The sequence below is a fragment of the Drosophila kikkawai genome, chromosome 2R (genome assembly GCF_030179895.1).
Source record: "Drosophila kikkawai strain 14028-0561.14 chromosome 2R, DkikHiC1v2, whole genome shotgun sequence".
NCBI lineage: Eukaryota > Metazoa > Arthropoda > Insecta > Diptera > Drosophilidae > Drosophila > Drosophila kikkawai.
In genome coordinates this window covers 16209447-16333765 of record NC_091729.1, presented here as the reverse complement: position 1 = coordinate 16333765, position 124319 = coordinate 16209447, and the positions used below count along the sequence as shown (strand labels likewise).

Below are 124319 nucleotides of genomic sequence, written 5' to 3'. Positions count from 1 at the left end.
ATTATAATTATAATTATAATTACAATTATAAAAAGAATTATAATCCTTGCCGCAGACATAGGTATCCTCCATGAAATGATGTATGCTACCAGCATATTAATATCCTTTTCTCCTTCAATGATTACCTGGCAGGCATTCTATCCTTCTGCCTCTCCTCTTCCCAGACGTCCTGCTTGACCAGCACAATTAATTGACAATAGATTGTTTTGGCCACGGGGGCCCCGGTCTGACCCACAGGAAGTTCCCTGGGCCAGCACAAAGGGAATGGCAATGGGAATGGGAAACCGAGGACCAACGAAGGAGGAGGCATCCTTTCTTCCGGAAGGAAGCCAAGCGCAACAGTTGCATGAAGTGCGGGCACTTCAAATTAATAAAAAGGAACTGCGAATAACAATGGGAAATGAGAGGAAATAGGGACAAGCAATGGTCAGTGAATGGAACGTCCTGCGGAGGTAGCAAGTGCATCGAAGTCCTGGCTGGCTGCGTGGGGTCCCTGGGTCCTTTCCCACAGGTGTCCTGCAAGCCGAGATTTTCCGAGTTTCCACTGACCACTGAGAGAGTCTCGGCTTTGATCGCGGCCGCTCTCGGTGCAAATCTAATTAACGCTCCCCGAAGGATAACGATCGATCAAGGATCTCGAGTTGTGTTTGCTTGCATTGCGATTCGATGCGCCAACACAAAGGATCTCTGGGTAAGCAGGGACTACCTGCTAGTCCTTGAGAAACGCTTGCCATAAGTGTGCGCGTATCAAATTACCATTTCATTTTTATTCCATTAGTTCTTGTCTTTTTCTCTCGTTTATTTTTTCATTATCCTTTTTTCCCAGAGTCCTTTGCTTAATTGCTCAACTAATGTGTGTACGAGAATGCAAATGAAATTCGACGAGAGCGTCTGTAATTTATGGGACAGCGAACATGCTCCAGTCTACACCGAATGGATTCCAGATCCTGGCCACCCACTCGAGATTCCATCCTTCAGACGTAATCCTGACTGATCCCTGGGAGATGCGAGAACAAAGGCAAAATATCTTTGTGCTGCCACAACAAACCAGATTTTCTCAGCACCTCCTTCGGCCGGCGATCTTATCGATGCGAGGGTGGGCCCTCATCAAATTGGTTCCCACAGAATGTGCCGTGGCCCATATTTTGCAATTTAGATTTCTATTTATTTTCTGTATCCTTTCTGGGTTCCTTTATATTCTTCCCAGACAACCAGACAGCCAGCCAGCCAGTTCCGCACACCGGAAGGAAGTGCACCGAGTTTGTGTGAAATGTCCCAGAGCGACGTCCCGGGGGCGGGAACAGGAAATTAGCAGAAATCGGAAATACTTTCTTGTGAAAACGAAATTGAATTAAAATAAGGGAAATAGGGCAGACTGCTAAAATATATATATACCCCTTTATTATTGATTTTACTTAATTTCAAAATTTATTTATAGTTAAAAGAGACTTTTAGCTGTCTTTAAAAGGCTTACAAAAAAAAACAAGATATTTACAAGATATTTAAAACAATATATATAAAAAAAAGCGTGGAAAATATTTATACAACAACACAAAATATATAATATATATCCCTAAAAATTAACCCTATATATCCCTTGGGAACCTCTTAGAAACCAACACCATTTAAACCCTTCCCCCGATCCAAGATCTCATCCACTTCCACCGCCCACCAAATATTCCGAGTTTCCATCAAACCAACTCTGTCGGGGAACAAAGGGGCGCTGAGCGAATTCCCACCACAGGACTCGCACTCAAAGACTTTCCCAAGCCAGACACCTTCGACAAATTCCCATAGCAAACAAATTTGACTTTTGCATACCTGTGCAGCAAGGACCTGTTACCCCTGTAGTCCTCCTCGCCCCCATCCCCTTTATGCATTCAATTCTCACGGCCAACAGCAACGGTAACACTCCAACGCACACACAAAAGGACATCCAACCCTGTGAAACAGGTTGCTGCTTTGGGTTTTTGGGAATGGGAACTCAAATGGGTACCCGAAATGCGAACAGGACGATGACATGTCCTGAAGTAGGCGCTTCGGTTTCGTTTCGTTGTGTTTCGCTTTTATTGATTCAGCGCTCGTTGATCATAATAAACGATTAGTGTAGCAGACGAGAATCCTGGCTGATCCTTGGGCTGCCGAACAGAATTTTGCGCTGAGAAATTCCTCTATTTTTTTATTGTTTTCTTCTCGTTTTTTTTAGGGGGTTGGAATATAGGGGCTGGGAAAATTAGTTTAGCGGCTTTCCGTAGGATTTTCCTGGGCGAGATTTACAATTACTGTACATTTATTATTGCCTTGGTATTTTGATAAGAAATTTTGTCAGCTTATCGGAAGATTTTTTATGATTGCTTCTGGTACTCTGGGTTGGTTTTCCGGGAAAATGAAAACCTGGGAAAATCGAAAGTAATCTTTAAACAATTTTAAACAATTCTATTCAAATTCCTTTTTTGTTTCCAAATCAAAATATTACTTTACGTATTTTTAAGCATTAATACATACAAATGCTTATTATAAAATGCCAAAAAAAATTTCTAGAAATTCCCAGAATATTTCCTGTAGATTTCCCATCAATATTACCTCATAACCTTTTCTTAAATTTTCCTGGAAGCCAAATTGACTTTCCTAATCGACGGCAAGCGTTTTTTACGCAACACTTTCTTACGCAAAAAAAATCCTCCAGCGAAAACGCAAAAAAAGGACCTCTTCCTGGTAACGACAAAGGCTTTTTCATCATTTCCTCGAATGGCAAACGTTTTTTACGCAAATCTCAATGCACTTTTTTACGCAAAACCAAAAAAAAAAGAGCCGCAAGAAGCGCTAGAGAAGGGACCTTTCGGACTTCCTAGAAGTCCTAGCCAAGCCCTTCGCTTAGCCGCTAATCGCCTTGCTAATGGCTTGAGGATGCTAGGATATCCTTGCATTATCCTTGCCACCCGCCGTCTTTATTGTGACCAAAACAAATAATAATCACCCATTGCTCATATTGTCCAATGCTCAAACGGTCTTTACGAGCGGGCCCATAAAGTTATCCTTTCTTGCATCCTTTTGAGTCGTCGTTGCAGTCCTTCCTCGCAAGCCGTGTTGTGCCGTCAACTTTGCGCATCGCATCCTTTCGAGTTCCTTACACGGAACTCACTCGCTGGAAATTTGCCAAAATCATAAAATGTAACCTTGAAGTATCCTTCAAACATGAACACATACAGACGTAGCGGTGGTAGTGGGAGTGCACTATAAAGCCATTAGCGCTCCCATCAAGGTCGCGGCATTTGTTTACATTGACTTGGCCGACAATTTAGTCGAAACTACTCAGAGACATTAATGAGGAAACCAAAAACTGGGACAGGCCCAAGGTCTGTCTGGCAATGAAAGAAAATTGGAGATTTAAATAAGTATTTTGAGAATGAAAAAAAAAGATATATCGACGCATTTTCGCGAAAGTATCGTATGTCGAAAAATTCAATTTTACAGGAGAAGCTTTTTTGTGCTTTAATCTCTTAGGAAGCACTATAGAAAAGACAAAATTGAAACTTAATTTTTATCGGAACTATATGGGTTTCAGTTATAATATTTCACAGGGTAGTGAGACATTAGGTGTCCAACAATTTTGCATTAAAATCTCAATTTCGAAAAAAAGCGACATACGATACTTTCGCGAAAATGCGTCGATATGTAGGATTTTTGAGTTGCTTGAGTCAAGGATATTTCTATAAATTAAAGCAGCCTCTTTTTTAAAGATGAAAGTTGTTATTTAGATAGCTTATAAATTGTGTTTAAGTAATGCTTTATTTTTTAATTATATTCTATAGATTTTCATTATAAATTTAAAATTTATTCCTTCAAGGACATAAAGATCTAAAGATCCCCCTTAGAGCCCAATCTAGTTTCCTTTCTTCCATACCAGTTTATGCCAAATATATATGGTGATTTCCTTCCTGCTGTTTCAAATATAAATCCACAATTTACGACATTTAGCTCGCTTCACCGGAATCGTAATTCCTTTTGGCAAACTTCCTTTGTTAAGGAAATCTAAGGCCCAGTCCTGTTTTATGCCCAGTATCCCCTCAGCACACGCTTATGCCACATTCCCCCCACCCAAAGGGACGAGTTTCTTTTGCGACGCAGCCTCGATCGGGAGGAGTCTCCTTCTCCTTTTCCTTTTCCAAACAAAACGGCAGGAGCGTGGCCAGGCATATAGGATATAGGAACTAGGGGGGGAAACTGCAGGACTACAAAACTTTCACACGCGTTGCACACAACCAAAACTCATTTTTTTCAAGGGTGTCTTGAAGAAAATCTTTCGCTGAAGCAAAAACAACAGCTGCAAAAGCAAAGTAAAGAAAGAAAACCCCCTTGGAACAGGGAAAGGTCGTTGCGCCTCAGCGACCCCTGGCAACCTACTCCTGCTACCCCCTTTTAGTTTAAAACCCAAAGAAACTAAAGCAACCAACCCCCTGATTGTACATTTCGCAAGAGATTTCACGACGACGACACTCGCCAAGGGGTGTAGCTTGTAATCTTTCGAGCTGCGCATGCGCAGCAAACTTTTGCTCGTTTTTTAAGGAGATTTCCAAACGGGGTGGGGTTTGCTTTTTCCTATATACAGTATATATATATATTTCTATAATCTATGCATGAAAAAGGTCTGCGCATATATGGGTTTTGTGTGCTGTGTGTGACGTCGTCACACGACTTGGCGCACACCTGGTCACGAGTTGCCATGCGATCCGGCCGATCCAGGCGATCCATTCTGACCTCAGGCAAAACTACCTTCGATTCGTTCTGGCTGAGCGATATGTTAAATTAATGCTTTATTTATGTAGAACGAACGCAATTCTCAACAAAAACCTATGGCCAACAACCGTAATTAGTTTTTAGTTTTGGAAAAAGGAAAAAATGGAAACAAAATACAAGCAAAATATTTCCCAATCATAATCGCTTTATGGTTTCACCTACAAAAATTCGTCAAAGAAAGATTGTCAAAACACTGGCACAGCCAGAGTCGGTTGGTTAGGTCGAGGGCGTTACCTGATTTTTCCCGCTTTTCCAGGAAAACGCGTTATGGTTTTATAGGCACTTTTGCACATTCACAGCGAATCCCCCCCAAGGTGGCATGCATAATGTGTTTATGAGTGGCCAAGGATCCTCCTCCTCTTCCGGGGAGTGTCCTCTTTTCGGCGACACTTGCTGTGGTCAGGGCTCGGCGGTGCTCGGTTTTCGGCCAAAAATCCCGGGGTCCCTAAAAACCCCGAATAGATAATTGGCTGGCAACCATGAAAATGGTTAGAGAACTTTGCTCTGCTGCTGCGTTCGTTGGAATTCCGAGGCTGAGACATTTCACGCCCCGAGTACTGAGTGAGGATATTGTGATCCTTGAGTTGAGCTGGTTTTGAGTGGGTTTTGAGCGGGTTTTTAGTTTGAGTTTTCGTGAGTTTTGAGTTCGAGTTTGAGTTGTTAATGTTGAGTCGTAAGTGAGGGATGATTTTAAGTCATTTTGAGCTAAGCAGTGCAACGTGTCTTTAGTTATAAAATAATAAGCGATACTTTTGACCATAAAATATAACTAACTGTAAATGCATTTCTTACTTCAAATATGAATATGTTTTAATGTTATTAATATTGTTAATAATATTCTATATTTATAGATTTATAGTTTATCTATTAATCGTATCTCTAAAATTCATTTTTTAATACATACATTTTTTATTGTATCTTATATTTTGCATTTTCCCATTCTTTAACTTTTCTCACGTCAGCTTACATCATAAAATTAATATTAAAGATTGACATTTTTAAGCACAAAAAACCCTCCTTCAAGGATTTCCAAATTCAAAACGAAAATCATAAAAATTTCTCAAAAACATATTGACAGTTTCTGACAGATTTGAGACCTACCAGCTCGACCTTACCCCCAGGATCAGCTAAAAAAAGAATCTCTGTGCTGGCATTTCAATTACTTGCCATATATCCTGCAGGACTCCGTAAAAAAGAAGAGAGAAACAGCTGTAGAATTAAGAGGGAGAGCCTCTGGCGCGTGCCAGAAAAAGAACACCGGGCCCCTGGGCTCAATGTAACGTTCATTTCGGGATCACCGATAACAATTATCCAAGCAGGACGACTGCAACTGCAACTGCAACCCTCGATTTTGAGCCTGCGTAAGAGAGAGAGCCTGCTCACTGAGGGTCCTGGCAGAGCTGATGAGGGGGACCCGTCTTTGTGCGGGATCCTTTGCTCAATGTGCATTGTTGAGCCTGCAATGTAACGTATTTTCTCGCAGCTCCTCGGCAGCTGATGACTTCCTGGCACGTGTGTGCTCCTCCGCACTCCAAAACTCTCTCCACCCACTTCCGCCTGTCTAATTCGGCTTAATTAAATCAATTTGATGTGGCTACACAAAACCATCATCATCATCATCTGGCCGACTCCACAATACAACGATAATAACGATAATAATAATAATGCCCAACGTGTCGCAAGCACAAAAATCTGTGGCAAGTGCCTCTTCCTCAGCACAGCTTGCACCATTCACCAGCAATTTGAGCATCAATTATGAGCAGAGGCTCCGAGTGAATGGATTCTGATAGAGTCCCCCTCTGTTTAGGGGTCTCTCCATCGGACGGATGAGCAGCACTCAGCATGCAGAGACATTCAATGGGGCAGGTTCACACAAAAAGAAAAGGGTGGCGGCACAAGCCAAGATGCAGCACAAAAGGCCGACACTGAGGCAGTGGCGTTTACCTAAAGGGGATCTGTCTTCATAAAAGGTAAATAAATGGGGAAATCATTCAGAATTCTAACGAAAAGCCCCCGTTTTCGGCTACCCCTGAACTCTCCAGCTGTGGCATCGGGCCCAGCATCCACCTAACCTACTTCCAGGTCACTTGACGAACTACCACGATACGAACAGACGCCCCTGCATCCCCATCCCCATCCCTTACCGCTTTCCATGGGTGGAGTGACCCAAATTGAGTTTGCATAACCGGCAGGCCGACAGGGGCAACTGTCAATGCCCAATGAAATCTGTTCCCAGGGTCAGGATGGGCAAACCACAAATCTGCTCTTTGCCAACTGTCCCCAATTACATGAAATTATACCCGAAATAGCCCTTTCAGCTTGGATTTTTTTGTTGTTATTGTTTTGTTTGGATCTCCTTTGAGGCGTGTTGCATTGTTGGGACCGTTTAAGGGGCATAATTGTGCGGTTAGTGTTCTTGAGACCATGTGTCAAGTGTCCTGACAGATTGTGGGATAAATGGCTGTCCGAATGAAGGAAAAATGCCAATATGTGTGACGAAAAATCTGAAAATTAAGTAGTGTCAACAGTTTTCATATGTGCAGACTGAGCTTTACAGAAAAATTATAATCCTGTCTTAATCTTTGGTATCTAAATCTATAATTTTAATAGCAAAATATGTATTTTTATAAAGAATTTATAATAGTTTTCAGGTTGTTACTTATGTATATCTAAGGCATAATAAAATGATTCCTTCCAATATTTTAGACCCAAAAAATATGCAATGATTTAAGTATCAGTAATTTTTTGATCAAGACTTCAGCGCTCTTCTTTTTTCAAATCAAAACTGATCATAAATAATTGTTTATAAACTTTCCAGATTTTTCCAAAAAAACAAAACATTTCAATTCCATTTCTGAAATAAAAATATATTCCCACAAGTCCTACAATCAAAAACAAAGGATCGCAATCCACCCCCAAAACTCTCAGGATTCTGAAATTTTTTCACACCTTCGCAAATGATTTGCCAGATAGCGGGATCACCTGTTAATAGCTGCGATTCCCAGGATGTTGGGACGGGACAATGCCAGTATTCCAACTGTAAAAGGCCCAACAAAAGGCAAAGCGAAGGATTTGCGGGAAAGGAAGAAGAAATAAAGAGCGGATGTTGTGCACGCTTCAAGCGCAAGCGTAACGGAAATCAAAAAAAGGACAAAGGATAAGCGAAAAATAGTGAAAAGGAGAGAGAGGAACTGGGGAGAGTGGAGAGTGTGGGTGAGGAAGTAGTAAAAATGGTAAATTAAGTTGTACCGCTATGGGATTGAGATCTAGAGAAAGGTAGAATAAACGGAAGTGAAGGAGAACCACTTCCGATGGATATAAAGAACCACACACTACGTTTGAGAGTATTTCGAGTTAAAGATTTAGGCGGGTAAATCTTAGAATTGTTGAGATTTTTTAAAGATAATGAAAGTAACTACATAGTTTTCGCTTAAATTTATTTTAAAACTTAATTAAAGTTCGTAAACAACTACTAGTTCTTATCACCTATCATAAAATCGATATCCCTGAGTTTAATAGTATATAATGAGTTTAATAGTATTTAAAGATATACCCATCTCAGATAGCAAATTCAATCGATATAAGCAAACCCAAGTATTAGATATTATAACCTATAGTAACAAGATCTGACCCCAAAAAAATATGTGACAATTTTAACAAGTGTTTGTTTGTCTAGCCGCGCCAGATAATTTATGGATCCAGCGGTTTTATCAACGCGACGACATTGCCTTCCCACAAGTGTTGCGTAAAACTTATATAGTATAACTCCCCGATCGCCGCCCGGCCCGATCTCAATTTCTTTGCATTGTAAACAAGAAAATATGAGAGCAATATCGGAAAGGAAAGTCACACAATCGGGAATGGGAGGAGGGTGCCCTTATCGGCGTGACATTGTCTCGATGCGGGGGCAATGGTGGGGCCGAGACTGGAAGGGGAATGGTAAATGCGAATGGAAGTGGAAGTGGCAGAGAACCAAACAAACAAACAATCAAACAAACCAATGAGCCAGCGAGCCAGCGAGCCCATAAGAATCACTTCCCATCGCCATGTCAAATGTCAAAACTCGTAAACGGATAATTTAAAACTGTAAAACGGAAATCTCAAATAAAAACATATAGGATACGACGCGGTTGAAGGTGTCGAATAGTCTATACCCTATAGCAATTGATTGGCCTAAGAAAAAATTAAGAAATTACTTAAGAAGTATTCAAACAGTTCCCTAATAAGTTTGATTTTATTTAATTTTTTTTATACATATTTTTTTCTAAATGTAAAATGTTAATATTGAAACCTAATTGATTAAAACTCCATAATTGCGCCTGAGTCTAGCATACCCTAGAATTCACCTAGTACCTTCATCGTTGAGAGCGAGGCGCAGGCGCAGCTCTCTCGCAGTCACGTAAGTGTGTCAGGCAGTCGTGGGTGTGTGTGGCAGAGGCTTCCCTCTCTTTCTCTATCCCTCAGCGATGTGCCGGCTCATTTGAAACGGTCAACATTTGTTTTTAATCTTAAGCGTTTGCCTGTCGATGGTTTGGATCGGTTTGTGTGTTTTTTTTTTTGCGTTAGACGTGCTGGAATGCCGTCCACAACTGCGGCGAACGGAGTTACAGGGTGTCCCGTCCTCGTCGCACACACTATCGCCAGATGGATGCCACATGAAGCTCACCCACAGGCGAAAACAAGCGGGGCTGTTGTGCTCTCATTCCAGCCCGATAAGCTCCCCACACACACACACACACAAGCACGCACTCTGCCTCTCGTTCCCTGCCCCCGTGTTTCGTATTTGAGTCATCGTCCTAAAAACAACACAGCAACAAAGCGAACTCCACTTTACTACACTCAGAAAAAGTTGTGAAACCAAAACAAGCAATTTAATACCTAAGAAGAAGTTGTATTCCTTTAAAATTTCTCTTTGTAAAAAACTTATTTATTAAATATTATATTAAAACTCCAAATAAAACACTAAAAACATTATGAAAGGCAAATGAAATTTTTCTCAGTGCCTCACCTCTCTCAGTGGAGCTTCTTCTTCTTTTGGCGCTGCGTTCATTGATCGCCAAAGCCAATTGCTTCGAGTTGTGTTGAGTTAAGTGCTGCGTCAACGTTGTTGACTTACATACTCACAGAGGCACTGCTGCCGGCACATACATATATAATATATATGTACATACATGCATATCTTGATTGTCACCCCTCCCACCGCCCACTGGCCCGTCTCCCCTCGCCCACTCTCGCTCCATGTTTCTTCGATATCTTTCACCAATGGATTTTCATTTTACGCTTTATACGGCTCTAATTGAGTGCCTTCCAATTGGGTTATGGATTAATTTTTGTGCATAAATTAAATATCCATGGCACACACATGTCTCTCCATAAGCTTGTGTGTCTGCTTTAGGGGCATTTAGAAAGCAATTTCAAGTGGGCAGACGGAGAAAATGCAATTTTTCCACATACCTACAATGGTGGTGAAAATAATAATGATAAGAACAATGTTAAAACAATTGTTATCTTAAAGATTTTTCTTAAGATTAATTAATCACTGGGTAGTATGAATATTTTCTGCAACGTTTTGTTAATAAAGACCTTATCCAATATTTATTTGATATACACTTTCGTATCTTATCTGTCATATCTTTATTTTTGCAACCAACACAATATTATCTTCTTTGCTACTTTATATGGGTGAATGGATCGTTTTTAATAGGTCATTTTTTTAAATAAAAAAATGTTTATCTTGATCTGCAAAACTAAGGAGAATATGATATTATATATAATATATTATCTTATCTGAATACCCTATATCTTGTTCAGAATTCATATGTCTCGAAAATGTTGTTTATATTTGTCCCATAGTTGAGATCCTATAGTTTCCACCACAATTGTATGTACTTAAAATATTTTTATAAATGTATGTTGCCTGAATGTATTGACATATAGGGTGCGGCAAAATTTTGGGAATCGCGTGAGTGGAATTTCGGGCAAGAACCACATAGTAGGTACCCTGTAAAAAATTAAAAACCACCCAAATGCGAAACTCTTTTTAATTGGCATTCTCACCGTACTGCAAAAGACCCCCCATATATCTAGGCATCTAAACAATGGCAAGAGTAAACACTTTTAATTGTTTGCGGCGAGTGATTTAACTATCCGCCGCCTGACTCAAGCCGCGTTCCAGAAGCCAATGCTCCTTTTTAAAAGTGACTCATCATTCATATTCACATTCACCGTCCAGTCCAGATTCGAAGCATGTTTGTTATGTGTAACAAAAAAAATTAGTCAGCGGTTGGAAAATGTTTTGCCTCATTCAAGACATTCATTCGGCATTTCAAAATTCAGCGTCACGGTGATAATTTCCAGACGTGTGCCAAGAAGATCGGGGGGTTCGGGGAACGGCGATCGGAACACCCTGTACGAGTTGGCCCCGTCGATTCTTCCGCTGCAGTTGAGTAAACAATAAAGTCAATATGGAATTCTTTTCTGTTTTTTTATGTAGTTAAACTAAAGAGAAGACTTTATTTTGTAAAATGCAAGAGTATATTTTTTGTTGTTGTTGTTTTTTGCTGCTGCTTCTGCTTTTGCTGGTGTATGTGTGTTTCGGGTGTTTAATGACTTTATGCATAATAGGTAAAATACAATTACAATATCAATAGCATATACGTTATACATGGTTTCGTTATTCGTTATAATTAATTTTAGGATCAATTTCGCCTCGTACTCGTACTTTCTGCTTAGGTGTGGGTTTTTCTTTTTATTTAAGCTTTAAGATATTTAAGTATTTTGTAAATACCGTTTTGTTTCTGGCTCGATTTAATTCGATTGCGATTTCAATTCATTAGGCTAGCAAATGTCTCTCGTCAAGTGAATGCATGGATACATGTATATATCGGTAGAATACTGCAACTGCTATGTAATATGTATTTTGTTTAAACTTTAAAGTATGGTAGAAAACAAAGGCAACCGCCGTCGCAGGACGATTGCTGTGCGAATAGAAGCCTTGTGGGGCGGCTGGGGCCCAACAATAGATATATTTATATATTTATGCACTTTTTCGTATTACTAGAAATGGTAGGTATATGTGTAGGATACGCTAGGGGTTACTTTTTGTTTGTTCTCGAGATTAGCGCTTAAGTATATCGAAGAGGAGGGGGAGCGGGGCTTGCGGTATGGGGGAATGGGAATGGGGGATGTGGTTTTTGAGCGGGTTGACTTAGAACAGACCCTTCTTCTTCTTCTCCTTCTTGCCGTCCACGTTGTCGGAGCTGCTGTTGGCCCCCAGACTGCGCCGCTTGAGCTCCTCTAGCGTCACATGGTTTACGTCCTCCCACTCCTTCTTCTCGCGCTCGAACTCCCGCCGCTTCTCATCCAGCTCACGGATCTGCAGCTCCAGTGCCTTCTTCCGCTCCTCGTGACGCCGCGCCAGCTCCAGTTCCGAGTCCCTGAGCTTCTGCATCTTCTCCTTGACCTTCATGTCAAACACCTGCTCCATCTCGGCCTCCATTTTCTTCATCTTCTGCTCATGCTCACGTTTCTCCTCCTCCATCTGGGTGAGGGGATTCTTGTTGGACAGCCTGGCCTTGCCGTCCACCAGGCCCAGTTCGGATAACTTTCGGCAGCGATAGTTCTCGTAGTGGACGTTGTTCGTGACGTCCTTCAAGTCCTGCAGGTGGGTGCGTATGACCATGTTGCGCAGAGCTATAAAGTCGCAGTGCGTCAGGTTCTCCACCTCGACGAGGCCCCAGGGATAGCGCCGACCCCGCACCTTCTTTCCGTCCTGCTCGATGATGGTGTTGGCACCCACCACCGCAAATGGCACTCGGCTGCGCAGATTCTGCGTGGTCTTCGCCTCCTCGGCCGCGTCCTCCAGCGTGGCGGGGAAGTCGTAGATCTTGATCTTGTGCTGCGCAATCTCGTTGAGAATCTGTTTCTTGAACAGATGCACCTCGTCGGGCGTCATGGTGTCCGCCTTGGCGATCACCGGCACCAGATTCACCTTATCGGACAGACTCTGCATGCAGGCAATGTCCAGGGGCAGCAGGCCGTGGCCCGATGGCGCTATGAAGTACAGGCAGCAGTGCACCCGGCTGTCGGAGATTGTCTTGCGGTAGACGCGAGACTCGGCGGTCAGGTACTCCTCGTACTTGCTGTCCACATACTCCAGGATGGGCACCCAGCAGTTGCTGTTGTCCACGGCGTCGCCAAAGCCCGGGGTGTCCACCACGGTGAGCGTGAGATTGACGCCGTTCTCTTTGAGCATTACCTTGGTGGCCTCCACAGCCACGGTCTTCTTCTTGCGCAGCGACGGTCCAGGATACTGTTCGGCGTTGTAGATGTCCGACAGGAACATGGAATTGATCAGCGTGGACTTGCCCAGCCCACTGGCGCCCACCACCATCAGGGTGAACTCGAAGCCCCGCTTGACGGCCTTGCGGTAGACCTGATTGGGCAGGTTGGCGAAGCCCACATAGCCGGCGATCTCCATCGGCTTCTGGCGCACCGGGAGCGGCGGCTTCTGCGGTTTCTGCAGCTGGTGCTCCTTCTCCTGCAGGTCGTGGGTGAGCTTGTTCGAGTCGCCGTTGGAGGCGCCGCTGGCCGAGCTGTCCAGCTTGCTGGCGGACACTGGCACGCTGGGCGGCTGGTTAGGCGGTCGGCCGCCCAGCGAGGACTCGCTGCCACCGTTACTCGTGGCAGAGGACGCGGTCGACGTCGCTGTCGCCGCAGCCTGCTGCTTGTCGCGCAGCGCTAGTTGGGCAAGGGTGCTGGGCAGCGCGGAGATGGCACCGCCGCCGCTGCCGCCATTGACGGCGTTTGAGCGAGGACTATTCATTTGAATGGCCGCCAAGCGCCGAGATAGCTATCTGTGTGTTTCGAGGGTACTTTGAGCGGGGTTTGCACAAGCGACGCTTCACTGTGGGTTTTAATATTTCTGCACTAAAAACGCTTATTTTTCACCGTTTGTCACGCCTACGCCAGCTCTTTTTCGCTCTTACTTTTTTTGCATTTTCTGTGTCAGTATGACCGTCGGCGGCAACGCGTAAAATACTTCTGCTCCGCTCTCAACGGCAACAACAACGCCCCTGCCCGGCCGCAGTGTGGCCGTGGAAAATACCGAAAGGGAGCCAGGAAAATACTAAACGACGCTTGGCGGCAGGGCGCATGAGTAATGCCCCGCATACACACACACTGCTCGGTATTTATCAATGCACATGCACAGCGGCTGTTTTCCGCGGCCTTATCATCTGGAATGTTTAAAAATAGGCGAAACGAAGTGCATTCATGCGGCCTGGCACATGGGATTCCAGATTTCTGGGCCTCAATGACTGCTCTTGAGTGGGATCGGATTACATTCGGTTGCAGCAGAATGGAAATATTTGTTGGGATGACTTTGACTTTCAAGCGGACAGGGGCGGAGTTGAGGGGTCGATATACCAAAAAGTAAATGGTGATTTTCTTGCAAAGGTTTTAAAATCAATGAAAGGAAATTAGTTGAACTCATTTTAAAATTTAAGAGTTCGAAATATAATTAAATTATATGTAAATTAAAAATATAAAACTACACTCAGCTAGTTTAACTAACTAATTTATTACTTGTGCATTATTCGAACATCAAAATGATAACTTTTATTTATAATTATTTTAATTGATCCCCCTGAAAAAAGGTTTGCCTCCGCCATTTGGTTCTTTTAGTTTGCTGCTTCATTTTTGTTTTTGTTGCAATGTTGCCACAGCACAAAGAGAAAGAGAGCATAATCTCTCTGAGAGCAAAGATGCCTGTTTCGCGTAGGTGTTGTTTTTGTACGGGTGAGAACAAAGCTCTCGCGCTGTGGTTGTTGTTTTTGTATGGCTGAGAACGATACTTTGGCATCTCAGAGCCTGGCTCTCCGTTGACAGCCATAATTTCTGGGTTTTTGAGTGGCGATTGCTTCTCCTCGGAGAGCCGCTATCAAGCTAACGCCTCTCGTGGGCGTGTGGGAATTGAACGTAAAAAAGGAGCTGTGGTGCCCTGGATAATGATTGCCTGCTGTCGGCTGACCCGCTTCATGCTCGAGTGTCCTCGTCAAAAGTTCCCACACACGCCTCGTCCTGGCACCCTCCCTGCTCCTCCCTCTCCTGCAGCTCCTCCTCCTCCTCCTCCTTTTCTCCTTCGCATGCCGATGCACACACGCACACCGACAAAGCCCGCTGATTGTGTTTGTTTGTAATTTAAATTCTCATGCACTTCTGACGATCGGCGAGGAGGCGGGGATATGGGATAACTACCACCACAAGCGCAGGCGAAGAGTCCTGCGTCCTACTCCGCCTGCTTCCTGGAGGTGATGTGGTGGTGGTGGCGGCGGCACATGATGGTGGTGGGTTCCTTGCTTCCTTCCTTCCGTGCCAGCGATCAAGCGAGCGACCGAACTTCCCCCTTTTGCACGTGGATTTCCACTAAACGCCGTCTGTGCGACATCAAAAGGTGATCGTGAGAAAGTTTTTTTCTCACATTATTCCACATCGGGCGATGTGCGACTTCTGTTTTAATTTTAGCCCCTGTCCCAGTCCTCCTGTCGAAATTATTATGCATTTATGAATTGATATGACTCGCGGTGGCTCGATTTTTCTCCCCTGAGGGAATGGTATGACTGTACTTATAGGAAGATTTACAGTTGTTGTCGTCGGGGGAAAAGTAGAGGGAATGATAATGAGAACTGGAGGATTTACATACATTGGGTATTGAAGCTCTGTGACTCCAACTCCCCTATGTCAAAAAGTATCTGTAACTCAGTCTCAATTGGCTTTAATTGATTTGAATGTCTCCAATTCCAATACAATCATGTTTCCGTTGGTTCTACAAGGGGAATTTGATAGAATTCAATTTAAATTGGTTACCATTTATTCAATAGAACAGCTTATAGAAAACAATACCAAATCAATTTGGGGTAATACTTCCCAAAAAACGACATTGAAAGGCCAAAATAATGTATTGATTGATTTGTATACGAAAAAGAGACCTATTTATTAGTTGTTGTAGGAAACTCTTTTATGATGAATAATAGGTTCCTGTTTATTAATATTATAGAAAAATATATACTGCTATTGTTACTATTATTTTAACATTAAAAGATAGTATGTTTCTAGCTCTATAATTTATATGTTAGAAATCATTAAAAAATCCAGAGTCTATAAAGGTGGACAGAAAGTTCTTTAGAAATTCTAATACTTTTCGAAATGAGATTGTAATATTTCTGTATGGAAATTTTCGTATCAAAATAATAAATAATAATAAATCTAAAATGTAATATCAACTTTTTAAACAATCAAATTTTATATATTTTAAATAATGTCTTTTGAACTTTCAAAATACAAAATAATAAATGTATACCTTTAAATTTATTCTTTAAAGTAAAATTATGAAGCCAATATTCCCAATTTCCTTATCTCTCAGTACCTAAGATACTATTTTTTACGACAGATGCTGGGGTTGAGAAACCATTACCAACCGTAACTGCAACCGCAAATCTTTACAACAAACAAGTCCCGCCTAATCTGCCCGCAACCCTTCCTTGACGTCGTCGTTGTAGTGATCCTCGACAGCTGTTTCGCATCGGGCACGCTCCATCCTAAATTCATGCCGAGCCGCATCTTCTCCTTGGATATTATGTAAGATGTTTGCCAGCAATTAGAGAATCCTCTCCAAGAAGCCGATGAAAAACCCCGCACGTCCCCTGAAAAGTCAGTTTTCCAAGCGCCGTCCATTGTCCGGGCCGTAAGCCATTGTTGTTCTGACCCAAAAAGGAATGACGGGGGATGCAGCCCGAAGATGGGATGATATGTGGATGGGGATGGCAGCTGTAACAATCTTTGGCACGAGTGCCAAAGGACAGTTTAGTGCAAAATGTTGGCTTAGGGAGCAGCTGATCTCCTAACTGACCGTTACATCAGCTGGTTCGGGGTCACCAATCAATGGGATCAATGATCCCGAGCAGGGTTTTAGGGATATTGTAGGAGGTTTCATTAAAAATGAAGTTATTATCATATATTGAAAAATATTTCTTAGACTGAATATGTCAAGCAGTAAAGTCCAAGAAAGCATAAAATCAATTCAGCCACCAAAAGGGTGCAATTTCCATTTTCCTGAGTTCATAACTCAAAATTCCCTTCAGCTCTTTATTTTTTATGGAATATATATTTTATTCCCCCTTTTTGGAGCCTGTCAAAAAGAACTTTCCAGTTATTAGCCCAACTCCCCTGCCGGCCATTTATCAAATTCATAAAAATAAAAATCTCACACAGGAAAAGGAAGAAAAAATCACATAGTTGGGCGGCCTGTCACGACTTCTAATGCCCCGCAGACCGCACACTTCACTCAGATTTCCCCTCGCGTCTAAGCGCCATAAAAATCAACAAGAAATTCATTTAAATCAACATATATCTTGGCTGAGGAGGTGGTGTCCTCCATCCTCCACCTACAAAGTCTTAGAAATCCACTTGGGTTTAGTTCCGTTTGGATCAGTTCACACATTTGCCACCGTTTCATATTTTTCATGCTCATTATTTTCCTTATAGGATATGGAATATACATAAATGGGGGAGAGGGTGCCAGAGCACACCCCAAGTCATAACTGCAGTTCCCACAGCTAAAAATACACACACGCCCAAAGTCACTAATTTGAGGTTGAGAAAGGTCCCCCCGCCGGTTCCCCCCAGAATCCAGAATTGATTAAAAAAAAGGGAAGTAGATCGTCACTGGCCGACAGACGGTTGGATTGAAGCTACCAACCGACCGGCTGCACAATAAAAATTAAAGTGTTTTAATGTGTAAATCGTGCGTTGTTCCCAACGCACCGAGGAAGCCCCAAAAGGGAGGATCCTCTATGCCTTTAGATACAGACCCAAGCCCGGCTACCGATCGGCAGCGATCGTGCCACACTAAATGACGTTTACCTTGATCCGATCCCTTCTTCTTCCCAGCGAAGAAAGACAAGGAGAGAAGCCTCTGAAGCAACTCAGTTTTGGGGCTGATATTGAACTTTGATTTCTGCCCGGTTTCTTCGTTATAGAATTTCAATTCTCTCAATTTCGGTGCCGGTTTCTGCAGAAGCACCCAACTCTGCACGTTTTGCCAGACGATTGATCCACATATGTCTGACGGGCCTGAGGTTGCTGCTCTGTCTCTGGCTTTCTTCCACCAATCTCCAGTTGTGCCAGCTCATCGTGTTTATTTGGACTTTCGTGGGAAAATGTTTGCCAAATTTGCGGCATTCGTAAGGAGTTGGAGTTGAAATGTAAGGATCATTAAAGGGGTTGCCGTTCTTTATTAGCTGTTACTTATTACGTTTTCAGACTCATCATAAATTTGGTATGTGGTTTTAAGGTTTTAAGTCAAGATAATATTGGGACTTCGAGTTTTAATAGAAATAAGTGATAGAATAGAGATATGTAGAGATAGGTAGGGTCTTCTATATTCTGAACTTCAAAAAAGTCTTATAAAACCAAATTTCCATTAAAATTATATAAAAACCATATCGATTCTTTCAGAGCATCACCCGGAATGACCCTCATGCACCGCTATAATGCTGATCAGCCTAGAATTCAAGCCAACCCCTTGGTTTAGCTGGGCAGCATTTATTCAATTTAGGAAAGCTGTCATGGATCAGTGCAGCAGCAGTGATCGCGGTTGATGGATGATCGCGCAGATTATTGCCCAACGCGGGATTTACGCTCGACATAAACGTAATGTCAGCTGCGATCGGGGCGCTTTGCACAACCAGAGTTGTCAGGCTATATTTGAGGTTACTCCCCAAAATATAGGAATATATAAAACTTTAGGTAGATCGGCCAGCTGCCAGCTGGCGCATGGCCCGCGACCATGGTTATTGACAACTCCTTTGGCCTTAATCCACCCAACATCGTAAAGTAATAAATTTGCCTGAAGAAGGAAAATCTGTTCTGGCCGGAGTCAGGTAAGCTCTTGGTAATGATTGACCCACGACCCTGAATCTCCAGGCCCGGATTCCAAGTCCCAAATTCGGATCGCGCGATCCCAAGCAACCCCCTTTAAGATGGCCAGGCAAAAATAATAAAGATCCTGAATATTTTCGCCTTGCAAGGGGGTTGGGTTGTCGTCCTCACAGGGGTTGCGGCAGCTGCGTCGCACAATTGCCAAGAAGTTCTCCTTAATGAATTGCAAATCATTGGACGGGCATTGATCAAGTTTGCTTTGTGCCCAGGGTGAGATCTGAGGGACTAAAATGCCATCAGACACCCAAAACATGCAGCCGGACTTATAGAGATTGTATCGGCATCTGTCGCGAAATATGTTGGTGTCTATAGTTTTATTTATATGGATTATTTTGGATTAGGGAAAGTATTTAGATGGGAAGTTTGTAGAGTTTATAAGAAGATGGGTTTTACTATATATAGTATATATTCTCCTTTAGGACAGTTTTATGTATGTTTTTTTAGATTTCATTGTATTATAATATCTAAAATGATTTTGAAATCTTTTATTCTATTATAAAATTATAAATGCTTCAGTTTACCAGTAATAACTTCTTGCTTTAATAAGATTTAAATTATTTTGTATATGAGTATTTGTATCTCAAAATTTACATTTGCCTTAAGAAGAAACATTTTGAAGTAATTCCTGTTTAAAGTTGTGCTAATGACTTGGCTTAACCGAATGTTGTGTGATTTCTAGAGTCCAGGAGTCGGGCTTATGTTCGTTTACTTAGCTAAGCTCCGAGTTACCATAATCCCAAGGGATACCAAAGCAATTTGTTGACTCGACAACCCTGCCTGCTCACTCACTTACCCTGAACAGTACTCACTGAATCATTTCCACTCACTCGCTTCCACTCACTCGTAATTTGAGTGAAATTCTTCGGCTGCCTTGAAAGTTCTCAGTCTGCAGACGGCGATCGTTGAGCTGGCTACCTGCCTCTGCCGCTGCCGCTGCCGCTGCCGCTGCCTCTGTCCCCGGCGTCGCCAGGTAAATGCGAGCGTCTTTCGTTTCCACTCGGGGGACTCGTTTCGCCTTCGTCGCGATTCGTTTTTAGTGAGTGTTGCAACGTTCCGAGGATCAGTATCCTTTTGGCATCCCGTGAGCGCGGTCGTCAGCCGCTCTCTACCTTCCTCGAATGAACACTAAAAACTAAACCAAGATTATTCTGATAACGAACTGAAACGCGAAACGTTTGTTAAGTTTTTGTTGAATTAAAAGTACGTGCAATAATTGTTAAAAAATATTTCGTACTTGAACCAAAGTTATAACTATTTGTGTTGTGAAAAAATAAAAACAAAACCTTTGCTGAACTAATATCAGCTGCAAAATTTGGATTATTACTGCTTCTTTTGGATATATACAAATTAAAATCGTTACACAAAATGGATTACAAACACGATATTAATTCTGATGATGATTTCGACTGCTCCAATGGCTATAGCGATAGCTATGGCAGCAACGGTCGCCAGGTCAATCCTAACGGATTGTCCAAGGCGGAGTTGAGAAAGGTGAGTTAAGAATCTGGATATAATGGAGTTTATAGTGCTTAGAAGATGAGGGTTTCTATATAAAAATGCATTTCAAATCTCATTAAACAAATTTTTGAAAGTTATACGCTTTTTGATTATAGTTAATAAAAATATTTGTATGAGAAGAAAGAATAATGCTATAATTTTAGGATACTTAAATAAAAAATCATCATAGAAATATTCTCAATAACATGGAACCTTTTTTAAAGACTATTTCCAAGGATAGGTTCTAATTGTTCTTAAGAATTCTGCAATAATGCCTTACATTCAAATTTCTTTTAAGAGAATAAATATCTTGACTATACATATTTCAAACCATAAATCAATATATTTCTTTTCTAAAATAAATCACAAAATTAACAACAATTAACTAATTACTAATCGCTATTCTTTATCCTTTTTTTAGACCAACAAACCCATTATGGAGAAACGTCGTCGGGCTCGCATTAATCACTGCCTCAACGAACTCAAGTCCCTGATCCTGGAGGCCATGAAAAAAGACGTGAGTATATCCTTTTCAAGTGTCCAGAAGAAAGCAAGGAGTTTTCCGCCCCCTTTCATATTTAGAAACTAGACCCTCGATCCAAATCTCAGAACACTTTCCATATAAATTATGTCAGACCATTAAAAACCCTTGAAACACAAGTGTCCAGAGGGCGGCAAAACTACAAACAGGACCAACAAAACACACTGTATATAAAAAACCCGACAACTCCTACGACATATAGAGAGGGACTGTAAAAACAGTCAGGGCTCTAATTGAGTATTAAATTTTATTGATGATCATTTCACGAGAGCGCCGATGAGGAGTCAGTCAGTGGAGAGACCAAAAAGTGTTAACAAGTCGAGGAATTACGCAGAAATCGCCGGAGATGCGAACGAAACCAGTTTTTCCAAGGAGTGATCCTGCTGTGAGAAAACTACAAAGCAGAAATCAAGCCGCCGCAGAATTCTGCAGGAGAGCCCAGGCTCTTGGGCTGCACCAGAAGACCGAAAATCAAATAAGAAAGACATTGAGGGAAAGAAGAAAAAAACAAAAAAACAAAAAAAAAAAAGCAAAAGTAAACAAAAGGTTCAGACAGGGCAGAGCGGGGCGAGGTCGGCGAGTCCGGGGTATGGAGGACTGGCGAGCGACCTGCGTGGGAACCTTTTGCTAAAATATGCAGTCCCAGCGGGCGAGAAAGAGATGGAGATGATGGGTGTACGGGGAGCGAAGAATCACAAAGATTGCAGTGAGCAAAAAAGTTCAGAAAATGTTAAAAACCAAAATTAAATTCTGAAATCAAAAATTTCTTTAAAAATATTTACAATTTCCAAAACTTTTAAAAATTCCCAAGAAATTACACTTTTTTAGTTGCTTTCTGAATTTGCAATCAACACCTTAGTACCCCCCATTTCTCTCAGTGCAAAAGAACAATCTTTGTTCGTTCTTCTGTTGCCGCAGTTGCTGAATCTCACCTTGGTCGTGTGATATTTGCAGAGTGGACTGGACTGAAGTGGACTGCAGATTACACGCGAATAGTTGGACATATGAGGCACGAATCGTGTGCTCCTTAACTCCCTGCACAGTTTCCCAGTTTCCCAAGCCATTGAACTTGTTGTAGGGCCCAAAACAATTAGCCCGGCCAACTTCGGGCCGTCTTCATTTCATCATTATCTGACTTTAACTCATTCCCCACTCTCTCGTTCTCTACTTTTAGCCGGCACGTCATACCAAACTGGAGAAGGCCGACATACTTGAGATGACGGTGAAGCATCTACAGTCGGTGCAGCGCCAGCAGCTGAACATGGCCATCCAGTCGGATCCCGGTGTGGTGCAGAAATTCAAGACGGGCTTCGTGGAGTGCGCCGAGGAGGTGAATCGCTATGTCAGCCAGCTAGATGGGATCGATTCGGGTGTACGTCAGCGCCTTAGTGCCCATCTGAACAACTGTGCCAATAGTCTGGAGCAGATTGGATCGATGAGCAACTTCAGCAATGGCTATCGGGGTGGAGTATTTCCTGGAGCCACCACCGCAGCAGTCACGGCTGCTCCTGCTCCACTGTTTCCCTCACTGCCGCAGGATCTGAATAACAACAGCCGCACAGAGACCTCGGCTCCGGCCATTCAAATGGGCGGACTTCAGCTGATACCCTCTCGTCTGCCATCCGGGGAATTTGCTCTGATCATGCCCAATACTGGGGGATCCTCTGCCCCTCCGCCAGGACCCTTTGCTTGGCCTGGCACACCCGCAGGAGTGGCAGCCGGAACAGCCAGCGCCGCCTTGGCCAGCATTGCCAATCCCACGCATCTGAGTGACTATACACAGAGCTTCCGGATGAGCGCCTTCAGCAAGCCGGCAGCTAGTCAGGCTCCTCTAGCCAATCCCATGCACAACCAGCTTCCCGGACAGACACAGCTACCAACAAAGAACAACTCCAGCAGTCCGCCCCTGAGTCCCATCTCCTCCATTTCCAGCCAGGAGGAGGAGTCTTCGCGGACTGCTTCCCCCACTGTGGACGTGCTGACCAAGCACAGCTTTGCCGGGGTATTCTCCACGCCGCCACCCACCAGTGCAGAGACCTCGTTCAACACCAGCGGATCCCTGAACCTGAGTGCCGGGAGCCATGACAGCAGCGGATGCTCGCGATCGCTGGTCCACTTGCAGCAGCAGCAAGTGAGCTCCACCAGCGGTGGCATCGCTAAGCGGGAACGAGAGGCCGAGGCCGATTCCAGCGACTGCTCCTTGGATGAGCAGACGTCTTCGAAGAAGTTCCTTGCCGGTGCCATTGAGAAGTCTGCCTCCGCCTGGAGGCCCTGGTAGAAGTTGCAACTCTCTCCCTCTCTCACTATGTTAAGTTTATTCCCAATTGTTAATTTATTTCATTGCAATTTTTTCAAAGATTCAACTCAAAATGCTTTAGAACCTACCCCAAAACCCCATTAAGTTTCAACGAATTCTATATGTTCTTAATGTTCTTCTTAATTTTTCTTCATTTTTAAGTTCAGCTGTGATTTTGTATATTTTTTGTGTAATTCTCATTTAAGCATTTTTTATACGCCTATTATGTAGTTCATTAATGATGTTCTTGTGCGATGTTTCTTTATAAAAAAAAATATTTAATTGACTATAAAATATGCTCTGTTTAAGTTATGTAGATTTCCCTGTATAGTGTGTGTTTAGTTTTAAGTCTTTCACGTTTCTATTTTAGTGTTTTATTTGTAATAGATTGTAATTTTAATGTTTAAAAGAATTCAAAAAGAGTGAAAATAATAATAATAAATGACAAACAAGATGAGAATTGATTGGAGAAAGGTTATTTGAGGGGGAAATGTGGGTACTTGGCATTGGAAAATCGGAAATCAACTGATAGTGTACGCGGAAAAAGCCTTGCTGCTACCCATAAATGCACATTCAACATATTTTTAATGATTTACGAACCCGATAAGCCAATCTATAGCTTATTTCGAGAGACTATATAAGCTTGGAAAACTCATTTAGTTGGAATTTAGGAATTTAGTTGGAAAACAAAAGTTATTACAGACGCAAGCACGCAGTGATTTTCAGGCGTGTAGAGTTTAGAGTTTGTTGCAAAAAAATAAGATTGTTACCATGTTGAGAAAGGCTTTAAATATTCTATTAATTATGGCTCTTTTGCCACTAATCAGTCTGGCCACCGATCCTGAACCTGAGGAGATCCTACACCAATATCGAGCTTCTCCAAAACTCACTGGTCCTGTCAAGCTCCTGCACGATCCACAGGATGTCATTCTCAATACCTTGGACGCAGCTCTGGAAAAGATCTCCACCATCTACATGCAGGCTTTGTTTGCTGGAACTCACTCCCCGGAGCTGGAAGCGCCACTGCGAGCCCTGGAAGTTGAACTATTTGACCTACTGGATCAGCTCTATAAGCAGAATCGTCTCAAGGACTATATGAAGTACGAGGCGGAAGTGACGCGACAAATGATTATCTACAATATGCTCAAGAGACTGTTTGGTTACACACAGGATGATGTGGATGTCGCTGAAGGGACCTTCTGAGCAGTACACTTTAATTATAAATTATTAAATAATAGATTTAAATAATAAAACATAAAGGGAACTACATTTTTATAATATTATTTATTATTGTCTGAGTAATCTAAAAGATGAGTAGTTTATTTCCGATATCTCATGTGCTCCACAGAAGCAACAGAAGGGGAATTTTTGTAGCTGTTACAGTTCTTAATTATAAATTAAGCATTAATTAACTAGTTATTTATAAAACCTATAAAATATTTTTACCGTCTAGAATTTCCTTGTTCAAGTGTAGGAAGTTTTAAAATAATATGGCCATCTACAAATTGATTTAGATCATCATTTCCCATTTTCAATTTTTCCGGCTGCCCCTTCCTTTTTCCCTTCCCATTTCCCTTTCGTTTTCTCCCCTTTTTCTTTTTGATTTTTTATTAAAAATTTGATTTCACTTCCGTAATAGCTTCCGCAACAGCCTGTTCCATGTCCTACTCCTGCTGCGTGGCTGCCTTGCGTGTGGCTGTCGAGCGTCGCCCCCACCTCCTAAGGGAACCTCCTCGGATGCTGCGATCCTTCGGTACGAAACTGGGCACTTCCCACACTCAATCATATCGGCGCTGCTGTTACCCGATCCTGCTGTGAGAAAAACAACAACACCTCCGCGGAGAATTATCATAATTTTCATTTCCTCTTTACGCTATTATCCTTTTGCATTTCCAAATACCGTTGCACTTGTCCGCGTCTTCTTCGGTGTGTTTCCCACACATCCTTGAGATCCTTTATCTTTTGCTTGTTTGCTTTGTGGTTGTTCGTCCTACGTACGCCTTGCATTCCACTTGTCTCGCTGCTTCGGATCGGCTCGAATCGGATCCTTCGGTTTCATGCCCTTTGTGCGCCGTGTTTGCGCTGTGATTTGATGCTGGGATAGGAATCCTTGGGATGTGAGTTTTTCTGTGAGGTTTCGGCTATCACTTTTGTTTTTACTCTTGATTTCGTTTCTTGGGAATCGCTGTGGGAATGCCTTGATTTCGTATAATTTCTTGAAAATGTTTACTATTCCGCTTCATCTTTTATACCCTTGGAGGGTATTTAAAATTCAAAAACAAGGTTGCTAGGCGATGAAGGAGTCATTGCCGACCCTATATCATCATTAAAACAGTTAAAATTTGATGAACAATTAAATATTTTTGAATATTAAAATTATAATGGGTATTAATCGAATAAAAACTAACAAAGAAAAGCTTTTCAAAAGTTGTATATAATCTAAATTCTATCCGTTGATCCAATTGCAGCCAACAAGGGTATAAAATGTCGGCTTCCCCCGTTTAAATTTCTTTCTATTTTTATACCCTTGCAGGGTATTATAATTTCAGTCAGAAGTTTGCAACGCAGTGAAGGAGACGTTTCCGACCCTATAAAGTATATATATTCTTGATCAGCATCAACAGGGGAATCTTTCTAGATATGTCAGGAAGAAATCTATTTTTTGGCCATTTTTGCAATATTTTATAAGGGGTTACATCATTAAAATTGTTGATTTTGATAAAAAATTGAATTTTCAAAACTTTTAAATGAAGTATGCAGATTTATTAACTGTAGAAAATCTTGCACAGAACAGTTTTCCGATTTAAAATCAATGCTCTTTTGGCCGAGTTATGATATTTTTAATTTAAAAAAAAATCAAAAAGTTTTTTAATATAAAAAATCTGATTTTATAATACAAAATAATATTTTTCTAAGTCAAGGAATCATTTCCAACCCCATAAACCATATATATTCTTGATCAGCATTAACATGCGAATCTTTCTAGACATGTCCGGAAGAAATCGAATTTTTGGCCATTTTTGCGAAATTTGATAAGGGGTTACATCATTAAAATGAGCAAAAATGGCAGAAAATTTTGATTTCTTACAATTTTAAATTTGGTATGCAGTTTTTTTAAACGAATAAAAACTAACACAAAACTGCTTTCCGAATTGAAATTAATGCATTTTTGGCTTAGTTATGATATATTTTAATTGTTACCTGCAAGGGTATACAAACTTTGGCTGGCCAAAATTAGCTTTCTTTCTTGTTTTGGTTAATTTCTTGTGCAGAAACTTGTTTTCCATTACCATGAGAGTTAGTCTCTGTAGCGCCTCTTGCCCTATTCCTTTTGTCTCTGCAAATCCCGAATATATAATTGTCATTTAACAAATTAACTTGCCAAACAAACAACCAATTCTAGAGCTCTGCGAAGATTTTTCCCACAGACAAATTCCTTTTGGCCACAATAGAGTTATTCCTGCTGAAAACAGAGTCATGCCGAGTTTAGCAGGAACTCTCCCACACGCAGACACTGTCAATGCACTTTGAATATGCCCCTGTGATCCTTTTTCGTTGCCTTTCTGCTACAGAGAAAAGGATGAAATGTATTCCGGCTACCTACCTGTACCTGTGTGCATCGGCGAATTCAAATCGCTTGCATTTCTCACACAGAAGAGAACAAAAAGACTCGAAACCAATAGGTCGTCCTGCTGAATGGGCCCAGATCTATCCTATCTGGGTTTCTTGTGGGTAACAAGTGTATCTATCGGTATATATATGCGTGAGATGGCGGTGATTGAACAGCTTTGCGCAACCCAACCAAAGATATGAGATATTTTCCTTGTGGAAAAGTGTTTCCTTTTGGTTTCCCAGGCATTGAAATGCGGATATGATGGAGATTCCTTGGGAAAAGAATTCATAATTACAATCCCTCCGCTAAACCTTTAGATTTCTTTAAGCAAAAACTCTCGCCTATTATTATTGCGAATTAATGAATATTTATTTTTAGGTTTTTTACAATTTTCTTATATATTTTTTGCAGTGCTTAACATACATAGTTTTATGTCTGTATAGTTGTTAGATTTTTTACATTGTATATTTGTTAAAATTTGGCTTTGTCTGAGCATTATTTTATACAGGAAAAGTGTGAGTTTCTTTCAGTTTGAGTGGAAATTTTTGTGCAAACTAAATATTGCTACACATACATTGAACTGTGTAAAGTATGATGTGAGAATTTAATTATTTCTAAGCAATTTTCTTGCTAATTTGTATAATTATTTCTTGTGCTGGCTTTCTCACTCTCTTTTTGAAGAGACTAATAAATTAATTTAAATGCATTTTTTGGTCAATCTCAAAAGACGAACTCCTTTTGTTATCCTTCTTGTTCACTAAGTTGGCAAATTGTTAGTGTTTGATCGAATGGTTTGCTTGGCTGTCCTGTCTAAATGTTAACTAGGCTGCTGCTTGTGCGCGGCAATAAATTTATAAAATATTTACAACGTTCTCTCTCTTATCTCTTCCCTCTCCAGCTCGCTTTAACTAAATCTACCAACTACAAAAATTTACAGATATATATACTATATAGATATATAAAATTCATTTATCAAAAGGCGCGCATTGCTTGTAAAACGTGTAAACAAATGACAAGAACGTCTTCTTTTGACCGACTTCACGGCTAAGGTATATATAAGGACATCATCATTTCGGGGACATAACAAAGGGGAGCAAGGCTGCCCAAGTTAGAGCTCTTTGGATGGAGGAGGGCCATAGGTCAGCCCAAAAAGAAATTAAAATAAAAACCGAAAATTAATTAAAAAAAAGGAAACAAAAAAATACACAAAAAAAATGTACACAAAAAATCGTTTACAAAATTCGTTATATGGCTAAGCTATCAGTCCATTTGTTCGAGTTCAAATCGGTATTGAGTGTGGGTTGGGATGTGGATATATCCGTCGACTGTGCCTAGCACAGCTCCCGTTCGCAGCGGGTCAATCATCAGAGTATGTCCGGCGTATGGTTCTCGTCGTGCGTGTGCTGCAGCAGACCCTTCCGCTCGTCCGGGGCCGTGCTGTGGGCAATTTCTGAGCTCACCGGTTCCGGTATGGCATCCGCGTACATGGATTCGTACACGGGATTGGCAAAGTTGCCCTGGAAATTTACAGAAAATATTATATTAATATTAATTTGTGTCATAAAATTAATTATATTTATTATTTGATTTATTTTACAAAATAATTGAGAAAAGATAGATTTATAGGCCTCTCTCTATCTCACCTTATCATCTTCACTGGCAAAGGTAGGCGCCTCATCCGCATCGCCACGATACATGGCATTGGTGAGCATGATCTCCACGTTGTCCGTGAGACGAGCATGCGAGAATGGCTGAGCTATGCGATGTTTTCTGTAAGAAATAATTAATAATTAATTAATTTTATAATTAAGTTAATTATTTTATTTATTAGTTAATAATTAAATTAATAAAAAAGAATTAAACAATTAAATAATTAATAAAATTAATTCATTAATTAATAAAATTAATTCGTTAATTAATAAAATTAATTCATTAATTAATAAAATAAATTCATTAATTAGTTAATAATTATTAAAATAATAAATGATAATTAATTAATAAAATTAATTAATAAAATAAATTCATTAATTAGTTAATAATTATTAAAATAATAAATGATAATTAATTAATAAAATTAATTCATTGTAATTAATTAATTAAATGAATTAATTGTTTAATTTCAATTAATTTATTTAATTAAAATTTATAAATTAACTAAATTAAATTAATTAATTAAAATTAATTAATTAACGAAATTAAATTAATTAATTAAAATGTTAAAAATCAAAAATTCCAAAGAAAACTCACTTTAGGAAGTAAACAGCGCCGGCAAACAAAACGAGCACCAGGAGAATCACAGCCAGAATGAGCGCCAGAACCGAGAAGACGCCTCCACCTGATTCCGCCGAATCCTGCTCACCCTTCAGAGCATCGGCACTGTCCACCAGACAGGGCACCACCCTGTTCTTTTCACAAAGACACTCGTTAATGGAGCTGCCCGGACGACAAACATTGCACACGCCGCCGACACAATGTGGAGGCAGCTCGCAGGCATTGCCCTGCCACTCGCCAATGCAGCTGCAGTGTGGCAAAGCATACTCATCCAGATGACAGACGCCACCATTTGCACAGTACCGGACACAAGGGTTGTCATCCGAAACGGGCATCGTGCAAAAGTCACCGTTCCACTGGTCCGTGCAATTGCACATAGCCACGCCCTTGATCACATGACAGGTTCCCGAGTTCTGGCAAATGATGGCGGTGCAGGGATCCCTGACGGGTATCTTGGCGGTGTCACAGAAGAGCGGCGGCGAGGAGGTCTTGCATAGATCCGATTCGCAGCTTTCGCCAATGTAGCGTGGAGGACAGGTGCAAGACAGGCGACCACCCCGCTCCGAGCAGGTTCCTCCATTCTGGCAAAAGTCCCGGCAAGAACTAGACTCACAGTGCTCGCCATAGAAGCCACTGAGACACTTACACTGCCTCTGCCCCTTAGAGCCAATCACACAGGCGCCGCCGTTCTTGCAGAAGTTGGCGCACTCATCAATCTCGCAACGCTTTCCCGTGAAGCCATCGGGACACTCGCACTGCGGCGTGCCCGTCAGCGTTTCCCGGCAGATGCCGCCGTTCTCGCAGGTGAGATTCACACAGTGCTCGCACTGCTCGCCGGTAAAGAGCTTCGGGCAGCTGCATTTCATGCCCTCCGTTTCGGAAAGCAGGCAGGATCCTCCATTATGACAGCGACTCTGGCAGGCGGGCATGGAGGTCTCGCATCTCGCTCCCGACCAGCCTGCCGTACAGGTACACTTCAGCGGCGGTGGATCCGTGGAACCAGGCAGCTGAGGAGCCACCGAGCACACACCATAGTGCAGACAATGGCCGGAGCAGCGATAGTGCTCGCAAAGCTCTCCCTCAAACTGCGGCTGGCAGATGCACTTGGGCACATGGTCCACGATCTTGCAAGTACCCAGGTTGCACTGAAGCGGACAATAATCGGGGATTTCCGCATGAGCCTTGCATACTTCCTCGGTCATTACATAGCCCTCGGGGCAGCGGCAACTAAAACCGCTGGCGGCCTCCGAGGAGAGTATGCAAAGGGAGCGCGATGGCTTGCAGGGATCCTTGGCGCAGGGATTAGTGACTGCAAAGAAAATGTGATTAAGTAACTTTAAAAAATGATAAATGAATCAAGAAACTTACTATTCCTATTCTGTTTCATGGGATGTAAGATGCCTATGTCCGAGGAGCGGTATCCTTTCAGCAGATAAGTGCCATTATCATTGCCAAACTTGTTCATCTTGATGATGCTCTGATCGTACAGCTTGATGTACAAAAAGTCCTCGAATACATCGATCTTCTGCGGCTTCTCCCGCGTGCCAAAGCGTCGCACCACATTTCTATCCTTGCCATTAAGGCGGCATGTCTCTATGGTTCCCTTGCGATAATCCGCCCAGTAGAGTCTACCCGTGGGATAATCCATTGAGAGGCTGATAGGCCAACCTACATCCCTCTCCACCAAGCTCTTCTTATTGCTGCCATCCAAGGAGGCAACCAAGATGCCATTCTCCAATGTGGACCAAATCATAATGCGCGATTCCGGCTCCAAGACAATATCCGTGGGATTCATGCCAGTAGACACCAAAGATATATACTTTTTGCCCTCGATATCAGTGGCCAGAATCTGATTGTGTCGCGAGTCTATGATGTACACCCGTTGGGTAATCCAATCCACAGCTAGTGACTTGGGATCATCCAGTTCCGGAATATTGAAAGCGGTAAGCTCCTTGAGATCCCGACGCACACGCACTCCTGTGCCCTCCACATGCGGCGTGGCTATCTTCATGGTGTGCACTTTTCCATGATGCGAGTCAATCCAGAACAGCAGCGTATCCTTTGGCCTGATTAGGATGTCAAAGACATCAATCTTGAGGCTGTCCGTCTGGAAGAAGCCCACCACAGTGGTGCCCTCCTGCTTGGCGGGCAGTATGAATCTGAACTCCTGCTCTGAGGCTAGCAACAAGATCTGATCTGGTCCCGAGGCCAGGCAAGTGGCATTCTTGGCTGTGCCCTTCTGATAGCCCTCGGCGCACTTGCAATTAAAATGCCCCGCCTTCTTCTCAATGCAAATCTGTGAGCAGCTGCCAAAGCCACACACCGGCGGCTGGCAGTTCATCTCATCAGAGCCATCAATGCAATTGTACTGTCCATCACAGCGGAAGATCTTGGCAATGCAGTCATCATTCTCGCATTGGAACTGATCATGCCGGCACTTGGGCAATGCAGCACACACCTCATCCGACTCATCCTCCTTCTCATCACAGTCGTTGACGCCATCGCAGAGAGCAGAGTTTCGGATGCACAATTGATTCTTGCACTTGAAGGCATTGGCATGGCAATGGATGTGGGCACAGGTGGCAAAGCTTTCATCGCTGCCATCCAGACAATCGTCCCACCCATCGCATTTCCAGCGGGACATGATGCACTTGCCATTGCCGCAGCTAAAATGATCCGAGGGACAAGTGCAGTTGACCTCATCGGAGCCATCGGGGCAGTCATCGTCGCCATCGCATTGGTATTGCCTGGGATTAAGAAAGAGCTATTAAAATATGAATATATAAAAGAAATAAGTAGCTTCTTACGTGTTAATACAGGTATTGAAGGCGGCGCACTTGAATTGCTTTTCCTTGCAGGTGATGTTGCAGTTGATCTCGTCACTGCTGTCATCACAATGGATCTCTCCATCACAACGGTAGTTGTGCTTGATGCATTTACCCGTTCCGCAACGGAACTCGCTTTCAGAGCAGTTTCTCATTTGACAATTAAGCTCGTCGCTGCCATCGCCACAATCATTCTCGTAGTCACAACGCCAGCGTCCTGGTATGCACTTGGAGTTATTGCACTTGAAGTAGGTAGGATCACAGGTGGCCTTAGAGGTGAAGCAGCTAGGAGGCTCATCTTCGCCATTGGGACAGTCGGGTTCATCGTCACAACGCCAGGCCAGAGGAATGCAGCGACCCGAATTGCATCTAGAGAGATTAAAGATAAATTAATTTTCAAGACTTTACAAGAATCTTTAGCTACTTACTGGAAATCATTGGGTCCACAGGACACATTATCACAGTTGGCCTCATCCGACTTGTCAGGACAATCGATGTCGCCATCGCACACCCAGACATAGGGCATGCACCGGTTGTTGCCGCACTGGAACTGATCCTTCTTGCAAACAAGCGGCGTGCATCCTGCCTCATCTTCTCCACCAGGACAGTCGCTGACCCCGTCGCAACGCTTGACATTGTCCACGCAGAAGGCACTGGTATTGGTAGTAGCGCCGCACTTGAGATGCGTGTCGAAGCAGGTGAACTTGTCGCAGTTGAGCTCATCGGAGCCATCGCCACACTGATTGGTGCCATCACAAATGTGCGACGGATGGATGCACTTCTTATTGGCGCACTGATACTGACCCGGTTCGCAGTGGAAGGGCGGACAGGTCTCTGGCTCATCGCTGCCATCGCCGCAGTCATCTTGGGTATCACAACGCCAGTAGAATGGAATACATTTGTAAGTATTAACGCACTCGAAGTGGGCAGCCGTGCAGTTGGCACGACAGGTGCGATTGTCGGCCGCCAGCACAAAGTTCGTGGGGCAGAGACACTTGTAGTAGGGCTCTTCCGGCGACAGGACACACAGCGTAGAGCAGTTGGCCTTGAGACACGGATTGCCGCTCATTGGCTGCTGCTGGCGATAAGGATGGAACACCCTTAGGTCCATGGGTCGGTGGATGGTGGTGATCAAGGTGGTACAGTTGTGTCCACTAAAGATGCTGCAGTACTCAATGGACTTGGTCTCCCAGTCTGACCAGTAAATGTGACCCTCCCACACGGCAATGGCAAAGATGTGGTGAAGATTGAGTTCGGGATTAATGCTCCTCGCCAGCAGCAGTCGCGTGTGATTGCCATCCAAATCGCTCACCGAGATGGTGTCCTCGCGGGCATCGCCCCAGAACAGCTGCTGCGTCTCGAAGCTAATGGTGAGAGCGTTGGGCCAGCCCAGACCTTCGCGTATGATCATTCTGGGATTGGAGCCATCCATGCCCGCCTTGCCTATGTGGGGATTGTCGCCCCAATCCGACCAGTAAATGTGTCGCTGATAAGGATGCAGGGCAATGCCGCGCGGCTCTCGGAGATACTCGTTGATCAGGACCTTTCTGTACTTGCCATCCAGCTGGGAGACCTCAATGGTGTCCAGTCCCTTGTCGCACCAGTACAGGTTCTTGGCCACCCAGTCCACGGCCAGGCCATCGGGGTTCTTGAGCATGGCCTGGTGCAGGGTCTGGGTCTTGTTCTCTTTCGGGCAATGCCTCTTGATGGTGCCCACTGTGCTGGTCACATCGGACCAATAAAGACACTGACTGTCCCAGTCGTAGTCCAAAGCCACGGCATTTGAAAGTTCGTTGATCAGTATAGTGCCATTGCCCGTCATGTTCACCTGGCGTATGTAGTAACGATTGGAGAAGATGAGCTCCATGGACACATTGCTGGTGGCCTTGCAGGTGTGATGATCAACCAAGGCGTACCCCTTGGCGCACAGACACTTGTAGGAGCCATAGGTATTGACACAAGTCTGGGAGCAGGGCTGCTGCTCGTCGCATTCATCGACATCCGTGCAAAGATGTGGACTCTGGGGCAGAACCTTGTAGCCAGGTCGGCAATGACATTTGTAGCCCACCACCTTGTCCTCGCATTCGTGCTCGCAGATATCCGGAATGAGGCACTCGTTCACATTACACAGCTCCTCATCAGAGAAGTCGGCGCAGTCGTTCCTCCGATCGCAAAGCAGATCCACACTGATGCAGGCTCCGTTCTTGCAGCGGAAGTCGTCCGTGCCATTGCATCCGCGGGTGTGGGCACACAGGCTAGGTAGCTCGTCGCTGCCATCGCCGCAATCCGGCTTGCCGTCGCAGGTTTGGTTCTTTAAGATGCACTTGCCATCCTGGCACTGGTGCATAAGTAATCCGCCTGGACAGGAGTGAGGAGCAAAGGCAGGCACACAGCCCTCGTACTCATCGTCGCCGCCAGGACAATCCTCATCGCCATCGCATACGTACTGGGAGTCAATGCACAAACCACTGGTGCAGAGATGCGCAGGCGGTGGACAGTCGGGAATGTGAGCAATGCCGCCACACTGGGGACCCTCATCCTCGCTGCCTGTATCCCCCGGGCCGCTGGGACAATCCTTCTCGCCATCACACACCCACTTCTGAGGTATACAGCGCCCTGAGCTCTTACACTGGAACAAATGCGGTCGACATGGTCGGCTCGGGCACTGCGGGCCCTCGTCCGTGCCATCCTCGCAATCGCTCTTCCCGTCACACTGCCAGCTGGCCGGGATGCAGCCATTGTCGCAGGCAAACTGATTGCCATGGCATTCGTGGCGGCAGCCCATCTCATCGCTGCCATCGGAGCAATCCTTCTCGCCATCGCAATGCCAGGCCTCAAATATGCAGCTGCCGGTGGCGCACCTGAACTGGCCAGCATTGCAGCTAACATTAGTGCGATTCGGGCAGTTCAGCTCATCGGTTCCATCGGGACAATCCGCATCCCCATCGCAGCGCCAGCTGGGCATAATGCAGATGGTGCTGTTGCCGCAGTGCTCGAAGGCCACATTGCCCACCTCGCAGGGCGTGGGAGCACACATTTTCTCATCACTAAAGTCCCGGCAATCCTTCATCTTGTCGCACACAAACTTCCTCGCGATGCACTCACCGCTGCCGCAGCGGAACTGATCCTGCGGGCACTTGCAGAGCAGCTTGGTCTCATCGCTGCCATCGCCACACTGCTGCAGGCCATCGCACTTGTGTTCCTTGGGTATGCAGCGATGGTTCTGGCACATGAAGTGGGTGTCTGGGCATTGCCGGAAGATGCAGTAGCTGCGCCACTCATCAGAGCCATCGGCGCAGTGGGTTACATTGTCGCAGGTCAGCTCCATGGGGATGCACTCACCAGAGTGGCAGTTGTACTGCAGGGAGCCGCAGCTTGTATTCACGGGGGCAATGCAGCGGCGTCCATCGGGTGCGAGGATGCCCTGAGTGCAGTGGCAAGTGGCCTGGCCGCTGGCATTTAGGATGCACACATCCTCGCATTGGCCATTCAGGATTTTACACTGATTGGCATCGCAGTTGATGCTGGTGTTCTGCACCGCCACTATGCCCATTGGGCGGGTTACATGCTCCCGGAGGAACAGGACATCGGTGCCGGTGTACTTGTTGGCTCTTACCACTGCATGGAGCACCCAATCCGTCCAGAAGAGTAGATCTCCGTACACAGCCATCGCAAAGGCATGCTTTGGCGTGGAATGAGCCAACACCACCCGGTTGCTGCCATCGTAGTTGGTGCGCTCGATTTTGTCCAGCCTGGCATCCGCCCAGTACAGTTTCTGCTGCTCCAGGTCTAGGGTCAAGGCATTTGGCATCTTGATGTCCTTCTTTATAATCATCTCTATACCGTAACCCGTGAGGTATGAGCGCTGAATGCAGGGCGACTCTTCGTTCCAGTTGGTCCAGTAGATCATGCCCAGGCAGGGCTCTACAGCAATACCACGCGGCTTGTCCTTCTCCCGGAGATTTAGCACGTTTTTCACATGCTTTTGATTCTGATCCGCCTGCTCAGCGAGGTGACGCAGCTCCACACTGCGTATGACAGCATTATTATTATTTGAAGTCCAGAAAAGCTGCTCATTGACCATGTCATAGGCCAGACCCTCAACTCGCTCCTGCTGACCCACCAGCTCGCGCTGACCACTGCCATTAAAGTGCACCTGGTTGATGGTGCTCAGCTGGACATCCGAGTAGTACACCAGCTGCTCCTCGTAGTTGTAGCTCAAGGCAATCACGTTCCTCATTACGCTGCTGTTGGATATCATTTGCACTGGCCAGTTCTTGTTGGAGTGCTCCGTCATGTGGATGCTCTCGATGTTACTGCGATAGCTAAACAGCAAGAAATTCTCGTAGGGTTCACAGGTGACTCCATCCGCCGCCAGGCGACTGTGGGCGCAGGCACAGATTGGGCTGGTGCCGTTGAACAGGCAGAGTTGCTCACAGCCGCCATTGCTCTGGGCACAGGGATTAGTGCCGCGCTGTATACGCTTCGAGTAAATCTTCAAATCCCTAATGGCATCCTGCTCTGTCTCCAGGATAACCTTTGACCTGCTGAGATTAGCCAGCGGGGCCACTCGAATGGTTCCCTCGTTGTATTTGTTCTCCGCCCAGTACAGATAGTCACCCATTTTGGCCAGAGCCACTGGGTTATTGAGGGTCAAGTTCATTAGCTGCTGCCTTAGATTCCCATCGTAATCCACCTTCATCAAGGCATCGGGATTACGCTCGCACCAGTACACCTTGGTGGCTTCAATGTCCAGCACCAGGCTGCCCACGGCCCAGTTGGCCCGCGTCTGGTTGACCAGGATAAATGCCTGGCTGCCATCCAGACCCACACGTCCAATATGCTGCTGGGTCACATAGAAGAGCAGGCCCTGCTGAGGGTCCACCGCCAGGGAGGTGGGTTTGTCCAGGTTGGAGACCACCACATAGCGATGGCTGCCATCTAAGCGGGCAACCTCTATAAGATTGCGCTTAGTGTCGCTCCAGTAGATGTTGCCGGCCACCCAGTCAATGGCAATGCCTCCGAGCCAGTCCTGTTGCTTGTAGCCAGCCAGATTGATGGCCTCTAGGATGGTCTCCCTTTGAGTGCCATCGCGCTTGACACGGGAGATGCTGCCCAGTTCATTGTCACCCCAGTAGAGAGTGTCCGTGGCGGCCAAGTACTCGATAAAGCTGGCCGAGCTCACCCGGGAAATGGGAACCAGAGCCTGTAAAAGGTTATTTATTATATTTAAGGGATTTATAGAAGGGTTTTATGTAAGATCTTCCTTACCGCTGCTGGCTGATCAAACTCCTCCGAGGGATCAATCATCTCCACGCCCTGCAGCACATCAATGGAGTAGAAAATGAACTCTGCTCTTGGAATACAATGCGTGGGGTTCTTGGGCTCTACATCATAGCCCAGGGCACAGCGGCACACATGATCCGTGGCTGAGATGGCCAGGCACAAGTGCTGGCAACCACCACGCAGAGGTCCAGCACAGGTATTCGTGCCTGTCTGGGCATCTGCATAGAACATCTTCATGCTCTGAATGGTCTCTGGAAATGGGAAAAGTCATGATAAACACAAAGATTCATTAAGTTTTAAGTCTGACTTACTCGTATTGACCCTCAAGTAGGACATATTGGAGCAGGCCTCCTTCTCGCACTGCATAATCACACTCTGTATATTCTCCGGGAAGTACAACGTTCCATTATAGACCGTGAGTGAACTGACCGAGGTGATCTGACTGGCCACTAGAACCTTTCTGGTCTCATTCCTGGGGATATCGTAATAGGCAATCCCAGAGTTATCATAGGCATAGTACAATCTCTGCGAGTCAAAGTCCATGGTCAAACTCTGGAGGCTGTGCTTGTGTTCATAGATCAAGGCACGGCCGGAGCCATCCAGATTGGACTGCTCCAGCTGGGAAAAGCTACCATCGGAGGCGGTGTGAATCCAGTACATTTTGCCACTGGAAAGAAAATTATAAGAATATGCTTGATATTTTCCTAGAGAGATAAGATAACTTACTTGGCAGGATCCAGGACAATGCTGTCCACCATATTGAGGTCCTCATGAATGTGGGTTACATACTCTCCCTTCAGGTTACTCGCCAGGATATTGCACTTGATCTGACCCGAGGAAAAGTACATGTTCCTGCCAATCCAGTCAATGGCAAAGCCATAGGGCTTCTCTATGTTGGTGTTGATGATGGGTTCAATCAGACCATTGGAGATGCCAGCGCTGGAGATCTCATTCTGCTGGATGTCCGACCAGAAGATGCGACTCTCGTCCACCAGGAAGTCAATGCGTTGGGGAGCCACCAACTAACAAGAGAAGTTAAAGTTTCAATAGAGAAATAAATAAAGAAATAAAGAGATTCCCACTTACCCTTGGTGACTGCCTGATTGTGGGAATGGTATGATGATTGGGCTGATGAAGATCTATGCCCCGGATCTCGTCCACCATCACAAAGAGCAGCACTTGCTCGTTGGGAATACAGTTGCGTTCATTGCTGGGATCCAGACGCATCACATGGGGACACTCGCACTTGAAGGTCCCCTTTCCACTCAGCAGACACAAATGCGAGCAGCCACCGTTGTTGTCCCCACAGGGATTCTTATCCCAGGGCTGACGGCTCGAGTGGAGAACCTGAATGCCAAAGGGCTGCGACTGAGTGCGCTGCAGCACCTGAACATCGCTGCCGTTCCACTTGTTGGCCCTTATAACTGATGTAGTTCTCCAATCCGTCCAGTAAACATAATTCTCAAAGACGGATATGGCAAAAGGATGCGAGAGTATGTCCTTGTTGCGCAGCACTATATGATGCTCGGAGCCATCGTATAAAGTGCTGCTAATCGAGTCGGATTTGGCATCCACCCAATAGACACGCTTTTGGGTATAGTCCAGGGTAAGGCCATTGGGCCAGCCGGCACTTAGCTGCCAGCTGGTGGAGATCATGCGCCTGCCCTCGCCCGACATACTGGCCCGCTCAATGCGCGGCGAGTTGTCATCCCAGTCGGTCCAGAAGAGCAAACCCTCACGTGGATCTAGCGCTATAGCCCGAGGACTCTCCATGCTGCCTGCTATCAGAGTGCGCCTGAAGCTGCCATTCAGCTTGGCCACCTCTATTTGGTCAAGATTAGAGTCTATCCAGTACAGGTTCTTGCCCACCCAGTCCACGGCCAGGCCCTCGGTGGTGGACAGACCAGAGTGGATAACCGCCTCCACATTCCGCAGACTCTCACCCATCAGTTGGCCCCTATATATCTTGTCATCAATCACATCTGTCCAGTAGATCTCAATGTTGGACTCGTTGACATAAAGGAAATCCAAGGCAATAATGTTTCTTTGGGAGGTGTAGAAATTGCCAACATTCAGGGTCTTCAGGTCAATGCCCTTGATGTCCTGGCGGTTCGTAAAGATCACATAAGGCTCATCCGGGGCAGTGCTCTTGCAGGTGAACTTGTCGTAAGCCAAATCGAATCCCTTCAAGCAATGACACTCGTAGCCCTTGCCGCTGCTCTCGCAGACCTGCGAACAGGTGTCCCAATGATCGCAGGCATGTTGCATGCTGCAGCGCTTGCCATTCGGCTGTAAGTACAAATGATCCGGACAAGAGCAGATGTAGCCTTCCGGCGTATTATGGCAGTGATGTGAGCACTCGTGGTTGCGTTCGCAAAGCTTATCAGCGCACAGGAAACCCTCGTCTGTGGTGTCCTCGCAGTCGTTTTTGCCATCGCACAGCTGATCTACGGTCACACACTGCCTGCTAAAGCCGCAAAGCCGGTCGGGATGCTCACAGATCACCGTCTCATTGAGATCAAAGCGGGTGGCATTGATGTGCGTGCAATTGAGCTCGTCTGTTTTGTCAAAGCAATGGGGGATGCCATCGCAGCGCAGGAAGTCGGGAATGCACTCGAAAGGATCCTGGCAGGCAAACTCCAGAGGAGCACACTCGGTCAGCTCCTTCCAGCCAGTTAAAGGATGATTGTCGCTCTTGGTTTGATTACAATTAGCCTCGTCGCTAGAGTCCTCGCAGTCGTGAATGCCATCGCACATGGTCATCTCCCCGTAGCAGCCAATGGGGCGGCAATACTTTTCGCCATGACCACACTCCTGCTCGCAGTCTGTCTCATCGGCATTGTTTCTAAAGAGAAAAATGATCAAAATAAAGCTTTTTCAAAGTAAATAAACAACCCAACTTACCCGCAATTATCTATGCCATCGCAGACATCAGCAAACTGGCGACACCTGCCATTGCCACAATCCAACTCCGGACACTTGCTGCCAAAGAAGATCTCCGCCGACTCATCCGAGTCGTCATCCGGCCCGCAATCAATCACTCCATCATTCACCCAGGCCATCTGTATGCAGCGACCGCTCTTCTGGCAGGTGAACTCATTGCTATTGCAGGTGCTGTGCTCGCAGTTCAGCTGGTCAGAACCATCCGAGCAGTAGGCAATGGAGCTACAGAGAAGGGATCTCTGATAGCAGCGTCCATTGCACACAAAGTGCAGGGTCTTATCGCAGGTTAGTGGATTACAAGGACCTCGCGAATCGCTGCTTTCGTCAATGCCATCTTCACAGTCCTCGAAGCCATCACACATGTCCTTGCCATCGATGCACTGCCTCGTGCTCCGACACATGAAACCCGAAGTGCAATTGGGACGAATGGGTGAAGGAGCCAACTGAGGTATGCAGTGGCTTCCAGTGCCATTAAGAGTGAAGCCATCTGGACACCGGCATATAGCTCCCTTTGGAGTGTTCAGGCACATGCCCGGGCACTTGGACTGCGCACAAGCACTGGGCGTCTGGGGCAGGGGTTGGGTAGCCAAATCAAAGATCCTGAGGTCAGCTCCTCGTCCAGTTCGTTGGAGATGCACCGTGGAACTAAACGTGCTGGAGAGGTTCGCCTGATGGGCATGGAAGCGCCAGATAGTAGAGTTGATGTGGTCCACCCAATAGATCAGTCCATTGTTTTGCACCATGGAGTAAGGATGAAATTGGTCGGACTTGAAGAGTAGCTCCCTGCCAGTTCCATCCAGCTTCATCAGCTCGATGGAGCCCAGCCGAAAGTCGCACCAGTACAGCTCTTTGGTGCGTCTATCCACATCTAAACTGCGAGGCCAACGCATGGGCATGGTAGTGGTGGCCTTGGCCAGCAGCTCTTTGTGAGTGCCATCCATCCAAGCGCTGTAGATCCCGGCCTCACAGGTCTGCGACTCCCACTGAGTCCAGTAGAGGAGGCCTGTGATGGGATCCAGCTCCAGGGACCTTTAATTAAGAGATTAATCTATGATCTCCAGTAAGAGAAGCTGATAAACTTACATCACATCGCAGTCCATGTTAAAGGTCAGAACCTTGCTCATATTCCTCAGCGGAGCCACCTGCAACTTCCTGTGACTAGACCAGTACAGATGCTCATTGATCCAGTCAAAGGCCAAGGCATGAACCTTATCCAAACCGCTGACCAGTAATCGAGAGACGCTTCCATTCAGCGACTGACTTCGTATACTGCACGTGTGCTCCTCATCCCCAATGGGACTGACATCGGCATCGGGTACCACATAAAACACCGACTTGCCACGCACACTCACATCAATGCTGGACGTCAAGGAGACATTGTGCACAGGCACCATAACATCCGGTTGCTCGCCAATCTGCTGCAATCGATGCACTTGCTCAGTGTCCAGCGGCACGCCCGTAATCCTGGCCAATTGCTTATCCGTGTAGACCAGGAACTTGTCCAGAGCGGATAGCAGGCAGGTGGTCTGATTGTGCAGCTTATAGCCGGCGGTGCAGAGGCATTTGGCGCTGGCAAAGCCGCGGGTCCATTGCGGCACACAAATCTGGTTGCAGCCAGCGTTGTTATCCCGGCACGGATGGGCTACCTCCGGCTGTTTTTGGCGGTGGAAAATGCGGAAATTGGCACCACGATTCACATCCGGGACGAGGACGCGAGCCTTGAGCGTAAATTTGTCAAGGGTAACGATAGCGTTGTCCATCCAAGGAGCCAAATATATGGTGTTTTCAAAGACTTCCAGGGCATGGATGGTTTTTAAAGGAACGGGAGACTGCAAAGGGAAGAAGCAGCAATTTGTAGGGGTTAAAAAGCCAACAGAAAAGTATGCTATATGTTGAGTTTATAAATAAAAAATTTACAGGCGTAGAAATGGTTAATTTTAAGCCCTAAAGTTAATGGAATAATGACTAACAATGACTATAAAAAGAATAAGATGCATAACGCCATATGATGCCTGGAACTAGATGTGGCTTACGGCTCTCTAAAAAGGTTATTAAAAAGCCACATAAACAGAGAGAGAGAGAGCTCCCTCTCCTGGGTAATTGCATTTGATAATAAAACAAGAATAGAAGCTAACTTCGAGAAGCCGAAGTTGGAATTCCCTGACTAAAATTATGATAATAATAGTACGTGTAAATTAAATTCTTAAATTTCACTCACATCTGGTGACTTTTTAAGAGTCCAACGATTCTGCCCCTCGTAATTCACACGCTCTATGACATCCTTGTAGATATCAATCCAGTAAACCAACTCATTGGCCAGATCCAGGGCAATGCTGCTGGGATGATATATCTGCTCGGTGACCAAAACCGTGCGATTGCTGCCGTCAAGCAGCGACCGCGACAGACTGGGCGTGGAGTCCGTGGTAAACAGATAGCCCTTGGTGGGGTCCAGAACCAGCGAGGAGATGTGCTCCACCTGCTGCAGTATCAGCCGGCACTGGGTCATCGCATTGGTGCACAGATAGACCAGGCCGTCGTCCTCGTTCAGCAAATACCAATTACCCGCCAGCCAGTCCAGCCGCATCTCCGAAAAAACTGCGAAGGAAGAACAAACAATGAAAACAGGACTCGGGTCGAGATAAGAGTCTCGTCTCTCCTTCTTCCCCTTTTCGGGGCCAGACAATCCCCCGCGGAGACTCACATTGTTGCGCCGAGATGAACGAGGAAATGGGCAGAGTCCAGTTGACCCGGTCATCATCGATGCGCTGGCACTGCATCAGGAGCTCGTGCCAGCTGTTGTGCAGGGCGCAGAGGGTACGGTTCCGGTGCCACACCTCGAAGGCGTGGACAAAGCGCGCCGAATGCGTGGACAGTAGCTGGCTACCTACAATGGCGTCCTCCTTGTCCTTCTCCTTATCCGTGCCCCCATCTTTATCCTTTCCCCACGGGGCAGGACTGGGGCCGATGACTTCGCCATTGGTTCCGATACGCCGGATGTTGCCCTGCGATAGCAGAGTCAGCGTTGCCGGCTCCGAGGGTGGCACTATAAATTGAGTGGGATTAGCAGGGTCCTTGACAGGAATGTTTTCTTTTCGGTTGTTCCATTACCATTGATGGCCCGGCAGCGCCTTCCCTTGGACTTGGCATAGCCGGAAACGCAGGAGCATTCGTAGGAGCCCGGCGTATTGCGGCACACCTGGTCGCAAGTGCCGGGCTCGGTGCACTCATCGTAGTCCACACAGCGGGTGGAGTTGGCCGACTCGGATACCTGACCCTTGGGGCAGTAGCAGCGAGGCCCCTGCGGGGTTAGCTTGCAGTTGTAGCTGCAGTTCAGGGCGGCGCAGGCCGCGTTCTGTTTATCTGTGGGAAAAATATCATTACATTTTTTTGGGAATTTATTGGAAGGTATTTGTGGAGGAAAACAAGCCTTCCTTTTCGAGGGAAATAATTCACTTTTAATTGCATTTATATCTGACAGATACTTTAAGGTTATTAATTAGTTTCTAATTGATATATTTCCTAAGGATGCTTATCTTACCACATTGCAGCTCATCATTATCACAGTCCCAGTGGCCATCACAGAAGCGGGACAACTCCAGGCAGTCGCCATTGCGACACTCGCTCTCAAAGGCCCGGCACTTGGGCGCTGCTCCATTGGGACCTATTCACACGAGAGAGGGGATACGAATATGGATTCAGTGGGTCAATGGGTGGGTTTTGGCTTACTCACAGTTGGTCTCATCGGATGTGTCGCCCTTGCCGCAGTCGTATTCGCCATCGCATAGCCAGTTATCCGGTATGCACTGGCGGCTGTGCCCGCACCGAAACTGTCCCTCGTTGCACTTGGGCGCCTTGGCTGGAAGGAGAAGGAAGGAACAAGCTCAGTACACACTCCCGTGCAATAACAATAACCGAAATGAAGATTTATGGACGGGTTTGTTAGTGGTTCGCATTTCGGCCACCGAAAGTTGCTGCTGCTTTTGCTGCCGCTGCTGCTCTGTTGTTCGTACAAATCGTTGAATTATTTCGCGAGATATCGTAAATAAAACGCAAACAAGAGCAGTCCTGGCGAACTTTCGGCAGATATAAAAGTTTTAACTCGCACTTTAAGTGGAAAAATCCTAAAAATAACTGTGCTAAACCAGCACTTTTTTGGGCCAAGGCAGAGAAAAGTGTCATCAATAGTGTTGTCAGGGGATTCGGGGATTTAGAACGAGGATATATAGTATATTTTAAAAGGAAACTTTACCACATAATACTATGAGAAAGGTATCTCCAACTTATAAAGTAATTAAAGCTAAGAAAAGGGATATTTAGATCTACTGTTTTCCCAATTTCTTAACTATATTAAGCCTTAGCTCGAGTAATATCCATAAAAACCTATTTATCAAGTTCCCTGAGTCATATTTCTAATAGAAAAAAAATTAGTTCCGTTCCAGATGCCTGGCTAGCTTTCTAAATTGTTAAATATCCTGCCGTTTCCTGGCCTTCCTTCTGCTCATGACTGCCATTACCCAATTAGCTCCACTCTTAATAAAGGACCCTGTTTCGTATTCCCATTTTAGGGGGTGACAATGGCCAACCCTCAAAAGACCATGAGGAAAAAAAAAAAGTGTGACAAATACGCTCCGCTAGATGGCCAGTTAATTTTTGGGTTGACTTTGCTTCCAGTTAGTTGAACTCCCTGTGGCACTTGAAAATGTTTAACAATTGCCGGGGCACCAAGCAGCAGCAGGAGCAGCAGCATCATTTTTGACCATTTTCGAGAGGGCGAGAGTTGATTAAATAAATGCTGGGCTCCCACTTTTGGTCAGCTTGGGGGTCCTCCCTCCCTGCTAGCCTTGACAAAAATTCCTGGTCGCGGATTCGTTTTGTGTGTGTGTTGTTTTTTCTTGCTGCTCTCCGGCGAGAAAAATAAAAAATTTAAACTTTGCTCTGGACTCCGTGACTGCATGCCCTTGGGCTTATTACGTATTATATCCGTGTGCGACCCCACTCCGCGGCACACGGGGCATGCAAATTGCCCCGCGAATACGGGAATACGGAAGTAAGGGGAAGCCGGCGGAGACATGGACACGTCCAATGGCTGTCTCTGGAGTTTAACCTCTTGGCAAGGAAAATATTTTTTGGCCGTTCCCATGTGTCGCCAATGTGGCTTTTATGGTTATAGTCGCGCATGTCGGTCGGATGTCAGGGCTCTTTGTGTTGGTGCTTCACTTGGTTACTTCCCAACCAAGGAGACGACCGACCACCCACTCTGCACCCAGTCCCGCTGTCATGGCATTGTCATTGCTCTGCCTCTGATTTGGACCTCCGATGCGGAGAGAATACAACGCGTTATTTGAATTCTTCTTCTGCTCGTGCGAATATATATTCCTTTTATTTGTGTCAAGCAATTTGCATCTCACAAGCAGCACAAATGTACGACGACAGAGTCTAGGAAAACAGGGGAAATATTATAATATGGTGTCGGTAATGTCGGCAGCAGTATGGAAACATTCCATTTGAAGTCATCTCTGAAGGAAAGAGAGACCTCATAAAAGTTGATACACTTGAAAAGTGTGAATAAATTGAAACACAATAAGAGACGATTGAAACTGAACGATTTTTATTTATTTAGTTATCATTTTAACGCTTGATATGTACCCCCAGGACTTGACTCTAACTAATTCCATTAAAACTGCAAACAATAATCTAGTTAAATCTCAAATATTCACACTTTTTGAACCCACTAGAGCACATTTAAGTCAAGCAGCACATTTAAAAGTTACGCATAAATTTGAATAAAAAATATATTTTTCAAGAGGATCGCATACGTTGTTCGCTTGGCCGAGGAAACTTTTTTGTCGCTAGTGTAACGAGGCCAGTTTAAATGCAATATATCAAGAGACTTTTATACATATATATATAAGCGACAACACTTTATAAAGTGCATATGTATACATGTATATGTGTGTGTGCCTGCATTCAGTTCAGTTTAATTGAAATTGCGCGGAAGGCAGCTGATGGAGCGAAAGAGGAGCATCAGCAGGAAGGAGGAGTTTGGCAAATGTGGATGACAACGATGTGCCAGGCACATTTATTATAATCTGTTGCATTAATATTTGCCGACAATTTGTCGTCTGAGTTGTCGTTCTCTCTCTCTCTCTCTCTCTCTGTCCTTCTGCAGTGCCATAAAAATTAAATTAAAAATGCCAGAGGAACTCTCTGGGCCAGCAGCAGCAGCAGGAAAAGCAATTGTTGCAGCTCGTTGCCTTTATTGGGCAAAACAAGAAGAGAATAAAAATGTCTACACATTTATTTAGCTTTGTCCACTTATCATCCCTCAAGGAAATTAAGGACAATCGCCAGAATCCACTGTCCACTGACACTCGACCAGACTTGGCTTTTAAAGTCAGTCCCTAGGCTTGGGCTTTCAATTTACGGATTTGCCGGATGGCCCCAAAATGGTTTTGCCAACTAATTGCATTTGCTACGGCCCCGTTTTGGTTTTTACCCCCCCCCCCATTCCCTGGGCTGGCCGAAGGGTCGAATGCTTTTGGCCATGTATTTGCGGTGAATTTTTAGTCCTGGCCATAGCCACACAGCCCACCTGTCATTAGAGGGGACACCCGGGGAATGTACCGACCGAACAGTCAAACCAATAATAAAGCAATCACCGACTGCTAATGTCCCCAGCGGGAAGCCGGGATCGGTAGGGGATTGAGAATTGGGTATGCTATGGGTATATGGAAAAAGTGGGAAACCCATTGAATACTCACCGCACTCGCTGCTCTCATCAGACCTGTCCGGACAGTCGGCCTTCGAGTCGCACCGCCAGCGCATCGGTATGCAGAATCCATCGTTGCATGTGAAGTACGAGGCTGGACAGGGACCTGCAATCGGATAGATGACGGAATAATGGTCACTCGTTGCGATTTGACATGAAGAAACGTGGAAACGAGAATATCGAGGCGGCCATTAAATCATTTGGGTCTCTGTCAGAGTTGGATTTGTAATGAATCGTCCGTCTGGCAGAGTGAATGTGAGTGTGTGTGTGGCATTGAAGCAATTATGGTAATCTCTCAGTGTTGTGTTGCGGCAAGAGGGTTCTTTGGAGCCTTTGAGTGCTCATTATATTAGCAGAGTTTTACATATTTTACATTTAGAATTTAAAAGTTGAGCTAGGCTCAAGCTTAATATTCTTTTGGTTTTGCTCTCAGGACTAGAAATAAAATAAAAGAGCGGCTGCGACTCTCTCGTTCGTTTCTGAGTGCTTTCATTACTTATTTGCTTGTACATTGCAGGCAAGACATAGAAGACAGAGAACGAGGAGGAAAGCTAGCTTAAAAGAAGAAAAATTGCTCTCGATTTTAAATCTAGAAAAGGAATAAGGCCAATTGAGAGGCTTTTTAAATCCCCTCCTTTTACTAAAGTCCTTGAATAACCGAAATAATAAATAATACATCCCCAAAAGAGTCCCCAAGCTATTAAAGCCCACTTTTATATCAATAACCAGTAACAAAAACATTGCATAATTTAAATAATTCACATATTTTCTCATGAACAATTCTAATATAATGCAGACACATATTTCAAATCGTCAATCAACGCACGCTCACATAAATTATATCAGAATAATTCTAATTTCAATCACTTGATCCACAGCTGTGGCCCCATACAGAAAGGTTGCCAAATTATTTTTCCATTAAATATGCAGAGTGGAGACGTGTTAACGCCGGTCGGACCACAAATCCAGGGAATCCACCAACATACCAACACCCACCCAACCACCCACTGCCACTCCCAGCTCCCTTTCAGCTAGCTTTCCGGAAAATGTCAGATAATTCCAATGTTTATGCAGTTGTTGTAGTAGCTCTGTGGTACGTGCCTACAATTAAACATTAACAACGGAGCGAGCAATATTGCCGGGAGCAGCAACTGTTGTGGGCCAACTTATAGTACGTGACTCGGGGGGCACTGCATCATTAGCCAGAGCCGGGTCGAAGCTGTTCCTAACTTGGGGTAAACAATAAAAAACTAATTTAAATTTGCTTAGAGCATAAATAAGAAGGTGTCAGAAGTGCTGTTCCTGATAACACCAACAACCGGCTTTTTCGGGAGGCCCACTTTCCCAAGTCAAACAATGGTATCTTTGGCTATTGACACAGCCGTCGGGGAAGCTCTAGTTCTTGGGGGCCATAAAAGCCATGGCCTGCGGGTAGTGCAGCAACAGAACGCATCCATCAGCCATGTCTTCGAAGTGGCTTCTACTCGTGGCCCTGGTGGCCCTGCTCAGTATTGGCACAGGCAGCTTGGCCAAGCCCAGGCATCAGCAAGGCGTCCAGGCTAGAGCCACGCTCCGCGATCGGGATCTCCAGCGCCTGAATTCCAGATACTATGCCATTGCCCAGGATGAAGAGGATGGTGATGATATCCTGGAGCACGAAGAGGATGTCGGCAATGATCCTGAAGATCAGGATGAGGAGGAGGAGGAAGAAATTGACAACAAACTGGAGGAGGTATTGGCCGCCAAGAAAGTAGACACTGCCGCCGCCAAGACGGAGACGAAGGTGGCTGAGCAAGAGGAACAGGATGAAAACCAGGATCTGGAGGAACTGGAAAACGAGCAGGAGGAGGAGGAGGAACTAGAGCAGGAGCTGGTTCTACCTCGAGCAGAGGCTCGTGGCAGACGGCGCAGCTCCCGACGCAGGGGCGGCCGCAAGGGTCGTGGCCGCAAGAACCGTAGACGTGGCAACCGCCGCTGCGGTGGCAAAGGCAAGCGTGGACGTGGTGGCAAGCGCCGACGCACTGCATCCAAGCGAAGTGGCAACAAGCGGACAACGGGTGCCAAGCGACAGGGCCAAAAGACCAGGACCAACAAAACAGCCCAAAAGCAGACTGCGCCATCCACAAAGGTGGCTTAAAGAGCTTAAAACTCTCTCATATGTAAGTCGCTTTTAAACTCAACTTTAGCGGCAATGAAACTCTTTAAAAAATAAACAAAATTAACAAAGAAAGTTTGTTTCTATTTATATATAATTTTTAATATTTTATGTACTAGTTGGCAGTACTTCTATCCTTTTGTAATCCGTAAAATTGAACAGCATAGAGGAACCAAAGTATTTGATATTCACCGGATAGTGCCTGTCAATTGTGATTTGCTTTATTTCCGCTGGACAGTCTGATTTCAAGACACAGATATGACGATCGCCATCGATAATATAGCCTTCTTTGCAGACACAAGGTCCGCCACATTTATGGATGCAGGTTCTGCTCACAAATTCACAAGTATCGGGACAGGGAGTGGGACACTTGGCCAGGGTGCCATTTACAGAACAATCTATTTTGGAAAAATCTAAATCCGAAGAAGCTAAAGCTAGTAAGCTATAAAATACAAGGTGAATATATTTTAAAGTCATTCTAGCCAGAGTTTGATTCTAGAAGCTACTGAAGTGACTTTCAGTTTGGAAAAGTCTAACTAAGCTGTAAAATTTTAATTAGTTCGGCCTTAGCATGGCGAATTTAGTTAGTAACGTTACAGATAGTTTCAATATGTATATTTTTCTGCTCTAGTATTCTAACCATTCCAGCAAAACCCTAATTAATGACCCTGCTGAAATCACCAAAGTCCGAATTAATTTATTTCCCAGCATATATTTCCCAGGAGTTATGTTTTATCAGGGCTTTTTCACAATGATCTGCTAATATCGCTGTACGTATCCAACTGACTAAACTTTATTGTAGCATACTTTTCGGGCCACATTTCGCCAGAGAAAGTTTTTATCGCGAATATACACATAGGTACAGGTGTGTACGCGTGACCCTGTTGGGATGCCAGGCAGCAACCACAAGTCATAAATTTCGCCAGCTATTCTGCTTTTGTTATAGTGCCTTTTTTTATGTATTTATACCGGTGCACCGTGTATGGGCCCCATAAATTATAGAACGTTGCAATTTCGCATGGCGGCTTTGCACTGTTCGAAATTAGTTTTACGCCTCTTTTTGATTTAGCAAGTATTGTGGTTCACTGCGCTTGCTCTACATATAAAAATCAAAAATATATATAAAATAGGGAGCAGCTTCTCTCACCCCTTTTCCAATTCCGACCTGCACTCAATTTCAGTTTATTTTCCCTTCAGCTTATCTGTGCAATGGCTGCCTTGGCCATTGAGTTCGTTTACCCAACAGCGTCGTCATGCCAATCGCTTGTTCAAGGATGTTCCACAGAAAAGTCCATTCGTTTCGAGTTGGAATTTAGCACCTATTCTACCTTAAGGATTCTGGTTTGGTTTTGTGATGATGCGAATAAATAAGAAGACACAAATAATAAAGAGAACTTCAATACCATAATAAATCCTTTTAATTTCCCCAAAACTAATAACTTAAAATGTGTTTAATTCTGTGGCCATTCTTAATTGCGAAATTCCTTTTAAGAACGCCCTCTACGAACGCCCTCCTGTGTTTACTCTGTCTACCTGTAGCCAATTTCGAGCTGGTCTTATCTGTCTGGACTGCTGCTGTTGGCAGTTGGTCAGCACAATGGCTAGGGTTATGTACACAACTGGTGGGCCACGTACTATAGTCTCCTGCTCCTGTAAGTCCTGGAACTTTCCAACGACAGCCTGGTCTGTCCTGCCACTGACATTTGCCAAATCAAATAGAAATTTTAATTGACTCTTGGCTGGCTGAACGTGCCCGGTTTTGCCTTCTCATGGGGGTCGTCTTTAATGCCATTACCTAAGCCTTAAAGCCTTTGTCCTAGCTATTTACCACACCACTCAATAAGTTCCCGGCCTGACATATACGGGGCAGTAGTAACCAAACATCGATATTTTTTATTGATAGTGTCTTTTATCATAAGCTTTGTGTACAAATTTTACAACTCTGCGACCACGTGTTTTCAAGTTATAAATTTTAAAGTGAAACAACCTTTGAGTTTTTCTACAATATGGAAAAAAAAAGAATTTCGTGTCCTCATTAAACACTGTTTTTTGATTGGAAAAAATACGGTAGAAGCCAAAATTTGGCTTGATAAGCATTACCCGGAATCTTCTCCAGGAAAATCAACCATCAAGGACTGGTACAATGAATTTAAACGTTGTCGTGTGGACACCGAAGACGCTGACCCTAGCGGTCGCCCAAAAACAGCAGTTACGCCAGAAAATATCGCCAAAATCCAAAAAATTGTATTGGCCGAACGCAAATTTAAATTAAAAGAGATAGCTAATGCATCAAAGATATCAGAAGGCAGTGTGTTCGCGATATTCCATGAATATTTGGATATGAGAAAGCTCTGCTCAAAGTGGGTGCCGCGATTGCTAACACCGGACCAAAAGCAACAACGCATTGATGATTCCGAGACGTTTTTAAGCATGTTGAAGCGCAATGGGACCGATTTTTTTCGCCGTTACTTAACAATGGACGAAACATGGATACACTACTACACTACAGAATCCAGTCAACAGTCTTCTGAGTGGGTGGTATTTGGTGAAAGCCGTCCGAAGCGTCCCAAAACACAAATATCGGCGGGTAAGGTTATGGCGTCCGTATTTTGGGATGCATATGAGATTTTGTTTATAGACTACCTGGAGAAAGGTAAAACAATCAACAGCGAATATTATATAAAGCTGCTGGATCGACTGGACCAAGCTATCAAGAAAAAAAACGTCCACATATAGCAAAGAAGAAACCGCTGTTTCACTGGATAATGCACCGTGCCACAAGTCTGTGGCAACAATGATGAAATTGAGCGAATTGAGATTCGAACTACTGCCGACCGCACCCTATTCTCCAGATTTGGCCCCCAGCGACTACTGGCTTTTTTCAGATCTCAAAAAGCACCTCCAAGGCAAGAGATATCGAAAAAATGAGGAGGCGATTGCCGATACTGAGGCCTATTTTAAGGGCAAAAGTTCAGCCTTCTCCAAAAATGGCATCGAAAGGTTGGAGAAGCGCTGGACTGAGTGTGTAGCCGTAGATGAAAACTAAATTGATGAATAAAACTAAATTTTCAGAAAAAAATGTGTTTTTCCTTCTTAGGCCGGGAACTTATTGAGCGGTGTGGTACTCTGGTTCCTCCATTTCAGCCCTACGACGACCTGCCTCCTCTCCTCCTCCTCTGCTTGTTTTTCAATCAGCGCGGAAAAACGGGTTAAGCGCCTTTTCGGCTCGAAGGGAAATTTGCATCTGTCGCTGTTGCGAATTATGTGGGCGCGCACACGAAAAAAGGAAAGTTTCAGATTCAGGATTCAGGATTCAGTTCACCAGCCAACCCTTCTCCCTTCAGGCGGCTTCTCTGTTTGTCAACAACTTTGGGCGCTTTCTATACCCAGTATTTTGGGATATAATAGGGGTATGCTGGAGATGTTTGTTTTTCAGAGAAAGGAAAGTATTTACAAGCTTTTAAACCTACGCTTCGGGGTCTTTAGTAAAGCTACATTTAAGAGTCTTTAAGTGTAGAGCCTCAGGGTAGGCTATAAAATGGTAAATATTGAGTAAAGGTTCGTTCAAAAAAATACAAATAAACAACATAAATATAGAAAAAAACTTTCTTGGATATAAATGTATTTAAATTAATAGAAAATTTGGTACATTTCTCTTCGTTTATTTATGAAAAACAAATATATCTCAATATCTCCAAGTCAGATACCTCAACTCCCCGTTTTTCCCAGCTTTTTGTTCTTGTTTTTTGTTTGCTTTTTGGGTCAAAAGATATGTATATATGTGTCTGTGTGTGTTTGTGCGTTGTTTGGCTGTGTGCAACATAGTTTTTCACTTAATTAGCGCGCTGAATGACGCGTTGACAGTTGGCAGGAGTACGTGCCACGCCTGCGGGGCATGCAACACACAGTTTTCCGTGATTGTTCTTGTTGTGCAAAAGGGCGCGGGAGGAGCTGTTCTTCCTGCCGTCACGGCCGAGGAGTGACAGAGATTTCAGAGATTTTTGCCTCCTATGGAACTTCCAGCAGCTGCGCAGCCCGACAGGCAGCGTTCATAATTAAGGACAATTGTTGTTTACCACGGTAATAAAAGGTCGGCAGATTGATATTAATCCGGTTGTCTCGCTATCTGTTCTTCTATAAAAAGAAGTTTAAAGGATCTTTAGTTAAGGAGAATTTTAAAGGGTATAAATTGAAAAAAATTCTCTTTATTTAAAAGACTTATCCGAAGTTTGCTTAAAATGTTGCAAGATATCTCAAAGATCTGTACAAATTAATTGCCACTGAAAATTCCCCAGCAAAACTTAACGATTGGACGTAAAGCAACCATCATTTTCCAGGCAGAACTCTGAAAACCCTTTCATCCACAAATTGAGCCCATGAATATCGTAAACATTTTCACTGCCAGCCGGCGAATTTCCGTTGTCAGCTCGTGCAATTTGCAGTTCACACATCACTTTTACTTCCCCTACGCCGCCTGGTTGCTTTTCCTTCTCTCCTCATGTCAACGCTTTTCCCAGGCTTTTCATCTCCTTGCGACTTTAATGATATAAACTTTGGGAAAATTTACACAACTGCTTGGATGGATATTTCTTCTTTTTGCCACGTTTTTAATGAGCAGTGTCAGGGCATGGGGTTTTCTTCTTAAAAAATCGATGAGATAAAAAAGCGTTTTACGGAAAGCAAACGGAATAATACAGCGAGAGAGAAAAAACTGGGCATATACTGATCTATATATCGATATAAAAGCATACAAAAAATTTAATAAAAAATGTTATTTCATCTCCTTTACTCTGCATATAAAATATTTAAAAATTAGCTCCTTTAACAAAAAATAAAGGTGACAAAGTGAGGACTGACTCAGGCGGGCATAACAGATTTCCGCTTGACCATGGTCGAGCGGCACAAACCAACCCGTAATTCTCCGGGGGAAACAGGAAGCCGAGCTGCATCCGGTGGGCTTTCACCGCTGCGGTTGTGCCCAGTCAGCATCTGGCTGTACATACAAATATGGCGGCTTCCGTTGGCATTTCAACTTCCTTGCTCTGCGGTCTCAATTTTCATTTATATCGACATCGCCCAGTCTGATGCGATATGCTGCTGCTTCTGCTGCTACCATCTCTGTCCACTCAGCTCAATGTATAATTTAATGCACTGATGTGCGCATAATGAGCGTGATTGACATAAATGTGCTTTAAATGCACACGGGAATTGGGTCTGGGTTCGAATTGGAGTTGGAATTTTGGAGAAGGATGAGGCGCTGAGCTTGCCTGAACATAGCAAACAAAGCCTGACAGTCAGTCAGGACTAAAGTGATGCTGATTTGGATATGTTTGTGTTGGTGCTAAAATTTCTGAATTTTAAAATAGAGGACATTTATTAGGATCTAGAAGATTTCCGAGAATTAAAGGATTTTTATTATTTTTTATTATATTTCATGTGTTCTATCTCTATGTCGCAGTCTCTCTACCGAGCTTTACCTGCCATGTACAAGCAATGGTGGATGTAGAAGTAGCCAACGAGAAAGGTTTTTTGAGCTGCACTCAGAGAGAGAGTATCACTTATGTTTTCTCTTTCTGATAAAGCAGAAGTGAAATAAATTAAAGAAGATATAATATTGTAGTCTCTTCTTTATTTTCCAATTTCTATCCGGATTTAAAAAAAGCCAAGAAAGATACATATATCCTCCTTTTCGCTATTGAAAAAACTACCACGGCATCACTGAATGTTTGAATAGGTGGCGAAAATTGGGGTTGCCTCGGAGCATAGAGTCCGTGTCCGTCCGGCTTTGGTTTGTTTGTCGTGAGCACTGGACTTTGCCAGCGCTTTCGGTTTGCTCGCTCGGTTTGTTGTCTGTGGCCGTATGTTTTGGGCACTTAAATCGAGTTTATTACGTGCTTCTGCCCGGCCAAATGGCCAAAATGGCCAAATGGCCAACTGGCCAAATGAAGGCGGTGCTGGAGAGCAATCCTAAAAGCCAAATCACTTAGAACCGAAAAGTAAAATAAAACTTTAACCCCAACTTTACTTCTGTGCTGGCTTGGCTCTCTGTTTTGGCTTGCAACCGCACCAACTTGTAAATGAGTATTTCGTTTATTAAATTTAATTGTTTTTGGGAATGCACAAAGACAACAACAAATAAGAAACAATAAAACATTAGACCGCAGGAAAGTTTTCCTATCGTAAAAGTTTGGTAAGCTGTTATGACTGAGTACAAATGGGGAATTACAGATCTGAAACGTATTTCGGAAAGTTTTTAGAAAATATAGCTGTGTCTGGACACTATATAAGGTCTCCTTACTGTGGCGCCCCTTGCTAGTTTTAACTTCCCTAATAATTTACAAAATATTTTGAGTTTCCTTGCAAAAACAATAAGCTAGATTATTTGAATTTCTATAGAGACCACCACCAACCAACATCTAATCTCCCCGCCACTCTTTAGCATAAAATTGAGATATCCTTTTGCATCCGTAAGGACCATAAAAAGTTGCAGCATCATCAACGCTTGTCGAGGGACGAAAATGAAAAAACAGTCCAAAGGGGTGGACGGAGATCCTTGGAGAAGGGTGCAAAACTTTCTCTTTGCTTTTTTTGGAAGGAAAAACTTTGCAGGAAATATTTAAAAGAGTTCCCTTCTCTCTCACGCACATTGCGAATTTTATTTGAATTATATTGCTATGTTTTTTGGGTTGCCAAAATGGCCAAACTTGCATTAATAAGCCGGAGCCATACTGAGCACTTTTACACCTTTTGACAAAGTAAAGCTTTGTGTATCCCATAAATAGGATAATGAGTGTGGCATAATTATAATGAAATTAAATTTGAATTTAAGGAATGTAGAATGTGGAAGGTAATTGAACAAGAAAATGGTTTTAACGTTACTACTTAGGGGGATTTTTAATCCATAGAAATGAACTTGTCCTAGTTCTTATGTATCTTACATATCTATTAGTCTGTCTGTTTTATTTTCCACAAAATTACAGAAGTTTTTAGAGATTTTTCTATAAACAAAATCAATAATGAACTCACTGATTAAAATACAGAGTATGCAAAACAAAAAAAATTTACTCAAACAACGAAAACTTTCTATGGCAGCATTATTCTGCAGTCTGCCAACTTTTTCCTACCATGTAGGGAAACTTGAATGCAAGTTTCGGTTTAGAGTTTGAGTCAATAACTTAAAGCACTTGATGCCAGCCTTTTGCAGGCCCATAATCATCGTCATCAACATCATTGTGGGGCCTCTCATCTTTTTCAATCCCTCTCTCTCTCCTCACGAAGCTGAAAATTTCCTTCATAAATGTTTATAAACACAATTTTCTAGTTGTGGCAAAAGTTATTCTATTGGGGCCTTCTCTTTCGCCATCGCTGCTATCTGCAGCACTATGATTTATATATAAGCGATCATCAATCTTCTTTAACTGACAACGCAGTGGCATTGGTTGTTGGTTCTGTTACTGCCAGTTGAGTGGAGCCAAACAACGAGGCTTTAAATGATTCTCTTTTTGTCGCCCATTGATACCCCAGACTCCTAAGACTGCAAATTCATTTTGCTTGTTTCTGGGCAGGAAGGAAGGATGTCAGGATGCCAAGATGGAATGCGGCAGGGGGCGGCAGGATGCGGGATGATGTTGTGGCTTGTCGTGTCTGTCATTGTCATGTACTTGTCGTACAAGAGCACACTGAATGCACACACTGGCAGCAGCGGCAGCTCCAAAAACTCGTAGGTTGAACCACAGCAAACGGCAATCAATCGATGATTTCTATTCATTTTTAAACACTGCAGAGGAGGAGGAGGGTATAACAGAGTATGCTTTATAAATTAGAGAGGCTGTTGGAATATTAAAAGCACTCATTCACTCTCAGGCAAGCACTAACGATCGGTTAAAATTCAATTTCAGCTTAGGCTTGTTTTATTCATGAGTTTATATGGGCTTTTAAAAATTGCAAGTACACTCTAGGATACAGAGTAGTGGGTTCAGGGTAATTTTTAACTATTTAAATACATTTATCAAAATGATTTTTATTCCATTTTGTGCTTTAAAATGCAATGCAGTCTAAAATTGATAAATATGTCATACAAAAATGGGTTTCATTATAATAAAAGCTTATGTTTTATTTACCATTTAATTTCCTGAAATGTTTTTATTTGTAATACTATATCGTGTCATCAACATTGTTGAAGGAAATGTTATTTTTGGCTTACATGCTGGTTATTCTATGCATTTCCCTCTTGATTTGTTGTTCCATTTATGCATTTTGTTTTGAATGACAATTTCGTTTGATTTGTGGTGATTTCATTATGTTGTTGACAACATTTTCCACCCGCCCGCCATGTGCCACCCGGGCGTATACACAATGTTTAACCATATATTACACACACGCCATGTAGAACAAGCAATTTATTTACTCAACTACTCAACGCAAATCGTGTTACTACTTTGCCTCAAGTGATTGCCAGGCGACAGTGTTTTGGGACCCAAAGATATCCAGATTATCCTCTCAACCGAACAATTCGTTATTCACTTTATCTGCTTCCTCTTTGGGAAATCACTCCTTGGCATCCTTGCGAGGACCCTTTGAGGCACTTGTGGAGCTGCTGATGATGACTTTTAAAACGTGTCTCCACCTCTGCTGCTCTTTGAGGTTTCATTTTTATTGCTTCGACATTGGCAACAAAAAAGCGCTCGAAATGATTAGCCTGCCGCAGGAGTGCGGAGGAGAGCAGGAGAGGAAAGTTGGAAGCTACGCATATTTTAAGTGGCAAAGTTTTCGGGGCTTGAGAGAAAATTGTTGCCTCAACTACTATTTGCCATTTCCCAGTCACACTGCCAGCAATAAAAAATACAAGGCAACACTTTTGTAGGTGCTGACGGGGTGGTGGTGATGGGGGTTGCTCCCAAGTCGAGTAAATAAAAAATTATTGCAAAAGTTTTCCATGCAATAAACGCTAAAAGTAAGACCGACCTTCTTCTTCAGCAGGCAGCGGGGCATGAAAATCGCAGTAAAAATAGTTAGTAGCAAAAGAACAGGAGATCTCACAAGAACATCATCTTTCAGGGGCATGTCCCTGTCAGTCTCTCTGTCTGTCCGACGACTCCCTCCAATTGTGTAATCAACGCAGATGCCACCGAACACAAGATCTGCCGTCTCTGTGGGATGACTCCAGGCGCTGTTAACCGGCCTCCTGGCGTCCCAATCTCATGCTCTCCTACTCCCTTTCGTGTCTTCAAGGAGCGGACAACACTTTCGTTGGCATGGCACACACGCACACACGCTTTCATAGTTGTGGCAGAGACGTGACAATGCCACAATGTTGCATTGTACAGTGGGCAAGGTCTATTAGATCTTTCTTTTTAATTTAATTAAAAAATTTATATTTATTTTAAAAAGGTAGTAAAATTTGAGTGATATTATGGCTAACAGATACCAAAGATTATTCATAACAAATAGAAACCTTTAATGAAACATTATCTTTTATTAAACACTATATATTTATGAACAATCATTAGCCATACATTCATAAAAATAAATATGAAATGCTTTGATTAATTTGGTTTATTATTTCACTTCCTGTTAAGCTGGCAAATATTGATGACATGACATGCCATTATATTCTGCAAATAAATCAATCATTTCAATTAATTTGTGTACAAATTCAATTGCCTTTTATGCGTGTCATCAAATAACTTTATGAGGCATTTATTTTCGGCAAACAGTTATCGATCTATTTAATTGAAGACATACCATACTGCTGATGCTGCTAGCACCCACTGTCCATTGTTGGGGGCAGTTATTAGGGAAGATGTTGCAGCTATCAAATGGCCGTAAAAGCGAATGTTAAGCCGGGACAGCCGTAAACTGCTCACAATACGGCCTTCTGTATTCTTTGGATGCTGATGCTGATACCGAGGAAACGGAATGTGTTGGTCAGTCGGAGGAGTAGGAGGAAAAATCAAGCGGAGCAGCCTCAATTAGCCCCTCGGTTTGATTAGAGAGTTGGTTTGAGAGTTGGCTAAAGGGAAAATTTCCATTGCACTTAGCATGGCAAACGCCCATGTTCTCACCCCTATTTGGGCCTATCTTTTCATTAGCTAAGTGCCAGGGTGCGGGCTGAAGCCATTGAGCCTCCGAACAATATATTTTTTATTTGGTTCTCTTTATTTTTTGTAATTATTCAATACACGAGAATCCCCTTAAATCTCCCCCTTACGGTTTTCGGGCGTTGATCTGTTTCTTCTGTTCTTTCTCTCTTTCAAGTGGCATAAATCACACAAAACACTCGGCCACTGATACAATGGGATAATTGGATGAGAATTGAGACATTCAATTTGGATTATAATGGAACCCTCTAGAAGGGGCATTATCAATGAGTAAAATAAGCATTTCTCCTCCGTTTCATGATCTACATAATCTTCTGAGAGCTCTTTTTTTCTCAACAGGCATAAAGAAAATTATTTTTATTTTCATTTATCATCACAAGTAGTTTTTCTCTTTTTTTTTTTGTTGTACTATTTTCTCAGCAAACAAATTGTCAGCTTACCGACTGAGGCGACGAGCCATTATAAAAATATTACTGGTAAAGCATAGCCAGGGGAAATTTCAAAATAATAGACAAACGTGACCAAAGGATAACGAGGACGAACATGATTTTCACTTAAACGTAAACTTTTTTGGCAAGAATTTCGAAATCCTTTAAAAGGACTGAAAGAAAGGGAGAAAAACAGAGAAGCACGGAATGAGAAAAGAGAGGTGTTGACTCGGGGACATCTGTCAGAAGCAAGCAGAAACGATTTTGTGGTTAGCTTGGTAAGCCACAGCGTTGTTGACCCTCCAAAGCCCCCTCGTCGACTGCACTTGACTCCCTTCTCGACCAGCTTTCCCGTCTCGCTGCTCATTAAAAACAACAAAGACGGTTGACTCCACCTGTCCCAGGTAACTGGACAGAGAGAAAAAATTATGATTTTATTAAAATGATCAGAAAATTTAAATATAGGTGAGTCAGGTCTATAAAAACTGCATATTTTGACAGTTACTTTCATATACCAAAGATGCAGTGTGACCTTGCCATCAGATGACTTTGACAGCTTTCTATTGCTAACCTGGGCACACAATAAAGGTGAAGTGTGGCCCTGCAAACAACAGGTTTTTGTATAAAGTAATTAAATTTTTTTAGATTTTATTTTGAACTATTTATTCTGATTCAGAATAAAACAAGTTTATCAAATAGTATATTTTCTTCCTGTGCAGCATATTTGCTCAGTGACATCAGAAGCAGAAGAGAGAACCAAAGAGCTGCAACATCAGCAGCCACGTAACCGAGACAGGAGCAGTCCACGTAATTGAATCACCCTCGAGAACATATTAAAACCGTCCATGAAGAGCTCACTGCATTCCCCTAGCAATACGCCACTGTCACTACCCACATCCAGGACTGACGTTGGGACTGCGGTTTGTCCTTCAGACAAAAATGACCAATGCCAGGGACCAGGGATTTAATGTCCACCTCTAGCTTCTGGTCGGTCTGTATTATTTGTTGTGCTCTGTTCCCTGACTGAATGTCAGTTGGCATGCTGCTGCTGCTGCTGCTGCTATTCATGGGTTTTATTAGTCTATTTGATATGCTCCAACTGGGGAAATTGGCTTATGTTTGCTATTCGAAGTGAAGCAATTATGGTTACTAACAGGAATGCTGAATACTCCCTTGTGTGAGGCTATAATCTGGCAAGAAAAAAAATCTAACAAGGAATTAAAAGTAGTTATAAATTATTGCATCAGAGAATTCATGAACTCAATGGTTTATATAAACGCAAATCAAAATTCTTAAATTTATTTACCTTTAAAGTGAGGCTATCTTAATTTAATTTGTTTTTTTGTAGTCGGAATATTCTAAATTTGTAAATAAACCACATAATTTACTGAATTACTGGTTAGTTACCAAATATATTCTGCATTTTATTGCTTGGTCAAAGTCTACAAAGGCGTCGGTATTGATAAGCTTAATCCCCGCAAGATCCCCGCTTCCACAAAGGTTGTTTTTGATTTTTTTATATATTTTTTTTCTTGTGATTCAACAAGATGTTGTTGGCGTGCTGCTTGTTGTCTGTATTGTGTGTGTTGCTGCTGCTGTGCATTGCTCACGTTGCCGCTGCAGTTGGACCGAACAGGTTCAGAGCGACGAGCAGAACAAAGAACACGAGGAGAATAAAAGGAAAATCACGACTGATAAATGAAATAAATATATATGTATGTATATATAGCCGCACAGATACACTCGTACCTATACGCATGTAATGTATATATTTAGATATATCTGCCAGTTCCTCGAAGAACATCGCACTGCACTTGGCTCGCTTATCATTTCGTCTGTGTCGCAAGTCTGATGTCTGCTGCCTGCCAACTGCTTTTGGCCCTGCCCTGGACATGTGTTGGCCAAAAGAGCAAGCTCGATAGGGCCAAAAGGAGCAAGTAAAATCAGAAGAAGCAATACAAAAAAAAAAGGAGCAGCCAGCAAATGCAACGCACTGCAGCAGCTCCTTGGAGCAACTCTTCTTCATCGTTCCAACCTCGCTTTAGACCCTCTTTCCTTCATGATTTTAAGAGGTATTCGGTCTGGAAGTGGGGTATATATGTGGGAATCTATAAACTGAGTTGTAAAAGTAATGTCTGTCTGCTGGAAAACGTATTTTAAAGATGTTTCGTAAGATGTTTGGTTATATTATAACATTTATAAATATTTAAAAATTTAATGGCTGTGTTATCGGGTATTTCAAAGTCTCAACACTCAACTCAATTGTTGTTCAGGGTATTTCAAAGTCTCAACACTCAACTCAATTGTTCTTTCTTACTTTTTTTCCTTCTTTCCTGATTGTATTTGCGCCTTTGACTGGCTTTAACTTACTGGTTTTGGGTTTCAGGAGCTGCAGGAGCTGCACTCGCTGCAGTTTTTGTAATTGCAGCAGAGTTTCCCACATTAAGCCTGAGAAACAATGCAAAAATAAAGTCCAATGAGGGCTGGGGGGGAATCAGTGATTTGCCAAATCATGATTTGGTTTCGTCTCAATGCTTTTTGTTTGCCTTGGTTTCGTTCATTAAGGTAAAGGGTAATGCTGAGTTGAACTTTTTCTGTGGCTGGACTGGTGTTTGTGGTGTGAACTTTCGAAGGGGGAAAGCCCAGACAGACCAAAGACCTTTAGGTTGTTTAAACAATAAAGAGCAGGTGACCTATGTCGCAATCTCTGCCATGGAATTTTTTACTCAATTTCAATTTTAGAAGGAGAGAATCGCATTTTTTTTAGATTTAAGTTAAACAGAACTTCCTTCTCAAACAACAAAAAAAGGTTTAATTTAACATCATCAGCTTAAGCTTTAACACCTGACACCTCTCACCTGGGCGTCACAGCTTCTTATATTATTTATGAACTCGCCCGGTGAGGTCCCAGAATTTTCCTCTCGTTGGCCAAACACAAATTTCAACTTAGGTTAACTCAAAACCCACACACGCGCACAGGCACACCCAGAGATAAGGTAGAATTGGATTGGAAATCAATCTGAAATCGAAATCGATAAGCCGGCAGGCTGGCAAACACATTATAATGTGATTCTCGAGCTGTAAATGTGCAATAATTTATTCAAATTCCCCAATGTGTGCTCTCTATCTCTCTCGTAGACATTGTCATTAATATTTACTAGATTTGATTTTTCTCAGCCGAATCTTTTGGGTCAGGCCATTAAGCTCCGCGTGGGCTTGAGTGTCCAACGATCTCAGGGAGACTTGGAAAGTCGTTAACCGGCAGCAGCCCCAAAGCCCAGGCCCAAGTACAAGTCTGAGTCCGAGTCCAAGTCAGCCAATCAACCGAGCAAACTAGTTTGGACAGACAGATTTCTTGGATACAGGGGGGAGCTTGGACTTGTGTAGAGAACGAGAAACTGTAACAGCACGAAAAAGCCGAGGCTGAGTGACAAGTTCTCAGAGGCCGGAGCATAAATATTAGATTGCATATTAAATATTTTCTTGACGTGCCCCCGGTTGACGGTTGAAACATTTAATTGGACCCACTTCCATATGTGAAAACAAAGAACATGCATTCTCTGTTTGGGCAAAATGCCCTTTTTGTGCCCCCTTTTGTCCGCTCGAATGAGCTGAAATTAACCTTGACAGATCAGAACAACCCGAAAGATTGCGAATATACTTGTAAAAATATTTATATATATTTACTTCAACTAGTTGAGCTCGGCGGAAGGTTTCCCATTCGATTTGACCGGATTTTCCGTTTCTATTTTTATGGTTTCGTTTCTGGGACAGCCACCTTTTTGCCCCCGGTGTCTGAACTTTTGATTATTGGAAGATTTGTGTGCTGAAAGCACGTTCCGCGACTGCCAACTCTTTTTGCATTGTTTTTCCTGCTTTATAAAGCTAATCAAATTTCCACGGGCTGTGTTTCCTCTGCGTTATTATTCGATTCGAGTTGAGGCTGGCCCTGTTTTTCTCCTTCTGTCTTTGTCATTGAAGCGAAACCCAATTATTTTTGTTGTTATTTTTTTGGCAAGTCGTAAATCTATCAAAATTTCATACATATGTATAAATACGGGATAAGCGGAAATTTGGTCTCTGGGGGTAAATGAATAAATGATATCCTCCCACCCTTATGTGAGCGATAAATATTTATGTGGCAATTCGGGAGCACATTCCTCCGACAGCTCAACACAACTTTACTGTCCCTGCTCGATGAGAACTCTCTCGGCTCTGGGCTCCGCTCCGCACATCACTTGAGTCCAACCAGCGTGTTGAGCATTGAGACATATGTGACACATGTCAATACCATCTTACCCCAACCGCAAAAAGTGTACACGGAGATAAATTTATAAACATATCGATAATATCTGTCGATTATACGATTAAATTAATTCGTATATCGATAGAAAAAATATAATATAATTATTTCAATTGATAAAATCGATAGAATGTGTCATAATTGAATTCATAATAAAATCAACCCTTTAAATATCGATATATGTTATCTTTTATAATCAATAATTTAAAATTATATCGATACTACGAAAAAAAAAATATATGTAATATGTCATTGCAAAACAAATATATTAAGATCAAAATATATATACCGATAGCAATCTATAAGAAATTTATAATATCGATAAATTTCGATAACATGATTTTCTTAAATTATGTAAAGATCTTAATTATAAAAATGAAATATATTTGAATGCAGCTTAATTTATCAATGTCGCAATATATTATTCAATATAAACATTATTAATAAATAAAAATAAAAACTCCTATAAAAACTATACAAACTTTATAGAATATTTTTCCCAGTGCTCTTTCTTTCCATATGGACAAACCCCTGCGTTCTTATCACGCTTGTGTGAAACTTATGCCCAACGATTTCAATTTCCATAGAAGGCTGCTGGCCCTCCTTCTTCTAGCCATTGATTGGCAGCTGGCATAACTTTAAACAACCAGAGATTGCTGTTGCTTTTACCTTTGAAAAATATGGGCAGAGTGCAGGCCAGGAACCACAAGACCTTCCAACGTAAGCTACAAAGCTCCTAAGCTTCTCAGCTTCAAAGACTTAAAGCACTTGGGAAACAAACAGAGAACAAAAAATAAAAGGGGGGAGGGGGAAAAATTAAAAGAGAAAAACTGTTGCGATGAGTTAAACAAAATTGTATGGGCACTTGAAGCTATAGAAAGCGGCTTATAGTAGCCCTTAGTTGGCCCAGTTTGATGGACTTGCCGCCACTCGAGAATCTATTCAAATGCGATGCATTCAGCTCAAGTTGCATGAACATCCTTCTGGCCACAAATTAAAGTGTTACACAAGAAAACAAGGGCCCTTTTATAGCTACTAGTTGTTGCTAAGTTTTGCAAGCTAATGGGTGCACACAACTTTAAGAACTTAATTCTGTAAGGGGGAAATGTTTTTAATGTATTTTCCAATGATTAGGCAGCATTTGACAGGCGCAGAGGGAGGCAACACCAGTGTGTCCGGCCATGGGGCTATTAAACTGTCAAAGTTGGCCATCATCACTCAGCCAACAATTACAACAAACCCTCCACGTCTTCCTTTCGCCGTTCCGTTCTCCGTTTCACTTTTGTCTGTTTACTTTAAGCTTCAAATTACGCTTAAATTGTTTTTACGCCTCTTTTGCCTCAGCCATTGAGCAAAGATCTATAAAAAGCTTTTGACGCAATCTATACCCAAGGAATTGCAAAGAAAGTTGACTGAGAATAAGTTAACAGACTTCGAGATTTGGGTCGAATGGGGAATACTCTGTACATATTGAGGATGTCATGGCGACGATTTTATAAATGGTTTCTAGGGAAATGAAGATGTTTACAACCAATAAATTGTTTAATAGCAGAGCTGTTCTTAGAAGAAGGGGTTAATAAGGACTTCTGTTTAAGGAATTTAACAGATTTTTGTTTTCTACATTAAAGGTTTTGTAAGGTTCTATTAGTAACCCCTAATCTACAAAAACTTTAAGCCTTGTTTAACCCTTGAAATCCTTTATTCAACTGCTCCTTAGTTCACCATTACATTTAAGAACCCCCTGAAAAGGGCAAATATACTGGCACATCATTCTCTTTAGGGCTTCTTCACACCCACTAGATGCTCCTACAGCTTTTGGCCATCTTCGGCAGACTTGAGGCATTGTCTGCTGGCCATCAATAATTTATGCATTCAACCATCAATCACTTTGAGCTGCTTTGCGTTAACCGAGAATTGAGAGAGAAGTGCTGTTGTGAAACCCGCAGGATGGGCACCAAGTCCAAGAGCTAAGGAAAATCAGTCAAGTGTGGGTACCAAGGCGCAAATGGGTTTCGGTTAGGATTGGTTTGATTTCCTCCCCGCCTCCTTCTCGAAAGTGCCAGACAAATGCGAGTGAGTCGAGAGTGGAGAGGCACATATTTTATGTATTTTGCATCACTTTACTTATTTTGTGTACAATTCTGGTAATTTTTTTCTTGGCATTTGCCTTTGGTTTCTGCTGGCAGCGCACAAAATGTTCAGTCTTTTGTTATATGGAGAAGCTGGAAAAAGAGGAAAAACTTTTCTCTACTGGTCCTCTTACTTTCTCTGTAAATTTGCAAAATTGCTTCCTTATTTCATTTTTGGCAAATAAACTGAAAGAATAACAGGCCATTCCCGTCCTACAGCATATGTCTTCTCCGATGCCCTCTCGCTTTTCCAATTTGCCAAAGACATTTCAAACAGCTGACGGTGCTGGAGCATTTGATTTATGCAGAGTTGTTGCCTAAATTGATTTGCAATTGCCAATTTCCTCAAAGAAAACTCATAATCAGCCTAGGCACGCCGGGAAAACAAGGGAAGCCCTCCAAGGAAAACCCAGGAGATGGCAACGCCACACGACGATTGCGTAAATGTTTCACATAGAGGCGTCAATGTGGCTCAAGATGTTAACAGATCGCCGACTGCCGCCTGCCGGCTGATGCTTTCTGCTGCCTTTTGCCACCCACTCCAATTTGAATTTTCAATATGTGAGCTGGCAACGAGACGCTGACAATGAGATGCGAAGCAAAGTTCACGCCCCAGAGCGACGAACAAGCCGGCAAGCAATAAAAGCCATGTAAGAGGGCTTGCTGTGGAAACACTGGGCCACACAATACCGTGTAATAAGTTTGCGGTATTTAATAAATAATCTAATTATTAGAGAAACGAGAAAAGAGTGAGTGAAAATTGTGAATGGGTTCTTTATCGATTTTTTTATAAAAAACTTTAAAGACACTGACTATTTCTTCAATAATTGGTTTAGTTTATTGTTAAGAAATTTCATTAGTATTCATTTTTCTATCATTCTGAAAATATTCTATGTTTACGTATCATTGTATCGCTGAATTCCTACTTGAGAATTTTAGATGCAATCTTTGTTACAGTTTCTACCCAAAGACTAAAGTCCCATATACCTCATAAAATCCCCACAAAATACCCTCTATAAAAACACCAAAAACCATTTAAATTATATTGAGTTTCTTCTTCATTTTGGTGTTAGGCTGGTTTTTCAAGACTTTTTTGGACCAGCATGGGGTGCCTCATTTACATATGTACTTAACACGTGTCACTTTCTTCGCCTGCCTTTATGAGACTGCGTCTGTCTGTCTGTCTGTAGTACTCTTGGGAGGAAAACTGGGGGCAATTAGTTAATGAAGAAACAAAAGCATGAAAAACTTCTGGGGACAAAAATGCAAATACCGGCAGCAGCTATTCTTGGGGCAGCTTCATGTTGCCTAATATATTTATGCAGACAGCAGACAAATGAGACAGAGAGCCAAGGAGGAGGGACAGCAAGTGAAAGAATGAGCTTTTGTACTTAATCAAATTACAGCACTAATTAATTTCAATTGTTGCGGTAATGGGATTCTTTTCATAGGCAGGACGAACACGAGAAGTATCTTAAAGAGCTCTTGGGAATACAATTTTGAAGTATGAGGTGTTAAGGGATATTAGAAATTTAATTTATAACTTTCAGTGGGTTGTAATTCTTGAATATCATAAGGTTAAACATATTTTAGACAGTCTAGTAAGTATTTAAACATATAATATAAGATTTGTAAGTTTCTAACTACATTCCACTATCTATTACATGCCTTTTCTATGATCAATAAAGACTTTCCTTCATAGTCTCCTCTGTATAATTAGTAAAAATTGTCCCTCACATTACGAAAAAACATGAAAATGTACTTTAGTTTTGCCCACTATTTTCTGCCACAAAGCCCACAGTGACTGCCACTGCCAACTGGCAGGCAGCACACCGTCGCAAGTTCATTACAAACAATTGATTTGGCAGAACGGCGTAAAACTTGGCACAGGTAAGAAGACGGCGTCCAAACTCAGCGCCAGCCGGGGTCTGGTGGAAAATGGGGGAAAAGCCAGAAGAAAACGAAGCCAAGAAGGAGCGGAGATGAGGGGGAGCAGACGATAAAACAGGAAGCCGAAACCCACTCGGAGCGACAAAGTCTGCCCATGACCAACGCAATGTGGTTGCAACTCTAGACAAAAAGCCAAGTCAGCAAATGCGCCACAGACGCTTCGGGTTGCGGAAAGGGATCCGGGTCCTTGGGATCGGCTAGGAGCCAGGTGGGTGGAGTGGTGGGAGTGGAAGTGGCATAAAATGAGGGGGAGAGATGTGATGACTGCTGGCGAGCATTAATAATGAAAATATTCAGGCAGCTGCTGCTGCGGCGGCTCCCGTTGATTGAAACCGAAAGGGCCGAGACGAGGGGGCAAGGAACCCCCAGGAAGTACACTAAAGTAAACCAAGTTTGAATATGGAAATGAACATTTCCGTTTGGCCTGAATTTAATTTTTAGACTTGATAAATTGCATTTATTTAAATGAGGACGGGATTTAATAAATTTAAGACCTTCTTCTAATAAATTTATGTATAGAAAACTGTGGAAATTTATATCTCTCTATTCTCTCAATCTTTAAAGGTTTTAATAAATTATCCTAGGAGGATTTTTGCAATGCTTAAATACTTTTCTTTTGTAAAATTGTTCTTTAGTCTAAAGCTTCTCTAGAATCCCTCCTAGAAAATATTTCTCAATGTGTAAGAGAGTGCCAAGTGGATGGAGAAATCTTTTGAAAAAGGATTAACATTAAAATATGCACATGTATGTACATAGTATGCCAGAGCCTTGGTGTTTCAATGTGCGAGTGAAAAGTTGCTCGTCGGTTTGAGTAATGTGCGCACATAATGAGTAACAAAGCGCCCTAATGAAGTACTCAAAGCCTTCAAGCAGAAGCCAACTTTCAAGCTCCTGGATATATAAAGTTCGCCAAGTGTCAGGAGGGGAAATGGATTTTGCCCAGGACCTCCCCCGACCCCGAGACCAACTTCAACTTTAAAAGTTTCATAAATGTTTGCCCATAAGCGCCAACAAATAAGCAAAATTGCGGCCAATTGCCAAATCGGAAGTTGTGAGAATAATTGTGAAAGAGAGAAATAGAGACTGAGAAAAGCATTGGAGAATAAACAACCTGTCGAGAGATTAAAACATTTCCACAATGGCATTAACGTAAACATAAACAATGCACACAAAATACACAATTTCATTTGGATACAAGAATCTTAGATTTAAATTCCTTGTGGTTGGTCAACATCTTCTTACTGTTTGAAATATTTTCACCGCAGACTTTGCATATTTGAGCATATTAGCTTAGAATCCTTTCATTTTGGGATTAAACACTTGGCAAATGTATTTAATTTTCAAGCTAAAGGGTATTTTAATAGTCCATTTAACATATAATTTTAGGCGATTTGTTTATATTGGCAAATATTTCAACTTTTTGGCCAAGTTTTAACAGCTGCTGGCGGTCTGAAAAATGTTATTATTATTTTAAGAGCATTTCCGGCAAATGAAAGTCATATTTTAATTTAAAGAATTTACCAAGTATTTGTTTTTAAATGAAAAAAAACCAATTCAATATGATAATAAATATAGATATGCTATGTATCTATGGCATCTTTATTTATTTATTTAATTGAATTTAATTCAACGCTCCAGTGGCATCTCTGGGTTTGATTTAAATTGCCTTGTCGCCGTGGCTGATGGCACCGCAAAGTCTACGCGACGTATACGTAATGTAAGGCGCATAAAAAGCAATCTTGCGGTTACTTTTCTTGCCTTTGTATTGAAGGCAATCACAGCGATAATAATAACAATAATAATAATAAAAATGATGCCAAGACTACATATAGTTTGCGATTGCCATAATAACAATTGGTATAATAATGTGTGATACTTAATAAATTTAATGTGCACAGATTTAGCGCACAATTAGGCGGAAGATATTTTGGTCAATTTAATCCATGAAAGCCTTCTCGTGTATATGTGTGTGGTTTAGCCAGTAATTTGGTCGAATTAACACGGTTCGTTTAATTTGACTTTGAGAATTGTACGCATTTACCTGGAAAGAAAAAAGGAAATGAGTTCTTTAGAAATTGTGTTTAGATGAGGTAAGAATTAAGTTGGACTTGAGATTTAAATTAATTTATATAATTAAATTACCCAAAACTAAGTACACAAATAATATGCAAGAGTTGTTTTTCCACTTAAAAAGTATCTGTAAAATTTCCAGAGAAATTTTTCCTAGAAACTTGTGGCATTTTCCAGTCATTGGTTTACCTTTTGACATGGCAATTTCAATTCCATCTGAACCGCATTAGAAATGCTAACGTTGGGACATATTGGCTAACCCGATCCGCTCCTTGGGGCCTCCCATAAATATTCCCAGCGACCGACAGGCCCTAGATAGTGTGCGGTGCCCTACCCCCCCGGAACGCCCTTCCTAAGCCTTCTGAAATTTATTGTAAAATTCAATCTTTCTTTCTCCATTTCGTTTCTCTTTTTTTTTTTATTTGCATCCAGCTTAGAACCGGGCCGAAAACTTTTTCGCCAAAGTGTCGAAAGCGGCTGCGATAAGAAGAATAGCGAAGAAAACATGGCAAAAGGTATTTAAATCGTTTTTAATGGAAAAATATGCAAAGCAGCCGCGGAGCGGAATCGTAAGCCGCTGAAGAGTCTGTGAGGCCAGGATACCAGACAAATCTCGGCAGACTGCTGCCCACCAGACCCCCACCAACCATTGAACCTTCCGCCCCCTTCATTAAAATTCCAGGCATTTTCACTTTGCAAAAACACACGACTGATGAGGGGAGGAGAGACATGGAGGAGTCACAAAACTCGAAGGGAAATGCTGACACACTTTAAAACAATTTTCTGGCCTTCTCTGGCATTTCTTCCTTCTGAAATCCAGAGTCCTGGATCCAGTAGCCAGCATCTCGCCCCGGGTAGGTGGGACAGGACACAGGACTGTCATCCGAAAGTGCACGCAGGACATATGACAAACTTGACGTAGCACGTCAAAAGATTTGAAGCCAATTTGTCTGACGAAGAGTGGGATGAAGTCGAAGCCGGGATTGCTGCCAGTTAGAAAGGACGAAAGCGTGTTGCAGACAAATTTCGCAATTCTCTCTTTGAAAAAGGACACACAAAACGAGAAATGTAATTTAATGGAGCGGAAGTTGGAAATAGTTTATGTAACTAATATAAACTCTTGTGAATATGTTTCGATAGTTACATAACACCAATGAAGTTGTATAGAATCCTAAGGCTTTTGATGCAATCTTAGGGCTTCTTTGGTTTAACAAGAGTACAAGTATTTAAAATAATTAGAATTAAATGAATTAAATGAAAATGTGTATATCAAAGCAAAAAGCCTAACAAACACAACCACAATTAAGCTAAAAACTCATTGAATTTCATAAATATTTAGCTTAAACTAACCAAAATTATTTTGATAATTATTTATCGAACAAGCGGGGGCATATTGTTTGCTTTATTTGGCATATTTCCAAAGCACGTGCCAATTTAAATTTAATTGTGGGATTAATAAAATGATTATTATATAATATTTGAGGGCTCCTAATTGGATGCAAACACATACACACACACACGAGATATATCATTTAATTTACACATTGTAAATACCGATTCTGTGCCTCTAATTGGGCGTCCTCAACGGGTGAGGATGTGTGTTTGTGTTTTGTGCATTCCAAATGCATATTTAAACTGATTAAATTAGTTCGAGCGTTTCCATAATGAATGTGAACAGGCACACATAGACGGGCCACCACCACCTCCATCCAGAACCCTCTGAACAAGTTGTGAAGTGGCACTGAAAAGTGTTGCCGAGATAGACAGATAGAGCAGGGCCACGCTGAAGGCTGAAAGGAGTGAGTCTAAACCGACTCTCGACAGGAGAGCAGAGGAGTCCTAGGGGTGTCTGTGTGTGTGTGTGTGTGCTTATCCTGGGGAGTAAGGCCAGAGCTTTGCACTACTATAAAATTAAGATTAAAAGCTCCAACTGTAAATGAGTGCAAAGCCAGTCTCACGACTTTGTATTTGTTTAAGGTGAGCATTTGTGTATGTCTGTTTGCGAATGGTTTTCTTCTCCCTACGCGAAAGACAGAACAAGATACAAACAAAAAATAAAAAGGAAAAAGCAAAACAAGAAACAAACAAACATACAAACAGTCGAGACCAGAATACGCTTCTGACTTCTGCTTATTTTGTGTCCTTTCATTGTCCCTTGGATTAGCTACGACTAGCTGCGAATTCTTTTGTGGATCTGCGAGGAAATTAAAAATTTTTCACTCTAAACACACACACAAACACAACAAAGGCGGACAGACAAATTGAAACAAAGCTAGATTTTAATTTTCCAGAATATATACAAAAAAAGTGTAATAACTAGAGCAACCACAAAAGCGAGAAAACCCGGGAAATGAGAGCTTCCATCAACATTTCTTAGGGAAAAATATAAAAAACTGAAAAGAGAATGTCAAAAGGTCGGCACCTTTTAGCTGATATGGAAGGTTTTATATATATTTTTAATATTTCGAAAACATGTTTTATGACAGCTTGTAAAATGACTTTGTTAGTCGCTGTTATCAGCTGAGAATATTATAATTTAATTAAATAATCCGTTTCAAGTGTATTATTCTTTACAATCTCTGTAAATAAGCTCTACTATCTCAATGCCAGATAATTAAATGTATATAATTAAGAAGTTTGAGTGATTAGGCTTGTTTAATTTTAGCTCGTTTTAGTTGTTTCCTTTTAAATTACAAAACTATAGGTTTTAAAGGAAAGATATACCTTTAGGGGAAAAACTGCGGGTGCCTGCACAACTAAAAAATATATTTTCCAATTTTCCCATGGCCCTGGTTTCTGTGAATACCGCTCTTTGGAAAAATCCTCTTTGAAAAAATATGGCTATTCCTTTTCAGCTTTTTCCCTTGTACAGAAAAATGATTAACAAAGATTGATGAAAAGTAAAGGGATTGGCCCGGGTGGTTGGCCTTCTTTTTTTTTTTTTGGGTTTTGGTGGTGACTTTTGTGACTTTAAAAACAGGGTTGGGTTCTAGCAGGGAAAGAGCTCTCCAGAAATGTGCAACCTAGAAAAAAAAAAAGGAAATATAAACCAGATACTGATACTTAGCAGAAAAACTAAAAAGATTTTTAATAAAATATTAAATTTTCCTCGAAAAAAATATATTTTATAATTTACATGTTGCCTTCATTATTTTCTGGCATATCCGATGAGCACATTCCTAGGTTGCCAACCCAACCAACCATATGGACTCATATCATTTATAAATTTTATTTTATTTTTTTCTTCTTCCGGCGCATCTGAAATGCCATAGTTGTCAATCATTTGTCAATTAAGCACTCCATCAATCCAAATGTCTGTGCGACATTCCATACTGTGTTTGCCAGCTTGTTTGTTTGGCGCGCGCGAATCGCAGGTCATGTAATATATCTGCGATATATATTTCATGCCTACGATATACATTTATTAAAGCGTGTTTTTTGCGTTTATCCGGGGGGCATAAATTGAAATTCACAGCATCGGGATATCAATATGTACGAAAAGGATGCCATTCATCTCTTTCGCTCCGCTCTGCTTTCATTAAATTGAAAAATTGTTCGCCAGGCGCAAATTACACAAATCATCAGCAGCAACGGCGGCGATGGCAGTGGAAATATTGTGAAAAATGAATTGCAGCTTGGCGTTGCTTTATTGTTTTATCGCTGCTTTTCGACGTATTTATTGCTTTATTATTTTTAACAATTAAGGCAATTCATAAAAAGTGGATTTTCACAATTACAAAAAAAAAAGTTAAGCGCCGAACATTTTTTTTACTCATGTCAAAAGCAGTAGTAATTAATTAAAACCAAAACAAAAGAGTTTGATTGATTAAAAGCCGAATGGTTGATACTGTCACTGATTTTTGATTTAAAAGTGTGAATATTAATGATAAGTACGTTCACAAACAATGGAAGATCTCTCAAATCAGCTCTCTCTTTCTCTTACCTACATATTTGCTGTTGTGGCTGCTTTGCTTGTGCATTGCAGGCAAAGTATGAAATAGAGAGCGAGAGAGATTCGCTCTTAATTCGAGTAAAACAACTGGGGTTTTGTGCAGTTTTTGGAATGGGTTTATACTCTAAATTTTAAATAAACTTGCACTTCTTTACGGATTATACAAATTAATTTCTAGTTTCTAAAAATTCATAACACCAACCTCTTCAAAACTTTAGCCAACTAGCTACACTTTTTGTCATTGTCGTTAAAGTTATTTTCGTGAAAACATCTTGCCCGGGAAAATTGCCTTAGACTCGCAAAAGCATTAATGTCACGCCGTCTTTTTCTAATCTAGTTCAAGTTTTGGACTGCACAAAATACTTAATTTCCTAGTTATAAGTTAAGGAGACAGAAAATTAAAAACTTTTGCTAATCATTCAACCCGAAGCAATCTCTCCCCCCTCCTCTGATCCGGGGCTTCCCCCTCTATCCTGACAAAACGTGGCTCTGGCAACAGTCTCCGTCTCCGCCGAAAGTTTGCACATTAAAATTGGCGCTAAAACTAACAAACTTTGTCAGTAGTAAGCAAGGGGGGAAACAAAATTCTCGTTCTCAGTCTCTTCACACTCCCGCTTTTCTCCAACATCCACGCATAACGCGCTCGTGGAAAACTTCTCCGAATGAACTATGGGGAAAAGCCAGAGAAAGGATATATGCATAGCCGTGTGATATAGGGAGGATATGCGATGGCGTAGGAATTTGGCTGATTTATAGAGCGAAATATTTTAATTAGTTTAATTTTTGTTGCTCTTCAGAAGACCTATCTGCTGCCTCAATTTAGGCTCAATTTCCATGCCATTTTATGTCTGCCTAAATGGTTTTGGGGTTTAGAAGCCGTTTTCTTAATTAAATTGTTAGCAGCCACCCAAAAAACAACACATTTGCATGAAAATGTAATTAAAATGGTACTTATCTGTAGTTTGGAATATTAATGGGCTTGTTTCGAGTGAGTGTCATAATAATAAATATAAGTAAGTACTAATGTTACCTATGTTGTGAAGAATATATGAACTTGAAATACTTTGTCCAGTCTTTAAAAAGGAAACAACATAGGTTAATACCAAGGGATGGAAATATTTCGTAGAAGGAAAAACATAACAAAGGATACTCCTAAAATGTATAGCACAGGCTCTCATATTACACTTTAAAGATCTCATTCCCTCTACCCAAAGTCCTTTGCCTTTTAGCAATTAATCCATAACATTGTCATATTTCATGGCTCGCCTGATTCGGTTTCATTACGTTTCGTTCCACGGCGCGTGTCCCCTCAGATAAGGATTTTCTACCCAATCCCCCCAACAGCCTCCAATCATCAATGATTTTGCCTCAATTGATGGGACAAAGCCATAAATTAGAGAACCAAGTTGCGACGCATCAACGAGCATGTGAAACATTCTCCGAAGACAAACCGCGGGGGAACCTTATCATCATCGATGGCCATTGCAACATGCAGATACATTTCTATGGATGCCGACGTTGCACTGTGATTAACCGAGGTGAGGGGGATGGATTATGTGGATGGGGCTAGATAGGAAGCAGTTACTCCAAATGGCCAGGGCGGGGACAACACAAAAGGATGCGGCATAGGGGTCCAAGGGAGGTGGAAACAATTTTGCAAAGCGTCGAGCGCTCTGCTTATAATAACAGACTGGCAAACAAAGGAAGAGGAACAAATTACAGCACAGAAACCCGGCAAAAAGCAGCAAAAAAAATAGCAACAACAAAACACCCCGTCGAGTACGCAAAAGGTAGACAAATATGCAAAAAGCCAAAAAAAAAAAAAAAAAAAGAAGAAAAAGTAAGAAAAACCTAGGGGAAGCTGCTCTTAAAGAGGTATGACTAATGCACTGGCTACCCTATAATAAAGGGATAAAGACTATATAAACGTTATGAATTTAAGATATTTACTTTATAATACATATATTATGCCTTTCATAATAAATCCCTATTAAATTTCTCTTTACTTTCATTAAAACCTAACTGAATCCCCGCACTCTATCAATAAACTCCATCTAAAGCTCAGTTCTTTAACAATCCCTAGTTTATTTTTAACCAAAAATTTCTCTCTTTTACAAAAAACAAAAGTCCATCCGACTGTTATTAATACAACTAATTGAGAAACCACCACAACGCGCTGCGGAGTCCGGTCCGACATGCATCGGCTGTAAATGGAAAAAGCTGGCAAACAACAGCTTGCAATTACACGCAACCCTTTGCCATACCATTCAGTGTAGCTTTCCCTGCAGCCCCTACAATACCCCCCCTTTCAACACCCCCAACACCGCCAGCCACACCACCATCACTGCACACACACACACACACACACAGGACAAAGTGCACTTCAAACAAAACGTCGCCCACATGGAAGCGTGCGATTTGCCGCAATTGCGTATCATTAATTTGCGTTTGCCAGCCGCCTCCTCCACTCTGCCCTGCTCCCTAAGTACCCCTGTCCTCTGTCCGTAATACCGCCTGTCGTCATTCGGTTAAATTACTTTGTAAAATGTTTCATGGATGCAATGGAAAGAGCAGGAACCAAAACAGGGACTAAAACAGGGACCCGTGTCAGGCAGAAATGGTGCAAAAATGCTGATATAATTTCTGGAATTTTCAGGATAATTTGACAACAAAACTTCATGTCTATATGAACAAATTCCAATACTAATAAATTCATTAATTTTAAAAGCTTTTTAGTAATATTTTAAGCCCATAATCTACTTGGATTTTAGGTCAAATAACCACAAATTTAATTAGAGGTTTACGAAGTTTCTTGAATTCCGAATAATTGAAATGCCACGTATTCGAATTACCAAGTCTACAAACGAAATTTCCATTAAAACTTAAATATAACAGCTTAAATATAATTGATTTTAATGGAAAACTGCAAGCTATAGTATAAAAATTTCAATTTTTCCCTAGAAAAACCTAACAAATCACAAAATCAACTGCCGCATGAACCAAGTAAAAGAGAGTCATCAGAGTCGATGGGGTGAAGGATTGGTTTGGCTTTGCGGTTTTGTTGTTACACGAGTATAACATTTACTACTTACGTTGCACCCAAACACACACATATCCCCCCAGCCCCCCCTTCTGCTGGGTGTAAGCGAATCCAAAGCTTTGTGTTGTTTTAATGCATTTTCAATATTCTAACGATGCCACAGAAAACTGGCCATCAGCAGCAGCAAAAGTGTAGTGGACCATATAAAAAGAGATTATTGTTTGTTGATGTTCTTGTGCCTTTAGAAAAAAATAATTTTTACACACTTACATAAGTGGATAATATGATAAAGGTATGGCTGGCATAATTGCTACACTTTGAAGGATCTGCAAAAATAAGCCAACAAGAACTCTCAAAATTTTTTAAATGGAAACCTCGTTTTTTACAGCTGTTTTTTTCGCTTCAATTGGGTAAATGAGTAAAAAATAGTTGACCTCAAGCTCTGGCCACTTTTGCTATTTTCCCTCTGTCGGCGTCACTGGGGCAATTATAAAATATATATTTTCATTATGGCAAATAATTATGCCGAAAGTATGCAAGGGAGAGGGTTTCGGGGAATTACGAGGTCCACTCGAGATGCCCGTCGAGCTTGTAAGCTTTTCGTACAATTATTTCATACCCATTGCTAATTAAAACTAAATTGAGTGCACTCACAGTATACACACAACCACACACCACACACCCGAGAGCAAGTAATATTTTCCCCGCTGTAAAAATGAGTGTGCAGAATGTCAAACATACGGAATATAAATTATGCAAATTTTGCAGCTACCTTGTAGGGGGAGTAGTGGGACTTAAAAACGCGTGAGTAAGCGTTAGTTTAATTGAAATCGTGACATTGTTAAGCGGGAACACTGAGAAAGTCATTAATATATTTATTAATGGGGAATGTTTTAGAGTTTTTAAGGAAATTATATTTTAAAGCCGCAATAAACGAGATGATACAAAGATCTTTCCTACAATTTTCTAAATTTTATTTATTATACTTTGCTCTAATCTGCTTTACTTTAATAAAACAATATAGTAAACGATTTTTTAAAATTTTAATTGTATTTGAATATTTTGTGTCCTCTTAAGCCCATATTTCCGCTTAGTGTACACAGCCTTCTGCTTCTCATCTGACTGACTATGCAAACGCCGACTCATCTCGTGAGCACAATGAATTTTTAATTGCCATCTAATTATTTGCAATTCTTCAATTGACGTTCTTCAGCGCTTGTGAATGAAATGAAAATAAAAATTAAATGACACTGGGATGGACAACAAAATGGGAAGAATTCAGCGGATGAATTGAATCACAAATGACAGCAAGTCTGTGGGTTCAGCTTTCAGTTCCTGGCTAAAGACAAGTCATCCGACGACGACGACTACTGCTGATGATGACGATGACGGAACATATGCGTTGGCCAACTGTCCTGCTCATGACCATATTGGGCATATTGTCTAGACCCCCCCTGGCGATGTTGGAAGTCTTTGTTCGACGAACCGAACAAACCAAACCAAACTGAACTGAACTGATCTGAACCGGTCCCAGTTCTAAGTATCACACAGGAAAAAAATGATATAATAAGAAATATATAATGTATAGAGATGCTTAAACAAAAATAAATATAACCCTAAAAATAGCAAATGCAAAAATTATTAACAAAATGTCTAATAATAACGAGAATATTATAGTATACACATTATTTCAAAGACTGAATTCTAGCTCAGCGAAAAAAAAAACTTAAATCTAAACAACCAAATTTGTGACCTTATGGTAAGTTGACCCGGAACAAATATGACCTAATCCCATTTCTTTCCGTGCAAGTCTCCCATCTTGGTGGTGGTGGTGGTGGTGCGTCAGTCGGAGCCAGACGGGCCATAAATGTGTCTTGCAACCAGCAGAAAATACAATAAAGATAGCCCCAGCAGCTCTCGCTTGCATTGAGGCACCCAACAATAAATTCTACAATAAATCAATAGAGAGAAAAAACTGTCTTGCATAAAAAATTTACAAAAGAGGAAATGGAACTCTTGTGCAGATTCTCGTGTGCAAAAAGAAGACCCTGAATGGATTTTCCACATAATTGTTCTGCAACAAATTACTGGCTTAACCGAGTTTCCAGACTCAATTATGCAGGGCGGGAAAAAAATAAAGTAAATATAAAAACGGATGAACAAGAAGCTGGGGGAATCCTGCAGACTTGATGTTGTAGCCTTTAAGCCAAACCACCGCCAGATTTTCCCCACATTTTCCCCGTCTCTCTCTCTCTCTCTTTCTTTCCCCTTTTCTCCCATCACAAGCCGGCCGGCTTGTCCAGTTTGTTTTGGGCCCCCGTTTGCTTTGCTTTTTGGCCAACTTGTGCCGGGTTGGCCCCGGCGAAGGCAAATTGTTTCTTTCTGGCTTCACCCCCCCGTCCCTCCCTCACCAGTTTTCGTTATTTCTTTTTCTTTGGCTCTTTAGGCTCCAAGGCAGGTGTGCGTTTGTAAACTCACCTTACAAACTTGTTTGCTGCCATTGTTGTTGGCGTTACTTAATCGTCTGCGGACAGGTTATCGTTTGCTCTTGAACTTGAGGCGGCGGCAAACAAACAAACTGTGAATGTGGAACTTGAACTGGCCCGGACCGGCAGAGAATAAATAAATAAATACAAAAATGCAAAAAAATTGGTCTAACGTGACTTCGATCTTTTTTTTGCGACCGTTCTGGCATACAGGCACGGCGGTGATGGATGGTGTTCCCTCCCATCTTCCATGGCCCAGCTAAAGTTGTACTGATGGGAATTATTGACTAGAATTCCCAGACAGCTGCTTTCCATCATCCACGATTTTGATTTAAGTGGATTAAATCAGCCTACTAAACCTTGAAGTCAGTAAACAGTAATGAAATTTAATTCCATTTAAAAATATTTTAAGATTATACTTCAAGATTCATATTTACTTTTTATTGCTACAAAAATAACATCATTTCGGTATATACAACCTGCGATTAATACTCACCTTTAGCCTGTACTAATCATTAATAGCTTTTCCGACACATTTGCAAATAAAAATACTGACTTGATAAGAGAAATTTGCCTTTTAATCTACATAATATTTATTTTTCAAATAAATAGAGCTATAAATGTTTTAAAAATTGACCTAAGATAACCCCCATGAAATTAAAACCATCAGAATTTAAAGGAACGCAAGGATTACGTATTATTTATAATATAAATATTTAAAAAAAATTAATACATTATTTATTTGACTATTTTCAATACTTGTAACCACCTTTTCTTACAGTATACAAGTTGAATAGCCTTTCCATGAATTACTCTTCAGCTAAGTAACCTTTGCATAAACGTCGGAATGCCAAAAGTCATGAATATATCGCAAGTGCCAATCGCGTTCAGCTTTCAGCGCATCTTGTGCTAACCATTCATGAACACAAATGAGGCGCTAGCCACTCCCACTCTTCTCCCTTCCGGTTTGGTCTCCTCTTTACCCCCTTTTCCCCTTATACTACCCACCCCGTTCGTTTAACGCGGCCAGCAATTATTAAAACAGAGCCATTGGCGACATGATAAACGATTTCCGCTATATTTCCGCCAGCCCAGGATGGCCATGGCAGGCAGGAAGGCGGCAGGAGCTGGGTAAACAGAGGGTTCACTATGGGGTTTGCATACAAACACCCACCCACCCTGTTAGCACTACCCCAATTCCCCTGCTGTGCTGCTGTGCCTGCTCTCGGATTCCCGTTGATGACCTGCGGGCGGAACGCTTACTGCGACACACTCCAGTCGGCTACACAAATTTGTTCAGTTCACGGGGCACAAATTGTCGTTGCGTTGCAAAACTGTTCTCTGAACTGCACCAGATACAGACACGCACACTAAAAAAATTACAGCTGAGATCTACTTGATGCAACTTAAAAATAGGGGAAAAACCATAATTCTTTAATCCATTTTGTCAGATGAAAGAAAATTGGTAATTTGTAGGTGGACCTTGGAGGTAATAATTATAAATCTTTTGGGAGGAGTGTGCATTAAAATTATAACGTTTATAATATCTAAAATAGATTCTGGAATACTAATAGTTTTATGTATGTAAAGTATGCTTCTGTATTAAAAGATCTCATTATAAAGCCTCCACTCTTTTTATTAACAATATGCTAATTCCATTAATTATGCAATTTATTTACTATACTATATGGCAAGTGAACGACCTTGGAAATGCGATACAAATTGAAAAGTATATTGTTATTGAATACCTATAAGTGAAAGCAAAAATAAGCTGGAGATTCCGCGTAGGAAGACAAAGAAAGATTAACATGCGTCACAGAAATTGACCTTTTAGAACAATCTAAATTTGAATATATTTTTGTTAATACCCAAATACTTGAATTTAAACTGAATTTAAATGAATTGCTCACTTCTAGATGCCAGAAATTCAAGTGTCTCTGTTTCTTTTTTATCAAAACTATCATTCACTTGAATGAACAATGGAGTGCTTTTCTTTTTCATGATGGAAAGCTAGGCTCTCAAGTGAATAAACTTAATAAATGAATAATTCCCGCCGCTGTCTAACATTGTCGCTTGTTGTTGTTATGGCGATTGTCAGACAGACAATTTGTTTGATTGATTTCGGTGCCTTCTGTGCATTTGCCTCGTTTAAATTGTGACAAAGTTCTCTGGCATCGCAGCGTCGCCTCAAATTGAGGAAATGCTTACTTTAATTTTATTTACTTTTACGCGAGCGCCCCCTTCTCGCGTTCCCAGTATCTGTATCTGTGTATCTGTATCTTAACGAGATGGAGGGGATGCGGTGGCCTTTGTGCGGAGACTTTTGGACCCCTCGGGTCATGGATCATGTGCATGCATAATATGCGCCCCGTCAAGAAGTCCATTGTACGAACATAATTTATTTAAATTTTTTGTTGTTGCTGTGTGCAAAATATTTCAAGGCATTTTGTTGCAATAAGTGTTTTATATGTACATATTGCTTGATTTATATACGGAGACAATCGGATTTTATGTATCTATCTGTTTTTATAAGAACTATACGTTAGATTAAAAAAAAAAACTTTAATTATTTAAAGACTCTAATGTTTCATCAAATTTAATTTAAGTTCTGGATACTTAAATATTTCAAATTTGTTTTTTTTTAAGATAAAGATATATTCTTTCAAAACAAAAAAATTTCATAAGGGTCATGACGCTTTTTACTAAGATTTAATGTGAAAACCAGACAAAATTGTTTAAAGAATCTCAAAGAAGATTAAATAAGTAATTTCTTAACTTTTATACATGATATTCACTGAAAATCATCTCCGTAACTGAGAGATAGAATAATTTCCTAACATGTTTACGTTTTTTATGGACCAACCGCAGCAGTTACTGCCTTCTTGCCACGCTGCACAAATATTTTTATTTCATTTCTGTTGCGTGAAAATTCCACGGGAATCCGCAAAATAAAACACTACATAAAAAAAAGAAGCGACATAAATGTTTTTGCACATACACTTGTTTTTATTTTTGTTTTCCATTTGTTTTGCGGCATTTTTGTGAGCAAGGAAACCCAAAGAATTTGCATAACAAAGTGAACGACACACAGACACACAAAAACAACAAAAACAAAACGTAAAAAAAAAGACAAGAGGAACAGACAGAGACAGAACGGCGGGGGACAGAGAGCAGTTGTTATTTTTGGCACTGCGGAGAGAGCGACAGAGAGGGGGATATCAGGTTAATGCACCGCAGATTAACAACAATTAAGATGCGAAAGAGAGAGGCAGACACCGCGAGAGAGGCAAGCAGAGCGATTCACTGAGAGAGCAAAAACGATGCTGAGGGCCAGAAAGAGATGGCGCACGTACCTTTATCCGGCAAGGGAGGTAAAGTGGAGGACTCCTGTTGCTGCAACTGCAACTGCGGCTCCTGCCACTGCTCTTTGCTGCTGCTGCTGCTGCTGCATCTTTCCACGGCGACGACGAACAACAGCAACAACACCCACGAATTCGCTGTCGCCGGCATTTTGCCGCTGGCCGCTCTCTTCACACACTCCTGCTGCCGCTGTTGTTGTTGTTGTTTTGCCTTCCGTTTTGTTTTCCTTTTACACGAAAACACAACACTCACACACACACGCGGACGCACGGACACAGGGAGGCAAGGAAATCACAAAACAATTTGGTAATTTTTATCTTCTTGTTTTATTCAGATTTCCACCGAAACACGCATTTTTATTTTTGTTTACTTCTTCGAAACGCTTTGCGCGCTAAGAATATATATGTATTTGTTGTTACTGGGCACCACGCACTGTTCTATTAATTAAATCCGCATCGTGCAGCCGTTGGCCCGGTTCCGTAGTTAAAACGCCAGCGCGTCACCGATACACAGAAATATTAACTCATAATACTTTGCCGGCAATTTGCGATATTTTGTTTATTTTTCACGCAGCAGAGCGGCACACAACCGCTCGTTTCAAAAATTTTACCGTTTTGTTTTTGTTTTCCAGCAGTGTGGCCAGATGAAAATTTGTCCAACATCCTAAAAAATCCCAAACAGAAACGTCTCCGATTTGCTACTAAAATTTGAACTGAACTGAAAGCCGAAATACCCTGAGCGCTGAAACGAATACCCTACGAACACGAATACTGCTCTCACCACCACCCAACTCACCACCACCCAACTCACCATTCATGTTAAAATCTTACACGCTAACAGAATAACAGTGTCAAATTTGTTAGTTAACATTTTTTTGGGGTCGAATTCTCGTTTTGGGGTCGAATTCTCATGTAGAATGTAAAATTGACGAGAGAGAACTGTTTGTTAACATAGAAATTCTCTCGATCACAGAATTTTGCTCGTTAACAGAGTTTTGCTTATTGAATTCTCAAATTGAGCGGGCGTTTAACAGAATTTTCTGTTAAAATGAGCGCCGTGTTTTCCAGCAGTGTGGCCAGATAAAAATTTGCCCAACATCCTAAAAAATCCCAAATAATTGTAGGCGATTTAAGTGTGACCGTCCGCCGTTGAGGCTTAAATCTGCAGTTACTGCAACATACTAAACTGCGACGACTAGTAAAATATTTTATATTTTATTGTTAAATGTTTTAATGGATGTTTAAATTCTTTGCAATTTTTACTCTTCCTGGCTAACTGAATATAAATTATTTTATAACAATTTCGACAATTCAAATTTGGTAAGGTTTGACGAAAATATACATATTTCACCAAAGGGAAGTAAACCTTTTTACTTCTTTTTTTTTAAATGCAGAAATAAATTTTGTTTTGTTTTTAAGGCGATATGCCCTAAATATTAGAAAAACTTTACCAAAACTATAGCTCTTGTTTAGCTTTAAGTAAATATAAGTTAGTTTTAGGGTAAATACCATGTAATAGCACATATCTAAAAGCACGAATTTATTAGCACAAATTTAATAGCACATACCTAATAACAATTTATCAAGGAAGGAACTAGATAAAGCCAATCAAGTAGAAATTGTTCAGCAGATTTGGATCACTTGAATGAAATACACCAATGTCAAGAATCAGATCAAGAAATTGACTAAGGTAGTGAAATATGTGCATTTCTTTTGTATATGAAAATTATAAAATATGATTTACAGGTAAACGATCGAGAGTTAACGACAAACAAGAAGTCAACGGAAATCAAAATGAATCTGCATATAATGTAAAATGTAATACTAGATGCAAAAAATCAGATTAAAGAAAAATTTTTTTATATTATATTCCAAAGAGATATTTTTTCCATTTTTTTAAAGTGTAGTGGCAGGTCCACTGCTTCGCGCGGACACGAACCTTGGTGTTGAAACAAAATCTGTTTATAGTTCGTACACCAACCATTCTGTTAAGTTAAGTCTGCCTGCTATGACACTCGTTTTTAATTTTTATTTTTTAGCGGATATACAAATTCGTTTTTGTGTTAAATTTATCAGCTAATTTTTTGTAGTAAAATTAAATTTTCAATGTAAATAAAAAAAAAACGTGCGATTTTTAAACGATTTTTTTATTCATCTTAGAACTAAACAATAAGGCTTTGCTGTCTTTGATTTTTAGCAAAATATGTGTAATATCTAGTTATACTCTAAAAATGAAATAAATATAGTGAAATCCATTTGAAAAATTAAATTTCCGAGTAGTGGCTAAAATTTCTAAACAGTAACCCAAATTTAAAGGCTTAAAAAATATTTCCCTTATATTTTTGTTTCCACTTTCAAACGACTCCCCAGTTGCAGCGAAAACTATTTGAAATAGTTTCTATCTTTTTGGCCAACCAATTTGCACCTGCAGCTGTTGATTAAATTCCGGCTTTTGCCCATCAAAAATGCATGTGGCTTGGAGAGAGAGACGAAGAACTCACTCGCTCAAGGCGAGAAATCATAAAGTTGGCCACGTGCCGCCGAGTAGCGGCTTCTGCCTAAACATTTTCGGCCAGGTTGGAACCCTTCCCCCACTCTAGACCAGCAGCCCCTTCTCTTCACACGGAATCCACCCATCGTAGTTCGGGTTTGGGATTGGGCATAAATTATGCGCGACTCGAGCGGCCCTGCGTTCGCCTGTCAAATTTGGCACCTGGCCGCGGTCGAAGGTCTTACACCATTTGTACCATTTACCACTTACCATTTACCATTTGTATGTAGTGTTTAGCCACCTTTGTGCACTGACAGAAAAGGGTGTTTTATAAAAAAGAACAATTAGTATTTTAGAAACTAAAATTATATAATTAGAGCCACACTTTGTTGAAAAAATATTGTTTTGGGCTAAAAAAAAATTAAAATACTATATTATAATTTATTATTATTATCTTCTACATCCACGTACTCTTAAAATATTCAAAAAAGAACTTAATTTTGAGCTGAGCTTTTCTCTTGCAACCCAAAATTTCTTGCAGTGCATCCTAATCTCGCAATGAAAGTGTTTAGAGCTGCTACCAAAGGGGAGCTGCCTGGCTGCTCTATATCGGCATGTCTTAGCCATGTAAACATGTAAACCGTTTGGGTTGTGGCATAGCGGTCGCCGTCGTTGGGTTCGCCGTGTAATTGAAATTGCGCGGCGTACGCGGCATTAAGTCATAAAAGCAACAACTACGGTGCCACAACTACAACTACTACGGCAGCTAACCAGCAAAAACAGAGGAGAACTGATGAAAAATAAGCAAAATAAAACAAGTTTGTCACACTCTGAGGCCAGGCACGTACTCGCCAAGAGGTCAAAACGCACTCTGGACATGATAAACCGGCGGGCAAATTGTGAAACTCGTCCGTTTCTGTCCACCATCATCATCTTGGAGTTGGAGCTGGAGCCCCAGTGGCACTGTGCGGGTCATAAAAGCAGCGTACTTAGAACAAGTTAACAAACATATACATTCCTGTTCGGGCAACAAAAATTTAATTAAGGTCTCTGTATCTGCGAGTACCTCAATTTCTGGGTAAACGTTCTTATTTTTCTGGCTTTACACAGGCGCTACAACAGCATCTGATTGTGTAATACAAGCGAAGGAACGGTGGTCAGTCGATCTATATAAAGAACGTTGACTTTGTTCCATTTTTCTCGGCAATTTTCATAAGAGAGGTGAAAGACACGTTGGAGCTCTCGTTAAAATATTATGTCATCTTTGGGGACTGTGTGGGAGAGTCGTTAAAAATGATTTAATTCGTTTTCAGTCGAAGGATTTGTTTGAAATCAGGGTTGCAGTTAAAATACAATTAGAAGTTCCTAAAAGTAAGGCTATTTGGGAGCTCTGATTTGAAGATAAGAGGCACAAAGTCTGTTATAACATATGTTTTAAACGAAAATCCTCTGTAGATTGATGTGAAAAGTTGTATAGTTTAGTATTTAGATATTATAAAAACATTGTGAAAGTTTAAAATTAGTTGGGAGTTACCACGCTAACGTGTATAGAGTCCTTTATATCATGGATTCTTATAGGATAACACTCTATAAAAGGGTCTACAACCAGCTGAAGGTGTTTAGTTTGTTTTATCATCAAGAAATTAGATCTGTTTCATTATAAGGTTGAATTTTTGCTTAAAAAAAGCTTAGTCAAACCTTTTCCTCTCTATCAAGGATATCTAAGGATCACCTGAAATGATTTCCAAGGCAAACTGAAATTAACTTGTAAACATTTTTCCTCAACTTGCACATCTTGTGTTATGTAATCTCCTTGTGACTTCTGCCCGCCTTCAAAAGCTTTGTGAAAAGACAACCACTGGCAAACCTCTGAAGATTCATCCTCTGGCACATCCTTTCCCAGCGGCTCCTTTTCGCTAGTACCCTTAGTATCCCTCTTCGCTCGCTCTCTCTCCTTGTAGTTTTCATTCCTTTTGCTCCCTCGCGAAATTTGATCTCTTGGCCGTGATAAGAAATCGAGGGATAAGAAGGCGCAAGGCATATAAACACGCTCGAGGAAATGCTCGGGGCAATTGCTGCTGCTGCTGTGTCCCGAAGGTCCTTTGTCTTGGAGGACCTTTTATGTCTTATCAAGGCGAGCGAACTTGGGACGCTTTGCCGGATCCTGCTGCTATTGGTCCTGGTCCCATTCTCGATCCCAATCCCGATTCTGGTAACACAATACTTTTCGAATGCGGACCGGCGCACCGCAATCCGGCAGCTCCAGCTCCGGCTCTGGCTCCTTTTTAAATTAATTCGCGAGAATTTAAGGCGGAGGTGCCATGCGGCGAGGTGATCCTGGTCGCCGTCGTCGCCGCTGCTCCTGGCTCCTTGCTCGTTGCTCCCATTATTGTGTCAGCAACTTTATAAATTGCGCATAGAAAACAAACCGCCCGCAAATGTTAAGGAATGAAGAAAGACTGAGAGTCCCTAGTCCTTTGTCCTGCACAATTGATGTTTATATTTGGTGCTGCATGGCCCATTGAATGGCAATCAATCTATCAATCAATCATGCTGATGATCGTGGATATCGATATCCATTTACATAACGCCGATTTCGGCACGTTTTTGGGTCTAATAGGGAGTATTATTCGTGGGGGTTCAGGGGTATTTCGGGAGAGGAAAATAACTTGAATAGGGAGGAGGTTGAAAATAGTTCAAGGAGAAAATAGTTAAAAAACTGCTAACAGGAAGTTTCTAATTGGATATTAGAAAATTAGTCTTATGAGTGCTAGAACTTTTTCCTATTAAGCATTAATGTTTTTCAATTTATGAAATTAAATGTAAGTAAACACCTAAAAAACCCTTCTCAACTTAAATACCTTGATTTTTACCATCTAAATAAGTCAAATTCTTGGATTTTAAGTCTAAAATATATACAGAATTTAAACTTAAATAAAATATACCATAAATCCTTGGAGATTCAGCCCTTTAAAGCTTGCTTTCGCCATAATAAGGCCATTAAGGACCCCATTACTTTATCAAAGTCAAATCCTTGGCTACAAATTGCAGGCACCAAGCTCAGCCCCAGCTATATCTCTCTCTCTGTCTCTCCATCCGGCAGATACATTCCTTATATAACAACGCCCCAAAACGACTCCCTCTCTGCCCACGTGTGTGTGTGTGTACATAGACACCTACGGGACACATATACATACGGTGGCATTCGGCCAATGGGAGCTGCTCGCATATGTACAGATACTATATGTGTATCCGAAAGATTGTGTATCTCTGTGAATGTATCTGCAACTGTTTTCGGTGTCGGTTTGGGCTTCGTTGTAGGTTCTTAGTTTGTGCTCGGCAAAAGGGAACTTGTATCTATGGTAATTGCATAATTAAGTGCCCGGGGAGGCCCACTGTTTAGTTTTAATTTGTGTAAATTGCCGCGCTCTCTGATACGGATCGCGCGTGTCCGAAGCGAGGGACTTATTAATTGAATTAGCGCCGATCCGAAGAGGATCTCATAATTAGCGGCGGCTGTCCGTCGGTCCCCATTCCCTTGCACTTGCAGACAGGAAGTTGACAGCTAATTGACAAGTGGAGATGAAGTCCCCATTTCATTTCTCATCTTTTCCTCCTCCTAAAAGCTATAACCATTAGCTATGATTAACACTCAATGTTTCGATAATAAAACCCAAATCATAATTTGCATATCACGCAGGGGGGAGAGAGTGAGAGTATCCTGTTCTGGTGACACATCCATCAAGAAAATTCGCACGATATTATTGACAAACGGATAAGGGATATAAGGGGATATATGGTATTATGTGGGATGTGGCGCTTTCAAAAGTCAGTTTCCCAGGCCATTTCTCAAGCACCATCAAGAGGCACATCCTTATGCCCTTATTGCTTCCCCAGGATACACCATCACTCCCCCAAAATCACGGTAAATCACGCTAATAAGCCGGTAATGAATATAGTGCAAGTGTAGCCCTCTCTTCCCCTTGGCGAATATATTGCATGTTTGGCACACATTCCCGTGTCCATCAGCTCGCCCCTTCGTCGAACAGGAACAGGAAAAGGAAAAGGAAGCCTTTGCTTTTTGAGGGGTTGCTGTTGTTGTTGTTGTTGCTTTTGTAGTGCACACAAGCAACAACAATTTTTCACTTTTGTTTTTGTTTAATAGGGCATGCGAAAATATATTTCACAGACATCACTTACCCCTCATCGAGGAAGAGCTCCTTGCGCTGCTTATTTTCTCCTCTCATCATTTGTCTCCATTTGCCACTCTTTCGCCTGGGTTTTGGGTGTTTTCGCGCGGGGCATCTTCATCAGTCTCCGAATCGCCAATTTGGAGCTCCAAGCCTTATGCGGCGTCTCCTTGACTTGACTTGACTGATGGGAGCTTCTTCATTTGTCACTGTAACGCGCTGCGGCCTCAAAAATGCTTTTCCCGCATGCCAGCCAGACTTGGAGTTGGCCAACACACACTTTCGGGTGGGGGGAGCTCTAAGGGGAGGGAAGTATATATGTATGTGTTATAGAGTGTGTATGTAGCTTTGCCGCCTGCTGGACATATCCCAGTTTCCTTTGTCAGTCTGTTAGTCGCTTACCAGACTTTCAATCGTCGTACTGTGGTGGGAAATATATTTATTTTTAGATGTTGAAGTGTATAAGGTCGAGTATGTCTAGATATTTTGAAAAATATTATTTTTAAAAAGGGTTTAATTTTCATTTGACTTCATTAAAAATTAGTCTTTGAATAGTTAAAGATGGAAAGAGGTTTGAAATTTTGGAAATTTGAATTACTGAGACTGGTTTAGGAAATTAAGTTTTAATTTTTCTTAAGAATTTGTATGGAATATTACAGTATTATACATTTATATATCAAATTACATATCTTTTTTATTAATATTTATATATTTTATTAACCTTTAACCACTGTCCTTTAGCCCTGTGTGAAGGCAGCGTGTAAAAACCTGTCAAATGCCTGAAATACCAAAAATAAAGCGATGCGAATCGATGCGATCCAAGTTGTTGGCCCGATACGTTGGAGGTTTTGATTTGCACTGTCATCGGCATTGTCGTCATCATCGTCTGGGAGATATTGGTGACGCTAAAGCGGCATTATTAAAAAAAACTACACTATAAACGGGAAAGAAAGATGACTTTAGCAAGCCAAAGTTTTTTATAATATTTAAAATTAAAAGTGCTTTGAGAAATATCTTGATTATAAGCACATTAGGTGTTAAATCCATTTCAGTATTTTTATGAAAATAACAATATTTTTAGGGAATGACATTATTTAATCTGTTAATCACCTTTTTTTTACTTTTAAAAATAATATAAATAATATATCATCACCTCCTCTACAAATAAACCCAATAACCCCCTCTAAAAGAGTATAAAAAGAGTTCGTGGAAAACACCAGGCTCGGGGGATTGAGGGTAGAAATATCTGGATCCAGCGGATGAAGCGCGCCTGGCGGTCTGGTGGACTTGGATGCGTGACTCGCAATGGAGTGTATGTGGGGCCGAAAACGATCAATGAAGTCTCCTATATTGTGGCTTTCGATTGTCGCTAACTGACTGACTGCCACTGGCAATTGCAATTGCCAAGCTTTTTTGTTTGTTGTTTTGTTTGTATTTTCCAAGACCTGCGGCGTGTAGTTGCTGTTTTCCTTCGGACGTTTTGGCATTTGCGGCATGGCGCTAATTAACAACTGCCGGTGCTTTTAGCCACTTGGATTGGAGAGCCTGCCGGGCCTGAACTGGAGCGCTCGGCTGGACCAATTGTTGTTTGATGATAAACATTTTTATTGATTTGTGATGATTGCCGCCAGAGGACAGGCAGGCAGGGCAGCAGCAGGTGCAGATCTAAATGGATCGAAACGGATCGGATCGGATCGGTCGGTGCCTTTTTGCCGCTGCAATTTATTAAATGCGATTTATTCGCAATTGCTTCCCAGAAGCAGGAGGTGCTGACGAGATTAGACCAGGCCTAAGAGATCCCCCAGACCAGCTGGAGGGTTCCGGGAAACAGAAGCGTCAGATATATATATGGGGACTGGGGACTGGTGACTGAGGCCTTGGGTAATTGCCACCGGTCTTGCAGATAGAGATCACCCAACTGGGATGCCAATTTGTTGTCTCTCTGCGTTGGATAGCCACAGAGGTTACCCTGTTGCGCACCTTTTTTATGGCCGTTACGTGTCGCGCTTGCCGAAATAAACCAGAAACGAAATATTCGCCATAAAATTTGGTCTCCGCCGAGGAGGAGAGCCTTCCTCCGCGTGATGAGCGTCGTCGTCGGCTCATGTTGTGTCAGCTTCCATAAAAACGGAGTATAAAAGACAGACGAAAATTTTCTTATCAGATTTTTGACTCCCCGCCACCGAAGAAGCTTCTAAGTAAAGTCATAAAATATCTCTGCTTTTGGTTTCAACTTGTGTTTGTTTTATTTACTAAATATTCTTCTTTTGTTTTCTTTTTTTTTTCTGGGTTTTATGCTACACATTAAAAATGTTTTGGTGCTTATGTAAGACGTAATATGTAATTGTATAATCGTTTATAGTTACATGGTTAATTATTGTTGGATCGTGTAATACAATATATATTTATTCATAAATACTGAATCGAAGGCAAGGCCCTATATAACATATAAATCATAAAATTGAGGATAAATAGCCGAGTTGAATCTTTGAAAAACTATCACACACAAATGCTTTCTTTTTTCTTGTTGATTTTTCTTTTTTGTTTCTAAGGGTACACTAGGCGTATGTGTAATATGGTTAATGCTTTTGACATGGACTTAATTTAGGGTTTGTCTGTATAATTATAAGTATGTTTGGGTATATATTTATAGAGTATATATTAATACTAAACTGTTCCGTTTTTTGCTTTGTTTTAATAAGTGGCAAGATCTAGTTTTGGGTTATCCCAGAAATGTTTATAAAAATAAATAAAAGCAAGTTTGGAAACAGTCTTTTTTAAAATACTAAGCTTTGGAAGATCCTTGCCAGCTTCAAAGATTCTAGAAGAGTTCCAAGGACTGAATCTTTACCTAAATCTGTTTTAGGCGCTGCTGGTGGACCTTTCCATTTGCGAACCCAACTCACTGGTACGTGTCTCATGCGGCACTTGCTCTACTTCAATGTACTCCTCATCTTCTTGGGGATTCTCCTCTGGCTCATCTTCTCCTGCTCCCGACTCCACTGTGTCCGTTTCGTAGAGCTCCTGCTTGACATTGATTGTGGGACTGCGACTTCTGGAAGGAGGACTCTCGCATATGGGCGGACTATTCCTGATGGAGGGTGCCTCCACTTTGGGCATAGCTGGCCTCGTTGCCTGTGGCCTCAACTCATGGCTCCTTTGATGGTGCTCCAACTCTGCCCGGAAATAGAATTTCTCCGGACACAGGCTGCAGTCGTAGGGACGCGAATGAGCTCCATGCTCTGCCATGTGATTGAGTAAGCCTCCTGGTGCTGTAAAAACCGCCGAGCAGATGTAGCAGTTGAAGCCGCGCTGCTCAGTGCCAGCAAAGGTGTGTTCCACCAGATGTTCTTGCAGCTTCTGGGCATGTGGCAGGATCATCTTGCACAGGTTGCAGCGGTTTTCCACAAAGACAGCTGTTCCTCCTGCTGATGGAGGAGCCTGTAGCGGCGGGTCACTGGGCTTTCCCCGCTTTCCATTAAGGTTGTGCTTCCGACAACACTTCTCGCACAGCTTGGCCGGACCCTCGACGGGTACATCAGGCAGTGGCTCCAGGCACAGAGCACACACTGGCTCTTGGAGGCTACCCCCGCTCGAAGCCGATTTAGTGTGGAACTTGGCATGTAGGCTCAGCTCAAACTCCGAGTGCAAAGTCTGGCGACAGCAGATGCAGGCCAGTGGCAGGGTGGCTCCATCGCTGCCATGCTCCGAGAGATGAGCCCTGAAGGCAGCCACATCCTCTAGAGGCTGGCCGCAGTGGGAACATTTGCCGGACTGGCCCACCTTTGAGTGCTGCAGCTTGTGCTCGGCCAGGATGGCCGGCGAGGGAAAGACTTCGTCGCAGATCAGGCACTTGTGCTTGCCCGTCGAATTGTGGCAGCTCTTCATGTGCTGCTCTAGCTCTGCCCTGGACTTGAAGTTCCCGGCACAGTAGGCACACCTTAGACTCACGCCCGTCTTGAGGTTGTGGGCCAGCTTGCGGTGCGAGTGGAGTTCAGCCTCGCTGCGCAGATCCTGGCGCTCACACATTCCACAACTAAAAGTGGCAGTGGTTGGGGCGACACTCGGTGGCTGCGGAGCGGTGGCCTGGGGAGCCTGTGGCGTCTGTGGATTGCCCTCGTTGCCGCCCGCCGGGGATGTGGACTTGGCGGCGTACATCTCCATTAGATAGCGTTGACTCAAGCCGTACATGAGAGCGGGATGCGGTGATGTTTGAGCCTTCAAAGCATTGGTGTCCACCTGCAAGGGACTATAGAACTTGTTGCCCGAGGGTGGGGCGGCTCCTGAGCCTCCTCCTGAACCTGATCCTGCACCAGATGCTGCTCCTCCGCCTGCTCCTCCTCCGAACAAACCCTTGAAAGCCACATTGTAGTCGATGATGCTGCTGTTGTTATTGGTGGCCGCTGCTGCCGCCGCTGCAGCTGCCAAAGGAGGCAGCAAGGCATTTACATAGAGACTTCCCATATTGGGTGAGCCACGCTGTTGTTCCTTGTCCTTGACCCCGCCGCCATGCTGGCTCTGCATGTGTCTGTCCAGCAGGAATTCAACGTGAAAGGTTTCCGGGCAGGAGGGACACCTAAACTGCCTGGCATGCGCTGCCAAATGGAAATGCATCTCCAGCTCCGAGGAGCATACAGCCCGGCAAAACATGCACTGCAGCGGATTGGCAGGAGCACTGGGTGTGGCACCCATTGAGGGATGTCCTCCAAGTTGGTGACGCGTCTTTACATGCACATGGAACTCGGCGTCGGAACGGAAGAGCTCCAGGCAGGCGCTGCAGCGCAGCAGCTTTGTTTCTTGGCTATGTGTACAGGCCAGGTGGAGCTGCATGGCCATCCTACTCTCACAGAGTTCCGAGCACAGCGAGCACTTCAGCAGGGTAAGGACGTGCTCGGACAGAAGATGCTGCTGCAGATCCTCCGACTTGGCAAAGCTCTTGCCGCAGCTGGTGCTGCAGTTGAACTCGGAGCCGGTGATTAGGAAGTGACCCACCACATGGCGCTCGAACTCTGACTGTTCCGGCAGGCTCAACCCGCAGTGGGGACACACCATCTGCATGCCCTCGGCAATGTGGCTCTTCAGATGATTCCTGAAGCTCTCAAAGTCCGGCAATCCAGCGTTGCATTGATTGCAGAAGAATACTCCTGGAGGAGCGGCTGGAGGGGCCAGCTGTTGGGACTGCAACTGCTGGGGATTCGGTGTCTGGGGTCGCCTCTTGTTGCTGCTCAAATCGGTGGGCAGATCCTCCTCAGCAGCTCGTGTGGTTTCTCTCTCCGGACTGCCCAAATCCGGTTTGATTTTGGGCAAATCCAAGGCCAGGCGGGGACTGAAAGTGCCAGCTGTGGCCAGGCGATTGAAGTGCTCATAGTAGGAGTTTGGACTGCTTAATCTGTCCAGGTGAGTGCTCCTCATGTGCTGGAACAATCCGGCTATGTTACCGAATTTCATAGTGCAATATTCGCAGCTTAGTTGGAAGCTCTCGCCCTCCGGAGCCACTGGCGTCTTGGCCGCATGCTGATGCTGCTGCTCGTGGACACTCTGCAGGTGAGCATTCAGCTGCTCCAAGCTACTAAACTCTGTGACCTTGGGACAGTAGCTGCACCTGAGCAGGGGAGTGGGTGTGGCTGTCGTGGTTGTGGTGCCCCCTCCATTACCACCACCCACATGACTGCTCCTTGATCGCTTGGGGAAATCCAGGCGACTGGGACTACTATCGGAGGCCAGGGCCAAGGCATACCGCCTCTTCTGGAGACTGCCATTACTCGAAACCGAGGCAGAGGCCGATCCCGTGGATCGCGGACTATAGTTAAGGGCATTGGGATTGCCCCCAGCTGCCAGGATGGCCGCATTCTTCTTGTGCTTCTGCATGTGCGAGGTTAGGGCAGCCGCCGTGTTATAGCCTCGGTTGCACATGCTGCACTGGAACGGCTTCTGGATGTCGTGCGTCTTCATGTGGATCTTCAGGTGGTCACTGGAAGGTAGAGGAAATAACGGGAATTCCTAGGCTTAGTTATGGTTATTAAAATTTTTTTCAAGATGAAATCCTACCTCCTGGAGAAGGCCGCCTCGCAATGGGGACACTTGTAGTTGCGCTCGTTAGTATGCAGCTTCTTGTGGCGATCCCGGGATCGCTTGTGCTTGAACAGCTTCGAGCAGTATTCGCACTTGAAGGGCAGGTGTTCGGCGTGGCTCTGGAAGAAAACGCAAGCACACAAATTCGGAAAATGCCATTAGCATAAAGATAAAGATAGATAATCTGAGCAATTAGCCGCCAGAGACCCCGAGACTCCATAGTCCGACGCAGCCTTAAGCCTATTTGAAATTCTTAGAAGAGCCCCAGACAACCGAACGAACTGTCTACCCCAGTTAAAAGTTGCGATGACAACGATGACGACGTCGTCGTCGTCGACGTACTCCTGGCTTGAATTTATAGATGCGTCAATCTGAATCTGAATCTGCATACCGACTGACTCGGCTCGGACTCAGACGAGTAGGTGTTTCACTTGCCACTCGTGGCTTGTGGACAAAATTCATCTAAATGCGCGACGCCGCGCTTGGAAAACCGCACGAGGAGGAGGAGGCGGCGAGGGCGGCGGAAGGCAGGTGCTGTGCTTGTACACCCGCAACCGGTTTTAGCTTTTTGGGTTCTTTCTGGGCGTCGGCACTCCCGCTTTGAACTTTCGAGAGCGGCAAAAAATTAGCCCATTTGTATGCAGTCCCCCAGCTTTGGACTGCCTTAAAATTGCACAATATATGATGAGTTAGCCGGGTTTAGTCGCCGCATCTCCAGTCCTCTCGTGTTGGTTATGGTTTTTTAAACTGTCGCTCCAATCGCCATCGCACATCACCAACCCCACGGGCAGCGCTCAAAGACCGAATCCGAATCCAAATTCCGATCCGTAGCAGCTCATCCAGGCGCTAGGATCAAAGCCCGAGTGCTACATGTTAGACCCTGGATAAAGATCGCTCGGTTGGTCGGTAGTCCTAAACAGCAGTTGCAATTGGGTTAACAAGTTGCTGATGTCATGGGCGGTGTTTGCGGCCAAAAAGCATTTAAGCTGAATTAGAATTCACAAGAGGGGGGAAGTCCCAAAGGGGCAAAGTGTGGGTGAAAGGCGGTCCCCACAAAGACTTCCGATCTTGTGGGTTCGCTCTTTGATGTAGCTCTCAGATTTGCCGAAGGAGCGTAAGATATTTGATATTATATTAAAAGAAGGTCTTTATCATTTTCGAAAAATAAAAATTATAATAAAATATCTCATATATTATTTCAGGTTTTTTTTTATAGTTTCTAAGTTTTAAAGAAATTTTACGACCATAAATGATATCCCTGTCCTTTATTTAATAATTAAATTTCATATAAAAAGTGAACCCCCTTTCATTTAACCTCTATCTAAAATTTAAAAATATCTATATTTGCAATTCTCTGTTGAAATTTTCCTCTAAGAAACCACCCTTCATTTTCACTTTCCATTTCAATTAACAAATTAAAAAACCCAATTCAACCCCCTTCCAGAGAAAGGCAATCGATAAGAGTCACCGCAGATTGTCAATCAAGGCTCACTCCTGACACCCTGAAAGTCTAAAAGGTGTAACCCCAAGTCTGTCACCTCAGTCAGAGAAAGTCTCACCCAAAAACCCAAAATAGACTAAGCGCCTTACAAGGTTGCCAGGCAGAGTAATTAAGAACTTTTCCCAGCCACCCAACCCTTTCAAAAGGGAGTTGCCACGACCTCTGAACCCTCTTTTGGGGACTCGACACTCACCTGTACGTGATGCTTCAAGTAGCCGAGACGCGGAAATGACTTATCGCAGAACTGACACTGATAGGAGCCGTCGCCGCGAGCCTTAATCCCCTCGCCTGTCAACTTATCAAACTTGGAGCCTGCTCCTCCGGAACCAGCACCACCGCCAGCTCCCATTTTGGCTTCCTTATTGATTTTGCGTAGCTTGTTGGCAATTTTCAGCGCCTGCTGATGGTGGTAATGATGATGGTGATGGTGATGGAAGTGTGGCAACCGCTTTGGTTTCACCAGCTCCTCTCCATCGGTGCCACCATTGAGCTTGCCATCGGTGGAATGATGATGATCCTCCTGACTAGAGGCGCCGGCCGTGGTTGGAGCTCCGGGCAAATGGTGGGAATTGGGCGTCATGGTGCCATCCGAAATGCTAGGCGAGTAACTGGACGATGTGTGGGTACTATACATGTCTGGAAAACAAATCAAGAGAGGTCTTAATTGCACTCAGGGAAACGGGGAATGAATACTGAAATTAAGTAAGTTTGATTTTAACTCGAAAAGCAAGTTAAATTTTAAATTAAATCAAGTTAAGGTGAGATCCCTGGACTTCCAAGGCTTAAAAATATGAATTATCAACTGGGAGCTGTTAAAAAACTAAGCAAACTTTAACTTAATTATTCTATTATTTTTTCTAAGGCGGCATTTTCAATTTTCCTAGTGTAATTGAGGCCTCATTGAGTGGGAGGCTGCATCCTGATTAGCGGCGCTTTGGGGACCGAGACAGGAAATCAACGTCGGCTATCAAATGCTGGACACGGAATTAATTCAATTAGCAGACGACACCCCAATCCAGTCCATCCGAGTGTGAGCTGGTGATCTGGGGAAAACTTTCGAGCGAGTCTCATGCAAACTAATTGCGCTTTGTTCTTAGCTGCGGTTTTAATTACAGCCCCAGCATCCCATCATCCCATCAGGCCGAGATCCATGAGGGTCACTTGATTCCCTCTATCACCACGCGCCAAGTGCCGATGTTCACTTTCCGTTTTCGACAACTTTTAATTAAGCCCAATTGCTCGTGATCTTTGCCTCTGTATCTCTTTGGATATAATACATAATAATGCAATGGGTCAGGGGATCTCTCTCTGTCTGTCGCGGTTTATTTAACCCCCAGTCTAATCTAAGTTCCCTCTTCTCTAATTGGAAAACATCCGCATGATGCATCATCAGAAGCCACTCATTAACTCGTCTTGAACTTAGGGGTTAAAGAAAGTTGTAAGAGATTTGAACCCATTCAGATTTGATTGAAATGTTGGTTGTAAGTTGTTATGAGGACAAGAAAGTCAAGTGTCCAAGAGATTGATCGGAGATGGGAGATCTTGGTTGGGTTAATGTCTAAGATTTATTGGTGATTATGGGATGCTAACTAATTGAAGAACATTTGTTGTGCATACAAAATTTCTGATTGATTTGAATTTGTATTTAGAGTAAAGGAATTTATTTATGTTGATCTTTAGTATTCTTTACCAAATAAGCTGTTTCTGCTTTTTCTATAACTTCCTTGCTTATGTCTTAAAAAAATGGTATATCATACAAAGGTAAACTGTTACCCTTTTTTCATCATTAAGCCTGGGTTAGATCTATAATCAAAATTAGAAAACACGATCTTTAATAGTTTGTCTCTGTTTTAGATACGAACTTCTGGGCTCCTTATTCATTAATAAGAATGCTTTTAATTTGTTTAAAAATAAGAAACCATGTTAGGTGGAAAGAAAATACCGTCGGCATATAAAGATCAGGCTATAAAGCATGATAGTAAGACAGAACCCTAAGCGATCAAGGTCTAATGATATTAATTTGTACATTCTAAATAAATGTTTAAAATTGCCAACAAATTAATTGATAAATTTTAAATTGTTTTTATGTTAGAAATTAAATATTAAACTATATACGGAGTTTTCGGGCTCTGAAAATCTGTTTAATGAGTTTTCCAAACCAATAAAAATCTTATTTGTAATTAATAAGCTCTTTAAACATTTTTTAAATTTGTATTGTAGCCATTTTTATATTTTTAATTTAATTCATAAAATCTCCTTTTATTTACCGCTATTGGTTATCTCCTTGGTGGCCTGGATCTTTTCAATTAAATTCTCCAAACGCGAACTGGGACCGCGATATAACATCTTTAGGGCCATCATATCAAGGCATGGTCTTTTTCAACTAATTAAATTTAATTCATTTAATATTTAAATTTGTCTAAAATCACTTAAAGAGGCACTTTAACTGCACTTCCTTGGGGAGAATATTAAGCACTTTTAGTCTGAGAGCCCTTGCTGCACCAAAGGATCATTATTTGTGGGTTTATTTTGGTTACTGTTCTCCTTTCTGTGTTGTCTTGTCGACGAAGGACGTCCAATTGCCGCGAGCACCAAAATGTGACTAAAATCAGAGCCGCAAAGCGTAAGACCGAGTGCCAAAGAGCCAAAGGCGCGACGACAACTAGGCGAACTGGTTCTGCTCTGCGTGTGTGTGTGTGTGCGTGCGTGTGCCTTTTGGGATTCTCATCCAACAAATGGGAAGGCAACAGCAACGCCAATTTAAATGGCGCCCCCACCCCACCCCCACTAACACTCGCACACAGCCCGCGGGAGAGTGAGCGAGAGAGCGTTTTGTACATAAGCACCACACACTGAGAGCCCCGAAGCCGAGGAGAGCCGAAGAAGTTGCGTGCCCGGGCCAGAGCGAGACAGCGCCAACCGGAAAGAGAGAGAGGGCATTATCGTCTGTCGGGCCCAAGCTGGTGTTGGTGACGCCGTCACAGCACCACACATAAGCGATATAAATACATGTACATACATATACGCGAGGGCAGGCAAAAGGCGGAGCATGGGAGCCAACGAGACCCTAATGGGTTAAAGGGTAGAGGGAGACGACAACAGGGAGTGGGAGCTGCTGTGGGAGCGGGATGGGGACAGGCCAACTGATGCGTTTCACATATATTTTATTTATGTGCGCTTAAAAATGTAATTTAGTCAAAAAGTCAGGTGATGATGTGATATTTCTTTACTTTTTTGTTGTTTTTTAGGGGTTTTTTGTTTGGGGCTTGGCTGGGGGAATTAACTTTTTTTTTTTGGGTTAATTAGATGCTTTGTGCATTGAAAAAGTTGCCCAAAGTTACAGGCTTGAAAACTGGTATGCTAAATATGACCTGAAATTGAATAATATTGGGGTTTAACTGGGTTTTATAAAGGGCGTTGGGCAAGTTATCAAATAATTTATATAATAAAAAAATTTAATAACTCTCCGGTTAATAAATTTAGTTAAAATGTATTTAAAGGTTTTAAAAAATATATTTATTTAGCTTTCCAACATAGACTTTTTTAAGGATATACCTTTAAAAGAATAGTATTGCCTACTTTTAGGCCTCAAACTAAGAGATTTTAGTATGTAAATGTCTTTATTAGCTCTATGCTTGTATAAATTAACTTGAAATCCTACTAATATATTATATTATTCCCTCAACCAATTTGAGTGTTACAAATGGCTATTTGTCTAAATTTATATAAAAATCAAGGCCATCATCATTGGCATATGTTTTAAAATCCTATTTCCACCCCTTCCCTTTTTGTGTAAATGTCAATTGTCATTTTGATCCTCATATGAACATACGAACATGACCGCAAACAAAGCCATTCGGCTGCCAAAAAAGTAAAAAGGTAAATTGACGACAAAAATTTGACATGAAAAAAAAGAAAGCCTCACATAGGAAAAACACGTTTAAGCCATTAGCGCGTACCCGTCAATGTGGCAACAAGCGAATTGTTTGCAAAAAGTACAGCATATCCTGGCGCCAGAGGATATCACAGGACAGCCGTTGGCCAGAAAAGGACTGCCAAGTGCAGTTCACTAAAAGCCAAATTAATTATGCATGCAACGGCGGCAGTGGCAGTGGCACTGACAGCGGTGGCAGCAGCAACAAAAGCAAAAATCCCAGGAAAATGCAGCAAATAAAATCTCGCTTTTATGGCAACTGTCAACACCAGAAGTGCACTTAGGGAAATAGTAGGTAAGTCCTATTTCCAGTTATCGTTTAGATAAAGATTTTTTAGAAAATATTTTTGTTTTACAAACAACTCGATTAGGACTAAATGAACACTGAAATAGGTTAAGTTAAAATCCATAAATCATTCTAAATTTAATGAGAAATATATAGTTCTAAGCGACCTATGTACTAACTTCCAACTTAGCACTTGGGAATTATAATAGAACATAAAATTGTCTCAAAATGTGTCTCAACTATCTTTCCCCTTTATCTCAGAGTTTCTTCATGTGTAAAGATACCTTTCCACCTGTCTTTGTGCTCTTTTTATCCAACTCCCCTGTCCTTTGCTGTAAAACTATTAAAGCAATTAAAAATCACTTTTCACTATTTTAGCCTCAAACCAGCTTGGGGCTGCTTCTGTTTTTTTACCTCCTTTATTTATCTGATTTTTTTATTTAATTTTTCTTTTTTGTATTTTTGTGTTTTTCCAGTGCTCTCATTGGCTGAAGATTTCATCGACCAATGGCAGCGTTGCTCTGCTCGCGCATGCGTCTCCAACAACAAAAACAACACCGGGAAAGTCAGTACATGGAGTACATGGAGAAAGAGACGGATATCGACGGAGCTGTCGATGCCGTTAGCTGCCGATTTGCTAATTGCCTCGATTTATTGTTGTTGTTGCTGCTGTTCGCGTTGCCGCCAGGTTCGTTGTTTGAGTCTTTGGTTTGAGGTTGGGCAATGCTTCGTGATTTTTTAAGATATATATCACTGTTTTGGGTTTCTTTGGGAACTCGAATTAGTTTTTAGTTTGTTAGGAGGCTAGGTTTATAGGTTTCTTCTTTGTTTTTTAACGTTAGGTTATTTTCTAAATTAAAAAACATCGATTATCGTTAAAAGTCTACCTTCTTTTTTTGAGCTTCCTAAAAAACTTGAAGTAATGGAATATACAGAATATCAGATTTCTTATTAGAGGATCAACCTACATACATACATAAGGAGTCAATATCCTTAAGGCAAAACACATAATTTTTAAGTATATAATGGATATTTTGCAATGGGAAATTTGCCTTTATTATAGCTATAGAAGATCGTAAAATATTTACTGTTCGTGTATAAATATTTATATAAAAATAAATCCAATAAATCCTGAAGTTTCATTCTAAGTCTAACAATTGATCCATTATTATTTTACAAAATCTACAATTGTTTAACTTTTTTAATAAACTATTAACAATTTGGATATTCTTAAATTTATGGCCACAAGTAACCTTATCTCAAACCCTTCTTTTTAGTAACTTTCACCTGTCAATTTAGCAAACTTCACCGCACGCGTAACCATTTCTGCTTCCTTATCCCGTTTTCAAATATCATTCCAAAAGTTCAATTATAAATATCAATTCCATTAACCCAAAAACCTAAACTCTTTAACCTTTTAACCCCTCTCAAAAGCGAAACTTAGTCAAAAGTCAAGAGAGTCCCGGAAAAAAACCCACAAAATGAATTTATCAACGACAATCCAAAGATCAAATTGCAATTAAAGTTAATTTTCGCTTCTTACATTTTTAATGACAGAGCCACGAGGAAGAAAGTTTTTCCGCTCGACAACAGCAACAGCAAGAAAAACAACAATTTTCCTAATTGTGAACAAGGAATCCGAATTTTCCATTTGAATTTCTAATTGCCCTTAGATGTTTTTCTTCTTTTCCTTTTTTGGACCAACATTTACCCGGTGAAAAATCAACTTTCGACTGAAAAATGGTAAAAGTTCCCCTCAAACCGACACTGAGCCACTTTAGTCCTCCATCTCCAGTGTTAATTACAGTTGAGTGACAGTTTTGTGACAGGCCACGACAAGTGCTGGCCGAAGGGGGAGGGATACGTTGTTGGGTGGTTGGTGGGTGAAAGGGTGTCCTTGCCAATGGGCACAGGTAAGTTGTTGTGTGTCGCCCCGGCCTTTTGGTTCTCGATCCTTTTTCCTGTGCATTTTTAATGCGCGGCGACGGCGGCGGCTAATGCCAAAGTCAGGCCAAACTTTTCACCGAGATTTGCAGTTGGTCAGCAGCGAGGCGAAAGGACCAACAACACTCATGTGTCGTCCTGGATATGTGTGCTGACAGCTAAAGGGTTTCCAGCGGCGCCCTCATGCATAATAGATAAATTATAAAAATATACCATATATGGGAGCTGGTAGAGAGAGCCTGTCATCGTGTCATCCATTGTCCTGCCAGCAGCCTAAGTGTCCTTTTGTTTCAGCGCATTTTAAATTAGCCATTCTCGGTAAGAGTCACTCAAATTGTCACTTTGATGTCCTGACAGCTGCCCAGACCCCATCTCTAGACCCAGAGAAAAAAAGAATTAGACCCAAGTCCGACCTCCATGGGTCTCTACAGACACAGATTTTCATCTTTCGGTGATCTCATTCCGTCGCTAACTGCACAATTAATCAGACGCTTGAGAGGACACATTTAATTAGAGCCGCAATCATTTTGGTGGTCAAGAGCAGGCAGAAAAAAAGGTTTATTTACCAGGAAAAGGATATTTATATATGTAAAAAACGTTGACATTATTTGTGGGCTGAGAGGTTAATGGTGTAAAAATAGGTCGAGAGATTGATATTTGCAGTTCACTAGAAGGAATTCTATATATATGATAATTTTTAGTTAGTAAGAGAATATAATAATCCCTTATAATATCCTTTATGCAAGGTTTTGATTTAGTTCAAATTTTTTTTATAGAAAATAAAGCTCTAAAATAATAAGTTAAGGCTTTGAATTTAACTATAAACTTTAGAAGTAATCTTGGACAATTTATCCTCATTTCACAACCCTTCAGAGTTATCCTTGTTCTCTCATTCCTGGTGGCCATTTCAGCCTTTTTTGGACTCCTCTTTCAAGCCGGAACCCTATGGCGTTGCTCTCCACAGCATTAGAGACAACTTTTAGACATATTTACCAAACAAACAATTATCCTCATAATCTGATTGCCATGATGAACCCTCTCTGCCTCAACACTGACAAGTCATCTTCGCTCAATGGACCATAATGATGATCCCTTCGAGTTGCATCACAGACAGATCGAGATCTTGGCTGCTTGGTTACTCAATGAAAAATGAGGTTCCTCAATGGATTTGTCTCAATTGCGATCGAGGCGCTGACACAAATCAATCAGACAAAGTCAGAGTCAGAGTCAAGTTGGCAGGTAGGAAGAAGTCTGGCCTGGGTCAGGGATCTTGATCGCCTGTCATGGCTAATGATGGGCCTGGCGACGTGTCGAGGGCGTCCTGCGGTGGCTGAAATCCGCTTTTGAAAAGGGTTTCTTTGCTGTGTGTCTCAAATCGATTTCCACTCTGACCATAGCCATAATTGACTTTCGCACCTGTTTTCTGGGCCTCTGGAAACCCTTTCAACCGCAGAGAGTGTTTTGGTTGTGTGGGGGATATTGGGGAGGCACAGTGCGGTGGCACGTGCTACCAGTTTTGTGGCTTTGTCTGGTTGGGGGGCTGGCCAGAACAATGCCCCACAGCTGCCGCTGCTGCTGCCACTCCTAAACGGTCTTTGACCAGCCAGCGTACGCGTGCCAGTTGCTATAAACTTCGCGGGATGGGTTGAGGTTAGAGTCCAGAAAATTGAAATGCAGCGTTGTGAGTCCGGAGAAGAGGGAAGTAAGTCCAGAAACCAGATTAACATGTCCGATTGCCACATCCGAGGTCTTTTGTACTTGCTCCGCGATTCCGGTCGCTGATATCTCCTCTCGTTCTTTCAACTTCAAGTCCACTCGGAAGACGGAAACTAGAACTTCACGGCGATTCAAGAGCCACGATAACTGTAAGTAGTGGTAGTATTTCCCTCAGGGGGCAGGGGCTCACACGGAATTGGGTTTACGACTGCTTTTTGTCTCGGCCCCTCGGCTTTGGGCCGGGCGATAATAATCATAAAATTATTTTATTGCAAAAGGTAAAGTTCCAGCGTCACTTTTGGCATTTAACTAATAAGTGAGTTAGTAGGGGAAGCTGTGGAGGTCATGAATTGTGAATGGGATGTCAACTCAAAGGAGTCAGACGTGTACAAGGGAAACGGTTACCAGTTCAAGGGAGAAAAGCCTTGGCTGAGAACTTGGTCAAGGGTTTTATAACTTTTTGAATTTTGTTTAAAATATTCAATTCTATAAAACCTAGTCAAGCATTTAAGTGGAAGATAATGGATCATTGCCTATCCAGGCACTCCCAATTGGATTCCCCATTGCCAGGACATCATTATCCTAACCCAACACCCCCGGACACAGAAACCAACCCCCAGGACAGACAAAACACCAAGAGATTTACAAGCAGGTTGTTACCTGCTCCGCCCATAACAATATGTCTAAATTAAATCCTTTAAGATCAAATAACCAAAAGGCAGGGACCATTTCGCATGTGGAAACATTTCGACGCGTATTTCATTTAAATTACCCCAAATTTATCCCCGAAAACCGAGACGAGCCGTCGTCGCATATATTCAGATGGCAAAAAGGGAACGCGTGCTGAGGAACGAAGCTGAAAGGGTTCCCCCGGGAGTTTGGCACGCGGAATTGCGCCTTGGAGTCGCATAAGGACGAGGAGCAACCCGGAACTATGCACATGGGAGCCACCAAAAAAAAAAAAAGAAAAGAGGGAGAGAGAATGGAACCCAAGAAGCTATGTGGGTTGAAGGCGATACACGAACATTCCGTTGCTTTTATTTTTGCATCGTAAAAGCGAAATGAAAACGTCTTTCGCGGAAAGTTTGCTCTTCTTTTCCACTGCGCCGCCGGCCGACACCTCGCGGGATGGCTCCGAAAACTTGGCGAAAGGCGAGCGGCGGCGTGAACCACCAAAGGCACATAAATCATCCGCTAGAACCAAGGAAAAGGTGGCAACTTGGGCGTGTCATAACTTTGCAGTCAGAAGCAGAGCCAGAACCAGAACCAGAGCCAGAGCCAGAGCCCAGTTGGCCATGGCCCGTGGGATCAAAAACAATGAGGACGAGGATGGAGGATGAGGAGCTGGTGGAAAGTTGGCAAAAAAAATTGCCAAGAGCCGCGGCCAGTGCGCCTATGGTGGCTACCTTTAGTCTATCCCATAGCTGGGGGAATGTCCTGCAACTGACACTGCAGTCCAAGCTGCAGGACGAACTTTTTTCGCCTTGTTTCCGCTTGTTTAGCTGCGGTGTCAGAGCGGTTTTACACCTGAGATTGCGATTACTTTGTCCAGACAGCCACAGCCAGCCGGCCAAGTTGGGTTAAAGTTTTTCATATCCCCTATACCCTAAGGTGAGTGGGGTGCCTTTGGATGCTGTAGAAGGGTTTGTTGGTTATGGCAAAGGATTTGGTGCTAAGGAAATCAGTTCATTCTAGCTGATTTCCTTAAGTCGTTAAGTCTATTAGTTTTCTGGCTTTAACCAAAACAAGATAAACAGTTATAATTAATACTGCCTACTTTAAAAGTCAGTACATTTTGTTCATTTAACTATCATTACAACTATAAAAAAGTCTTAAAAAATCAAAGAATCATTCAGCAAAATCTCTGATAAATCTTAGCCCAAAAGTTTCTCACGAAAATAATTACAAAAAACTGCCATTGAAGAGTATTAGAAATGTGACCGCCCCCATTTTTTTAACAGAAGACTCCACCCCCTTAAAAGAGCCGCTAAAAGCGGTGAAAACTTTCTAATGACTTGTCGCCGTGGGGTAAGTGTTCGTGGGGTAAGAAACTTTAGTTTGGGGACATTTTGCGGGTCTAGCTGTAATTAAAAGGCATTAGATTTGTACTTAGGATAGCCCGGTGACCCAGTTACGCGTGGTCGGTGGCTGGATCTTCGCCATGATCCGTGGTAGAGTTCTCTACGTGATGGATCCATGGATGACATCTTCAGGCCCTTTTTTGTCCAAAAACCGAGAGAGAGAGAGAGAGCCACACACAGAGTTCAGCGGGCGGCGCGGTTCATTAACCGGCGATGTCAACCAGTTTTCCCCAAGCACAGATTTCTATCTCCGTGTGCGGTGCGTAAAGCAATTTGCGCTGATGATGAGAAGACGACGGCGATGGCTTCTTGGGAAAGCAACGGGTTCGAGTGCTGTGAGAATTGGCCACTTTAAGCAATCCCCAAGACGCGACCCGAACGAACGAAACTGCCAGCTCCAAAAACCTTTGACCAGAGCAATTATTTATGGTCTCGAGACACGAGAGAAGCAGGCAGGCAGGCAGGAAGGAAGTAGAGTTAACTCCGTGTTTGTCTTGTAAGACAAATGTGTAATTAATTGCGTCGCATCAAAAGGAAGCTCTAAAACTATTTGCATACGAGCATGCTAAATTGTCTTATTCGCTGTCACTTCGTGGACTGCTACACGTGCAATTAATAAATCAAAAGGGACAGCCTAAGTCCTTTCCTCCTCCACCAGCCGGAAGTCTCAGCCAGGCTGGTCCAAGACAAAACAAATAAATGAAGTGACTGGAACCGAACCCAGAAACTTTTAGCCAACTTGAGATTCCCTTTTTTTTTGTGTTGAGAAACCGAAGAAGTGAGAGTTTCACTGCAACTAATTGCATTTCATTGCATACATTTGGGCTGCTCGGGAATAAGGATAAGGATCCTTGTTGCCCCGCAAAATCACATCGCACACACAACGTAAAACGTTTCAAAATTGTGCTCAAATGGCCAGAGAGATTTCCTTGGAGCTGCCCAAATGGTTTGAGGTGGAAGGCCTCAACCACAAGTGCCTCAGGTCGTTATGGGGGAAAGAGGGAAATGTCAAGGATGCCAGGAAGGATGCGCTGGGCAAGTGTTGAGTGCTAACTATGAGTGCACTGGGAAAAAAGTAGTTAAAGAGTTTAAGGCTTAACGTATAATTTCAGATATTTAAAAGAGAGCTGATTAAATAAATTATATATTAACTTTAAAGGAAATCAAGTCCTCCTTAAACTATATTTCATGGCTAAAATTAAGTTCTTAATTTATTTAAACATCTATTTTCCCCTTACTTTCCTCTCAGTGTAGTCAAAAGGAAAACCCAGACAAGTCAGCCCAGTCGAGACCGAGTCGGTGGCAAGTAGTCAAGTCAAGTGAAGTCTGAGTTGTGTGCATGAATGAATGAATGAAAGGGGGCGGAATGAAATGGGCAGCCCTGGGCTGGGCAGGATGTTGCCTTGCCGCCGGCAAGGACGTTGCTCGAGGCAAAAACAAAAAGCACACACAGCGCAAGGAAGTTGTGAAAAAATAGCAGTCATGGCAGGCAGCCGTCGCCACAAAACGAAACAAATAACACAGAAAAAGCATTCGAAATGGCACTAGAGAGAAATGTGGCCAAGGAAGATGGTGGCAGGATGGAGGGGATCTGTGTGTGAGACGAGGAGGAGTGGGAGGAGGTCATGTCGTGGCCGTAGCTCATGATGCTGCCTGGCATTTCTCTGTCTGTCTCTCTGCCAGCAGCTTCGACAGCTCGTAAACGGCAACGAGGATGTGTGAACGGAGTGAGTGGAGAAGAGAGGAGCGGTCGGGTCCTGCCTGGTCTTAGTCCTGCCACTGCTACTGGTCCCAACTTGACTCCGAATGCTGCCCGGACTTCTGCTTGGTGTTGATTGCTGTTTGGGGTTTTTAAAACGTAGTTAGGCTGCCCCGGCAGCCACAGGACCGCAGCATATGGAAACGACACCCGCGGCACAGGTGTAGAGCACCCTGGAGTGCCATCTCCGGCAGCCAGGATAACACCCCCAACGGCAATTCCAATGGTTATGGCACCAGCACGCATGCTGCCTGTATTGCCGGGAATGGGGACTAGAAAGGTGGCAAATATATGTGACAGGGGCGCTTACTCACCTGAGTAGAAGCTGTCCAGGCTCTGTAGCTCCTCATCATCATAGTCCTCGTCGTCCCCGCTGAGACTAAGCAGGTCCTCGTCCAGCTCTAGGTCCTCGGGCTCTGGTTCTGGGTCCGCCTCCTCATCGTCTCCGCCTGCAGGAGAAAAAAGGAAAAGCTTATTTTAGTCAGGATTGCTGCAAGCAGGGCAAATGCAGCTGGGACTTGACCTCGACGTCTTGGATGGAATGGCTTGGCTGGGGCAGGATGCCCTTTCCGGATCCCCAAGTGCAAGGAATTTTGATTATGCTAAGCCCCAGGGTGCCATAATTCCATACCCCAGCAAGTAAGCCCCCGAGCTGGTCCCTTCCCTTTCCAACAAAGCTTAAGAGCAAGAAAGAGCACATCCTTGCTCTGCGCATGTCCTGCCAAAGAGCGCCAAAGTGAGAGAATAGAGCGAGAGAGTCCTCGAAGAGAGCCCCTTGTTTTGGTCTCTCACTGTGAGGGAACAGCTGTTGCCAGCACGTGCTGTGAATGTACGGCAGCAGGGGGGTTAATTGGGGTGCCAAGGGGGGTCCAAGTTTGTCTACAGAACTTGGCGTTACTCATACGCAACGTTTGCCTCTCGGTGGGTCGGCTGGGCGCCAAAACGTCTCACGTGAGCGGTCTTGTCTGACTTGAGTTTTGGCAAGTAAACCAAGAAGCGGCTCCTCGGGGATATGCTAATGGGGTTGGGTTACCTGAAGGACAGTGGGAATAGAAGCTAGCTATACATATACATGTGTGTGTGTTATGAAAAGGGTAAAGCAAGTGTCCAGAAATTAATTGGAAATGAATTTAAGTTGGTTTATTGGGAGTGAGATAACAGGAGATAGGATTGTAAAATAAGTGAGTGGGGGATTAGAATCAGATATTATAAAAAAATTGATTAAAAATTTGATGTTTTAAGTATTGACATGACTAAACTCAGAAATGTATATTAAAACAAATTATAAAGAAAATGCTTATAGGAAACACCCCGTCAAATATTTCTCATTTTCTTTCACCATCTGATTCTCCTGAAGAACTTAAAACCTTTCCCAACTCTGATTTACATTGAACCCCTCTTTTCACTCACTTTTCAAACCACCTGCAACCATCATAAAAACCCCAAAAGAGGCGAAAACCTTCAACATGAACTCATCAACTCAACCATCAGGCCATCATCAGGCTTTCACTTCGCTTTTTCGGTTTTGCTACTTTCGCGATTTTGGCTTTTACTAGTTTCTAATGACAAAATGAAATTTCGCGGGCAATGTCAGTCAGAAAAAAGAAGGGAGTGGATGGGGGCGAGGACGAAAGAGGTCCTGCAACATTCTAAGCGCTTGAGAATTTCCTTGATGGCTCGTCGTTTCGGCGACGTTTCGATGAAGTGGTTCTGTGGCTGTGTGCGGATCTGCTTTTATGCCACTTTGCATGCCAGCACATAAAGCACACACAGAGTGTCTCTGTGTATGTGTGTGTGTGTGGCTGGATCTAAGCTAACAGTGAAGCTGGGCTGGACCGCCACACGTCCAATAATCCTTGTCCTGCAGCTGGGGAATACTTCATCAGCGGAAACAAAATTTTACGAATTTCTCTCTGCGACTGTGTGAGTCTGTTTTTGGGGATACTGCAAGTGTATGTGTATGTGTGTGTGTAAGTTGCACGTGCTGGCTGGCTCCATCTGGTGGACGGACCCTGGACCCAACGACAGCACGGGACAAGTTTTTAACATGCCAAAAACGCATCTCGCGCCTGGATGATTCCTCTTCGGTAACCTATGCAGCAGACACTGAGAGAAACAAGACTTGAAAATTAAAAATATAATAAAGAATAGATCTATGAAGTCATGTAATCATAATAAAGTATGAAAAATCACTGCGATCCGATCATGGAAACCCTTTTTTCTCCTAGTGTCCTGACTCCTCAGAGGTGACGAACGACTTTGACACGTTTCTCTTCCTCCCTCGACCATTCCCGTTTTCTCTCTCTGTACCGCCGTCTCTCTGATGATGCTTGATGATTATTCAACATTCGCTCTATGGGGAGTCATGTGCCACGCCCCCGCCTTTCGCCTGCACATCGCTCATCTCACATCTCCGGTCGCTGTTGCTCTGCTTTTTCGTATGCGACTTCGTATGACGCAAAATTGGCTTCCGTCGAATTGTTGCTTTGAGTTTTGCAAATTTTTCGACACTACCCCCCATTGGATGTTGAGAGGGGGATAGTGCATATGGCTGCAGGGAATCGGCCGTCAGAGAAGCTGTACTGGCCACAAAGTAGTTTTGAAATCAAGGCTAATTTAAGTTAAAATGCGGAAACAATTTAATTTTGTAAAAAAGAAAAATATGTAAGGATGTACAACTTTTAAAAATAATATGATAGATCTTAGAAATAGGGATATTCCAAGATATTTATCTTCTAAAAGCTTAAAATATCCTTAGGTACAAGATGGTGTTTCTTTTTTTAATGTTTAACTAAGCTTAAAAAAGTCAAGATCGCAGAAATGTATACATTTCTGTTAGCAAAAACTTTGACATTTCATCTCCCACATATAATTCTTCTGAAAGGACCCAACTATCCCTATAAAAAGGACAAACTGCCATCACTACAACGGAGAGAAACGTACGGAGGATGCATTCATCATCATCATCAGCCATCGACTGGCGCAGCCTGGCTAATTTTATGACTCTCTCGCATCTTTCGCGAATCATGTTAATGAACTAGCTATCCGTGTGAGTAGTTGGTTGTGTGTGTGTGTGTGTGGCGACCATAAATCGAACGAAATTTGCATATCCGGTATAGCGCCATCTTGCGGCCATTTTTACGACTTTTGGGGCTTTGTGGTGCAGCTGCTGATTATTGTGAAGTTGTAGCGTTCGGCCACGCCCACTGCCGCCCCCACTGATATACACCCACATGCACATGCACTGTGGTACTTTTGGGAACGCTGCAGGCCGCTGCAACTGCAACGCTGCACTCGCTCAGATTTCCCAGAGCGCTGCCGCCTACGAGGATAACTACAACAACACCAACAACAACAACAACAGCAGCGAAATGAGCGGACAAAGTCCAGAAGAGTCCTTTTCCAACAATAACACCAACAACAACAGGCGCAGCGGAGAGGCAGCGGCGTAGTTGGGTTTATATTCCCCTGGGGACAAAGGGGGGTACTTGAATTTTATTATTATTATTATACCACATACATATCTGTGGGATATATAATTTCAGAATAAGGTTTCCAAGCCTGGTTGGAATCGTTTGATAATATTTAAAAATTCCTACTTATATATATCATTTTATCTTAATATTCGTTTTTAAAACCTTATAAAACTTAGCAAAATTATAACGGATCACAAAGATCTATAGATATATGAGTCTTCTAATATGAATTTAGAATTTTATACATTTTACTAATTTTTATTATTTTTATTTTTATTTTTTTCAAGTTATTATAATTTATAATTTCTGGCACATTCATCCCAAAGCATTTTTATACTGCGGTTTTGGTCATGATGAACCCCTTAGGCGGACCCCTCGCCACCTCTGTCAACAGCAACAACAACAAAAATAACAACAGCGCCAGCAGACAAAGAATGGGACAAAGGGGAAAAGAGTACACAGGGAGTGGGTGATGGCTAGGGAGCAGGAGGTGGCGGAGGAGTCAGAGTCAGAAGGAGCTGGGAGTCCAACTCGGACTGCGTCAATCCCGCGGGAATAAGACTGAAGCGGGCGCTCTGCTCCGCTGTGTGCTTCATGGCGAGGTGGGACCACCTACCGTGTGGTGGCTCTTAATTCGATTCGTTTGCTCCCACCACCACTCCCAGACCACCAGTCCTACGGTCCTACAATCCTCCTCCATTCCCTGCCCTGGCTATGCTCCTTTGCCTTGGCTTCGTTGCCATCGTCGTCGTCGTCGTCGTCGCCGTATCCTTGGGGAATTGTTGCGCAAATGCTTTTTGTGTGTTTCTGTTTGAAAATTATTGCAAAAAAGGCGAAATAATAAAGGCAGCCGTCGACGTGCATGTAATCGAACAGAACCAGCGGCAGTGCGGTAGGTAGGGGGTGAGGAGTACCTACGGGAAAGTGGGACTCGGATATGTCTCTGATGCAATTATGAAGTGATAAATGAATTATGTATGCACGGGGAATTGCCCCGAATTGGTCATGGTCATCGTCATCAACGTGTTGGTGTGGCTGCAATTTGTAAATTTATCGATCGACCGCAGTAATCGATAAAAGCAGTACAGTGCTTCCTGGGCTGGGTTTCATAATCCAAAAACCACGGCAACCAAATGAAGTTTTGTCATCAAATTTTGAGACACACTCGCACACACCACAACTCGTTTGTATCCTAGCTTTGCTCTTAGCGAATCTCCCGCGAGTATGTCAAGATGTTTGTGAATGCACTGAGAGAAAATTTGATCAGGGATTTTGTGTAAACAAAACAATAGACAAGAGTTTTTAATAGATTTCAGGCTTTCAAGGAATTTACAGAAACCTAATGGTTTTATAGCATACTTTTTGACGTCGCAACTGTAGTTGATTGTTGAAAAATTATTGTTGCCTACTTTTAAGCAAAAATAATAATTATACTAGTACCATTATTCCAAAGAATATGTTAATTAAATGGTTTTACAACACATTTTCTCCTTGTGTCCTTTATCTTCTGTGCACCTGATAATTTTATAGCCACCTTTCATCTGCGTCCGTGTGTGTGTGTGGGAATAATGGCAAATAAGGAGTGGGAGTGGTAGGGAAAGAGTCAGAGCGACAGAGACGATAACTCACTTTTGTTTCATTTTTCAATACACAGTGGAATAATAATGGCAAAATGAGCAACTTCGCTGTGCAACAAGAAGATGTCTCCTGCCTTCTCTCTCTCGGTCTCAAGATGCTCCCCAATGAACATACCAATAAACACGCTAGCAAAAGTTAGAGCACACACACACACACACACTCACACAAGCTAGTTGGAGCCAGGAGCAAGTGCGAGGGGGACACCTTGAATCCTTCGGGAAGTCCTCTCCCTCCCTTTGTTGTCTACTGTACTCTGACGTCGTCTCGCCTTGGTTATATGGCAATGTATAATTTTTATTCGCACCAAGGTTGCTCCCCAAGGAAATGTCGTCGTCGAGGCTCCTTCTGCGGGGCCACCTCCGTCCCCTTTTTGCAGCTCCTCTCCGAAAATATTGCAACATAAAACTTTACACAAATATAATCTATAAGCAGCAGAAAATTCATATTAGAATCGTGGGAGAGACTGAGATAGGAGGAGTCTTATAGGGAGCACACGTGGTGTGTGTGTTTGTTTTTGGCGGGTACACTGGTCTGGGTTATCTCCGAAAATGTTAGGGTTAAGGTAGATATGATTAATTAACGCTTAAGGAAGCGTTGTTGAATAAACCATTTGTTACCTATGAAGCGGTTTGGGTAATACAACTCAAGGTCGCATTATTAGGGAATTAAAGGGTGTGAAAGAAAGAATTTAGAGGCAAGGAAAAGGGTATTTTTTAGATATTAGCTAGTAAACGAAGAGGAATTCTCCTGGGTAAAGGTTATTTTTGGGTAATTCGAGGACATTGAATTTTAAATGAACTAATTTTAATGAACTAACATTTTTCTGAAGACTACATTTTTAAGGTGTCTAAATGTATACGTCATGGCATACTTTTCGGCCACTCTTTAAATGATTTTAAATAAATCGAAACCCAATAACCAAAATCCAAATTTACCAAGTACCAGTGTCCCACTGTTTTGGCGAACCCTCAAGTTGTTCCACCACTGCGGTGCTGGTGATGCGCACAAAAGGGCCAATTCATTCTCGCCGGGTTTCTCTCGTTGCCGGCAACGGCACGGAGCAGAAAGACAATTTTCGGATCCCCAAACTTATCACAGCCTCTCGATTTCCCCTTAGAACATTATACAACCCACAAGGGGGCCTCGCAGGACGAGCGGAGCTCCACAAGCAGCTCCAGCAGGAGCACAAGAGGAGCACCGGCAGCAGCAGGAGCACCAGCAGCAGCAGGAGCAACAGCAGCAGTAAACGGACGCAGTGCAGCAGCGTGTACTTGTCATATAATATGCGCGTGCGAGCGAAAGGGACAGCAACTGCAGGCGCGCAGTGGTGATAAAGTTTGGTCCTCCGTAGTGCCGTTAGTCCCGAAGAGTTCGCAGTGAGGTTAAAGCCTCGCACACACATACACACAACACACACTCGGTAGCTGTAACATTTGGAGAGGCTGGAGAGCTCCCAGGTAGCCGGCAACAATAATCCAGGGCACCCAGACCTTTCGAATGGCATTTGTGTGCCGGATACAGTACAACTTCAATAGGATTCATTTTAAAACGAACATTTTTGAGAAAATCCATGAAAAAGAAAACCAATATCATTGCATACTTTTGGACTGATTTTTCAGATTTGTCGAAAATATTTCAAATTAAAAAGCTCAACTTTTCTAAACTAAAAGCATTGATTTTAAGAAGCATAAGTATAATAGTTTCTAATAAATTGATATTTTATAACAATAGTGAAGCTGTCTGAAAGTAGGCTTTAAAATATTACTGAGTCTTCCTTCGATCCTTACGACATAAAAAGAAACATTAACAACTCAACGTAAATATAATTTAATAATTATTTAATTTATTAGAAACCTCATTGGTTCCCTATTAAGATGTTACTCTGTACCGAGAGAGGGGGTGGCACCCGACTAGGTTCTAGTTGATGATGATGTTCTCCATGCCATCGTCTTGACTCGCGGGAATTCGCCGCCCGGCCCCGGCCAGAACACACACACACACACACAGAAAAGAGCAACAAATAATGAACAGACACGTCGTCTCTGCGTGTGTGTGTGTGTGGGTTCTACCCATATAAAGGCATGTGTGTTTACGTTCCATTTAAAACATGAAGCTTGTTTTATTATTGTCAGACAGCAGGCAGCGGCCATAACGGCCAGGCAGCGCTTTGGTCATTGGAATCGATGGCTTTACACCCAAGTGCCATAATCCAATGACGCACAGGAATACCGAATACATGGCACACACCCCACACACACATGTGTGTGTATTGAGGCATATTGAGATACGGCTGTGTGCGTGGATGGGGCCTCACGGAGACATCAAAGTTGATGTGACCAGGCAGCGGCGGCATCCAATGGGGAAAAGCGTCCCGATATACAGGGTTTTGCATTGAATCCTTGTTCGATGTGTTGCCTACTTTTAAGCGAGGGTGGAAAAAAATCCTTTTGAAAATAATGTAAGTAAATCTTTGAAAGATTTTTGAACAAAAATTCTGGGAAAAGTAAGTGGAATTTATAGATTGTATCAGAGATTTTTACTTGTAAAACCTGTCTTTCCTATATCTTTTAAACTCCAATAAATTTATATTATTAATCTTAAAAAATAAAAACAAAACCCTGTATTTGTGCCCTTCTATATGATACATTAACCTTATCCAATTTACAAGAGCATTCCACACTTTTAAAACGTCACCGTTAAGACACCGAAATGGACCGAAAACCTGTGGCCAAAGGACTCACGTGTTCAGTGTCCAGAGGATGCGGATGTGCCCTAGATGGGTCAACTCCTGCCACAAACAACAACAACAAGAACGGGGTGGAGCAGGAGCTGGAGCAAAAACCTTACATTTACTATTTATGAGACTGTCGAGAGTTATTAGCCGGACATGTGAACGACCCGGGGGAAAAGCCCAAGACGACGACGACGCCGACGACGACGATGGACTTAAGGCAACTCGAGGCCCAAAGCCAGAGGATGCTAGTTAGTTTACATACAGATATAGTCCGTGTATAGTACAGATATATCTTTTGGCTAGAGGCAATAAAATATGCAAATTGAAGTCAAACTTACCAGAGGACTTGCAGTGTCCGTTGGCATTGGCAGCAGAAGTGGAAGCAGCAGCAGCATCAGCATCAGATGCAACTACCTCATCCCGTGGGTGTTGTAGTTCTTCTGCTTCTTCTTTTGCCACTGCAGCTGGGGCCGCCGGCTCATCAGCTGTTGGCCAGCATTGTTGCTGTGATTCATTGGGCTGCTCCTGCTCCTGACCCAGCCCTACGTCTCCCTCGGGCGTCGCCTCCTCCTCGTCCTCGTCCTCATTATCCTCGACCTCCTCGTCGCCACTGAGTAGCTCCTCCTTGGGCTCCAGCAGGCCAGTGTTTTCCTCATCCTCCTTTTCGCCAACTGCAAAACAAAAAATGCGTGCATTTAATGAGATGAATATTAACAACATTTTGGTAGTTTTTCATGTCATCTTTCCGATTTTTCAACAATATATTTAAGGTGAAAATCTGGAATAAGATATTAACTACGATAATTAGTCACCTGACTTTTTGTGGTGTTAAGTTTCATGGGAAACTTTTGACCAGTTAAGAAATTAAAATTTTATAAATATCTTTCCAGCAAAAGAACAATTACTAAAATATATAAATTAAAGCTAATCAATTGATAACTCTTCGAACACTCCCACAAATTGGTACATGTCAGAATCGGGTGCTATATGGCACCGGCTCATGCAGATTATGCCAAAGCACTCCCAGGGCGGCCATCGGGCCAAAAATTCTATTTACACGCTCCGTGTTTTATTGTTCCCCTTACCTTGCCAATAGCTCAAAACTCAGACTCCTTGGATGGCTATTCCGGGCAAAGCCGCCACCTGATCGATGGCTTCTGCCCAGGGCCTTGTGGGTGTCGTTTTAACCTGCCCTCCCCACTTGCCACTCTCTATCTTTATAAAAAAAAGGAGGGAAGAATGAAACGGAGTGCTCTGCCTCAAAAGTAATTGCAAGGGTGCAACAGCAACAACAGCAGAATGAAGGAAGGACAAAAGAGAGAGCCAGCTGTCCTTCTGGCAAATGGAAATGTGTAACATGTGTAATTGCGCAATTAAATTGAATTTTTCATACATTTCTCCAGCTGCCTGTGGAGATGATGACCAAGTGGGGGCAAGACGAATGTCCACGGGTTTGAGGAACTCAGACTACTACTACCTTGGGCAGGGCCAGCCACAGGTGAGGATATCATTTACAAGGTGTGACTTGGTTGACTTTGAGTTAAATTTGTATAAAATATAAACAAAATTGTATTTATTAAAATAAATATTTGAGTTTTAAAATCCTTAAAAAACAGTGTCTAAAAGTATTCATAAATAAATGATTGAGATTTTTAAAGTCCATTTTGTGATCAAATTCACTTAAATAAATTGGTCAAGCTTTCTCTTAATTACTTTATCAACTTATAAAATGTTTTAATATTACTTTAACAAAGTTTATAAAACCTTTCTTAACTGTGAATGATTTTCGCTGGGCACGCCTTACGTACATAAGTCACCTTCCGTTTCCGCCAAATTCTGAGAAAGAGACCGAGAAGGATGCTGAATTTTCGGCGCAGCAGAGTCTGGAGGCAGCGCGTGACCATTTCGTATTGGTGACCGCGAGGAAGGTAAGGACTTAAAATATATGGCCAAAAGGACAAGCCGGAATCACACCGCAAGGAATCGCCATGGAAATGAACATTATGCATGGGTATGGTCACCATAATGGGAGGGAGGTGGAAGAAGGGGGCGTGCACGAAAAAGGGAACAGTGAAGGAACATTTGGTTATTATTTCCATATAAAGGAGCCGAATGCTGTGGCCACTTGGAGGCGAGCTGGCGTTGGGTGCTGAATGAAAAGTGGGAGGGGTTTGGATGGGGAATGGGTATGGGGATGGGAGTGGAGATGGGTATGGAATGGGGAACATGGGAGTATGGGGATGAGGGCACTGTGTGTGCCGTTTGCGGCGGAAGTGCCGCGTATTTTAAAATAAATGCGCGTGGTGTTGCTGGAGCAGGGTGAGAACCAGTTATGGTCGTTAAAATTGTCGAAGTACCGCACCAGCAACAACAACAAGAACAACAACGAAAACGCCAACAACAGCACAAGCAGCAAGTCAAGTTCTTTTTGTGCAAGCCAAAAAGGATATTCGTACAGGGAGGAAAATAAATGAGTTGGTTTGAAGTGTAAAATTTATATAATTGGAAAAATTTTAGATTTGAAAGATGTTTAAATTAATGAAGGTAATCAAAATCATTTTTAAATATCTTAAAAAGGTTTTTAAACGTAAAATTTAAAACACCTGAATTAGGGAAAATTGTTTTAAGGTCTTTAATCTTAGTTGGTATTTGTAGTTTGTTATTATTTTATTAATTTAAATTTAAATCTATAATTCAAACATTGAATGTTGTTTGAATATGAATTGGAAGGATTTTATTAATTTTCTTTATAATTTAGAATGGAAATTATTTAAATGAATTATTTTCTATTTTATTTTAAATGCATATTTTATATTTTATTATATATTTAGAATATAATTTTCCTAAACTTTTTAAAATTTATTTTAGGATTTTTGAAAATGAAAAACGAATACCTTTTTCCCACATTTAATTACTCCTTCATTTTACCAACCTAAAATTTCTCTCTCTGCATGTGTGTGTGAGCGCCAAGTTCGCTGAGTGTGTGTGTGTAAGCGCCCATATGTATGCAAGCGATTTTCATTTTTGTTTAAAGCCCCCCAGAGTGCATTTCGCACTCGGTCGCTGGGTTGCCATCCCCCTCTCTCTTTCTCTCTCGCTCTCCCTCGTTCCGAGAGAGTTGGAGTGTGTGTGGGCTAGGGTCTGGGGGGTATGTGTGTGTGGAATAAGTGGTATGTCTGCCGCTGTATGTGAGTGCTTCTTACTTGTTTTTCGGCAATGGCATGTTTTTAAGCGTTTTACTCACACAGAGAAGCAGCAGCAGCAAAGCCAAAAAGGTGCACGCTCTCCCACACACGCAAAGGCATACACACACACATGAACAGTTATTTGTAAACGTAATAATAAGCGTCGTCCCCTTTGACCCATCAATCCGTTGCCACTGCCATCGCCCCCAGCTCGCTACCCGCCCTTGCCATTTCCCATTTCCCTCTTTTTCCCGCCAAATACCCCAACGCTTGCCACTTTTCCAGCTCCCAAACGGCTACTAAGCGTGTGTAGAGGGCACCAGCGAGCAGCTTGGGAGGATTCCGGGGGGGTGGCAGAGGGTGGCCAAGTGGGGTGGCAGAGTGGACTTTTCCAAAACAAAGCGCGCTTGCAACTTTTATAATGGCTCGTACTGGCATTCGCGTGTGTGAGTGTGTGTGTGTGTGTGTGGTATTAAAAAAATAATGAAATAACAAACCCGAAGGTGTTGTTAAAAGCGCCAACAATAAATTTTATCAATAGTTGCAGGGAACCAGAGATAAATGTCAGAAGCAGCCACCCGAGGAAACATGGCCAAAGAGATCGTGAAAACAGTTCAAATAATCGCCAAAGGTGGTTAATGTTTACTCACATAAAAGTAGTTTAAATTATGGCCAAAGGTGGTTAAATCTTACTTGAAAATAGTAGTTTAAGCTATGAACAAAGGTATAAGCCTCATTATAAATGGTAGTTTAAATATTCATCAAGAGTGATTGCTTCTGAGTTCGAAATAGTACTGACCTTTAAGGCTGTTTTAAGACGGTTTGCCTTATAAATAATTTATGTATAGTTTACCATAAATTCTTTTATTTATTTAATAATCTTTACTTTCTTAATTTAAAGTTTTTAAAGTGTTTTTCCCAAGTTCCCCCTTACTTTCTGGCACATTTTCACCCAGTAGCAACCTTGAACTCTTATATAAACCTATTGCACACTTTTAGACACTTAATTAAACGATTTCAATTCCCTAGAACTTTTACATGTTATTTGCAAAATCCAATTAATTTTTGAATATTTTTTTTACTGCTTCCACTTGATCCAAAACCCACACAATATGGGTAATCTTTAAGCCAAAACTAAACTACTGCTCATGTGTGCGTTAAGGAATCCGCAGAGCTGTCAAAATGCCACCACCGCTGGCTGATGTCGTTTTTAGTGTTGTTGCCTCCCTTGGAAAATCCCCAGACGCCCAGCGACCCCGGGTTTTCCCCCCAACCCCATGTCACCCAACCTCACACACTGCTCATTGCCATCGCCCACAGCAAATTCTATTTACCAAACTAGTTACCGCTAGACGCAGCCAATATCCCCACATTATGTGCCAGCAGAAGCCAATGCACATGGAAGATGCCTACATTCTCGGCGGATTTCCCTGCTCCTTTCCTGATTCCCCCCAGTCCCTCCCCCCGCCTGATGTTGTTGTTGTTGTGTTTGCTATTTTTGGCGCGATTTTGCCGTGCAATGGCAAATATTTTGCCAATACACCAAGGACTCGCGCTCACGTTGACGATGAGGTGAAACTCGAGGGGCGAAATTGGGCAGGAGCAGGAATAGGAGCGGGACCAGGAGCAGAAGCAGGATCGGGACCAGGACCTGGGGTGGCGAAAGGAGCCAGAAGGCAACGACAACTTATGGCAGCTGGCATCCTAAGCCTTTCGCCTAGCTATGGGAATTCCACAGCAAAAGCCGGCATTTTAAAGCATTTTACGGCAGACAGCGCCTGCTAAAAATATGCACACCTTTTGGGGAATTTGGTAAACTAAAATTTGACAAGATTAACTTGAGAATATATTGCTTATATTTTTATAAAAAATAAACATAAACTTATATATAAATGTTAAGGATGCTTCTAGAGTCCTTTTATTAATAGTTTATATTTTATACATTTTAGCACTGACTTTCGTTTTGGACTTTAAATTATTTTAAACTTTATAGATCCATTATTTTAATTTTTCCTGTACATTCCTGACTTTTTGGTAATCACTGTATAACATTTATAGTTGCCATAAATCAAGGCACACACTTTCTTTTTATGAAAGATGACGGCCCATTAGCCATTGTAGATTGTCAATAAAAATAACTCGACACACGCAAGCCACCTATACCAGACCATATATACGTTTATGTACTCTTCATATATATAGTAAGGGTACCTATACCTAGAGATATATATGTATATATATAGTGGTACATGCAAACTGGCTGGCAACGCCGTCAACAAATGAAAACTCCCCGGGGAGTTGGCGCATGTTTGTTGCTGTTGCTGCTGCCGCTCTGCTGCGCTGTTGCTGGCAATGTTGCCTCGTTGCCCGTCGCTTTTCTCTAGGGGATTGGCCAGAGAGCCGTTGCCGACTCCCCTGAGAAATACATGGCAATGGGTTTTCTGTGTTTTGTGCTTTTTTCGCGCGCCCCAAAACGCCGGCAGAGCGAGCGAGAGATGCCAGGAAAAAGAGCAAGCCAAAGTTCGCTTTTTTTATACGTTGGGGAAATTTTCATGCCCCAGCATGAGGATATCTCTCTCGGTCTCTGTGTGTGTGTGTGTGTATGTGTGCTTGGGTGTATGTGTAAATTTGTGTGTGCGCCAGCTGTCTTTGGGGGTTTCCCCCAGAAGCCCCCCACACACACTCACCCACTGCTGCTGCTGCTGCTGGTAACCCACCCATGCACATGTGTGTGCATTGGATTTATTGTCAATTTTATTTGTTATCATTGTTGTTGGCGCTGCGGCTGCTCTGCTGTTATTTACACTGACACAATTTGGAATTGTATTAAAAATTAACGGCACTTCGGTTGCCTTGGCTCCACCCCAACCCGCAGAACGGCAAATGGAACCTGAAAATTGCAGATCACAAAAGTTCAACTGCAATCTGCGTTTTGGTTCTGCATTTATTTACAGACTGTCACTGGGGTTAAAGGGGATTTTATTGTAAGTTCTTGAAAGGTCCTTGATAAGGCTTGAGATCTTAGATTTTTTTGGTTGTAATATAATCCTTTTTTTGTGTTAAAATTTAACTCAAAATTAACCTTGAAGCTTGGTACTTTTTATAATACCTAAAACTGATTTTCCTATTGAGTTTAGTTTTAGTTTTTGTCCTAAGCTCTCTATTTATTTATATTAGTTTATTTAATTTTAATATTTAATATATAATCTAATTTCCCCAATTCCTAGGTTAGCGTATCCCTTATTCCTCTTACTCTTGATCTAATTCTAGCCATTTACTTGTTGGTTCACCAGAACACTCAATGTTTCAACCTCATGCTGGGGGGTTTGTTTGGGTTTTCGGGTTCCCCTGGCCCCAGACCACCTGGCAATGCTCCGCCTCTCCCTCCTAGTTCTGGCTGCCCCCCCTGTCCATTCGGGGATCCCTCATCCACTTTGCCCGCTCGCTCGCTAGCTCGCTCTCTCTATCACTGACAGTTAGGTGTGTTGGTCCTTGGGGGATTGGCCAATGCCTGCAAGCTGCTGCTGGGCTGCAGCCCGGGAAGGGTCGAGAGTCGAGTCCGGACTGAGAGTTGGATAGCCCCAGTTGGAGGAGCTAAAGGAGGAGGAGCGAGGAAACGGGATACAACTACCGAGCCGGACCAGACCGGACCGGTGCCGAGGCCGAGGCCATTTGCATTTGTCACATTTTGTGGTCCCGCGAGCAAAGTTTGGCAGAGTAATGTTGTGTCCACCACCCCCTTTTGGGGCTTTATCAAAGCAAATCAATCAGATGCACACACACACACAGAGCACACAACACACCGCACACACACACTTGGGCTATGGAAATGGAGTCCATGTCAGTTGGTGGCCACTTGGGGAATCGGGGGGGAACTGGGAGACTGACCAATCCCGCCCCAAAACTTACGTTTGAGACAGGCGCGCGGCTTGGCCTGCTTGCGTCGGGACATGGCCAGAATGGCTATTTAAATCACTGATTCTCGAGCTTTTTGCTTTCCGGCTAGCGTTTCGCGCCAAAGCGTTTTGTTTTGGTTTCCGGTGAATCCTGGCTAGCGCTGCGGATGATGATATCCTTGCGCCTTGAGCGTCGGCAACTGACTGACTGATGCCACAAAATGCCATCAAAACAGAAGCTCTTAAAAAACCCAAAAGTGCTAAGTGGAACGGCGCAAACGCAAAGAGCAGAGAGCACACACACAGAGGGAGAGAGAGAGAAGAGGGAGAGCCAAGTCCAAGAGGCTGAAACAGCCACCCAAGCACTCCTCCTCCCGATCCGGCCAAGCAGCCATCTATCAGTGCTGAACTTACTCCCCAGAGGGTTGCGCTTCGCTTCCACCAACCCCCTTGGGACGCGGCAGCACCAATCGCGAGCGTTTCTGGGTGCCTTTCAGGAACGGTGAGCCCATGCCGACAGCTCACAGTAGGCGACCATTGCCACCACCTAGTTCCTTGCGCCGCTCCTTGGGCCTCTGTTGCAATTATAAAGTCAAGTCAATTATTTC

General features: G+C 42.7%; 7 protein-coding genes and 1 long non-coding RNA gene across 10 annotated transcripts; 4 read left to right on the top strand and 4 right to left on the bottom strand.

The window, feature by feature from the left end:
- Positions 1-1874: 1874 nt before the first annotated feature.
- LOC108074635 (uncharacterized) lies at positions 1875-5928 on the top strand. Its single transcript, XM_017166751.1, has 2 exons — positions 1875-1953; positions 5876-5928. The coding sequence occupies exons 1-2, from the start codon at positions 1875-1877 to the stop codon at positions 5926-5928; spliced, it is 132 nt and encodes a 43-aa protein (XP_017022240.1).
- Positions 5929-11290: 5362 nt separating this feature from the next.
- Positions 11291-13846, bottom strand: pnut (septin 7-like protein pnut). The gene has a single exon (XM_017166916.3). The coding sequence runs from the start codon at positions 13619-13621 to the stop codon at positions 12005-12007; it is 1617 nt and encodes a 538-aa protein (XP_017022405.1). The 5' UTR covers positions 13622-13846; the 3' UTR covers positions 11291-12004.
- A 6088-nt stretch (positions 13847-19934) lies between these two features.
- On the top strand, positions 19935-23222 carry dpn (deadpan). The gene is made up of 3 exons (XM_017166854.3): positions 19935-20286; positions 20714-20809; positions 22008-23222. Exons 1-3 carry the CDS (start codon positions 20161-20163, stop codon positions 23109-23111), a joined length of 1326 nt encoding a protein of 441 aa, XP_017022343.1. The 5' UTR covers positions 19935-20160; the 3' UTR covers positions 23112-23222.
- Positions 23223-23815: 593 nt separating this feature from the next.
- LOC108074636 (uncharacterized) lies at positions 23816-24332 on the top strand. The gene has a single exon (XM_017166752.2). It carries the CDS (start codon positions 23901-23903, stop codon positions 24330-24332), a length of 432 nt encoding a protein of 143 aa, XP_017022241.1. The 5' UTR covers positions 23816-23900.
- Positions 24333-27086: 2754 nt separating this feature from the next.
- On the bottom strand, positions 27087-83419 carry LRP1 (LDL receptor protein 1). Its single transcript, XM_017166852.3, has 19 exons — positions 82803-83419; positions 46829-46942; positions 43798-43923; positions 43606-43728; positions 43176-43427; positions 42769-43110; positions 42286-42662; positions 41151-41896; positions 40029-41096; positions 38211-39969; positions 37851-38146; positions 37436-37791; positions 37110-37375; positions 32267-37044; positions 31821-32207; positions 30382-31760; positions 28990-30322; positions 28386-28512; positions 27087-28259 (listed from the first exon to the last, which is right to left on the bottom strand). Exons 1-19 carry the CDS (start codon positions 82957-82959, stop codon positions 28107-28109), a joined length of 14139 nt encoding a protein of 4712 aa, XP_017022341.1. The 5' UTR covers positions 82960-83419; the 3' UTR covers positions 27087-28106.
- On the top strand, positions 48276-49021 carry LOC108074714 (protein nemuri). Its single transcript, XM_017166856.2, has one exon. It carries the CDS (start codon positions 48299-48301, stop codon positions 48971-48973), a length of 675 nt encoding a protein of 224 aa, XP_017022345.1. The 5' UTR covers positions 48276-48298; the 3' UTR covers positions 48974-49021.
- A 2398-nt stretch (positions 83420-85817) lies between the features above and the next one.
- On the bottom strand, positions 85818-86678 carry LOC138927963 (uncharacterized). Of its 2 annotated transcripts, none has more exons than XR_011444428.1 (3): positions 86314-86678; positions 86148-86262; positions 85818-86089 (listed from the first exon to the last, which is right to left on the bottom strand). It is a non-coding gene; the product is annotated as an uncharacterized lncRNA (long non-coding RNA). The 2 variants fall into 2 exon arrangements; XR_011444427.1 differs by having other exon boundaries at positions 86152-86262.
- A 5673-nt stretch (positions 86679-92351) lies between these two features.
- On the bottom strand, positions 92352-123767 carry L (zinc finger protein Lobe). 2 transcript variants are annotated; one of them, XM_070284535.1, is made up of 6 exons: positions 123725-123767; positions 116969-117301; positions 109097-109231; positions 97256-97698; positions 95538-95680; positions 92352-95460 (listed from the first exon to the last, which is right to left on the bottom strand). In XM_070284535.1, exons 1-6 carry the CDS (start codon positions 123765-123767, stop codon positions 92352-92354), a joined length of 4206 nt encoding a protein of 1401 aa, XP_070140636.1. The 2 variants fall into 2 exon arrangements, with proteins under 2 accessions (XP_070140636.1, XP_017022431.1); XM_017166942.3 differs by lacking the exons at positions 109097-109231; positions 116969-117301; positions 123725-123767 and adding an exon at positions 99330-99503.
- Positions 123768-124319: the final 552 nt, after the last annotated feature.

Coding starts and splice junctions, on each gene's coding strand:
- LOC108074635 (XM_017166751.1), top strand. CDS start 1,875: ATGCATTCAATTCTCACGGCCAACAGCAACGGTAACACTCCAACGCAC. Junction 1,954..5,875: donor CATCCAACCCTGTGAAACAG/GTTGCTGCTTTG, acceptor ACATATTGACAG/TTTCTGACAGATTTGAGACC.
- pnut (XM_017166916.3), bottom strand. CDS start 13,621: ATGAATAGTCCTCGCTCAAACGCCGTCAATGGCGGCAGCGGCGGCGGT.
- dpn (XM_017166854.3), top strand. CDS start 20,161: ATGGATTACAAACACGATATTAATTCTGATGATGATTTCGACTGCTCC. Junction 20,287..20,713: donor CCAAGGCGGAGTTGAGAAAG/GTGAGTTAAGAA, acceptor TCCTTTTTTTAG/ACCAACAAACCCATTATGGA. Junction 20,810..22,007: donor TGGAGGCCATGAAAAAAGAC/GTGAGTATATCC, acceptor CTCTACTTTTAG/CCGGCACGTCATACCAAACT.
- LOC108074636 (XM_017166752.2), top strand. CDS start 23,901: ATGTTGAGAAAGGCTTTAAATATTCTATTAATTATGGCTCTTTTGCCA.
- LOC108074714 (XM_017166856.2), top strand. CDS start 48,299: ATGTCTTCGAAGTGGCTTCTACTCGTGGCCCTGGTGGCCCTGCTCAGT.
- LRP1 (XM_017166852.3), bottom strand. CDS start 82,959: ATGCCGGCGACAGCGAATTCGTGGGTGTTGTTGCTGTTGTTCGTCGTC. Junction 38,147..38,210: donor CAATCAGGCAGTCACCAAGG/GTAAGTGGGAAT, acceptor TTCTCTTGTTAG/TTGGTGGCTCCCCAACGCAT. Junction 37,045..37,109: donor AGTTTGATCAGCCAGCAGCG/GTAAGGAAGATC, acceptor AACCTTTTACAG/GCTCTGGTTCCCATTTCCCG.
- L (XM_070284535.1), bottom strand. CDS start 123,767: ATGTCCCGACGCAAGCAGGCCAAGCCGCGCGCCTGTCTCAAAC. Junction 117,302..123,724: donor GCCGCGCGCCTGTCTCAAAC/GTAAGTTTTGGG, acceptor TTTGTTTTGCAG/TTGGCGAAAAGGAGGATGAG. Junction 109,232..116,968: donor CGGACACTGCAAGTCCTCTG/GTAAGTTTGACT, acceptor TTTCTCCTGCAG/GCGGAGACGATGAGGAGGCG.